Below are 144,179 nucleotides of genomic sequence, written 5' to 3' on the forward strand. Positions count from 1 at the left end.
TAGTGAGTCTCAAAGGCATATTGCTACTGTAAGAAGTCTGCAGGGAATTCCAGACACACTTTAGCATCTTTCTAATCACAAAATCATAGTTTCTAATTTGCGGTCCATAAGTCTTGGGTTTGTAAATCTTTTAGTGTGTGGGCAATACTCTAACACAATGGTAACTTTCTTCTTTGTCATCTGATATTATTTAATTTTCCAATGAAGTGATTAAGCCTAGGAAATACACCATAAGACACTGGTATCCTAGATGTACATGTAATTGCTAAATTTAGATTTGAACTTAAAAACATTGATTTAATATAAGCAAAATACTTAGAGGTGTGAAATACTTTCTAGAATAAATGAAGGCAAGTTCACCTTTTGTCCTTAACCTTGGTGGGTCCACCTCCTGTCCCCTATGCCCTTTTCCCTCTATTTCTAAGCTAGTCATGCCAAGTAATAATCCCTTGTGATTTTATTAGCTTTGTTTTTGGGAAACAGGCCCAAAGTACCATGTGTGAAGCACTGACTTCTGTCTTTTTTGGCTTCATTCTCATTACCAGTACTTGTTAATTCTCTTTCCATCTTTCTATCATCTTTACTGTAACACAGATCCACAAAACTATTTAGAAGTGAAAACTTTAAGAAGAAAGTTTTCAAGGATTAGGTGTATCCCACAGGATAATGCTGGGTTGATGGAATGATCAGTGACTGGGTTTCAGGTCTGAGATTGGTGGTGTGTTTACTTTTCTTATTTAACTGTTGGAACTCCTGGGAACAGAAAAAACTACTTGCAGTTGTATACCTTGGCCTCTTCACTTTGCTTCCTGACACGTGAGAGACACTTAGCACCTGATTGTAGGGCGTGATGAATGAGGATGAATGAATGATGGCTCAGCCACCTGTCTTGCTTGATAAAGGGAGTTAAGGTTATGCTACAAGTGTTCAATATTTTCAGCTGGTGGTGCTTTAGTCACTAAGTTGTGTCCAACTCTTGCAACCCCATAGAGTGTAGCCTGCCAGGCTCCTCTGTCCATGGGGTTCTCCAGGCAAGAATACTGGAGCGGGTTGCCATTTCCTTCTTCAGGGGATCTTTCCCATCCAGGAATTGAACCTGGGTCTCCTACATTGCAGGCAGATTCTTTACTGACTGAGCTACAAGGGAATTGCAATATATTCATGTAGGATTGAAAAAAATCATGTGATTTGAACACTAAAAATATTTTCTTCCAAGAAAAGGGTTAAATCCAATCATGTTATTGTATATATGTCTCCAGCTCAGCAAGAATTACTTGCACAGTTAACATCTGTAAAACTTTTAGCAACTGCCTAGTGAGTAGTTACCATAAATACTAGCTATTATTATTGGGGCTTCCCTGGTAGCTCAGTTGTAAAGAATCCACCTGCAATGCAGGAGACCCCTGTTCAATTCCTGGGTTGGGAAGTTCCCCTGGAGAAGGAGTAGGCTATCCACTTCAGTATTTTTGGGTTTCTCTGGTGGCTCAGACAGTAAAGAATCTGCCAGTAAGGCAGGAGATCTGGGTTCGATTCCTGAGTTGGGAAGATTCCCTGGAGAGGAGCATGGCAACCCACTCCAGTATTCTTGCCTGGCGAATCCCCATGGACAGAGCAAAGAGTCAGACACTACTGAGTGACTAAAGCACAGCACATGATTATGATAACAATAACAATATATAAACAATAATGGTTATTGTTATTATCATTATTTCATTGAGAGAGAAAGTAAATAAGAAAGATGGCTGTCTGATAAGAATGCTCCTTGGTTCTCCCAAGAGCAAATAGTCCTTACATCCCAGTATTGTATTTGCTTTGCCAGAAAAAGACAATAAGTATAGTTAGTTACATTGTGATCAGGATGGCTGTTTTAAAATACAAGACCAATTATGTCATAGGCTGTCTTAACACCCTGCAAAGTCTTGCCATTGCTTTCAGAATGAAATTTGAAGCATGACAGGCAAGGTTCCTTATGATCTGTTCTTCTAATTTAACCTAATCCAGCTTCATAGACCTTACTTATTTATAGCTCCTCGGGCTGTATGTCCTAACTGTTCCTACAATATTCTAAGATTAGGTCTGTTTCCTTGTTCGTCTCCACAATTAGACCTTGTTTTCTTCGCCCATCATCTAGCACAGGGATTTGCAAGCTTTCTCTAGTTTAGTAAAGGCTTTAGGCTTTGTGGGCTGTACTTTTGCTCTCCCAACTACTCAGTTCTGCCAGCATAGCGCAAAAGTGGCCATAGACCATCTGCAAAGGTATAAATGTGACTGTGTTTCAATACAGCTTCATTTATGGACACTAAAATTGGAATTTCATATGGTTTTCATGTACCTTGAAATGATATTCTTCTCTTGATTTTTTTCATCCACTTAAAAATACAAACATTGTTCTTAGTTTGCAGGCCATACAAAATGAGGCAACAGGAAAAATTTGGTCTGTGTGCTATTTGCTGCTCCCTAGTCTAGCAAAATGCCTGGCATGAAAATAGTGCTCAGCCAGTACATTTGAGTGTGTATGGCAACTCACTGACTCAAGGAATTGACATTTTCTAAAAACAGCATGTCTATTTCTACCTGTAGGCCATGCGTCTTGTCTCTTTCTCTACTGAGAATGTCCTGTCTTGTTTTTGTTTGCTCGTTTTAATTTTCTGCCTAGTGAGCTAGTATTTGTTCTTCAAGATAGAGGATCAGCTTTTCAAAATAGAATTCAGCTCTTCTCCAGGTGAAAAAAGGGATGGGGTCTTTGGCGGGTCCATATTCATCTGTGCTTCTATGGAGCTTTGTATTAATATTATCTATCCCATTAGTGTAGCACTTTTCGTACTGTATTTTAATTATTTTTGCTTGTGTTGCTCTTTTCCATCATTTCCTGAAGTTATACTATATGCCTAGTACCAGTATAGGATGTGACATTGATAGTCATTTAGTAACATTGAAATATTTTTATGAGAATTCTCAATATTCTGTTGAGACTGCTTGGCATCAGTCTAATCCATAATGATGAGACTGTCTTTCATTATTGATAATGAGGTAACTTTGGTATCCAACACTGAAATGAATACAACTGAACTTGACTAAAAATGTTAAGTATCACTAAAAAATTAAAAACAATTAAATTGGAAGCTCAGGAAGTAAAAGCTTTGTGTGTGATATAAAAGATCAGTTTTCTAATTTAATTTCAGCTTCAGTTCAGTTCAGTCGTTCAGTCGTGTCCGAGTCTTTGCAACCCCATTAATTGCATCACGCCAGGCCTCCCTGTCTATCACCAACTCCTGGAGCTCACTCAAACTCACGTCCATCGAGTCGGTGATGCCATCCAGCCATCTCATCCTCTATTGTCCCCTTCTCCTCCTGCCCTCAATCCCTCCCAGCATCAGGATCTTTTCCAATGAGTCAACTCTTCGCATGAGGTGGCCAAAGTATTGGAGTTTCAGTTTTAGCATCATTCCTTCCAATGAACACCCAGGACTGATCTCCTTTAAAATGGACTGGTTGGACCTCCTTGCAGTCCAAGGGGCTCTCAAGAGTCTTCTCCAATACCACAGTTCAAAAGCATCAATTCTTTGGCGCTCAGCTAAAATCTGTAGATATATTTTAAAAACACTGTCTTAAGCCTTTGCTTAGCAACACTATTTAATCATATGTATATATTGCTATTCTTTCCTGGAAAGATAAGGGATACTGGTTGTACTAGAGATTTCGTGGTGAAATGAAAAGGATTTTGACTAATTATTATGTTATTTCAGCAAGTTAACCGCTTTCAAAAGTTTACTTTGATGGGGTTTGCCCAGAAGAGAAAGGAGATATTTTATAACATATCTTAGTTACAGTGTCAGATATTCCATTATAAATTCTCTCAGGCATCTTATATATGCTCAATACTTATTTACTGTGAGACTATCCAGCGCCTTATACCATATATCTCTATTTCCTTGGGGAAATTTCCTGCATTCTCCCAAACTATAAGATTTCCAGTTGAGATCAGTGTTCTGGGTAGATTTCAGCACAAATACATTTGGAAATCTCAGTAGGAATTGAAAGCACATCACCATGTGAGATGAATAAGAAGCTTTTTCATTATTGATAATTTATTTTCATTCATTCTAATCATAGAAAATAGTAGTGAGTGTGGTAGCTTAAGTTGTCATTATAAATAGAATGTCTGAATGCAGGCTGCTTATCTTCTTTTATTGAGACAATTGCATACCAGTGATTGGAAATCAGCATGTATTCAATTGGTACAGGTGTTTATAAAATATATGCCATATCAATGTGGAGAAAAGAGAAACCATGCTTGGGTGAACTTATCTAGTATTTAACTTGTAGGAAGTCATATTTCATAGAGGAAAAAATGTCAAGTTGCATTTATGGGACAAGAGAATGATGCTGAATGTAACAGAATACACAGAACAGGGACATTTCACACAAATCCCCAATCCTTGGTCCATTGGTCAGCTGTCTTAATTTAAGATAGTATGTATTTTCTTGTAAATTCATTTATTAAGGTTTAAACACCTTAATGATAGAAATTTTGTCATATGTCTTTGTGTACATTGTAGTGTCTGGTACAGTGTCTTACATATAACAGGAACACACACATTTGCTGAATTGTGTTTATAAACAGTTCAGTGAGTAGAAAAAGTAGCAGTCTCTGAAATGTTCCCTGAGAATAACTTTTCCAAATATGTGCTATTTCCATAAATATGTAGTAATTAAACCATGGTATCAGCATTCATTCATTGAGAGCCTACAATATCCTATTTAAAATTTTTTTTAAACATTAACTCATTTAACTTGCAAAACAATGGTATGAGTTGGTATTAATCCTTTCACCCTCTCAGCGAAACTAAGCCTCAGGGAATTTAAATAACCTGAGTTTATGTGTAAAATAAGAGTGGTATGTACTTTATAGGGTTGGTGAGGATTAACTGGGATGGATTATAGGCCAACTTCCTGATGTGTGCTAAGCCCTTTGTTACTATTAATGATGTGCAGCTAACAAGTTGTGAATTGTGATTGCATCACAGTTAGTCTCACTTCAGAGCCCACACTCTTCATCATTGTGTTCTGATTTTCTACCCTAAATACGGAGTACAAGTCATCTTCCTTCCTGTTTTGAGCTCCTGTAGGGCAAACAATAAGTCTTTCTTTTGTTTTATCTACGAGTACCCTGTACATATGATAATAAATGCTGTTGACTGGCTTGCCAGTGACACTGTTTATGGTTTTGTTTTCGATATGAATGATTGGTAGATTGCTTGGTTCTGAGAAGAACTCAAAGGAGTGTTGTCACAGTATGCCTTGCATTTTACATCCGAAAAAGTCCCCCTCCCCCAATAATACGCCACCTGCATCCTGACTCTAAATTTTGTTTCCCTTTGTGGTGGTGTGAAGAAGGGGCGGAGCACAGACACGGAATTCAGGTGTTGGTAACATTTTGCAGTGGGCTTTGTCAATAGACCTCAATTGCACCCTGAGGTCATTTCTGATGGTTGTGTTTTAGGATTTTTCAGAGTTAGACGTTTTTTTTTTTTACTTGAGAGGTGAAACTTTCTCTGTGTTTTGAAGGTGAGAGAATAAAAAAAAAAAAACAACAAAAACACTGGATCTCATAGCCCTGGAGAACTTTCCTCAAAGGGAATTTGAGTAAAAAATGAGCTGTCAAGTGTCCTTGAGGTTCCTTGCTAGTCATATAATGATGCATCATTTGTCAAATGCAGCTGTCTTTCTTTATGTGAAGATCCTGATTCTGGGGGGTGTTTCTCCATCCTTGAGCACGTGGAAGTCAGTAACAAACTCAGGACCAGCCCTTCTGTACATGGAGGCGCTAAATGACGATCGTACTCTCAGAAGCTATAATCAGCTTGTGTGACTCAGTTTTATTTTTTTTCATTGTGGGAGAAGTGCATAACATAAAATTGATCATTCTGATTGATTAAGTGTACAGTTCAGTGGCATTAAGTACATTCAAATTGTCATGCAACCATCACTACCATCCATCTCCACAGCTTTTCCATCCTCCCCAAATGAAATTCCGTGCCTGTAAAACACTAACTCCCCATTCTCCTCTCTCCTCAGCCCTTTGTGACCACCATTCTGCTTTCTGTCTCTAAATTTGACTGCTTGTTTTAGTTTTATAACCCCATGATTTATTGGTTTAAACTGAGGCCTACATTTTCCCACTTTTTCTTATAATGGTTATTATCCAATTACTGAGATTGACGTTCCACTGCTATACCTTTGCAAGCTTGTGAACTTAATGCAGTAAATATTCTACTTTACTTCTTTATATAGTAAACTCTCAACTCTTGTTATCACATATTGAGGGGAAGACCTGTTCTCTGTTCTGTTACCAGTGTTTGAGGCATTGTTGTACATTGTGGAGCAACAGTAAATATGTATAGAATAAAGATACTGCTGACTTTCATTATTGGAAAAGTTAGTTTACTTAAAAACCATTTAAAAACCTTTCACTGGAATTTTCTACTATGTAGGAGACCAGTTAAATCAGGCAGTTCCTCTTTCTGTGACAACCTCTCTAAGTTTTTAAGAATTAACAAAATTGAATTTGGGCTGATGCCCTCCAAATCATTTGTTTATTCATCCATCGGCTGAGTACTGCTGTATGCTGCCTCCGTGTGCTAAGTACTGCTGTGCCTTAGGTGCAGTGGTGCACGAATGGCCTTGATCCTTGAACTCAGAGCCCTAGTGGAGAGCACAGGAGGTAAAAAGTGAACACACAGCGATACGTTCGTTGTAAGTTGTGTGAAAGAAAAAGATGTGATGCTATTGAAAAGATCGATGATGGACAGACAACTTTAAATTGAAGGAAGTGGAGAAGTGATAACTGTTTTCATGTTTGTGATGAGCTGTGCTCTTGTGTAGGACAGCGAGAGGGCTTGTTTGCAAGACTCAAGAGGTTGTAGGGTAAACATTCTTGTGTGTGTGTGCATGCATGCAAGCTTCAAAGATAAAATGCATGGCCTTTTCCAGGTTGTTTGTCCCACTACTGAAGGTCGTTAAACATGACTTTGTGGAGATAGTATGCTCAAACACTGGCAGGTTGGTTTTTAAACCTGGTTGAATATCAGAATCATCAATTTATGTAGGAAGGTTCAGTCCATTGATTGATATTTAATAGTTCTGCTTAATACGTGCTACCTGAATCTGACTTTGAGTTGCTTTTTTGGTATACATAATGATGGCAGCCAAGATGAGAAGCAGCTGAAAATGGTTTCAAATTCTTTTCAGCTCACAAATACAAAATTAATTACTCAGCAGCATTGGTTAATATACCGTTTGATTAGGTCTGCATATTGGTATCTTGTGCCAAATTTGACTCACTAATATTCTAAATGTACACAGTAACCTTGAGGACATAGCTTTTCATTACTTGCTTTTTGGTGCCTAATATAGAATCAAGATTAGTAATACCAGCAAGATCTTTCAACTTAATGTATGCTAAAGAACCCAGTGGAATAATGTGTATTGTAAAAATTTGGTGAATTTGTTTCACAGTAGCTCACAAAAGGTATCTGTCAACAATCAGCTATCTAGTATTTCTGGAGCATCTCATGTGTCCTGGGCACTATTTGTGAAAAGTGTATCTAAAAAGGTTGGTTATTTCTTCTCTGCATATATTGATGAGACCAGTCGGGTATGGTTTGTGAAATGAAACTTGCTGCTGCTATATCAACTTTTGTAAAAGTGTAATGGTGTTTTGGCTCTTGACTATGGTGTATTTGAAGGTAACATTACATGATGGCTTAACTTACATCTAATTTATCATATTTACATGTTGAATCTCTCATCAGTTCAGTTCAGTTCAGTCACTCAGTCGGGTCCGACTCTTTGCGACCCTATGAATCGCAGCACGCCAGGCCTTCCTGTCCATCACCAACTCCCGGAGTTCACTCAGACTCACGTCCATCGAGTCAGTGATGCCATCCAGCCATCTCATCCTCGGTCGTCCCCTTCTTCTCCTGCCCCCAATCCTTCCCAGCATCAGAGTCTTTTCCAATGAGTCAACTCTTCGCATGAGGTGGCCAAAGTACTGGAGTTTCAGCTATAGCATCATTCCTTCCAAAGAAATCCCAGTGCTTAATTATAAATGGTCAAGATTTAAAGACTAAGGTAGCTGAGTGAATAAGATAGGTTATCCAATGGAATGACCTGGTTTCTACACATTCTACTGAAAAGCAGTTTCACATTATTGCAGTTCATTAAGTAAATACTGTGCACCTCACAATGTGGTTTATTACTCACACTGTGGTATTGGAATAGTAGTAATAAGGGTGCTTTTTTATAATAGATTAAGTCCAGCAGAGTCACCATGCTGTGTGATGATGATGTTTGTGATGGTAAATATCTGGGTGTATTGTTTGCCAGAAAAATTAGATATTGGAATTATAGACTTATTATGTATTTAAGTCTCAAATGGTACCTAGTAGCAACAGGAAGTCTTCTTTCCTTTTTCTTGTTGTGTTTCTTAATAAACACTTTTAACACTTATTTTTAAAGTATGTTAACCAGGAAAATTGTGTTCTACTTAATCCTATATTAGTTCAAATCTGTTAACATGCTATGATTAGAGATTTGTGGGTGGGTAGAGGCAGGCATTGATTGCTATTGTGTTGCCCTTACCGTAAACACCACGAATTTATAAGCTGCAAAGCTTGAATTCACCTCACTGATTTCCATGTAGTAAAATTCTTCCTCATTTATAATCTGATAACCTAATCCTTCTCACATAGCCTATCCCACTGAATTTACTGATTCTTTGTCTGTGAACTGCAAATGCTCTGTAATAGGCTAAATTCGCATGGCAGCATCTGGAGATAATCTAAATGTTCCCCCTGTGAACCTGTATGATTTTAAATATGGAACCATGAATGCCTCTTAGGCAAGGAATTAATTTCCAGCATTTTAATAAGAAGGGTGTGTAAGTGTGTACTGGGGCCCTGAACTCTTCGTTAACTGGGCAAATTTTGTTTGTTTGCAGCATGAATGCACTTACATTATTTTCTGTAAGCTACATTTTCCTCCAGTATTTATATTTAAGTGATTTTTTCCAACTTTGCAATAATTGAGAAAAGAGAATTTTATTTTTTTCTTCTATGAGTGCATTTTATTGTGGAGTATTTGGCGGTATTATTATGTCTAAAACATTGATTCTCTATTGTTATTGGTGAGATCAAATTTCAAGTACTATGTTATATATGGGATTCCTAGCCATTAAAGTTCTAAATATTTGTTTCTGTAGTGTAATTTTAGGAATAGGACAAAGTCTGAGATGAAATAATTTGGACACAATATCACCCTTGCAGAGATTTTTCTACTTGTGTGCTTAGACAATTGAATAAGAGTATACGCAATGAAACTTTGAAAGTACTAAGAAAAATGGGAAATACTTTCTGACCGCAGGCACCTCTGTGCTACCACAAAACATCTACAAGAAGTTAAAACAACAACAGCAACACTGTTATAAACCAGCAGTTTGTTAGAAATGCTGAGAAATGGAGAATATGGTACGTGTGCTTTTCATTAGTTTCAATGTGCTATATTAAAGGAAAATAAAAGTAATAAGTTTTGTTACAGACCAGATATTTTGGTTTTTATATTTACCTTAGGAGAAAATACAGATTTATCAACTTTTAATAATGTAACAGTCAGATAATTAATATTTATTGATAATTTTCTAGGCACTAGATGTATATCAGGTGGTCTAGATTTTTCCTGTCATTGCTAAATCACTTTTATGTACTCAGCATCTATTGGATATGACTAAAAAAATTAGACCTTAGAGATTCTAGATTTCTATAGATTCTATCTGTAATGTTGCACGTTCATTATAAAAATGACTTAAGAACATTTAAAATTATATCCAAATGTATGATTTATTTAGCATTTATGTCTTGAGAGCTCAACCAAGCATTTCACAAATGTGGTGGTCAGTACTAGCTCTGTTATACAGGTGAGGCAAACTGAGGTTTCCAGAAAAGCTTAGTGGAGTTGCTGAGATGCTGGTGTATTTAATACAAGACCTGGAGCTCATTGAATATCTTATACTACAGTTTCAAATTAATGGTTTTGTAGGGATGTTTTAATGATGCAAAATATAGTAAGAAGGTATAAAAATTAGTGGAGACTGGTGTGTTTCTTAATCACATCTAAGTATGATATTAATAAGAAGGCTACCTCTAAGAAGGCTACCTCTATGGGCCACTTCCCTTTAAGCTTTTATGGTAATGGAAAAGCTGTTTGGAGGCCATTTTCAAAGCACACTGAATTATTTTGACATACAGTGCAGTTGCACTAAGGCATTCCCATCAGAGTCTGAAGAGGGAAACAAAAGGAAGATGCATTTATTCTTACGGTAAGATATATTGTTATAAACGGAAAAACCATAGACTTAGATGCTAGCAGAACAGAGTTCAGATCTAAAATCTTATTTTTCTCACCTTGTAGGTGTCATAAAAATTTCAGAACATTGGTTTTCTTATATGCGAAACAAGGAATGTAATTCTCTTAGTACTTTCTGAAAGTGAAAGTGAGAATCGCTCAGCTGTGTCCAACTCTTTGCAACCTGGAATTCTCCAGGCAAGAATACTGGAGTGGACGGCCTTTCCCTTCTCCAGCGGATCTTCCCGACCCAGGAATTGAACCAGGGCCTCCGGCATTGCAGGTGAATTCTTTACCAACTGAGCTATCAGGGAAGCATCTTAGTACTTTCTAGGGGTGATAAAAGGGTGGAATGACATAATGTATTGCTTGTGATGGCTTAGTCATTTGAAATAATATCAAACTTTTACATAAAATTTTTACATCTGAAATGGCGAAATGAATGTGTCTAAATTGCTCCATATCTAATACTCAGTTTCTTTTTGACTTAGTTATTCCATGGTGGTAATGTTATCCACCAAATCTTCCCAGGTGGTGCTTGTGGTAAAGAATCTGCCTGCCAGTGTAAGAGATGTTTAAGAGATGTAGGTTTGATTCCTGGGTTGGGAAGATCTCCTGCAGGAGGGAATGGCAACCCACTTCAGTATTCTTGCCTGGGTAATCCCATGGACAGAGGAGACTAGCAGGCTATGGTCCATAGGGTCGCAAAGAGTCAGACACGACTGAAGTAACTTAACCAGCATGCACGCATGCAGAAGTCCTGTTTGCTATGTTATTAATTCTGTCAGATCTAAAGGGGTTCAAACTATATATCATCTTTATATTCTCAGCAGCTGCTAGTTCCTGACATATCTTAGGCACACAGTTCAGTTCAATTCAGTTCAGTCGCTCAGTCGTGTCTGACTCTTTGCGACCCCATGAATCACGGCACGCCAGGCCTCCCTGTCCATCACCAACTCCCGGAGTTCACTCAGATTCACGTCCATCGAGTCAGTGATGCCATCCAGCCATCTCATCCTCTGTTGTCCCCTTCTTCTCCTGCCCCCAATCCCTCCCAGCATCAAAGTCTTTTCCAGTGAGTCAACTCTTCGCATGAGGTGGCCAAAGTACTGGAGTTTCAGCTTTAGCATCATTCCTTCCAAAGAAATCCCAGGCCTGATCTCCTTCAGAATGGACTGGTTGGATCTCCTTGCAGTCCAAGGGACTCTCAAGGGTCTTCTCCAACACCACGGTTCAAAAGCATCAATTCTTCGGCGCTCAGCCTTCTTCACAGTCCAACTTTCACATCCATACATAACTACTGGAAAAACCATAGCCTTGACTAGACGGACCTTAGTCAGCAAAGTAATGTCTACTTTTGAATGTGCTATCTAGGTTGGTCATAACTTTTCTTCCAAGGAGTAAGCGTCTTTTAATTTCATGGCTGCAGTCACCATCTGCAGTGATTTTGGAGCCCCCCAAAATAAAGTCTGACACTGTTTCCACTATTTCCCTATCTATTTCCCATGAAGTGATGGGACCGGATGCCATGATCTTCGTTTTCTGAATGTTGAGCTTTAAGCCAACTTTTTCACTCTCCTCTTTCACTTTTCATCAAGAGGCTTTTTAGTTCCTCTTCACTTTCTGCCTTAAGGGTGGTGTCATCTGCATATCTGAGGTGATTGCTATTTCTCCCAGCAATCTTGATTCCAGCTTGTGTTTCTTCCAGTCCAGCATTTCTCATGATGTACTCTGCAAGAAGTGCTTATTAAATGAATGAATGGTTTTGGGATCTTGAGGTTTCTCACCTGCTTTTTGATATCTCTGTAAAAAGGATGGTTACCAGGGAATATGATGATTTCCTTCTGCACCTTTTGCTCTTACGATATTCCCAAAATTTATTTAATTGATTTTAAATAGTTTACTACTTTGCAAAATGTTATGAAGATCAGAAGTTATGCATTCAACTGCATTCAAGAATCATCATCAAATGGCTAGATAGAGAAGTTCTCATGCCTTTGCCTTTTTTCAAAAAGCTGGTTATATGTGCTACCGGATTTCCTTTCTTGTAATTTGTACTTGAAATTGAAAATGAAAGTCGCTCAGCTGTGTCCAACTCTTTGCAACCCCATGGACTATACAGTCCATGGAATTCTCCAGGCCAGAATACTAGAGTGGGTAGCCTTTCCCTTCTCCAGGGGATTGTCCCAACCCATGAATTGGACCCAGGTCTCCCTCATTGCAGGTCGATTCTTTACCAGCCGAGCTGCCAGGGAAGCCCAGGAGTACTGGAATGCGTAGCCTATCCTTCTCCTGAGGATCTTCCTGACCCAGGAATCAACTGGGGTCTCCTGCATTGCAGGTGGATTCTTTACCAGCTGAGCCACTAGGGAAGCCCAGGAGTACTGGAATGCGAAGCCTATCCTTCTCCTGAGGATCTTCCTGACCCAGGAATCAACTGGGGTCTCCTGCATTGCAGGTGGATTCATTACCAGCTGAGCCACTAGGGAAGCCCAGGAGTACTGGAATGCGTAGCCTATCCTTCTCCTGAGGATCTTCCTGACCCAGGAATCAACTGGGGTCTCCTGTATTGCAGGTGGATTCTTTACCAGCTTAGCTATCAGGGAAGCCCTCATGTGTACTTGGATGGAAATTTTTATTCAGAATCATAACAAATTTTACTGGTTTCGAGGATTTGGTCATTTGAGAAGGAGATGCAAGTATGATCACAACAACAGTCCTTTCTTTCAATTTCTTTTTGATTTTTCTCTATTTGACCTCACAATTTTCTTCAAAGGTCATTTCTCCCATCATGTATAATATGGGGCCTAAATGTTGGCAATAAAATGGATAGTGTCAGGTATTTTTCTAAACACCAAATGACTGCAATCATTTTTCTTCTGTGTAATCCTGGTACATCTGGATATATGGTAATAGCAAAAAGCCAACTAGGAATATTTGGATATGTTAACAATTCCATCACTTTGCTTATTCCTTAGTGATTACAAGTATACTTAAGATCTGTCCTTCATAAAGTTGGACTTTTATAGTAGCAGTATTTTTAACACAGTCTAATATTTCTTTTAGAGGAATTCTAGGCATATCATCTTTGGATCAAACTTAGAAGATGTCACAGTGTGTGATCATATGTTGAAATACTTCTATTTTAACAAGTGTTGACAGTGTCATAACAAAAAAAAGCAATAGGTACTAGCATATGTTCACACATTTAAAATGTATATTTTTTCTGTTACCACTTTCCCTGTTTCTTTCTTGAGAAGCATTATTCTCTTAAAAGCTTTATTTTTAAAAGAATAAGAACTATGTGAAATATTTAACATTTAACCACTTAACTATTTCCAGGAATGTGAAATTTTTATAGCTGATTTGTGTTGCTACATTTTATTTGTCTTAAAATACTTGATCAAAAGGAAAAGACAATACAGTATTCCACCCCCCATCCTTGGGGAATACATTCCATGACCCCCAGTGGATACTTGCAAGTATAGATAGTACGGAACCCTATATAGTATGTTTTATTCCTATACATAAATACTTATATTAATTTATAAATTAGGCCCATTGAGAGATAACAGCAATCATAATAGAGTGATTATAACATTATAATTTAATAAAATTATGTGAATGTGGTCTCTCTCTCTCTCTACATATCTTTACTCAGCCTTCTTCTTGTGATAATGTGAGATGATAAAATGCCCACATGATGAGATGAAATGAGGTGAATGAAAGGCATTGTGATGTACCATTAGGCTATCATTGACTCCTTTTTTTAAAAGACTTAAGTTTTTGTTACTTATTTTTTTAATTGGAAGGTAATTGTTTTACAGATAAGTGTCCGTGTTGGTTTCTGCCATACAACAATGCAAATTAGTCATAATTGCATGTGTATGTATGTGTGTGTGTGTGTGTGTGTGTGTGTGTGTGTGTGTGTGTGTATCCCTCCCTCATGAGCCTCCATCCCCTCATCCCAACCCACCTCTCTAGGTCATTGCAGAGCACCAGGCTGAGCTCCCTGTTATATGGCAGCTTCCCGTTAGCTATCTGTTTTATGCATAGTATTGTATATATGTCAATACTTCTTTCTCAGTTTGCCCCACCTTCTCCTTCCTCTACTGTGTGCGCAAGTACAATTTGTATGAAAACACAAAACACCCGAATAGCCAAAGCAGTCTTGAGAAGGGAAAACAGAGTTGGAGGAATCAACCTTCCTGACTTCAGACTGTACTATGATGCTACCATAATCAAGACAGTATGATACTGGCACAGGAACAGACATACAGACCAATGGAACCAGATAGAAAGCCCAGAGATAAACCCATGCTCCTATAGGCACCTTATTTTTGACTAAGGAGGGGCGAATATACAATGGAGAAAAGATAGCCTTTTCAATGAGTGGTACAGGGAAAACTGAACAGCTATGTGTAAAAGAATGAAATTAGAAGACTTCCTAACACCATACACAAAAATAAACTCAAAATTTATTAAAGGCTTACATATAAGGCCAGAAACTATAAAACTCTTAGAGGAAAACATAGAAAGAATAGTCTTTGATATAAATCACAGCAAGGCCCTCTTGGACCCACTATCCAGAGTAATGGACGTGAAAACAAAACTAAATGGGATCTACTTAAACTTAAAAGGTCTTGTATTATTAACGTTCTGATGATATGTCAGGAGCAGCATCTGCTTCAGGTGATCATGGATCATCGGGCCGTGATGGATGGTCAGATGTCAGGAACAGATTGTGTGAATGGTTGGGGATCCTAGGTAGAATTGAGTGGAATGCTGTGAGATTGCATCATGCTACTCAGAATGGTGTGCAATTTAAAACTTGTGAATTATTCCTGGAATTTCTCATTTAATATTTTCAAGCCACAGTTGATGGCAAGTAACTGTGACTATGGAAAGTGAAAATGAGGATAAGGGGAGACTACTGGAATTCAGATGAAAAAATATTTTACATAGTAGTGCAATCAATTACTTAAATATCTGATCAATCTTTTTTCATGGTGTCTGCAAAATTTATTTGATTAATTTGTTTATAATTTTTGTCTTTGCATAAAAAGGAATAAGAAAGGACTGATAAATCCTGCTTATGAAGACTTATGGAAGTACTTTCTTAGTAATCAATGGGAAGAGGGTGGGGGTCTCTTTATTCACAATGATTTTTCTTTATAAAATCACAGAATGGGGCTCTAGAATTCATTAGTTTATTCTCCCATTAAGAGCTGAAATTATCTCTGTGTTGGGCTTTCCCAGTGGCTCAGCAGTAAGGAATCCACCTGCCAATGCAGGAGACATGGGTTTGATCCCTGGGTCAAGAAGATTCCCTGGAGAAGGAAATGGCAACCCACTTAAGTATTCCTGTCTGAGAAATCCCATGGACAGAGGAGCCTGGCAGACTCTAGTCTATGGGGTCACAAAAGAGTTGGGCATGACTTAGTGACTAACCATAGCAACAATCTCTATGATATACCTGCTAAGTTCATTCATTCATTCAATAAAAATATTAACTGATTAACACATGCATATGAGTGCTGAAGAATTGATGCTTTTGAACAGTGGTGTTGGAGAAGACTTCTGAGAGTCCCTTGGACTGCAAGGAAATCAAACCAGTCCATCCTAAGGAAAATCAGTCCTGGACATTCATTGGAAGGACTGATGTTGAAGCTCAAGCTCCAATACTCTGGCCACCTGTTGCAAAGAACTGACTCTTGGAAAAGACTCTGATGCTGGGCAAGATTGAAGGCAGGAGAAGGGGACAACAGAGTACGAGATGGCTGGATGGCATCACTGACTTGATGGACATGAGTCTGAGCAAGCTCTGGGAGTTGGTGATGTACAGGGAAGCCTGGTGTACTGCAGTCCTTAGGGTCACAAAGAATCGGACACGACTGAAGGACTAAACTGAACTGATATTGGGCTAGATCAGCTCTTTGTAACCCCATGAACTGTAACTTGCCAGGCTACCCTGTTCATGGGATTTTCTAGGCAAAAGTACTAGAGTGGGTTGCCATTTCCTCCTCTAGAGGATCTTCCCGACTGAGGGGTTAAATCCACATTTCCTGAGTCTCCTGCATTGGCAGGTGGATTCTTTACCATTGAGCCACCTGGGAAGCTTAGTAATTGATTACCTACTATGAACCAGATCCTCTTACACTCATTGTGAAAAAGCAGTGCACCAAATAAATAAACCCCCTGCCTCGCAGAATTTGCTTCCTAGTGGGAAGATATGGACTAGAAAATCACTGTAATAACAGGAAATGATAAGTGCTATGAAGAAAGTCAGCATAAAGGGTATTATTTTATATAGGGAGATCAGGGAAGAGCCCTTTGACATGGTGCAGAGCCCTAAATGAACTGAGAACAGGTTCTAAGCTGTATACAGTCTTAGGGTCAGCATGTGCAAAGGCCCAGGGGCATGGTGTACTTAACGTGGGGTCACTATGGCTGAAGCAGGGGAAAAGTGGTAGGAGAGCTGACCAGGGGACAGATGACATGCACAGATCATCATCACAGCATATCTATCATGCTTCAGGGCAGGATCTGTTACTTAACCCAATGGAATAAGGGACATGTATTGTCCCTTTAGTCCACAAACAACCCTATAATGTAAGAAATGTTGTCCTAATTTTATATCCTATTATATTTATATATATATAGTTTATGTAACTTGCTGTCCAAAGCAGACTTGTAGTGAACATCTGTGGTGAACTGGGGATTGTCTCTCTTTTGTCTTGCAAGCAAGTATTAAAAAATTGATGGGCAATTACTCAAGAGCAGTGATAGAAAATGGGTGGAGAGAGGATGTGTTGGTCACAGAATTTGGTGACTTCCATTTAAATGACAGTGTCGGTGCTTGCAGTTGCTATTTTCCGATTGATAAGCAGGTGACAATCTGCTTGGCAAAATATGTAGGAAAATTGGAGTGGCTCCATCTATCTGAGGCAGATTTAACTTTCTTTTCCTAGTGATAGCTTCCTAGCCATAGCTAGTTGTTCGACTTCAGTTCGTGGTAAAACAAATGAAAAATATTGAAATAAATATAAATCCTATCATTAAATTTCAGTTTCTATGTCTCATAAATCTATTTTTCTTTCCAACTTTAAGTGCCTATACTATAACATGATGGTTATTTTAAAAGTCAGTCATTGTAGCCTAGTATATTTCAGATCTTTAGATAATATTAGTCACATAATTCGTATTTTCTCCTTTTTACCAGCAGAGGGCAGACTTCACAACCCTGTTTTCTTTTGTCAATAACAAGCACAGATGAATTAGAAAGAAAGGTTCAAAAAAAAAAAAAAAGAACAAAACCTTTCCAAAATGATGAACTTTTAAATCCTCTGTATACAGTTTACAAAACAAAAAGTATCCAATGAAAGGGAACTTAGGATCTAGTCAATACTCCTATTAACATGCCATATTGTATAGTTTCATGTCATCCAAGAGAGATTAAAAGTTGTTTCTCTTAATTGAGAGAAGAAAAATACAATAATAAATCCTTGCTATGAGCCTTACTGGTATTAAAAAAAGAGAAAACAGATTTGTTTTGCCTCAGTAGAGCTTGATGTGAAAATGAAAAGCAAATTGTAATAAATAGATGATTTGGGTGTAGATTATCCAAGGTTTACTTGCTTTGCAGTTGTTTCTTTCAAACTGTGACTTTTCTTTGACAGGTATGCATACCAGAAAGAGCATCAGACTTGAGCTGGGCACTCACTGTTTGCACAGCTCAAGAGTATGTGACCTGTCTCCGCGTCAATATCCTTCTTTGTAAAATGCATGTAATAAGGCTTGCCCAACTTATTTGTGTCAGTTACTGGAGAGAAAGCAGGAAGTACAGAGAGAGGACCTGCATTATAGGCCAGCTTTCTGACTCTAGACAATTGAACATTGTTGGACCTCATTTTCTTGCTTTCAGAATGAACAGTCTGGACAAGAATAACTACAGGTGGTATGTGGTGCCTGAAGGCACTTTTGTACTAAAATCTTAACTGAAAATGGCTAGTAATATGGAAAGTGCTATATAAATATAATTGAATAATAAGGCATGCATTTCCCCAATATTTTAAAATTAAATTATGTTGTATGTGAGTTTCCAAGAACATAGCTGTACTCTGAAGCCACAGTGGGTCAGTATTTAAGATCTGATTGGAAAGAGAGAAAGAAGCAAAGCTAAAGTGAAGGCGATATGAATAAAAATAGCACCCTTAAAAGGTAGTCAGAATGGCCAATAGTCATCAAGATATGACACTTCTTGCTAAGCATCTTTCTTCCCAGAGTGAAAGCAACCTTCAAGTTATCAACATACAGCTTATTATTTTATTCACTGATTCCCTAATTGAACATTTATATTGCTTGTCTTCCTTGTGTTAAAGGCAGTTTACGCGTTGTCACATTTCCAGCCGAACTTGGAGATGCTGTTTTTTCCTTTTTCTCTCCTCATGTCAGAGCAGAGACGAGATGTTTTCTCCTCTTCTACAATACAGCTATTTTTAGCTCAAGTAATTTTTCTTTTTTTTTAAACACCTTTTTGCACCCCCTTCCAGCTGTTGCTTAGTGATCTCAGATACACCTGCTCTCCTTCACCCTTTCCAACTCTCTTTATTTCATTTAGATGAGCTCAAAAGAACGTGAATGTGGACTGGAAGTTGAATGGCAGTGCTGGTAATCTATTTGTAACAGGAATAGGCTTTGAGGTGAAAATAGATATAACAAGGGACCCATTTCTAGTAACTTTAAAAGGGCCTTAAAGTGCCCTTCAGAACTGATATAAAATCTCTGTCTTCCTTCTCATTCTCACTCTCTCTAATTAAATATGGCTGCTCTTAAGTGCTGGTATTCATAAAGTAAGACTTTTATTAGTTGTTTTGCTTTTGAAAAAGAGAACAACTTTACTGGGGAAAAATTTACATGCAAAAAAACTGCGCATATTTAATGTATATAATTTGGTGAGCTTGCACACATGTACACAGCCACAATGCCGTAACCACAATCCAGGTGACATATCCATCACCTTCAAAACTTTCTTTGTGTTTTTCAGTTTTTAGAAATTCATTTTGGCTGTGCTGGGTCTTCTTTGTGGCGTGCTGGCTTCTCTAGTTGTGGCACACGGGCTTAGTTGCAGTATGTGAGAACTTAGTGCCCTGACCAGGGGTTGAACTCAGGTCCTGGCAGAGTCTCATCCCCTGATCCACTAGGGAAGTCCTTCCTTGGGTTTTTCATTAATTGCTTGATATTGAGATGGTTTCATTCACTGTTTGCCATTTATAATATATGGTATTTTAGATAAATGTAAATTAAATATACTTTTATAGACTTAATTATGGATCTACAATTAGGACATTTGTTACTTTTAGGGAAAAATACAAAAATCAGCTTTTAGACTTTAATATATGGGTCATTAGGAACTTTCTAATCTTTTTGAACCCACTTTTTGCAGAAAGATTATACAGGAGGAATCTGAAAGGTTTTACTACAATCTGCCTTTGATTCTTTTGAAATCCAGCCAAGTCACACACTTATGTTTAATTTCTTTAAATATATTTATTGTATATCTACTATGTAGTAGGCATTGTTTTAGGTACTTGGAATATATAATTAAACAGGACAGATCAAGACCTTTGTCACTCATGGAGTCTGAATTCTAATAATGGAGGAGCAAGGGAAAGCAATTAACATAATAAATTTTATAGTATAGTGGATGGATAAAAGAGCAATACTAGTAACAAAAATAGTGCAGAGTGTGGAGGATTGGGAGTGCTAGTCTGGGGTGAATGGGTTATAGTTTTAAATAAGATTTCAAGGTAAGCCTCATTTAGAAGCTAAGATTGGGCAAAATTTGAAGACAAAGGAGAAACTCATGGGAACATACCTAAGATAAGAGCATTCCAGGCAGAGGAGAGGGTGCTAAGACCCGGATGCATGGCATCTCTGGTGGGTTTGAAGCTCATTGCGGGGATCCGCTGCTGGTCTACAGTGAGTGAATAGAGAGTACTAGGAGAAGGGGAAATCAGATGTGAGGGGCATGGATCATGACTGGGCTTGTAAGCCAATGGTCAAACTTTGGATTTTACTCTGAGACGGAAGTCAGTGGAGGGTATTGAATAGGAAAATTACATGATCAGACTTACATTTTTTAAAGGGTCCTTCTGAGTGTTCTGTTGTCAGTACGTTGTTGGTAGATAAGATTGAAAGCTGGAGGACATGTTAGGAGACTTAATGTGAGATGATGATGGCGACAGAGGAAAGGATTTAAGAATAACTGCAAGGAACTGGTTATAATTTTTCAGGAATTTTAATCTATGTAGGAGGGTGGAGACATATCAGGAGGGTAAAGGACAGTGAAAATTAGTAGGATCAATGCTCTGCAAGTTCCTGTGGGGTTTAAGCATTGTCAGGGTGATCTGAGGTACAAGAGGAGGCATGCACCTGAAAATAGGACGTGATTAGGAAATGGGATGCATGAAATATAAATTTTTGGAGGATTTGTGGATAATAACAAAGTGAGGAATGTGACTTGGGAGTGAGTGGCTAGAAGAGGGCATAGGACATGATTACTGGAGGAAAGAAATTTGGGGAGAGGCCAGGCTCTTAGAAGACCTATTTATGTATAAATTGAAATAGCCAAAATGTGAAGAAAGGAGTTGGGCTCTAGAGAGTCATAGTACACAAGGAGCTAAAACTGTCAAGATGACATCAACATTGTGGGCTTGGGATGATTAAATCTGATGAGATTCCAAGCTAGGATATTATATGGAGGAGAGAAGGAGAATGTAATGAGAAGAATGTGTTGTAATATGAGAATACAACTAGAGAGAGACCCTGCAGTGAGACACAACGAGGATGCCTACCTCACTCCAAGGCCCAGCTGTAGGAAAGGAAACCCGAGTCTTGAGACTGAAGGGAAGCATGCTAAAGGAGGAGCCAGAATTTCTGTTAGAGGAAGCAGGTGAAGATGACAAGATGGCTGCTGCTGCTGCTAAGTCGCTTCAGTTGTGTCCGACTCTGTGAGACCCCATAGATGGCAGCCCACCAGGCTCCTCCGTCCCTGGGATTCTCCAGGCAAGAACACTGGAGTGGGTTGCCATTTCCTTCTCCAATGCATGAAAGTGAAAAGTGAAAGGGAAGTCGCTCAGTCGTGTCTGACTCTTCGCGACCCTATGGACTGCAGCCTACCAGGCTCCTCCGTCTGTGGGATTTGCCAGGCGAGAGTACTGGAGTGGGGTGCCATTGCCTTCTCTGGACAAGATGGCTACATTCCCATTAAAAGGAGAAACCAAGAAATGCCTTTTATGATTGAAATGTATGCCTCACAGAACACTTTTATCTCAAGCAATCAAATCTACCAATATTTATTGAATACCTGTAATATGTAGAGTACTATAGCTTATGGTCCATGCAAACACAGTGAAGCAGGAGCCACTGTAAGATTCACTGCCCAATCATATCATGTTATTTTGCCTGTCCCTGAAGTTTTTTTTTTCCACTGGATGGACGAAAGGGCACTTGGTATTGTTCATACAAGGAGAGTCCGGAGGGCTGAGGGATCTTTGGGCTGCTGATAAAACCATCTGGATCTTATTTTTCTGGTAACACTGTTCTATTTGTACCACTAAGGGATCTTTTGGTTCCAGGTTTCATTTGTATTACAACCGTTTGACAACATCATCATTTAAGAGCAGTTATAATTGTAGTTCTCCCTAGTTTCTTCTGATGTTTAGTTTTTAATTAATTGTAATCATAGTGTATTTTTGTTTTACTTTTTATGTACAATTGAATCACTATATATTGTGTTGCCTAGAATAAAAGATGTTAGTTCAATTCATGTGTTTTCCAGATGTGGGCACACAGTGAAGTTTAGCAACTTAACTGACTTGGCAGAGCTGAGAGTTCAAGGAAGCTTTTGAACTTCAAAAATGTCTTACAGACCAATGTTCTTGCTCTGATGCTCTTTCCCCTGCCTTTTAGAATTCCTGTAAAATACTCATAAATTACAGTGATATCATTAGGAAGGGGGGAAGGCAGTGGTGGAGTATAATAATGCTGATCCTCAAGCCTTTTGTTTACAGACACGTGTTTTCCCCCAGTGTGCCAAGAGTCCCTATTATGTCCCTCTCCCAAAGGCAATTGCTGTTCAGATTTCTGTCTTTATAGATTCATTCTACCTGTTTTTGACCTTATATAAATTGATTCATAGAATATGAACCTCTTTGGGTCTAGTTTCTTTTGCTTCACATTCTGTTTGTGCAAGTCACCATTATTGATATGAGAGGAGATGGTTTGTTTTGTTTCATTGCTGCACAGTATTCTATAATATGTATTGCAATAATTCCTTTATTCTCTGTCCTGAAAGAACATATAGATTGTTTCAGTGTGGGGATATTCCATTTACTACTGTTTTGAACATCTCTGACAATTTGGAGGGTATGCATTTATACAAACATGCTGAATATATACCAGTGGTGGAATCGCTGGGTCATAGGGTAAGTACATGTTCATCATTGTCATTCAGTCACTAAATCACATGTCTCACTCTTTGCGACCCCATGGACTGCAGCATGCCAGGCTTCCCTGTCCTTCACTCCCTCCCGGAGTCTGCCCAAACTCATGTCCACTGACTTAGTGATACTATCCAATTATCTCATCCTCTGCTGTCCCCTCTCCTCCTGCCCTCAGTCTTTCCAGAATGTATATGTTCAATTTTCGTGAAAGAGAAGTCGCTCAGTCATGTCCGACTCTTTGCGACCCCATGGGGTGTAGCCTACCAGGTTCCTCCGTCCGTGGGATTATCCAGGCAAGAGTACTGGAGTGGGTTGCTGTTTCCTTCTCCAGGAGATCTTCCCAATCCAGGGATCGAACCTGGGTCTCCCGCGTTGTGGGCAGACGCTTTACCATCTGAGCCACTAAATACTGCCAAACACTTTTCCGAAGTGTTTGTACCAATTCTGACCTCCCTCTTGGAATGCATGAGAGTTCCATGTGCTCCATGGTGTTGATACTACCTGATATGGAATCTAGTTCACAACTATCATGATATCAAGGTCCTGACCATCTGTTATGTATTAGAAATTATAGCAAGTGTTGCAGGGAGTAGAAAGAAAGTATATGGTGTGGTTTATCTCACGCTTCTCCTAACATGGTTGGAATAGCTAAAACATATGAAGAAAGTAAAGAATGACACAGGCAAAGTGATAATTTAGAGGGTTAGGCTAAAAGCTGCATTTATTATCTTTTATAATTTTATTTTGGTTGCTATATTTGTTTTCTTTTAAAAATGTACAAGAAACAGGAAGTGGCCGAAATCTTAATGGGAAAATAAATGAGTTGGTTAATTCAAACAGACATTTAATCAATTTATTTTGGAATGTCTCTGAAACCCATATTAATGTTTTGTTTGTAAGATTTTTCTCTGTAAATATATGAATATTTCTGAGAAAGTGCACCTATGTCAGAAAATAGAGGTAAAAAGAACTTATATCAGCCAATATGTTACCTCTTTACACAATCTCACAGGTTTGGGGAAAGCCTTTATCCATCATTTCTGACGTATGTCATCCAGGTCACCTTTCCAACCTTCTGATGGGAGGAGCTCAATTATTATTAGTTTTCATTGCCAAGTTTTTCCTTTAAGTTCATTAAAAAAAACCTTTGTGCCAGACACTGTGGTAAGTGCTGACATACATTACCTTGATTAATCTTCAAAATATTTTCTGGGATATAGGTACAAGTATTAATGTCATTATATAGATAAAGAATCAGGTACTGGTGGTTAAGGAATTTGGTTAGAGCTTTTGAATTATTCTCTATGAAATTGTGTTGATTAGCATGGAACTGGGCATGTGACAGGCTAATCAATCAGCCAGCTAAATGATTAACCCACCATCAATGGATGATCAATGGGCTGATCTTCACTTTATGAAGCTGTATCCATACAAATATCTTCTCCATGCTATACAAAGTTATATGCTTCTATGTAAGACATTTAAGGTCTCTGATCTTTAACTTCTTTATTTGGCAAATGCAGATACTAATACCTGAGGATCTTCTAAGTTGGATTTTTATGAGGTTAAGCTTAAATACTTTAAAATGAAAGCCTAATTGTATTCATATGTTGAGGCTATGGTATGAATTGTTTAGTAATGTCTGGGAAAATTTCATGAGAGTCTTAAGGCCACTTTGAAGAATGAGGCATGGTTTGATAGACTAGGATTTTGAATTTTTCATTCAGTTATGTTGGAAGACAAAAAAACCCTGGAATTAAATAGAATTGTTTCCTCGCATATTGAGATCCTCTTACGGCAAGGATATTTTTCAGTCTTAAATGCAATCTCTAGAGGAAAGAAGCAATAAGGCCTAGTGTTTGAAACTAGGTCTTATTCACCCAGCTGAGTAAAAACCTGACCTCTTTAGCACAATGCCCTGATATTATTACAGAGCAGGTTAGTGCTTGACTGGTATGGCTGGAAGATAATCCTAGAAACACACAAAGGGCAGTGTTTAGCATATCAGTCAGTTCAGTTCAGTCGCTCAGTTCTGTCTGACTCTTTGCGACCCCATGAATCACGGCACGCCAGGCCTCCCTGTCTATCACCATCTCCTGGAGTTCACCTAAACTCACGTCCATTGAGTCGGTGATGCCATCCAGCCATCTCATCCTCTGCTGTCCCCTTTTCCTCCTGCCCCCAATCCCTCCCAGCATCAGAGTCTTTTCCAATGAGTCAACTCTTTGCATGAGGTGGCCAAAGTACTGGAGTTTCAGCTTTAGCATCATTCCTTCCAAAGAAATCCCAGGGCTGATCTCCTTCAGAATGGACTGGTTGGCTCTCCTTGCAGTCCAAGGGACTCTCAAGAGTCTTCTCCAACACCACAGTTCAAAAGCATCAATTCTTTGGCACTCAGCTTTCTTCACAGTCCAACTCTCACATCCATACATGACCACTGGAAAAACCATAGCCTTGACTAGACAGACCTTTGTTAGCAAAGTAATGTCTCTGCTTTTGAATATGCTATCTAGGTTGGTCATAACTTTTCTTCCAAGGAGTAAGCATCTTTTAATTTCATGGCTGCAGTCACCATCTCCATATTTTGGAGCCACCCAAAATAAAGTCTGACACTGTTTCCACTGTTTCCCCATCTATTTGCCATGAAGTGATGAGACCGGATGCCATGATCTTCATTTTCTGAATGTTGAGTTTTAAGCCAACTTTTTCACTCTACTCTTTTACTTTCATCACGTGGCTTTCTGGTTCCTCTTCACTTTCTGCCATAAGGGTGGTGTCATCTGCATATCTGAGGTTATTGATATTTCTCCCGGCAATCTTAATTCCAGCTTGTGCTTCTTCCAGTCCAACATTTCTCATGATGTACTCTGCATAGAAGTTAAACAAGCAGGGTGTCAATATACAGCTTTGACATACTCCTTTTCCTTTTTGGAACCAGTCTGTTGTTCTATGTCCAGTTCTAACTGTTGCTTCCTGACCTGCATATAGGTTTCTCAAGAGGCAGGTCAGGTGGTCTGGTATTCCCGTCTCTCAGAATTTTCCACAGTTTATTGTGATCCACACAGTCAAAGCTTTGGCATAATCAATAAAGCAGAAATAGATGTTTTTCTGGAACTCTCTTGCTTTCTCCATGATCCAGCAGATGTTGGCAATTTGATCTCTGGTTCCTCTGCCCTTTCTAAAACCAGCTTGAACATCTGAAAGTTCATGGTTCCCGTATTGCTGAAGCCTGGCTTGGAGAATTTTGAGCATTACTTTACTATGTGTGAGATGAGTGCAATTGTGTGGTAGTTTGAGCATTCTTTGGCATTGCCTTTCTTTGGGATTGGAATGAAAACTGACCTTTTCCAGTCCTGTGGCCACTGCTGAGTTTTCCAAATTTGCTGGCATATTGAGTGCAGCACTTTCACAGCATCATCTTCCAGGATTTGAAATAGCTCAACTGGAATTCCATCACTTCCACTAGCTTTATTCATAGTGATGCTTTCTAAGGCCCACTTGACTTGATATTGCAGGATGTCTGGCTCTAGATGAGTGATCACACCATTGTGATTATCTTGGTCATGAAGACGGTAGGTGTTGAAGAGGCATCAGAGGGCAGACATTGCAAACCATAATTACAGAAAGCTAGTCAATCTATACACACGGACCATAGCCTTGTCTAACACAATGAAACTAAGCCATGCCGTGTGGGCCACCCAAGATGGGTGGGTCATCGTGGAGAGGTCTGAAAGAATGTGGTCCACTGGAGAAGGGAATGGTACACCACTTCAGTATTCTTGCCGTGAGAACCCCATGAACAGTATGAAAAGTAGGGTAAGGGAACCCAGGAGAACAGCTCTGCCACATGGCTTGCAGTCTCAGGTTTTATGCTGATGGGATTAGTTTCCCCGGTTGTCTTTAGCCAATCAGTCTGACTCAGAGTCCTTCCTGGTGGTGCATGCCTTGTTCAGCCAAGATGGATGCCAGAGAGAAGGATTCTGGGAGGTGGTCAGACATGTGATGTCTCCTTTTGACGTTTCCTGAACTCTTCCGGTTGGTGGTGGCTTATCAGTTCCGTGTTTCTTACCAGGACCTCCTGTCCTAAAACAACAGTAACAAATGGTTACTATGGTGCCTGGCCAGGGTGGGCGGCTTCAGTCAGTGTGCTTCCCCTAACAGACAGAGCAGCCTGGTGGACTACAGTCCATGCAGTGGCAAAGAGGAGCACATGACTTAGTGACTAAACAACAGCAGCAAAACATTTATCTTAAAAAAAAACGTGTAGATCTGAAATCATCATTTCAGTAAAACCTCATATTTCCCCTCATGCTGATGTTCTGAGTGACAGGAATTAGCAATCATACTTTTTAGGAAAGTCTCTACTCTTCTTTTACCTGTCCTAGTTTATTCCCCAAATTCCTTCACTAAATGTATTCATTAAATTCCTTTTAATTTTCTCATCTTTCCACCTGTGAGCCTAGGATTTTCTTTTCCCTTTAGACTTGTATAATTTACATTTGACCTTTGATTTCCTGTGGTTTGTGACTGAGGAAGCTGATCTAAGTTCTCTCCTTAGCATAAGTGCTTAAAAATAAGACTTTTCTTTGGCAGTACTATGAACTGCGGTTTGTACTTTCTTATTTAAAAATTCAATTTAAAATTTTGTTTTAATGTGAATTTAGCTTTGGGTCAAAATGTTCATTTGCCAGAAAAACTTACTGTTTGAGAGGATTAATGTGTTCCCTTTTCTTTTAGATGCTTAAGTCATTTGAATGCTTGCTTCTTCCCTGCATCTTTATCTACTCTTCTCTCCCTAGGGACCACTGTTAAAGATTTTGTAATTGGTCCCTGGGTCTTCCACTTCAGCCCTTCCAAAAAGGCTTCCCCATACAACAGTCACCCACTCCAGTGTTCTTGCCTGGAGAATCCCAGGCTCGGGGGACCCTGGTGGGCTGCCGTCTATGGGGTTGCAGAGAGTCGGACATGACAGAAGTGACTTAGCAGCAGCAGCATACAACAGTCAGAAAGATCCTATAGAAATGTAAATTCAGTCACATTTCAAAACTCCCCTGTGGCCACCTCTTGCTTTCCTCTTAACTTCCTTCAAGAATTATGCTGCCTCTTTCCTGCTATTCTTGTGCTCCTTCAACTCCAGCTCTCCTGCTTTCTTGCTCTTCTTAGAACAGACCAAGTTCATTCCAGTTGCAGGCCTTTGCCTTCCTGGTGAATTTGAGGTTCTTGCTTCTTGCAAAAGAATTTGGAGATGAAGTGATAGGTAAAAAGTGGATTTTGTTCATTGTAGTCCCTAATTTGTGTCCAACTCTTCGCAATCCCGGGGACTGCAGCATGCCAGGCTTCCCTATCCTTCACTGCTCCCAGAGTTTGCTCAAATTCATGTCCGTTGAGTCAGTAATGCTATCTAACCCTCCTCTGCTGCTCACTTCTCCTGTTGGCATCAATCTTTCCCCAGCATCAGGGTCTTTTCCAAAGAAGTGGATTTATTTAAATTGAAACATATTCCACACATAAGAGTGTGGGCCATCCCAGAAAATGAGAGAGCCTTGAAATAGGGCATAGTTAGTTTTTATGAGCTGGGTAATTTCATACACTAATGGAAGGATTATTCCAGTTGTTTGAGGGAAGGGGTATAGATTTGTAGGACTGAGTCACCACAGTTTTTTGACCTTTTATGGTTCACTTCAACTGTCATGGTACTGGTGGGCATGTCATTTAGCACTTGCTAATATATTACAATGAGCGTATAATGAGGCTTAAGGTCTATTGGAAGTCAAATCTTCAGCCATGTTGGACCTAGTTGGTTCCAACCAGCTTTTGTCATATCCTATGGTCAAAGTTGTGCCTTGCCCTCTCCTCCTGTTTCAGCCTAGAAGGATTTCCTCCAGATAATTTCTGGTTCCTTTCTCACTTCATTCATATCTCTGCTCAAATACCACTCTTTCAAAGAATCCTTCTCTTGTCACAACCTCTTCTCATCACTCATTATCACTATACTATTATTTTTAACTTCCCATCTATCACTAGCTGATATATATGTTTATTGCTTTTTTCTTTCCACTAGAATATAACCTCCAGAGAGTATAGATATTTTAAAATTAAGAACAGTTGATGTAGTCAACTAGCGTGCTGCAGTCTGTGGGGTTGCAAAGAATCAGACATCGCGGTGACTGAACAACAACCACATTGTTGATGTGCAAAACTATATAAGCTTCAGATATAAAGCATAGTGATTCACAATTTTTAGAGGCTGTATTCCTTTTATAATTATTACAAAATATTGGCTATATTCCCCATATTGTACTACATCCATGTAGCCTATTTATTTTTTATGTAATAGTTTGTACCTCTTAATCCTTTACTCCTGAGGATGTAGATTTTGCTGTGTCCACTGCTGTATTTCTAGGACTTAGAATGGACCTTGGTTTAGAGTGGATAATCAATATTTGATAAAGGAATGCATGAATTGAAATGATTTGTTGACTAAAGTGGCTTGGCAAATGTGTAGACCTAAGAAGAATTTATTGCTGTCTTATCTGATTGACATTATGCCGTAATTTGGATTCAGGGTATTTGGTTTCTTTTGCTAAGCTGATGAGAATAGAGAAATATACTTTGAAGATTGCTTGAAACTAAGACTTCTCCTTCCTAAACCACAACTCAAGACAAGGGCTTTCACACAGGTAGTTGATTTGGGGAAGTGACCCAAGGAGGAAGAAATGGAACAGTTGTGAAAGAGAAAGAGGGAAGCAATCATAACCTATCCAAGGTGAATTTTTGAGCTGTTTGCTGCTGTGGGCAATGCTGAATCTCCCCAGGAGAAGGAAATGGCAACCCACTCCAGTGTTCTTGCCTAGGAAATCCATGGATGGAGGAGCCTGGTGGGCCACAGTTCATGGGCTCAGCCATGACTTAGCAGCTAAACAACGACTCTAGGTTTGCACATATACTGGTGTTGATGGGCATTTCTGCAGTGTCCCTATGGTTGCAGTGGGGGCCCCTGGTAGAAAGCTGAGGTGAGGGGCTGTTAGGTTACATCTGCACACAGCTGGTTACTGAAGTACTGGTTAGAGTAAAGAAGGGAGGGAGGAGGATGAGAGATGGGTAACAAGAGGTTTCCTTTTTATGTTTTCCTGGCTGCATGGCATGTGTGATTGTGATCTTAGTTCCCCAGCCAGGGACTGAACTCGTGCTCCTTGCACTGGAAGCACAGAGTCTTAACCACTGGAATGGCAGGGAAGTTCCAGCAAGAGTTTTCTGATGCAATGATCTTCACTGTTTCCCTCTTACTCATCTTGAACTGGATTAAAATGATTCTTCATACTCTTTAAGGGCTGGTTAGAGGCTTTTTCCTTTTTGGTTTCCTTCAATATCTCACATGATATATAGTAGGAGTTGGAGAAATATTTCTTTACTATCTGATTGTCTTGCTAGCATTATCCCATATTCATTTACTTTTGATAGTACCCTTAAGTATTATAGAACAAAGAATCTCTAGGTTAGTGTACATCTTTTGTCAATGAAATGTAAAAAACAAACAAATAGACCCAATCAACTCATGGATTAGTTAACTGTACTCTTCTTTGGGGGAGTGAACAGCATTATTGTTATATAATTTACATACTTATACAACCTACCTATTTATAAGTATACAATTTAGTGATTTTTGTGTATTTGAGGGTTTGTGAAGCCATCACTGCAATCCATTTTAGAACATATTTATTGCTTCAGAAAGAAATCCCATACTAGTCTTTAGCAGTCATTTCTTTCTTCTCAGCTATCCCCAGCTATAGACAGTGACTCACCTACTTTCTGTTTCTATTGATATGCATATTCTGGATATTTTATATAAATGGAATCATAAATATACTAGCAGACACACTCTTAAATCTTGCATATATTCATTGAACCTGAATTTCCTAGTATCTGCTATGAGCCAGGTACTATGCTGGGCATGGGGGAACGTGGTGTTGGAAAAAAGCAGACCAGGTCCCAGGCTATATTTTGATAGAGGAAGCAGAAACAAACAACAACAACAAATCTAAACAGCTACAGAAAACAATGAGATATGTGCTATATTGAAGACATAGTATACAAACAGAAAAGTGATGGTGGCAAAGACATTTTGATGGAATTGTGAGGTCATGAGCAAACACTTGCTAAGCAGGTGACATTTATGTGGAACTTGAAGAAACTGATTATATGATGATAGAAGGGTGTTTTGAGAAGAGAGAGCAGCGTGTGTAAAGGCTATGACATGGGCAGACACTTAGCTTGTTTGAGAAACTGGACCATTGCAGCTGAAGCACAGTGAGCTAACAGTCACAGGGGTGCAAGACTGCGCACTCAAGTCCTACTGGGACAGGGCAGGGATGTGCGGGGAGTAGATGATGCAAGGCCTTGGAGATCAGTGCAAGAGGTTGGATTTTATTCTGTTTGTATGAAAAGCTACTGAGGGTATTGCATAGGAGAGTGGAGTGAACTGACTTGTGTTTAATAGGACCATTCTTGTTGAATAGCAAATGGAAGAGATGCAAGATAAATGAACCAGTTAGGAGGCAGTTGCAGTGGTCTAGGCTAGCAAGGATGATGGCCGGTGAAGGGTTGATTTCAGTGGAGATGCAGAGGAGTGAACATGTTCAAAATATATTGTAGAGCATAGAGAATATGACCCAGACCCAGATTCTGAACAAACGTTTAGAGATGAGATAAAGAAAAAGACAGAGAAAAGTCTCCAGGCAAGTAAGAGGAAAGCTGAGATTTTAAAGATGTAGAAACCAAGGATGATAGAGGGGGCAACTCATCAGAGGCTATGAGGATGTCAAAAAAGATAGAAACAAGGAAGAGTCCATTACCTTTGGCAAAACAGAGGTCACTGACAACTTTGAGGAAAACAATATTGATGGAAAGATGAGTAGAAATGTGGTTGCTGCTGCTGCTGCTAAGTCGCTTCTGTCGTGTCCGACTCTGTGTGACCCCATAGATGGCAGCCCACCAGGCTCCCCTGTCCCTGGGATTCTCCAGGCAAGAACCCTGGAGTGGGTTGCCATTTCCTTCTCCAATGGATGAAAGTGAAAAGTGAAAGTGAAGTTGCTCAGTGTGTCTGACTCTTAACGACCCCATGGACTGCAGCCCACCAGGCTCCTCCATCCATGGGATTTTCCAGGCAAGAGTGCTGGAGTGGGGTGCCATTGCCTTCTCCGAGAAATGTGGTTAGATGGACCAAAATGGGAATGCACATGAAAAGGTAGAGGTAGTCTGTGTAGACTGTTAAGGAGAGTAGAGAAACAAGTTGGGGGGTAAGTGAGTTAGGGGGTAAGCAAGTTGGGTGGGATGTTTTTTTCTTCCCTCCAGTTGGGACATATTGAAACATGTTTGAATATTAGTGAAAATTACTCTGGAGAGGGTTTGAGGCAGAGAGGCTTAAGATTCAGGTGAGAGGTCTTGAGAAGACAGTAGGATAGGAGATTCTGTATATGACTGGAGGCATTTGCTTTTAATAAGAATAGTGAATTTTCTTCATTGTAATCAGAGGGAAGAAGACAGAGCCACCACAAACAGGTTTATTTAAGTTTGTGCTGGTGACAGAATTCCACTTTGGTGGCTTCTTTTTTCTCAGTGGAGATGTCTGGACTCTGAAGAAGGGGAGAGTGTCCATTGATCCTAAAGGGAGGGTGGAAAAGGTACACTGTACAGTGACCTTACCTGGGCAAGGGACAAAGGATAGAGCAGATGTATTGTTAAAAAAATTTGCAGAACCTGAGAGTTGCACGTTAAGTTTTACTTGGGGCAAAATGAGGACTGAAGCCTGGGAAACAGCATTTCAAATAGCTCTGAGAAACTGCTCAGAGAAAGCAAGGGGGAGGTGCTAAGATATATAAGAATTTTGCAACAAAGAGCAGGTAGTCTGAATGTCAAAAGTTTACTGTTAATTAAACCAGATATCTTAAGGAACTGAGTGCTTTTCTCTGTATGGGAAGATACAAGAGTCTGGGCTCATTGAATTCATTCCTTTGATATGCACCTCAGCAATGTGGGGCCAGTATCCTGTGTTTTTCACTTCCCGAGTTCCCTCAGGGCTTACCAGCTCACCATCCATGGTGGCTGCAATTACTGATGACTGTGGAATCCTTGTTTACCAATATGGCAGGAAATATTATGTTTATCAGTATTATGTGCATATTGTTATGCCCAAGTCCCGAAATCTCCCAGTGACCACCAGGGAGCCGGTATCCGATGCAAAAGCAAGAGAGTTTTTATTACCAAGCTCGAGCTGGGGCTCCCACCGTTACCGACGTAGTGGCTAAGGAGAGGAGCCCCGAGTTTTGGGTTACACTGTTTGTATAGGGAATATTCAGGTGAAAGGGTAACAAAGAGGGTGTTCAGGCTGAAGGACTACTGATTGGTTACCCTCTTCTATAGGGTTGTGTGTGGATTTCTGATTGTTTTTTTTTTTTACTTCCACAGTAAATCATTACTTCCAAGGTAAATCACAAAGGTAAATCATTACTTCCAAGGTCAATCACAAATTCTTGAACTTAAAGTTGGGAGGTTTAACCTAAGGGCTGATTGGCTTGCGCACAGTGGGGCAAGTTTAGGCAATATCCAAAGTCTAAGTCTGTTTGCCCAGTACCTTTGCAAAATGGAGCTCTTTTACAAGATGGAGTAGCTTAGGCTCTTCACATATGACATCTCATTGAATTACTTAAAATGAGCAAGTTTATTGGCTGGATTATTAGTTACAAAATTGCAGGCCAGTTTGTAGAGAGCGGGATCTGGTGTTGAGCAGTTTTTGGTGTGAGTCAGAGATGAATCTAGACTTCATTCTATAGTAGTAGAGAGCTGTGCAGGGTTTCATAAGAGAGCAAGAAATTTGAGGGTTATGGTATTTAAGGAACGTGAATCTTTCATCTGATTTCAGTCTAAATTGGAAGGGAACAAAATGCAAATACTTGAGGCAAATAAGCACCTTGTTAACACACACACTTTAGTTTCTGTGTTAGAAAATGATTAAGCATCTATTTCAGCATCTACACCCAACCGTGACCATTTGTTGAGTGTCCTCAATTTATGAATGTAAGAATTGAGGGTTAGCAGGACTAGAAAGAAAAATCCTAATATATGAAACTTGGATTCATCTAAGCAAATGGATCTCTACACTCTGAACTTTTGTGTCTGTCCAATGATAGGAATATTTGGCAACAATGAGGTTTGTAGCTTCTGACATCTAGGTACATTGTATTCTTATACATATTTGTGTATCTTCTGGTCAACCCATCATTTAACACCTATTAGGAACATGATGACCCAGATATGAGGCAGAAAGACATTTTAATAAAATGGGTTATAAAGCCCTGAATTATATCTGTTTGGCAGATAAGATTAACACACATACAGATTAGAAAATGATGGAAAACATGTATACTTGAGAGGACTGTGGTACCTCACAAGCTTTAAGCACTTTAATCCTGAGAATGGAGACACTGATATGAATTGGAATGATTCACATGAATGAATGAGATGCTGAAAAAGGAAATTACTAAGAGAAGTGCTGATTCGTAGTGGAAATCTGAGATTTAGGATTGTAAGAAGGCATTCTGGATATAGTCAGAACACCAGTTTAAGGAATAGAAATGATGGTGGAATATTTAATGAGCAGAGAGACCCGGTGACACGAATAGAGACTCTAGTTAAAAAACCTTACTGCTGCTGCTCTACAGCTTTGTGATCCAGGACGTGAAATATAACCTTCCTGGGATTCAGCTTCCTCATCTGCATAATAGGGATAATGATGCTTGCCTCCAGAGTTCTCATGAAGGTGTGACGCACTGTAGGCACTGGGCTTGACACTGAGTGTGTAGGAGCTATTATTTATGGAACAACAGAGAGAGAAAGGATCATCATTCATTCAGTCTATTCTTTCAGAAAGTATGTAAATGTGCTCGGCACTGTTCTTGGTTCCGGGGATGCAGCAGTTTATAAAATGCCCAAGTTTCCACTCTCATAGAACTTATAATCTTGTGGAGGGATGTGTATTGAAAGAAAAGGAAGAGTAGTGTAGGTGAAGCAGAAAAAGGTGGATGAAGGAACTGGTGAGGAGTGAAGGCTGTCAGAGATGAAGCGGTGGTAAGATCATATAGGACCTTAGCGAAGGCACTGTCCGGGTCTATGGTAGAGACAGTGGATTTGACAGATTGAAATGTGAAACCATCTAGATATTTGAGGGCAGTGGTGATACACATATGTTAAAGGCTCACCCTGGCTGCTGTGCAGGAACAGGCTATCGGGAGACGAGGGCGAAAACACAGTGAACTGCTCTTGCGAAAAGTCCAGCTGAAAGGCAGAGGGGCCCTTGGGTTAGAAAGCAGTGGAAACTATAAGATCTGATTAGTTGTTGCATATATTTTCAACAAGGAGTTGGCAGGATTTGTTAATGGATGGAATGTGGAGTGTGAGAGAAAGAGGGTGATCAACAAATATTTCTTCCGAATGTAATCTCCATATACTAAAATTAGGGAGATAGAATAGTAGCAGCCATGGGTGGAATGAACAAGATTTCTGCAGGATATACAAACTGAGGTTCTTTGTAGGTTTCCATATAGAATTAACTAATAGAGTTTGGAAGTTTGTCTGAATTTCAGGAGAGAGGGAGGGCCTAAAATACAAATTTGAGAGAAATTTGCACTTAGATAATTTTTTAAAGTCCTATAACTGGATGAGATGAGGTAGGGAGTTAGTGTAGGAAGACAAGAGATTGAGGGATTGAGTCCTGAATTAGATCAGTGCTTAGAGGTCAGGAAGATGAGAAGGAACCATCAGCAAAGAAGACTGAGAAATAATGTAAGAGAAGAATTGAGAGTAGTGTTTTAGAAGCCAAAATGTAGAGGCTGTTTCAGAAGACAGGGAGTGATCAGTAAAGTCAGTTTTTACTTAATAGATGAGTGAGAAAAGCCCTGAGCAGTAGCTGTTGCGTTTGACAATGTTGATTACTGACCTTGACTGGAGCTGTTTTTGTAAAACAAGCAGGAAATTAACTAAGTTAGAATAGGTTCAGGAGAGAATGCATCAGGATATTCAGACAGCAAGTATAGATAATTCTTTTAGAAAGTTTTGCTGTAAGAAGAAGCAAAGACATGAAATAAGGAAGATCAACAAAGGTTTTTTAAACAGGAGAGACATAGTATTAATTTATGCTAATGGAAAAGAGCCAATAATGGGGCAATTGATATAACTGAACTGTAGAATTCATGTTCGAGAATGTGAGAAATGGTTGGATAGTAGGTGATATTAGGCTTTAAAAGCCACGGAACAACTTGAGACCATGTTGTAGGCAACATGAAACCTTTATAGAAACTTGAATAGAGAAGTGACATTAAATCTATATGTGCCTTCAGTAAAATTCAGCAAATTGATTTATAAGCATCATTATGCTTATTACCCCTATTAAATATAAAAATTGGGAAAGTCTCTGTATTGTAAACACACAATTCATCCTTTGGTGGGATGTGCTGTAGAACTTGAACTCTAATATGCTAGTCCATTGAATCCTCCCAGCAAATCCAGAAGATGGATACTATAATTGACCACATTTTATAGAAGAGGAAACTGAGACCCAGAAAGTAAGCAACTTTTCCTAGGCAGTAGATGAAAGTGGTAAAGCTAATAATTGCACCTAGACAATCCAGTTCTGGAATACAGTGTAAAATAGCATGTTCTGTTGCTTCTCTCCATGTATTGTCTTATAAACTATAAATTTCATTTGGCCCCATTTATAGTTATTTCATGAATATCTAAAAAAAATTACTGTTTTCCTCACTTAAATATTCTGTCTCACCATTTCTATTAATTCTGCAAATTACATTTCATTTGTTACAGCTCACATATATTATAATATACACATCACTGTGCATAATTTACAAATCATGTACACACAAATTCTCTTTCTATACATATTCACCCCTTGATGTGATGGTCAAATGCAGAGTCAGATTAAAATGTTTTTAGTAATAGCCATTTCATAATTGCATAGTGCTGTATTGTTTACTGAGAACTACCACATAAACAATTTTATTTAATACTTGTAACTACCTGGTGTGTTTGTCAGAATAGATATAAACATTTCCCTTTAAGATTCATTGCCATTTAAACAAATGAAGAGTCAGAGATACTGACACAGTGCTTAGCTCAGAGTAGACACTTAGTTGAATAAATTAAAAAAAAAATAAAAAGAATGAATGAACAAATGGTCCATGGTTTTAGTCATAGAGTTTGGAAGAACAGTGCCATCCTAGAAAACTGAGACTCCTGACTATTAATCCAGGGATTTTCCCATTATATTGCAGTTGTCATGAATTTTTTAATCTTTATTTTAAAAATGAAATTCTTTGGCTTCCAAGTACTAGCAGGTAAAATATAATCAAAGTGGTGAGATAGAATTCTTTATGTGCTGTATCTCAAATTGAGAGCTGGTTTTCGATTGGAGAATTGCCATGGTATCACAGGTAGCAGACGTTTCTTTGGGTCAATATTTAATTAATGTCTCAGCAGATTGCTAATAGAGACTGAATTGTAAGGAGGGCTGTTTGGGAGGTGAAACAGATGAAGAAAAGATGATTCTCAGTTACTGAAATCATTAAAATATTGAAGGTGATTATTTACATGTTTAGGGTGCATTAATTGTTCTGACATGGGCACACTCTGGCCTGGATAATCAATGTCCTTTTTATATCCCTCTCTCCTAGTCATTTTTAACAGGCTCTGAAGGCAATAGGCTTTTTGGCATCCTATTTTATGCACTTCTATACATTTGCTTCAGATGATGAGCTCTGCCAGAGGCCGTGATCGAAACACTTCTATCCTGGAGGTGGGTGAAGCGGTACAGGTTCTCACACCCATCTATGAATATAAGTTGTGAGTTGGCTCTGGCTTTTCTCCTCTAAAAGGTGGGCAGTGACACTCTTTCTGGATGAGGAAGGCGGTTGCAGTGGTGGTATTGAGGGCTTTGGTAAGCAGTTAGAGTGGGTAGCACATGTTTTTATACTCTTGGTTAGCCAGGAATGATTTCACATAGCCTAGAAACTGTTGGAGTGTGATGGGCAATTTGGCCAAGTCAGGTACAATTGTCAAAGTTTTACTTTGTAGGGGAACTTTAATGGGAGGACCCAGCTTTTCAATATGTCTTTGACATGAGCCTTTTGGGGGGCGATGGATAACCGTTGTGTGTGTGTGTGTGTGTGTGTGTGTGTGATATGAGGTAGTTGTTACTATTGTCCATCTCCTCTATGAATTGCCAGGCATTCTCCCACATCTTGATGAAAGGATACAGGCAACTCTCTTACAGAATTCCATGCTTCTGCCCCAAACTAGTAAGCATAGGACCCTCTTCCAGCTAACTCTTCTTGGTGGGGAGTGTCATGATACAGTGCTGCTTTAAATGTGCCATCTTAGAGAGGTATGATCAATATAGCATGCTATCAACAAATATGTGCCTTAACTTTTTTTTCTCCTGGTTGGAGGTATCTGAATCATGTAAGAAGCATTTGAGCGAAAAATCTTTATTTTTGAGAAAAAAATTGTTGCTGTTCACAGATAGCTCTGTATCTATCTCTATATCATGATGAGACTGTTTTCTGAAACAATGAGGAAAGTTGAATTTCTAAGTGTCAGCATAAGATGACTACTTTTGCTTCTGTGACATCAATTAAAAGTGTAGACTCCCACATCATGCATCTCTTAGCAGAAAGCCCAAGCTTGCGTATACAGCCTCCTCCCCAAAGAGGTTTGAAATGGTATTTTGAGAAACAGTTCAAGAGACACGCTATTCAATGAGAACTGAATAGTCTCTCAGTTCTGTTGCAGGGGCCAAACTACATCACCGGAAGACAACAAACACATCTTAGCTAAAACCTTGGTTTTCTAGTAGAATACATTGGTTGAGTAGTTTTTCTAAGTTTTTGTTTTGAGTTTGACTGGTGGAATATAATTAAATATTATATCATTGGCTTTGAACAAAGGGCAAGTTAAGAAACAGCTCTATTTGAAGAATCATTCTTCAGCAGAATTGCAGTGCACGTGGCAATTGCTGCTGATAAACAGTTGTTGAATTAATGAATGAATTGAAGACATTCTGTACTCTGCTTCTTAAGGTTCTGCACAGGAAGGATCAAATGGAAAACTCCATGAGTTTATTACTAGCAGAGTTTTTGCTCCATATGGGCTCACATACTTCTTTTGATTTCATTACTTCCTAAATGGCTTCTGATCCATTTTAATTTTTAACTCAGCTGTTTTATGTATCTTAATATTATAAAAAACTCTCTAGACTCTAAATCTTGGAGCATTTTAGAATACATTTAGTTTATTTCGCTGTCTGTTGCCTGAAATACTTCAAGTCTTATTGGGGAATGAGGTGGCCATATAAGATATATGAAAAAGAAGCCAACAAAAAATAATTTTCCCCAAAGTGCTTCCTCAGGAGAAAGAGAAATTTCCACTGAGACTTGTAAAGAAGGGAGTTTAGCTCAATCTGGAATTCACGATTGGGCTGCGGTGGCTCAGGTGACACTAGTGGTAAAGAACCCTCCTGACAATGCAGGAGACATGAGTCGCAGGTTCGATCCTTGGGTCGGGAAGATCCCCTGGCAAAGGGCATGGCAACCCACTTTAGTATTCTTGCCTGGAGAATCCCATGGACAGAGGAGCCTGGCAGGCTATAGTCCATAGGCTCGCACAGAGTTGGACATGACTGAAGCAATTTAGCATGCTCACATGGCCCAAGAAATAATCCCTCAAAACCTGTGCATTGCCAGGGCAACCCTCCAACCTGACTCTACCCCGCATACCTGTCAGAAGCACCAATTCATCCACTGTGAAAGACTACCAACTGAAAGAAGGTTTCACTGTGATGATGATTTATCATTTTTAATTTATTTTATATGATTTAAGCCTTAGGAGAATTTATTGACTTTAATAGGCTTCAGCAAACATTGCTGAGAGCCTTGATTTATGTTGAGGTGTTTATGAGAACCATTAGATTCCCCCCCTGAGCTTCCTGAGCACACTCTGTTTTGGGGCAATGTTTCTGTGTCTATTGACTTCCTTCCACCAAAGAGAGCTTTTGTGAGATGCTACTATTATTTTATTTGCAGATTTTGATAATTTAGTTTAGGTGAAGGAGCAGCCTGAATAATTTAATTTATTTGGGTTTTAGGTACTATTCTCAAAAGTACAGTTTTCAACAGGTTAACTGTCTTTGGGATGGGTGCAGACTTTCTTGGACTCTATTTAGTTTGGGAGCTCGCAGGGGAATACTATTTCCTGTCAGTTTCTAACAAAGGCAATATGCATTTTGAATATAGCAAGACACAAATTAGGCATGATACTCAGGCTGTGCAGTAATGGCCCCCAGATCCTGAGAGAAGTACATTTGTACATTTGCTCATTGATGAGTTGACCAGAACCGTGTATTCCTTTGTCCTGGACCTTAATGGGTTACTGGCTTGAAGAAAAAGCAGAGATCTGTAGATAAAGTGCTCATTCTAACAGAAACTAGCAGTACTATTGCTCACCACCCCTTATTGGTTTTTTAATTCAACCACATGTGAAAAGGATGCCAAGAGGAAACACATTATGATTTATGAGTCGTGGAGCTTGCTGCACTAAGATTCTTAAAACTGTACCGCAAGCTTGTTCTGTGAATTTTGAAAAGAACGCAAAGTTATTTTTATCCTCCTCATTTATAAAACTGGATGCTTAAAAACTATAACAAAATTATGATTTTAATGACTTTGTTTATATTTGGAGGAGGGAACTCAGCTATCTCAGATGAGATTCTTAGAGAAAATAATTAGTATCTTCTGTTTTAAATAATTCCCCAAGATATGGGTTTGCTGGAGCTCTTTTTCTTGACCAAGAGAATTAGTTTTATCAGGTGGTGGCTTTAGTGCTGAGGAATGTGAGCCTCTGACATAGAAGCTTTGCTTGTCTTCTCCTTGGTTTGACTTCTATCAAGGCTGATTTATATAATATCAGATTTTTATGTAATTCTTTGAAATTTGAATGCTTTTAGTTTTCAAACATAAGAGAATTGGTATGGTTTTGACTCTTATATACTTATAAATATATTCCTTGGAATAAAAGAAAATTATCTTTCTTATACATACCCTGATCCTAACATCTGAGAGAAATAGCCATGAAGAAGAAGAAAGTGAAAATTTCTAATACATGTATATTGAGTTGTTTCAAAAGAGCCTTATTTTTGTAAGGACTGTATTTTGTTTCTGCTTGAGTAAATACCACATACGGAAGACTGAATTACATTTGTGATTTCATTACTATTGACCAACTACATAGACACATGCACTTTTTTCATAATATACAATAACACCATTTATTTTTATTTGATGCAATTAAAAAATATAAAATACCTTACTAATTTTCATGTTAATTACATGTTGAAGTGATAACATTTTAGATATATATTTTATGCTTTAATCTAATATAACTAATAAGGACCTATTGTATAACACAGGGAACTCTGCTCGATACTCTGTAGTGACCTATATGGGGAAAGAATCTAAAAGAAGTGTTGTTATATGTATAACTGATTCACGTGGCTATATAGCAGAAAGTCACACAACATTGTAAATCAAGTATATGCCAATAAAAGTTAAAAATAAAATATACAAATAAGCAAATTAAAAAATAACCATACAGAATTATCATAACAATTCAGTGTATTTCATGATGATAGACAGTATAAAATAAAGCACTTTGTTTTTCTCCCCTAAGAGTTTAGGACTAAAATACTGTTGCTTAATACTTTGTCCTTGATGATTTCCAGAAGATAAAATATATGAAGGATAAAATAAACTTCTAGTGGAAATTATTTGCAAAATGCTTCTATATTCTTTTGTTTATCCATATTTAGGACATAATATACAAGTCAAAATAAATCCAATATTCCTTCCCAGTCTTGAGATCTGAGCCCTTAAGCTCTCAGTGCAACAGCTAGTCTCCTTGATTGGATTTCTTTGGTGTCAGACAGCATTGTCCATCAACACGAATGAACTGTGGCTTCTAGAGGATAAATCGCATAATCAGCCCAACTTCACATTCAAAGTAACTTTCACCTTCTCCATCTCTCTAAATTAAATTCTAGGACAGTGTTTTAAACTTCAGTTCCTTTCACTTTCCTCAAGTTTAGTCAAGGAGAGTCTGGCTTATAATATAAAATACGATGTTTATTCTTACCCCAGTGAATGTGGACAGAAGCTGTGTGTTCTAACTTGCTTGCTAGTAGAACACTATCACAATTCTAATAAGACTTGGTGGATATTGCTTTCATTCTGTTAGAAAATAAGCATCCTGACTCAATGGGGATAAGTTATATAATCACAGAAACAATTCCAAATTGTCAGTTCTTGTACCCCTTGTTATGTATATGTGTGAATGTATACACATCGATTAAATGACTATGGTGGTAATTTATTTAAAACTTAAATGCTATCCCATGTATGAGAAACATAATTGAAAATGCTCTTTAGAATAATAACTGTGAAGTGTTTTCACAGCTGCTTCCTCTTTCGTTGCCTCTAAGCTGAGTGTGCTGTGTGCTTAGTTGTTCAGTCATGTCCAGCTCTTTGCCACCCCTGTAGCCTGCCAGGCTCCTCTGTCCATGCTGATTCTACAGGCAAGAATATTGGAGTGGTTTTCCATGCTCTCCTTCAGGTGATCTTCCCAACCCAGGGAATGGGTCTCTGGAAAACCATAAAAGTGTTGAAGATACATGATGGAAAAAGGCAACCACCTTGGCTTTTACAGCCTCTTTTATCATATTTGATAATGTCTTCCTTCAGCTCTTGGTAATAATCCAACCCTACCTTTTGTCCCTTGTTAAGCATGGCAGTATGGAAAGAGCTACCTGGTTCAGAAGACCTGAGTCCTATTGCAAAGCTTACAGCTTACTAGTCTGTTTCCCATATGAGAGTGTAATCTCCATGAGAGCAGGCACTGCGCTCTTGCCTCGTTCATGATTTAGAACTTCAGTGGTCTATCATAATCTAAACTGATTCATTCCACAAATATCTGAGAACCTTCTTTGGGCCAGGCACTGTTCTAGATGCTGGTGGTAACCCAGGAAAAGAAACAAAATCCTTGTCTTTATGGTGTTTACACTCTGCTGCTGCTGCTGCTAGGTCACCTCTGTGCAATCCCATAGACAGCAGCCCACCAGGCTCCTCTGTCCCTGGGATTCTCCAGGCAAGAATACTGGAGTGGGTTGCCATTTCCTTCTCCAGTTTACACTCTAGTTGGGACATATATGTGACGAGCGCTTTGAAAGATAGTATAGCAGAGCACATGAGGCACAGTACCACGAAGGGTGGCTGTGGAGGCATTTTTGCTAAATAGAAATGAGCAAAGCCGGGAGTGAGCTATGTGGATAGATGGAGATAGAGAGTTCAGAGCAGAATAATAACAAGAGACCTTGGGTTGCTTGATATATTTGCAGAGTAGCAATAATAATAAAAGTGAACAAAAAGGAGTAAGCCTGAGATCATAGAGCTATTGGTATTAGGGCTTGAGGTATTAGCTTTATTTGCTTAATAGGAGCTGTTAAGCTTGTTTTTCAGTCTCTGAGCAGGATATGCACAGACTTCCCTAATTCTTAAGACGCAGAACCTTCAGATTGATTTTTAGACTGCTGATTAATAACTCTAGGGGTCTAGACCCTCAGATTCCACCCATCCTGTTTTACTACTTGGTGATAATAACAAAGTTTTCAGAATAAAAGTTAGTGGCAGTCTGAATGGGAGCTTTTCTTTGTTTTCTTCCTCAAGGGTGTCATTTTGGATCTCATTGGGTATAAATGGGAGAGTGGATTTATGGGAGATATAGTGTATTGTGAAGAACGAAAGAAATAGGGTGTTCTATAGAAAATATACCATATACTGTTTAGTTTAACTTCCCAATGCTGGTCCCAGTGCATGGCTGAGCCTTTTAAAACAATGATATATTTTATCTCCTACTGAACCCAAATTATTTGAGTTCATCAAACAGTTTGTTCAGGTTTTTCCATAAAATGTTATGCATACATGTTTTCATAAGATGTTTTGTAATACATGTAAGCTGTTGACCTTGTGCTTTCAGAAATAGGCCTTTCTTTCTCCTTCCTTTTTAAAACTAAACTTGAATGGAGTGTGGATCCACAGAGCAGGGAAGGGAATTAAAGAGCTTTTAAACATATGAAAAGCACCTAGGACAAAATGTTTTCTAATACTACCTCTTTTTTTCTCACCCAGTTGTTGGTAAGAATATAGGCATAGCTCAGAGATATTGCGGATTTGGTTTCAGATCACCATGCTGAAGTGAAGATCGCAATAAAGCCAGTCACAAGCTTTGGTTTTCCAGTGCATGTAAGAGTTTTGTGTATACTATAGTGTGGTCTATTAAGTGTGCAATAGCATTACATCTGAATAATGTACATAGCTGCATTAAAAAATGCTTTATGGTAAAAACATGCTAAACATCATGTGAACCTTCAGCAAGCTGTAATCTTTTTGCTGGTGGGAGAGTCTTGCCTCAGTGTTGATGGCTGCTGACTGATCAGAGTGGTGGTTGCTGAAGGTTGAGATGACTGTGGCAATTTATTAAAATACGATAGCAATGAAATTTGTCCCATCACTTGACTCTGCCTTTTGCTTGAACACGTATAGGCCATTGTAAGTTTCCTGATTGGCCTAATTTCAGTGCTATTGCATCTCAGGGAACAGGAAAGCCAGAGAGGAGGGAGAGAGACAGAAAAGCCAACTTGGCAGAGCATTCATAACACATACCTGTCTTGGTTTAGTCCACTATTCTATATGGGTGTGGCTGTGGCAACCCAAAACATTAACAATAGTGACATCAGAGATGACTTAGCACAGATCACCATAACACGTATAACAGTAGTGAGGAAGTCTAACACACTGCAAGAATTGCCTTACTGTAACACAGACACATGAAGTGAACAAATGCTGTTGGAAAAAATGACGTTAGTAGACTTGGTTGGTAGTGGGTTACCACGAACCTTTGTTAAAAAAAAAGCAACGCAAAACAAAACCCAAAGTGTCTGCAGAGTGCAAATAAAGCACCATACAATAAAACACGGGTGTGCCTGTATAGTCATGCTGGAAATTTATCAGATAGAAGTTAGTGAAATTAAGGTAACATGTGCTGCATGGTTACTCTCTCAGGCCTAGGTATGCCTGACAGAAAATTCTAACAAAGGTAAAAGAATATATCAGAGGATTATCTTCTCATCTGTTTTGCTGGTGGTAGGAGTAGCACTTAAGAGCTAGAGGTGCAGAGGAAGAAAACTTTTCCCTTCTTCCATTCTCAATTCTTTGGCTGGTCTAATGTAAATGTATGGCCGATTTACTTTGCTATACAGCAGAAAATAACACAACACATCCTCCAATAAAAAAAATTTATGTATGGCAAAACCAATACAATATTGTAAAGTAATTAACCTCCAATTAAAATAAATAAATTAGATAAAAAAATTAACATAAGGCATATTGACAGGACACTATTTTCAGTTTACATGTACAGGAAATTATAAAAATGCAAGGCCTGACCAAAGCAGGCAGCATTTTGTACCTTTTAGATAATTTAGACAATACATTTGTGAAGAACTGACAAAGCACAGGGGTTTGGGTTTGGGGTAGCAAATTAGTGACGAGGTCACAATATTGTTTATACAGGTTTCTTGGCTCTAAATTCTTTGGTTCTGGTGATAAGGATGCCTATTATCCTTTTGGTACAGCGAGGGCACTTTCCACATGTGAGATTTGTTTCCTGCTTGCAGGTGGACAGAGAAGGTTCACAATATCTTTATTTACTGCTTTTTTCTTAAGTAACTTCAATTCAAAATAATCAGTGGCATATTCTGCTCTCTTGGGCTCCAAAATCACTTGGGCTTTCCTTAGAAGGAAAGCTATGACAAAAACTAGATAGTGTATTAAAAACCAGAGACATTAATTTGCCAACAAAAGTCCATCTAGTCAAAGCTATGGTTTTTCCAGTAGTTGTGTACAGATATGAGAGTTGGACCATAAAGAAGGCTGAATGCCAAAGAATTGCTGCTTTCAAATTGTGATGCTAGAGAAGACTCTTGAGAGTCCCTTGGACAGTAAGGAGATCAAACCAGTCAATCCTAAAGAAATCAGTCATGAATATTCATTGGAAGGACTGATGCTGAAGCTCCAACACTTTGGCCACCTGATGCAAAGAGCTGACTCACTGGAAAAGACCCTGATGCTGGGAAAGATTGAAGGCAGGAGGAGAAAGGGATGACAGTGGATGAGATGGTTGGATGGCATCATTGACTCAATGGACATGAGTTTGAGCAAACTCCAGGAGATGGAGAGGGACAGGGAGGCCTGGTGTGCTGTAGTCCATGGAGTTGCAAAGAATCAACAGAACTTAGCAATTGAATGACAACAATAATAACAGTAACAATAGCAATATTCTTTTTCAGAGGCAACAAAGATTTTTATAACTAAGGAACTGAAAAGTAAAGTGTGAAAGATGTATACCCAACTTGTGCACTTCAAGGCAACAAATTAGATATAGATAGAGCAAAATGGACAGATATTAAAAAACTTAGATATGAAGAACCTGGTACAAGTTTAGAAAAAAAGAAAGAATAAAAAAATATGAGATGCATAGTCTACTATTTACTTTTAATAAGTGAAACACATTCCTATGAACTTCCTATTTTCATAAATCTATGGCCAAATTTCAGGACATATAGCAAGCAGTTTAGGAAAGGGATTGGGACACCAAGCAAGGTAGGATTTAGGAATATATTGGAAATTATGCCAACGAGAGAGGTTTTCCAATGATGAGAGTGCCCTATTTCCTTGCACCTGAGAGCCAGAAGACAAAGGAAAGTCATGCTCTGTTATTTGAAAATCAAATAATCTTTTTTGATTCTCTGTTACTGTGATTCCAGGGACATATTCCTGTGGGAGAACAAGTATTTGGAAGTGATTCTGAACAATTCATAACCATGAAATACACTTCAAAGATAACTTATGTAAAAGAAAAAATTATTTTCTAAATAAACATTCACAACGATGCCTCTTGGCAGTATGGCACTTAAAGTATTCTTTCAGAGAACACAAGTTCAGTAGGGCTCGCCTACAGAATGTGGGGAGGGGAATGGACTTGGAGGGCTAGCTGCTCATTTTTCCTTTTTATTTCTCTCTTTCCATGATGATTCCTTTGTGAGACTTTTCTTCCCATCAGGTTCCCCATTTCTGCATCTTTCACTAACTGGCTTCCTTCTGGGCACTTTTACTGCCATGATGGGCTGCCTGGGGTGAGGGCCATGCTGTACACTTACATTGTGTTCATAGTGCTTTTCTCTTTGAGATTGATTTTTCTTTTTTCTTTCACTTTTCTTATTTTCTCTGTTATTTTCTTAACTTCCTCATGAACGCTCCTTCCTTTTCAAATTTGAATGACATTTTATCCAATTCAGGACATTTTATGGGCAGTACTTCAGTGACTTACTAGAACATATATTACCTCCCTCTTTCCCACTCTTTCTATGCCCAGATACATAGATACACTTGGATTTTAGCATTTTTAAGTAGAAAAGGTGAACTTACGCAGTCAGTTTTCAGTTCTGAAATGATAATACAGAAAATGAATCATCTTTTCAACACATTTTCTCTATTTGACTTTGTTTCTTTTTCATTAATATTATTCAAGTATTCATTTTATTCATATTATTTAAGTAATATGATCTAAAATCCATGATTTTTGAGATATTCTTTAGTGGATTAATTTTTAAACCTTCATTGAAGATTTCTTTCCCTTGTTGATCCAGTAAGGCAGTGATTCCTTTTCTCATATACAGATTCCACTTAGTTATTGGTTCCTCAAAGGATAATTACTGTTTAACTAATCATGTGGTTACTGCTCTGCAGTGGCAGGGTAATTATACAACTGTACTGCACAATAACAAAGTAACTGGTGTTCGGAGGAGTTTGTTTGACCAGAATTCATTTTGATGGTAATTCATTTGATACCAAGAGGGCATAACATAAAGTTATTTGTAAGAAAATGGCAAATGTCATTTAGTTTCACATTTTAACCTATTATAGTTTAGCACTGAACAAGTGAAATGCATTCTCTCATGAAAATGAATTTCATACACATTCTTGGTTACTGGAGAGCTAAGCTTTTGGTTTTTCTGATTGGAGGTAGTTGCAAGGGTTCATTTAGGAAATATTGACCATGTGTGCCTAGTTTGAAATGCCACACAAATATAGGCAAGATTAGGCAAGAGTCACTAAGCATAGCTACTGCTCACATGAGACTTCAGTTCTTCCATTTTCTTGGAGTACAGTGCATGGACTACGGCTTTGTTGTCACTGGTGAGGACACTGAGCCTCAGAGGGGGTTCTTGTCTAATGTAAATTTCTAGGGTCTTACCCTTCCCCCAGCTCCCTAGGTTCCAATTCAGTAGTTTACGTGGAGGCCCAGAAATCTGCATTTTATCCATATAGACTTAAATGCTCCCCAGCTGAGTCCAAGACATCTTCACCTTTGATAGACACTAAGCGAAAGGCAATGCCAAAGAATGCTCAAATTACCGCACAGTTGCACTCATCTCACATGCCAGTAAAGTAATGCTCAAAATTCTCCAAGCCAGGCTTCAGCAATATGGGAACTGTGAACTTCCAGATGTTCAAGCTGGTTTTAGAAAAGGCAGAGGAACCAGAGATCAAATTGCCAACATCTGCTGGATCATGGAGAAAGCAAGAGAGTTCCAGAAAAACATCTCTTTCTGCTTTATTGACTATGCCAAAGACTTTGACTGTGTGGATCACAGTAAACTGTGGAAAATTCTGAAAGAGATGGGAATACCAGACGACCTGACCTGCCTCTCAAGAAACCTATATGCAGGTCAGGAGGCAACAGTTAGAACTGGGCATTGAACAACAGTCTGGTTCCAAATAGGAAAAGAAGTACGTCAAGGCTGTATATTGTCACCCTGCTTATTTAACTTATATGCAGAGTACATCATGAGAAACGCTGGACTGGAAGAAGCACAAGCTGGAATCAAGATTGCCAGGAGAAATATCAATAACCCCAGATATGCAGATGACACCACCCTTATGGCAGAAAGTGAAGAGGAACTAAAAAGCCTCTTGATGAAAGTGAAAGATGAGAGTGAAAAAGTTGGCTTAAAGCTCAACATTCAGAAAACGAAGATCATGGCATCTGGTCCCATCACTTCATGGGAAATAGATGGGGAAACAGTGGAAACAGTGTCAGACTTTATTTTGGGGGGCTCCAAAATCACTGCAGATGGTGACTGCAGCCATGAAATTAAAAGATGCTTACTCCTTGGAAGGAAAGTTATGACCAACCTAGATAGTATATTCAAAAGCAGAGACATTACGTTGCCAACAAAGGTCTGTCTAGTCAAGGCTATGGTTTTTCTTGTGGTCATGTATGGATGTGAGAGTTGGACTGTGAAGAAAGCTGAACGCCAAAGAACTGATGCTTTTGAATTGTGTTGGAGAAGACTCTTGCAAGTCCCTTGGACTGCAAGGAGATCCAACCAGTCCATTCTAAAGGAGATCAGTCCTGGGTGTTCTTTGGAAGGAATGATGCTAAAGCTGAAACTCCAGTACTTTGGCCACCTCATGCAGAGTTGACTCATTGGAAAAGACTCTAATGCTGGGAGGGATTGGGGGCAGGAGGAAAAGGAGACGGCAGAGGATGAGATGGCTGGATGGCATCACTGACTCAATGGACATGAGTTTGAGTGAACTCCAGGAGATGGTGATGGACAGGGAGGCCTGGCGTGCTGCAGTTCATGGGTCACAAAGAGTCAGACACGACTGAGCGACTGCGTTGAACTGAACTGAACTGAAGCGTCACAAGGACAACCAGGTTATTGCGTGTGAGGGTATGTTTGACCTGTGGGCTGTTTGTTCTTTATTCTCCTCACCCCAGTACTTCTCTCTGACAAAGATGTATGTCACATCTTTCTGATATAGGAATTGAAAATCCTTTTTTTCAATTTCAAAATTCATGTTCATTTTGAAAATTATTAAGTCCCCCATTTAGAGTATTTGTTACAAAATATTGTGACATTAATAGATGTATATCTTGGAATGTGGGATACGATGTGTATGATGAATGCAGCTCCTGGGTTCACCAAAGTTATTTTAGAAGTCATTTTTAGAGGGTGTTAGGCTTTTCGGAGATCATTATTAAATTCTCCTTTCAAAGTAAGGATTAATTTAATTTGGCAGTTACTCAGAGGGGCAGGGTATTTGGTGTATATCATGTCTTTTAATCCGCCTCCTCTTGAGAGAGCAATATTACGTTTATTTCCACATGGGAAAATGTGGTACAAGGAAGCTAAGAAACTTGCCCAAAATCACACAGCTCAGTAAAAATTCATTGCTAAACAAAATCTCGGTAATGCTGGTGTGGGGAAGGAAAAATAATAATTTTTCCTCTCCCCTTCTAGGTTCTTGGCTGAGACCTCCCTCCTTTAATAAATAATAGATTAACAGGACAAAAACAAACAGCAGATGCCTTGTTTACTTCTTATATACAAGGGAGATAGGTAGGAAAACTAAGTGACTTCCCCAAATGACCCAAGCTACCTCCTTAAATACTTTCTTCAGAGAAAGTCAAAGGAGATATTGGGAGAGAGAGGGGAGGTCAGTTTTGGGAGGTTACCAGGGGAAACACAGCAATCAAGGGTAGGATTATTATGTGGGTTTAAATTCATGTCTTTTCCACTGATAAGAGATTCTAGAGATTTAAACGTCCTCCTCCTCCTGGTATGGAAAGCGAGATGTGGTTACAAATGGAGACTTCCCTGGTAAATGTCTCTTACAAAAGGGTAACTTCTACTTGGTTTTCAAGAGCATTTCCTGTGTCTGCTATTTCTTAAAAATAACCAGTACCCTAAAATAATCCTTGTGCCAAGGAGACATATTTGAGGTAAATTCTGCCCTCCTTCACTGCTTCTGACACCCTTACCATAGAGAGTGTTGAGGGGCTGTTTTCATGAAAGTGAAAGTCGCTCAGTTATGTCCAACAGTTTGGGACCCCATGGACTATACAGTCCATGGAATTCTCCAGGCCAGAATACTGGATTGGGTAGCCTTTCCCTTCTCCAAGGGATCGTCCCAACCCAGGGATCAAACCCAGGCCTCCCACATTGCAGGAGGATTCTTTACCAGTTGAGCCACAAGGGAAGCCCAAGAATACTGGAGTGGGTAGTCTATCCTTTCTCCAGGGGATCTTCCTGACACAGGAATAAAACTGAGGTCTCCTGCATTGTAGGTGGATTTTTTACCAACTGAGCTATGATGTTTTCATGATTCCTAAGAAATAAATTCTTAATCAAAAAGAAGGCAAACTCTTAGTCTACTGAAATCTGTATTATGATCCCTCCTTTTCCCTTAACCCTGCAACAATCAAAGGATGTCTGAGAACTGAGCAGAAGGATGAGGACACCTTTATGTTAGCATTATTAAGAACCTGGCTGAAAGACTGTTGTTCTCAAAAGTGGCTGTTTTGCACTGATTTATGGTGAAAGAGACAAAGGGAAAGAGTGGCCACATCCTCTAGGAGATGGCAAAGACTTGTAGAATTAAACGAATGCAGCCACGAGAAAGCTCTGCTTTTAAAAAGAGTGACAATTTTACTTCCTTGGTCTACCAACTATAAGATGTGCAAATACGATGTTCTTTTTAGAGGCCAGGTTCAGGGTTACTGAATGAGTTTCATGAAAGAAGAGGTTTCAGTCAGAAAGGGCTTGCTGACAGCAGCGCATCCATTGTCTGAGCTTTGCAATGGAAGACAGGACATTCAGTGCTTACTTGGTGAACAACATCAAATAGGAAAATCAAACAATAAGGCAATTTGCTAGAGCTTTTATAATATTTCTAGTGTGAATACAAAGAGCCTAGACCATCTTTTAGAGAAGGAGATAATTAAAAATGCTTTTTTTAGTATTAGCAATTTAGAACCATTTTAAAATTTGGAGATGAAATGTTTTATTTGTCCACAGATTTTGCTAAGAGAAGAATTGAAATATTGATCATATCAACCATTTAATGAAGCTTGGGCAGAAAAGTTTGTCTTTCATTTGGATTAAAATATATTAAATTTATAAAGCAAGTTCACAGGAAAAGTTGCAAAATGTTTTGTGCTTAAAATGAATGGTTTTTATATTGTCACACGAGTGTGTATGTTCCTCGGTTCCTTGTCTCGTCCCAACAGAGATTTGGAGTGATGGACATTAAAGCCCCCTCGGCGTGTCACAGCTCTCAGGTCTTGGATAGACCGTGTTATAGCTCTCAGGTCTCGAACGGACCATGTTATAGCTCTTAGGCAAATCAGCGTTACAGCTCAGTGTTACAGCTCTATTTTATTTAGAAGATAGCAGGAAAATCCATCTTTGAGGCGTGAGGGCACGTCGATCCAAAGACGCGAGGAGAAGAGCGCCCCAGCGCATGGGAGAGAGAGAGAGAGCTAGCTTTGGCTCCTCTATTTATATGTGTATCTCTCCCTGGGCCTGTCCTATGTAAATTGGGCCAGCCAGGAGTGTTTGTTTTACCTGAGGTCCTCACTCCAGTCCTCGGACCTTCTTTTGTTCTATTTTCGCGGGCTTTTCCCTTTGTCTTTTAGCCACCGCCATTTTGGACTCCTTTTCCCTATTCTACCTACCTAACAATATTATTTTCCTTATAATGTTTGAATTGTAATAAACGTTGCTGACCAGATTCAGAGTTGAGTCATGTGTGTTTCTTTTAACAGCTAGGATAGTCCATTTAAAAATTGCTTTTATGATTTTTATTTTCAGAGTTATGTATGTTGCGAGATAAAGTGAAGCATATTAAAAATTTCTGGAGTCTAATTGAGTAAAAAATCTATTCCAATTTGGCAGCATCAAAGTTATTAAATAGAAGTAGTTAGGAATGCTCTTCCTACAGGAGCCAGGGAAAAACTAAAGAGCAGAAGGTGTGGAAACAAAGAAAGTAAACTATTTGCTTGGCTATGGCTTAATGCCTAGTTGTCTGTTTGTGGCTGGTTGTTCTTAAGCTTTGATATTGTAGCTCTGAGACATTTACAGGCTTAGATTTTGAGTAGGTTCCATAGAACCCCCCCATGGCATTTGAGCCACCTGAGTTTAATGACCTCTTGTTTAGTTAACAATAATAACTCAGGCTGTTGGAAAAAACATTTGTCTTTTGATTGGGTGCCTAGTGAATTCAACAGTGGCTCAATGAAGAGGTTGAAAGGTCAAATCATATCATCTTTGAGTTTTTCATCTATGAAAGGTTTGTCTAAGCTGGTGAAGTGGGAAAATGATTTTTAAAGGTTTGCCTCTTGAATTCCTCTTTCAGGATAAGACTGCTAATATCTAGAATTGTACCTACCTTTGCATTAGAAATTGCAGATAATTTAAAAATTTCTTGGTTCATCTGGCTTTAGACCAGGGATTTAACCCACTCCAGTACTCTTGCCTGGAAAATTCCATGGACAGAGGAGCCTAATAGGCTGCAGTCTACTGGGTTGCGAAGAGTTGGACACAACTGAGGGACTTCACTTTCACTTCTCCCTTTCATGCATTGGAGAAGGAAATGGCAACCCACTCTAGTGTTCTTGCCTGGAGAATCCCAGGGATGGCGGAGCCTAGTGGCCTGCCGTCTATGGGGTCGCACAGAGCCTGACACGACTGAGTGACTTCGCTTTACATTTATAACAATGGCTGAATTCTCCCCAAATGGTTGGCTGTGTTGGGCAGGTAGAAATTTGTTCCCCTTTGCCTTTTTGAATTCTTTTTGGCTGCTCTAATAATTAAATTGAAACAGGACAGTCACATGTGAAAAAAAATTAATGATTTGCCCAGAAGTCTGATGGAAATGAGACCCCCCAAAGTGACTAAAGCAGACTGTATATCATTACTAGACAAAGAACCAGTTATTTGTGAAGATTTAACAAAGCAAAGGTGCTAGTGCTTAGCTAGCCGACTAGTGAAGAAATAAGTTTGTTTATGCAGCTTTCTTAGCTTTGAATTCTTTAAGTCTGGTGATAGGATGCTTTCTATCCTCTGGGTATAAGGAGGATACCTTCATATGAGTTTGTTTCCTGCGTTAAGGGGGAAAGCAGGTTGCAACTTTAATTGAAAATAATGAATATGCCTTAGAGACATAAGGAGCAGTCTGCTCTGGCCACCAGCAGCTGTATAGATTGTTTGCACATAACTTTGTCATAACCATGTGCTGCCAATTGGTATTGCATGCATAGCTGTTGGGGTTTCCCAGGTGGCTTAGTGATAAAGAATCTGCCTGCCAATGTAGGAGACCCAGGAGACACGGGTTCAATCTCTGGGTCAGGAAGATCCCCAGGAGGAGTAAATGGCAACCTGCTCAGGAATTCTTGTCTGGAAAATTCCAGGGACAGAGAAGCCTGGTGGGCTATAGTCCATGGGGTTGCAAAGAGTTGGAAACAACTGAGCACGCTTGAGCACTGAGCCTAGCTGTTGTTTAGATGAACTGATGAGACTTTTTATTTTTGGACCAAGCAGTCAGTTTGCAACTGGTGAAAAAAAATCTTTCCTCCATTTTTGTAGCACGTGAGTCTTTTTCACCAAAGGAAACTGCATTGATTAATAATTCAAATGCTAGTATCCTTGCAAGTGTCTTATCACATAAGCTGTAGAGACTGGATTTCATTCTGCTGTGAGCATCGTGCAGAAGATCAGCTGTTCTGGGTGGCATTGCTGCTGTAACAGTGTGAATTGCACTTTTAATTTGTCTTCCCATCTGACAGCACATCTAATTATACTTTATAAAATCTGTTTTAAATGATACTTATACCTTCCATTGAAAGATATTTACATAAAGGTGAAGATTAAATAAACATTTAAAAGTTATATCATCAAATCATTTAATTCAGTCACCCCTTCCATTGCATTTGAAATATAATATACATTTTGTTCTTACTTAGCTAATTTTCAGGAAAATCAAACAGTGGCCAGAAACGACTGATTAGAATGAGAGTGAGAGATGAGAAATGACCTTTACTTGCTTTGAAGTTATTGGGTCACCCAATTTACATATCTGAGTATTTGGAAACTTTTTTCTACCACTGAACTTCTTTCTTTTTAAGTTTTCTTTAGACTTACAAGTTTGGCAAGAGTAGTGAATAGGCCAGGCACATATTTTAATTATGTAGAGACTGAGAGATTCAGTCACACCTCTTTAAATGCAATGGGTTACATTCCTTTTGTCTTGCTTAGTCTTTTTCTGCCGCTGTCTTAATTTTCGATACTGTTAACATAATAGCTGATCTGCTTACTAGAGCATCATTATTTTTACATAATACACATTCTTGTTCTTCTTTTTCTGGAGAGTTTTAATAAGAATTATTACATTAAAAAATAAAGCTTTTTTCCCCCTAGACATCTAATGATTGTGATTACTTTTACAAGCCACATTGATTCTTAAACTTGGCCATACATTTGGAGCTTTAAAAAACAACTAATGACTGGCTCTCATCTCCCCAAGTTTATAATTAAATTAGTCTGGGGTGCAGCCAAGTTCTAGGGATTTAAGAAGTTCCCAGATGATCCTAGTGTGCAGCAAAGTCTGAGAGCTGCTGTTCTCAAGGGCTAATCAGGTTTCCTTGAAGGAGTTCTGTATTAACAATGGTTTCCAACCTGTTTGCACACTGGGATCCCGTGGGGAACTTCAAATAATAATGATGCTTGTGCCTCAATCCCAGAGGTTGTGATTTAATTGCTATAGATGATAGACTGTGATTTGGAATTTTTAAAATTCCCCATATAATTCTAATATTAAAATGAGGTTAGGAACCACTGTGTTACCTGTAATTAAAAAATAATAATCTAAATGGTATTTTCTAAGGACATCACAACTTATCTACCTTTGCAACATGTAATAAAAATGAGATATGAAGTATTCTTTCCCCTTGATTGTTATATAAAGGAGTGGGTTAGAGGCACTTGAAACTTATAGCATTTTTGTAGTGTACTTTTAATTTGCATTCCTGTGTCTGCTCCTAAGTAGAAGAAATGAACTCAATGACTTTTAGTAGTAATATCTATAATCTGTTTTTGATAGGTGTATTAAAAACATGCATTTATCTTAATGGGTATTATATGCTTGATGAGGAAAAAATTGTTCTCTTATACAATTCACATGAATATTTTCACCTTGGGATGATACTACAGTGTTCTGTTTTCTGGTGCTAGTATGTGAATGGAATATTTAGGTAGGTGGGGAAATGATTTCTAAAGCATGAGTTACTTCATTTGGATCACTCGATTTTTGTGTAGGGTACATCCTCTACTTCCTATCATGGATCTGTAATCCAGTTGATCCTGGTTTAATGGTTACTCCTTCTACTTTCCCTCAGATAGTTCTTGTATGCTTCCTTCTCTTAACATCTCATGCCTTTATGCCCAGCTATTCCTCCATGATTTACTGCTGCCAATAATATCTATTTCCAATTATCAGTTTCTTCTTAGGTACAAGTGATTTGATCTTTTAGAAAAGTCTTTCTATTTGTTCCCATTGCATTACAGATTCTTCATTCTGTATTCTTTTTTTTTACTGCTTAGTTCTGTCCCCATTTCTAGCTTCCCTAAGTTATCCAGACCAAGTACCTTTATACCTTGCCCATCAGTAAGGGTTTGGCCAAGAAAACAAAATGTAAGCTGTGAATTCTAACTGCAGATGTTTTAATATATGGACATAGGATTCATACAACTTTGCAAGGGCTAGGAGAGTGAAATTAATTTAACTAAGCTAATTTAAGGTCCTCCCTTCTTAAGTTGTTCTCTATAAATACTGATGCCCTCACCCTGGTGCTTGATTTATTATTGGATATAACTTATTTTCCTCTATTAATTTCTCTTCTCATAATATTAATAACAAGATGGAATACATTCAAGAATATTGTATAATTTACCATTTTCTGATTCCTTCTCATCTTTAAAGACCCAGGTAAGCTTTCTTTTTTTCTTTTCTTTTTCTAAAGGAAATCTCTGATCACCTTTTCTCATGTGATTTTTGGATGAGTATTCAACATACATTGTTTTTGACTTCCAATCACCCCTATTCTTTTTTTCCACTAATTTTGTCACTCCTTATTTTGCCCTGCTTTCCATATCCTCCAATTCTTCTTTTCATTCTTTAAGTTCACTAATGACATGTTTTTCTATATCCAGTAACTTTTTTCAATCTTGATTCATCTAGGATTAATGAGTCACTAGATGGAGGGGTTACCTTTTCATTTTTGGAGTTCCTAGGTCTAAATGCACATGTGCCAGAAGAAATGTTCCTCAACTTGCTAGCTTTTCGTTTGTTTGTTTTACTTGTTTAAAATGAATCACTGGGGACCTTTTTTTTTTTTTTTTTTCATAAAAGGTCTAAACCATTGTCTAAACCCTTTTGGGATTTTTCTTCTCTGTTTGCAATGCAGCCATTCTGGTTTGGGTGTTCATGATGCTTTCGCAGGAGCTTGCTAATTAGTCACTGTGGTTTCTGTAACCACTTAACAACTCCTCTATCCTGGCCCACTAGGGACTTAAGGCAGGTTTGGTAACTAATTTTCTTTAAAAAGTGCTTCCATTATGTCATTTTCTTGTAGAAGACCTTAGTTTTTGTTATAACCAAGTTCCTTTGACTATTGTAAGGTCCTTCAGGCTCTGGGCTTGAGCTGCAGTTTCATTCTTAACACCATAACCTCTGAAAAGAAAATGTTATATTGACTACATTGATTTACTTCTTATATTTCACATGTGTTATCCCCCTTTTGCTAATTTAACTTTGTGTATCTTTGATAGCTAGCTTTCTTCTTATCATATTTAATAAATTACAGCTTCTGACATTATATTTTTTCTTTTGTGGCCATTACTTTTTAAAATTCCAATATTTGGGAAGCAAAAATATATATAAATTAAGAAAATTTGATTCTTCAATCAATTTCTAGTTGCTAACAAGTTTTATCATGAACACTTTTAGTCATTGTCAGTTCTGTTCTCATTTGATCTCTACCAGTAATTTCTGTTATCATTGGATAATTGATTTATTCTTTATCCTTTTTTATTCTTAGTGCTAAGGATAAAGACAGACTAGTATTTTATTCAGTACACACACACATGCATACACACACAAACACATATATATTTTAACAACAAAGGTACAGAAATTTGGTGTACATCCGGATTAAAATGGCAGAGTAAAATATATTCTCTGGGTTCAAATGGTAGAGCCCAAATTTCTGCTATGACTCTGCTTCTTTGCATGGCTATCAGGGTCTTGTCAACTGGAAAAAAAAGACTGTACAATTTAAGTGCTGTGAGTTGAATCTCTTCAGTGTCTTACTGAGGGACTCTGGCCCAGGAAACAGCCTCTCAGATAGCTGAGAAATTGTTCTGAAAAGGTAAGAGGTGGGGTGAGGTCTATATATACGCGATTTTGGTGGAACAGACATGAAATCAAGCACACATCTAGACAGAAGGTTGCTGCTAGTCACAAGGAGCAGCTATCTTAGTTAACGCTTTTCTTAGTACAGGAATGTGCAAGAATTTGTGTTCATTAAGTTTTCTCCTGAAAATATCTGTCTGAAAGATTGTTTTGCTAGTTTTCCCAGAACACAGTATCTCATTCCTAACATCTGTCCTGAATTCCTTTCAGGGTGTTTTGAAGGTCATCAGTACAGTGGCTAATGACTTAATTTTTGTAGAAGAGGGGGAGTGACATCCCTTAGTTGGCAGTCTTCAGCGTCTGACTGTATGCTCCTTTCCGGTCCTATCTCTGATAATACATCTTTATTTGCCCTTTTCTTTAGCCGTATTGGATTTCTTGACATCCTCTGAACTTAATACATTGTAATGTTTTCATGCACCTGTGCCTTTGTTCTCACAGTTTCCTCCATATGGAATATCCCTTTGTCTCCTTCTTTGCCCGTGAACTTGTATGCTTTTAAGGGGCCAAATTCAAATGTGTATTGAGTTTTCTGATCCTTCAAGCTTAGTGAATATCTCCCTCATTTGTGCCATTATATTATTATTTTTGTACCTTTTAAAAAGTGTTTACCACATTATGTCATATGTTTTCTCTATTAGACTATGTGTTCGTTAATCAGGTATATGTCTTCATTTATTTTTTTCACTCAGTACCTAGTTGATCTTTCACTTGAGATGTTGATGGATACATGCCTCTTATACATTGCTATCTTACACAGTGTGTAAAGTAAGATTTGGGCAAACAGACCAGATCCTGTATTTTCATAGTAGTCTAATAGCCCCATGCTGGGTAAGGGTTCTCCTTTACAGTCAGTCAGACTTCCCTGGTGGCTCAGAGGTTAAAGCGTCTGCCTGCAATGTGGGAGACCTGGGTTTGATCCCTGGGCCAGGAAGATTCCCTGGCGAAGGAAATGGCAACCCACTCCAGTATTCTTGCCTGGAGAATCCCATGGACAGAGGAGCCTGGTGGGCTACAGTCCACAGGGTCACAAAGAGTCCTACACAACTGAGCAACTTCACTTTCACTTTCACTTTGCAGTCACTGAGTTTTTCTCCAGACATCCTGTTACATTGTAGGTTTTCATATTCTTGGTGTATATTCAGTGATGGGTAATAGATTCTGAAGTAAGGAAGAAAAGAACTTTAAAGTAGTTTTTCAAAAGAGTTTTTTAAAAACCTTTAAACTGCTTACTATTTGAGTATATATTTTTCCTTAAAAATAAAAAATACATATTGTTGAGTCAAAACATTTATGGATTACTTCTGGTACCATTATTATACTAGGAACAGTAGGGCACACCAGTGTCATAAAGATATTTCTTGACTTGAAGAAAAAGGGAAGAAGAAATATAACTGGCTAAATATTTCTGTATGATAGTCACCTTTTTGTATTTTACCCATAATTCCTGTTAATACTTACAATCACATTATTTTCTTGATGAAGAAATGTGGCTCAAAGTGGCTCATGAACTCACCTAGGGTAATATAGCTTGTGAGGGGCAGAGAAGGTATTTGAAATCAGTTAATTTTGTGTGTCTCTAAAGACAACACTAGTTCCACCCTTTACTATAGATATCATCTCTAGAAGATGTGAATTCACAGAGATAGGAGTTCTAGGGCAAATTCCTTAACCTGTTTTCTCTATCAGTTTCCTAATATAGTTAATTGAAATAATTATCCTCATACCAACTTAACTGAAGAGCAGTGTTTCAATGATTGAAAAAATATGTGTAAAATGATTAGCACAGTGACTGAAACAGTAAGTTCTCATTGGAAGCTACTGTGATTATTACTATCATTAAATCACACTATCTCTAAAACAAAAGCAAAGCAGTTGTATGTATATATATATATGTATGTATATGTGTGTGTGTGTGTGTGTGTGTGTATCTCCAAACAAACACAAGAAGCTCAAAATGTTGAATGTAGGACTTTAAGCAATGGCACTGAAACTGAGGCCCATGTTGTGTGTCTCAGGGCTTCCCTGGTGGCTCAGAGGGTAAAGTGTCTGCCTGCAAGAAGGGAGATCTTGGTTCGATCCCTGGGTCAGGAAGATCCCCTGCAGAAGGAAATGGCAACCCACTCTAGTATTCTTGCCTGGAGAATCCCATGGATGGAGGAGCCTGGTAGGCTATAGTACACACCGTCACAAAGAGTTGGACACGACTGAACGACTTCACTCTCACACTTGTGTGTCTCATGTTTTTGTACAGTTTAAGAAGAGCAACAAGCTTTAACATGCACTGTTGAAGCATGTGAAATGTAGAGGCTAAAGCACAAGCTTATTATACTATAATATGTTTATAAAGTCTATAAGTCTGAGTTTATAGGAACTCAAAGTGATGTTTGGCTTGAAGAATGAAGTGAGTTAGAGAAAGTTAAGAGTGCTGACAGGGTTGTCACTGAAGTGCTGGTAGAGGGGTTACAGAAGATATGCCATGTAGCATGAAGAAAGACCCAGAAATCAGAATAAGAAATTGTATATGAAGAAAATGAAGTCAGTCCAGCAGAAATGAAGGCTTTTAAATATTTCATTTTCTAATTATCTGCTGGATCATGGAAAAAGCAAGAGAGTTCCAGAAAAACATCTATTTCTGCTTTATTGACTATGCCAAAGCCTTTGACTGTGTGGATCACAATAAACTGGAAAATTCTGAGAGAGATGGGAATACCAGACCACCTGACCTGTCTCTTGAGAAATCTGTATGCAGGTCAGGAAGCAAAAGTTAGAACTGGACATGGAACAACAGATGGGTTCCAAATAGGAAAAGGAGTACGTCAAGGCTGTATATTGTCACCCTGCTTATTTAACTTCTATGCAGAGTACATCATGAGAAACGCTGGACTGGAAGAAACACAAGCTGGAATCAAGATTGCCAGGAGAAATATCAATCACCTCAGATATGCAGATGACACCACCCTTATGGCAGAAAGTGAAGAGGAACTAAAAAGCCTCTTGATGAAAGTGAAAGTGGAGAGTGAAAAAGTTGGCCTAAAGCTCAACATTCAGAAAACGAAGATCATGGCATCTGGTCCCATCACTTCATGGCAAATAGTCGGGGAAACTGGAAACAGTGTCCGACTTTATTTTTGGGGGCTCCAAAATCACTGCAGATGGTGATTGCAGCCATGAAATTAAAAGACGCTTACTCCTTGGAAGAAAAGTTATGACCAACCTAGATAGCATACTCAAAAGCAAAGACGTTACTTTGCTGACTAAGGTCCGTCTAGTCAAGGCTATGGTTTTTCCTGTGGTCATGTATGGATGTGAAAGTTGGACTGTGAAGAAGGCTGAGCACTGAAGAATTGATGCTTTTGAACTGTGGTGTTGGAGAAGACTCTTGAGAGTCCCTTGGACTGCAAGGAGATCCAACCAGTCCATTCTGAAGGAGATCAGCCCTGGGATTTCTTTGGAAGGAATGATGCTAAAGCTGAAACTCCGGTACTTTGGCCACTCATGCGAAAAGACTTGGTGCTGGGAGGGATTGGGGGCAGGAGGAGAAGGGGAAGACAGAGGATGAGATGGCTGGATGGCATCATGGACTCGATGGACACGAGTCTGAGTGAACTCCAGGAGTTGATGATGGACAGGGAGGCCTGGCGTGCTGCGATTCATGGGGTCGCAAAGAGTCGGACACGACTGAGAGACTGAACTGAACTGAATTATCTAGCCACCTGTATTGCTACCTCAAAGAACAGCTTATGTTGAAAGGAGATAGGGAACAGGTTTCAACACCTTTCAATGATAATATGATGTCTGTTGAGTGATGAGCACACACTGCACCAGCAACAAGACCTTGATAAACAGTAGTTGCTCACCATGTTACCAGGCCAGGACAAAAACTGCAGAAATAATGGCTGGCAGACCTATTTATGGGGTTTGTTGTTGTGTGGATATCATGTTTTGATTATTACCTTCTTTGTTGGAAAATGAGTGACACTGATAAATAGATCACGTCTTCTCTTCGTTCATGTAATACTACCCGCCATAAATCCTAAGTGCATGTTAGTTTGCATTCTTCTGATAGGTATATTTTTACTCCTCCTGCCACTATTCATGACTGCTTTTTCAGTTGTGAACTGGAATGTATGATAGTCCATAGGAGAACACTTCTGTGAGCACTGTTTTGAATGATTCAAGGAGTTTGTTAAGCTTTCATGCTTTCACTTCAATTTCCAACATTTTGCATTATTATAGATTGAAACCCAGGGTTCAATCCCTGGGTCAGGGAGATCCTCTGGAGAAGGAAATGAAAAGCTACTCCAGTATTCTTGCCTAGAAAATCCTATGGACAGAGAAGCCTGGCAGGAGCCTCTTTGGGGTTGCAAAGAGTCAGACACGACTTAGCAACTAAAACTAAACTAAAGATTGAAAGAACAGTTCCAGTATGTTAGTGTTTCTTGTCTATGTTGACTGCTGAATGAGTTTTATTCAAACTCATAGATGGAACAATGGAGGCACAATATTTGATTTTTAAGGCTTTAGAATCATAGATTCTTGAGGATCAAATCATTTCACTAACTATGTAATAGATGGCTGTTAGATTCTCTGTAACTTATCCTTTACCGTTAGATGACTGTGTTTAAAAACTTTAAACTTTTTCTGGTATAGAACTTCTATGGACTTGGTTATTCCCAGATGGTATGTTACCTCTTGGGATCAAGTTATTTCCTTGAGTTCTTCTTTGTAACCCCCCTGAGCCTAGCACAGTGTTTATATTTAGCAGGAGATTAATTAGTGTATCTTGACTGAGTTAATTATTGCCTAGTTACAGAAAAGTACACGTGCTGCTCTGAAAACTTAACACAATAAATATACAGGTAGAGAAAGATACATAAAAACGTCATCTCCTCACTGAAGTCTGACCCACAAGAAAAGATCAAGACCTTCTGTGATATAGTCCCTCAGCACTTAATTTGAAGCAATTTAAAAATTTGTTTGTAATAATAGATGCAATTTATCCCTAGGGCAGCTTGGCTATTATTCTCCCCCATATTTGCTGCTCATATGTAAACTCAACACAATAGGATGTATACATAGAGAAAGATAGATACAGAAAAATGACTGCTTTGTTTGACTGAGAAAAAAAAGAATTTCATATTTATTTTTGACATCTCCCATCTTAGTGTTGTAAATGTGTCTACATAGTTTAAAACACCTCAAATGGAAAGCAGGAAGCTAGAAGTTGTGTTAGCATAGCTGCAAGTGAGAGCAAAGTGGGCTGTCCTCCAAGCTCCCTTGAGATAGGATCATTCCATGTGATGTGCATCTGTTCTCCTTGGATGCTTCTGAGCTGAACTTTTTGCCAATTTAATTCCATATGTATTTACTGAATATTTATTATCTTATTGGGCATGAACTTGATGTGGATGATTTAAAAGATGATTAATACTAACTCACACCCATTAGATTAAAAAAAAAAAAGACAAAGTGTTGGCGAGGATGAAGAGAAATTGGAACACTTATGCACGATTGGTGGGAGGGCAAAATGGTACAGCTGCTATGAAAAACAGTATGGCAGTTTCTCAAAAAGTTGAAAATAGAATTACCATATGATCTAGCAATTACATTTCTTGGTATATATCCAGAAGAATTGAAAGCAAGGTCTTGAAAGTTTGTACACTTATATTCATAGTCATATTGTTCATAGTAGCCAAAAAGTGGGAACAACATAAGTGTCCACCTGTGGATGAAGAGATAAAATGTGGCATATACGTATAATGCGATATGTTGTTTAGTCGCTCAGTCATGTCTGACTCTTTGCAACCCCATGAATTGCAGCACACCAGGCTTCCCTGTCCTTCACTATCTCCTGGAGTTTGCTCAAAATCAAGTCCATTTAGTTGATCATGGCATTCCAACCATCTCATCCTCTGTTGCCCCCTTTTTCTCTTGCCCTCAATTTTTCTCAGCATCAGGATCTTTTCCAGTGAGTTGGCTCTTCACAGCAGGAGGCCAAAGTACTGGAGCTTCAGTTTCAGCATCAGTCCTTCCAATGAATATTCAGGGTTGATTTCCTTGAGGAATATGCATGCATGCTAAGTTGCTTCAGTCTTGTTCGACTCTGTGTGAACCCATGGGACTGCAACCCGCCAGGCTCCTCTGTCCATGGGATTCTCCAGCAAGAATACTGGAGTGGGTTGCCATACCCTCCTCCAGGGGATCTTCCGGACCCAGGGATCGAACCCACATCTCTTCCATTTAATCTGCTCTGGCAGGCAGGTTCTTTACCACTAGCGCCACCTGGGAAGTATAATGGAATATAATACAGCCTTAAAAGAAAGGAAATTCGGACATATGCTACAATATGAAGGACCATTATACTAAGTGAAATAAGCCAGTTACAAAGAGAAGACAAATACTGTGATTCCACTTAAATGAGGTACCTAGAATTGTCAAATTCATGGAGATAGAAAGTGGAAAGGTAGTTTCCAGTTACCGGCAGAAGGGGTTGTTGTTTAATGGGTATAGAGTTTCAGTTTTGTAAGATAAAATGAGTTCTGGAGATTGGTTGTATAACAATGTGAATGTACTTAACCTTTAAAATGAGGAAGATAAAAATTGTTTTGTATATTTTACAACCTCCCCTACACATTCACACACCAATTAAGACAGTGTTACTGCCTTTATGGTGAAAAAGTGAATGAAACTATAATTACCTGAGTGGAAAACTACAGAATAAGTTGGAGCTAGCTAGATAAGGAGAAGAGAAGGAAAAATAATAGAAGATTCTGGGAGAGGCACATGGAGAAACTAGATGCTAGGATGGCTGAAACTCAGAGGATGTGCTTCATAGACAATAACATCAGATAAGCCTGGAGATGGAGGCAGGGTTCATATTTTTCAGAAATTTCTTGGCCACGTTACAGATTTTAGCTTTTGGCCTTCTGATTGGGAATCACTGATTTGCTTGTGATCTCAGTCTCATTCCCACTTCACAGTGCCTTTGACAACTAGTTAAGGAGTTAAAAGGGCTTCCCTGTTGGCTCAGTGGTAGAGGATCTGCCTGCCAATGCAAAAGGCATGGGTTCGATCCCTGGATTGGGAACATCTCCTGGAGAAGGAATGGCAACCCGCTCCTGTATTCTTGCCTGGGAAATCCCATGGGCAGAGGAGCCTGGTAGGTTACAGTCCATGGGGTTGCAAAAAGAGTTAGACATGACTTGGCAAGTAAACAAAATAAATAATTTCACAGTGGTGTCCAAGTACTCTTGGAAATGGTCAGTCCCTGGTAACTGGACTTCTTACTGTTGCTCCTGAGATTCAGTCCTCTCCTGCCTCTGGTGTTCAATTCCCTCCTCCCCTCCAGTTTTATTGAGGTATAATCGACAAATGAAATGTGATATATTTACAGTGTACAATGTGATGGTCTGTTACACATTAGGAGAGTATTCTCTGTATCTAACTTGTTTTGTGTGTGAGAACATTTAAGTTCCTTTCTTTCAACAGATATATACAGTACCATGTTATCAACTATAGTCACCATGTAGATCTTCAGACCTTATTTATCTTGTTACTGAAAAATTTTGCATATATAAGCGATACTATGTGATATTAATAGTTGTCTCTCTTTCTTTCTGACTTATTTCAATTAGCATAATGTCCTATGGGTTGACTCATTTTTGTACCAAGTGACAGGATTTCCTTTTTTATGGCTGAATGATATTTCATTTATTAGAAATACTATTCAAGAAAATTAGAGATACCAAGGGAACATTTCATGCAAAGATGGGCAAAATAAAGGACAGAAATAGTATGGATCTAACAGCAGCAGAAGAGGTGGCAAGACTACACAGGAGAACTATACAAAAAAGATCTTCATGACAGAGATAACTGTGATGGTGGGATCATTCACCCAGAGCTAGACATCCTGGAATGTGAAGTCAAGTGGGCCTTAGGAAGCATCACTACAACCAAAGCTAGTGGAGGTGATGGAATTTCAGTTGAGCTATTTCAAATCCTGAAAGATGATGCTGTGAAAGTACTGCACTCAATATGCCAGCAAATTTGGAAAATGCAGCAGTGGCCACAGGACTGGAAAAGATCAGTTTTCATTCCAATCCCAAGGAAAGGCAGTGCCAAAGAATGTTCAAATGACCACACAATTGCGCTCATCTCACATGCTAGCAAAGTAATGCTCAAAATTTTCCAAGCCAAGCTTCAACAGTACATGAACTGTACCCTTCCAGATGTTCAAGCTGGATTTAGAAAAAGCAGAGAAACCAGAGATCAAATTGTCAACATCTGCTGGATCATCAAAAAAGCAAGAGAATACCAGAGAAACATCTTCTTCTGCTTTATTGACTGCCAAAGCCTTTGACTGTGTGGATCACAACAAACTGGAAAATTCAAGAGATGGGAATACCAGACCACCTTACCTGCCTCCTGAGAAACCTGTATGCAGGTCAAGTAGCAACAGTTAGAACAAGACATGTAACAACAGACTGGTTCCAAATTGGGAAAGGAGTACATCAAGGCTGTATATTGTCACCCTGCTTATTTAACTTCAATGCAGAATACATCATGAGAAACACTGGGCTGGATGAAGCATAAGCTGGAATCAAGATTGCCAGGAGAAATATCAGTAACCTCAGATATGCAGATGACACCACCCTTATGGCAGAAAATGAAGAGGAACTAAAGAGCATCTTGGTGAAAGTGAAAGTGAAAGTGGAGAGTGAAAAAGCTGGCTTAAAACTCAGCATTCAGAAAATGAAGATCATAGCATCTGGTCCCATCACTTCATGGCAAATAGATGCGGAAACAGCAGAAATAGTGAGAGACTTTATTTTTGGAGGCTCCAAAATCACTGTAGATGATGACGGCAGCTATGAAGTTAAAAGACGCTTGCTCCTTGAAAGAAAAGCTATGACCAACCTAGACAGCATATTAAAAACAGAGACATTACTTTGCCAACAAAGGTCCATCTAGTCAAAGCTATGGTTTTTCCAGTAGTCATGTATGAAAGTGAGATCTGGACTATAAAGAAAGCTGAGAGCTGAAGAATTGATGCTTTTGAACTATGGTGTTGGAGAAGACTCTTGAGAGTCCCTTGGACTGCAAAGAGACCAAACCAGTCCATTCTAATGGAAAACAGTCCTGAATATTCATTGGAAGGACTGATGCTGAAGCTGAAACTCCAATACTTTGGCCTGATGCAAAGAACTTACTCCTTGGAAAAGATCCGGATGCTGGGAAAGATTGAAGGCAGGCGGAGAAGAGGACTATAGAGTGTGAGATAGTTGGATGGCATCACCGGAGCAAGCTCCTGGAGTTGGTAATGGAAAGGGAGGCCTGGTGTGCTGCAGTTCATAGAACCACAAAGAGTCAGACATGACTGAGCAACTGAACTGAATATTTCATTGTATACTTATATAACATATTTTCTTTATTCATCATTGGCAGATACTTAGTTTTTGTCCATACATTGGCTATTGTGAACAATGCTTCTATGAACATTAGAGTACTAATATCTCATTGAGGTCTTGATTTCAATTCTTTTGGAATTATACACCCAGAAGTGAGGTAACTCTATCATATGGTAATTTTATTTTTAATTTCTGAAGGAACCTCCCATACTGTTTTCTATAGTGGCTGCGTCAATTTATGTTCCCAACAGTGTACAAATGTTCCTTTTCTTCTGCATGCTTACAAGCATTTGTTCTCTCTTTATCTTTATTTTGATAATAGTCATTTAAACAAGTGTGACGTGATACCTCATTGAGCTTTTGATCTGCTTTTCCGTGATGATTATTGATGTCAAGCACCTTTTCATGTACTTCTTGACCATTTGTGTGCTGTCTTTGGAAAAATGTCTGTTCAAGTCCTTTGTCCATTTTTAAATTGGGTTACTTGATTTTTAAATTTTTTTGCTATTGAGCTGTGTGAATTTCTTCTTTATTTTGGACAACCTCTTAGTGGATATGTGGTTTGCAAATATTTTCTCCCATTCTGTAGGCTGCATTTTTGCCTTATTGCTGGTTTCCTTTGTTGGGCAGAAGCCCTTTTGTTTGATGTAGTCCTGCTTGTTAGTTTTTGCCTGGACTCTGGTGTTGAAAGTCAACTTGTTGTCTTGCTCCCTGATTGAGTCTCTGCCTGTTTACCTGCCCACTATATCACTCTTTTCTCAAGAAATGAACCATTCTTGCCAGTTACCTTCTCCCAGGTGATTGCTTTCTTGCCTGAATTAGAAAGTCTGACCTTTCCTCAAACATTCTGTTATTATGCTCTGCTAACATTGATAGTTCACCTTTGAACCTCTCTACTTACTTCTTGATGGGAACCTAAAGATAAACGAAGCATTTTACTGTTCTAGAGGCATTGTAATCTAGTAGAGGGGGTATAGATAATTTTCCAATTCAAATCAAACTGCACTGCATGTTTTAACAGAAGTATGTAAATTAATAATTCTTTGGACACATGAGAAAACCAATCTTATGGGGAAGATGGGGAAAAATTAGAGGTTCATATAGGAATTACAAATGATACTTGGACTATTCCTAAAAGATGAATAGAATTATGACATTAGGCGAAGTGAGTAGAGAAAGAAAAATCTGGTGAAAAGAACAAATTGAGTAATACCTAGCTTTGTTCTGATACTTAATTAGGGTGTTGAATATTTGTTTAGTGAATAGATGAATGAGTGAAGTAAAGTGTGGGATGAGGAAGAGGGAATAATCAGAGATGACTCATTGTTGCTAACTTGGTAATACCAAGACTCAGTGAGACATGGCAGACCAGGGGAGGGGGGGAGCAGAGGAAGAAAGAGTTATTTAGCATGTGGTAAATTTGAGGTGTCTGGGCATGTCTTGTCTCCTAGAGGTTAAAGCATTCTGATAGCTCAGCTTCAGCATAACTGAGCAGCTCATGGAGGGAGAAAAAAGATAGTGAAGGGGAGATGATTTGAGGGATTTTTTATAAAAATCTAGGTTAAAATGACTGTCTAAATTATGGTATGGGGAATATTAGTAAGGAAGGAGTGATAAGATTTGCTAATAAAGAATTTTATGAGCATGTCGGAGAAGGCAATGGCACCCCACTCCAGTACTCTTGCCTCGAAAATCCCATGGATGGAGGAGCCTGGTAGGCTGCAGTCCATGGGGTCGCTAAGAGTTGGGCACGACTGAGCGACTTCACTTTCACTTTCATGCATTGGAGAAGGAAATGTCAACCCATTCCAGTGTTCTTGCCTGGAGAATCCCAGGGATGGGGGAGGCTGGTGGGCTGCCGTCTATGGGGTCGCACAGAGTTGGATACGACTGAAGTGACTTAGCAGCTTAGCATGAGCATGTAATCCGAAAACAAAGAAAGCTGAGTATAGACTACATATTTGGAGAAGGGAATGGCAACCCACTCCAGTATTCTTGCCTGGACAATTCTATGGACACAGGAGCCAGGGGGGCTACTGTCCCTGGGGTTGCAAAAAGTCAGACATGACTAAGCGACTAACACACAGTAATAATGATTAAAAGGATTTAGAAACCAAATAAGCAAGAATAAAAACCATAAGACTCAGCTCTCCATCCACTCATGACTGCATTTTTCAGAATTATAAGCATGGTTATTGTCTACTTTTCAGCTCCTAGGTGACTAAATAGAACTCTATTAAGGAAAAGATGACCAGATCAAGCCTTTACCTGTATAAAATAAGGACCTTAATAAGAACCATTTCAGGGAGATAACTTACATTGCTTGAGTTATGTTTTGAATTAAACTGTGAATCAGGTACTTGTTACTTATTATGGCTTTGGGTTAAAATAATGATGATAAGCAGGAATTACTGGAAGTTCTGCATTAAATGTAAAACACATGATCTTTAACCAATGAAGGAATGAAGAATGAATGTGGCATTTGGTGGGTTTTAATGCAAATCAATAAAAGTAGTGAAAAGTAGTGAAAGTATTGTAATAAGCAAAGTTCAAATTATTGAATTCCAGTGAAAGGAAGAACACCAATGAGTAGCTAAGGTTTTTGTCAATTAGAGGGATTAAGCATTCTGTTGTTAACGTGGAGTTGAATGCTGTCTGTTTGTTCATGGAGAAAGCACCAGACCGACTTGTCTCAAGTAGATAACAAGATAAAACCAAATAAATTTGGGGAATCTTTTTAACTTAAACATTTTATGTTATAAAGAGATTGCAACAAACATAGACTTTATCTTCAAAACAAACAAATGGAAAACTTCTAATCACACAGAGAACCTGAAATACAGTCTATTGGATGGCTGGAGAAGTAAAAAGAACAGCTCCATAAACTTGGTCATAGGACTCGGTGTGTATCTCTGCACGCCCACTCACTGGTTTTGTGACTGAACAAGTGTGTGATGCTCATCCTCTTTAGAACATAACTTCTTTACCTGTAAACTAAAGGGGAGAAGGTTTGCCCACTGACATTAAATTTATGTAAAAGCACTGCGGGATATAAAGTGTTATGTCAAGCCAGAAGTTCCCAGAAAGCAAAGCCAAAAAATCCCAGAAAGCAAAAGGTTTAACTCTAGAATAAAATTTTGATTAGAAACCATATTATCTCATCAGCCAAGATGACCACAATTTTATAGCATTAATATGGGACAGAGAGTATATATCCAAGTAAAAATGATAGACCCAAGTTGACTGCAAATTTTTTTCAGTCACATGGTACATGTTTATGAGATACTGTAAATGCTTAGTTTAACAAGGCAAGTTTGAGATTGGAAGGTTTTTTTCAGTTAAGCAGGACTGTTGCTGCTGCTAAGTCACTTCAGTCATATCTGACTCTGTGTGACCCCATAGACGGCAGCCCACCAAGCTCCTCTGTCCCTGGGATTCTCCAGGCAAGAATACTGGAGTGGGTTGCCATTTTCTTCTCCAATGCACGCATGCATGCTAAGTCGCTTCAGTCGTGTCCGACTCTGTGCTACCCCATGGACAGCAGGCCACCAGGCTCCTCTGTCCACAGGATTCTCCAGGACTAAGTGACTATAAAAAGTGCCTTTTAAAAGGCACACTGATAGTTTTAAAAATATCTGAATTGACTGAATCATACAATTGATTATATAGCTAAACACTGCTTTAATTGGAGGATGCACTACTTCTGATCATGTGGGTAACAGGAGTAAGTATGTGGGAGAGGAGCCAGAAGACCAGATTCTAGTCTTGTACCATCACTCTCTGAGCTGCTCAGAGTTGATGTCTTCATCTGAGAAATGAGATTAATAATAAAGCATTTCTCACAGAGTGGTTGTGAAGATAAAATGAATCAATACAAATTGAATGTGAACCACAAAACTCTGTTCAACAGACATATTTTGCACCAAAAATATGCCCAGCAGTGTGTTAGTTATTGAGGATACAGTGGTAATTGGATGTGGCTTGTTCCCTTAAAGAATTCACAATGTAATGGGCTGGGCACCTTTTTGTGCTATTTTGTTGCTATAGACACTTGTACGGTTCCTGAAGGATGAATAGAATTATGACATTGGGCGAAATGCATACATAATGATTTGGGAGCACAGAGGAAGAAGTGTTGAACCCAGAGATATTTTCTAGAGAAATTGAGGAATCATAGTATTGATTTGAGAGAATCATAGTAGAGAATTAAGAATCATAGTATAAAACAACACACCGATTTCAGTTAAGATTTAAACTCATAGGCTTAACGTGGTGAATGATAAAGAAATTATTCAAGTTATTTAAATGTGAAATTTAAAATGTGAAATTGAAAATTAAAATAGGAAATTAAAAATTAAACAAATCCAGCACACAAACCATCCCTGTTTACTGGATAAAAAGTAATTCACTGAAAATTTTGATAAGCTATAAATTTAGGAGATAGTTTCAAATATTTAAAGAAAAAGCACAAATGCATACTTCTGACTGGAGAAATATGTGGAAACTGAGTAATAATACATGAAATCTTAGTCTATATATTTATTAAATATCTCAGGAGAGACATTGTGTTTTTCCATCTCCATACAAAGGCATAGTGGTTGATGTTGGTATGATGGCCTTAATCTTCGTGTCCATTCCAGGACCCACACTGGTTTTACTTTATTCTTACTCAATAAAGCATGTATCTAAGATGTATATTTGTACTGGATATAAACAACTGATAGAATTAATGATAGAAATTGGTAAGTCGAGCAAATATGCCCTGCTGCTGCTGCTGCTGTTGCTTCAGTCGTGTCTGACTCGCGACCCCATAGACGGCAGCCCACCAGGCTCCCTCGGCCCTGGGATTCTCTAGGCAAGAATACTGGAGTGAGTTGCCATTTCCTTCTCCAATGCATGAAACTGAAAAGTGAAAGTGAGGTCGCTCAGTCATGTCCGACTGTTCGCGACCCCATGGACTGCAGCCTACCAGGCTCTCCTGTACATCGGATTTTCCAGGCAAGAGTACTGGAGTGGGGTGCCATTGCCTTCTCCAAATATGCACTACCTAAACAAAAGTAAGCAACTTATTTTCTTTGTTCTAGTAAGACCTACGTAGAAATACTATATTACCTTTAGTGATAAAACGGTAAAATAGTTAGAAGTAAACTTACTCAGAGGAGTAGAAGACCTATGCAAACAAACAAAAAAACTGTAAAGCAAACATTGCATAAAGTAATAGATATATTAATTCTTAGATGGGGAAGGCGTATAATGAAAATATCAACTTTTCCAAAATTAACATGTATATTTAATGCAATTTCAATAAGAATCCCAAGAAATTAATTTCTTAAATGGATAAAATGATCTTACAGTTCATATAGAAGAATAAATAGCTGAGAACAGTCAATAAAAATGTGAAAAAGAAGGATATGGAGATGTTTTTCATATTAAATAAAAGAATACACTATAAACCTTCTAGTCAAATCATTATAAAAATAGATGAATAGATTACTAAATAAGAGAATATTGAAGTTAAATATAAGGAGTTAATATTCAGAGATTGTATCTTCAATTTCTTCTAAAGAGAATAAAAATGGATCCCTATCTTATGCCATATATAAAATAAATTTCAGATTAAAGTGTAAAAAGTTAAAAAATATATAAATGATTCAAAAAACATAAAGGTTATGGAAACTTCATTAACCAAGATGAATAACTGATTATGTACAAAGGAAAAAGAAAGCTTTTATCTAATCACTTAAAAGTTGAAAATCTATGTATGAAAAAAAAAGATAAACATGCAATAGTTTTGGGAATATATATACAGTCATGGTGATCAACATTTACATAGTTAAGAAAATTTTCAAAACAAAGGTAAACAGCCCAAGAAAAATGGGAAAATGTTATGAATATATGATTTGCAAAAGAGCAAATACAAATGGTCAACAAACATGAATAGATGCTCTAATCTAAATGTAGAGAAATGGAAATGAAAGTAAAAATGAGATATAACTTCATAGTTATTAGAATAACAAAAATTGAAAGATATTAGTAATAGGAATTATTGGTAGGGATGTAGAAAAAAGGTTATTCATATATTGCTGATGGAAATAGCCACTTTCAGAGGTTGTTTGAAAAAAAACTAGAATTGTGGTGTTGGGAATTTATACCATAGAAATAAAAGCACCTATTTACAAGTAAATATTTACTAAGGCATTTTGCCCTGTTGAAAATCAGAAAATAAAGTGTGTGTGTATGCTATATATAATACATATATCGCCATAGTTTGGAATACTATGCAGCCATTAAAAGAAAATATTACTGTCATAACTTGGAGGGATTTCCATGAGATAATATTGTGTAAGAAAAGAGAAGTTTAATACTATGGCTCATTTTTGATAAAACAATGACAAGAAAATTATATATATATATATATATTATATATATATATCTGTACATATCTTTCTGTGCACATGTAGGTCTGTATAGGATTATATGAGAAAATAAGAATATGCACCAGGTTGCTAACCTAGGTCCCCTGAGGAGCAAGGATGAGGTGCTATTGTAGATGGAGGTTGGAGGAGATGGCTGAAGGATAAGGGGATGTGGGAAGCTGAGTAAAAAGGGAAACCATAAGAAGACTGCCCTTCCCAAAAGTGTGAGCCACATTTATGCTTTTATACGTGTGTTGCTGCTGCTGCTAAGTTGCTTCAGTCGTGTCTGACTCTTTGTGACCCCATAGACGGCAGCCCACCAGGCTCCCTTGTCCCTGAGATTCTCCAGGCAAGAACACTGGAGTGGGTTGCCATGTCCTTCTCCAATGCATGAAAGTGAAAAGTCAAAGTGAAGTCGCTCAGTCGTGTCCGACTCTTCGTGATCCCATGAACTGCAGCCTACCAGGCTCCCCTGTCCATGGGATTTTCCAGGCAAGAGTACTGGAGTGGGCTGCCATTGCCTTCTCCATTATATGTGTGTATGTGTGCATAATTAAAAACATTCACAAACTAAAGAGGAAATTATCAAAATGTGAGTGAGAGAAATGGTACTCACAGGTAATTATAAATTTGCCTACATTTGCAAACAAAGTCATTTACAGATGTTAATATTTATTTATGTAGCAATTTACTTGTGATCTATCTCAAAATTCAAGCCACAGTTAAGTCACTAATCTGGATAGGGGTTTCCCATATTTTTCATCTCATAGCACATGTTGGAAATGATAATATTTACTTGGAACATTAGGGCTTTGGGGGAGGCTATTTGCAGATTAGATATTATGAGGGTCTCTGCTCTCCTGGAAGCCACATGCTCTGTTGCCCAGGGCTCTCTAGAGTTTCTCTTCCAGAGAACCACAGAGTTCAGATGCCTGTGTGGCTACTCAGAATGCTGTGATTTCTGTTTAAATGATTGCTTTCTATTTTATTTAACTAGGAATCCTGATGTTATACATGGATTATATTAGCTCATGCTAAATTTTTAAAACCTGGATTACAAATCTTTATATCTCATAGCCTAGATTTCTCCTCTGGGTAACATATTCTCAAAACAAGCATTGCATAAATGCTGAAGAAAGAGATGTCTATGGTTCATTCATACTTAATTTTTCAAGAATTAACTTCAGAATTTTATCTTTCCAACTGAACTTATAATTTTACCAAGAACACTCTTATTATAATATGGGAATCATGTTTGCCAAATGTCTCAGCCAAGATTGTTTTCTACTGTTAATTACAGAAAACCTGACTAAACTGGTTTAATATTGCTCACATAGAAAGAAATCTGGAGGAAGCAACCCAGAGTTGCTTTATGGAGTTACATGTTTTCAGCAATGTCCTGGGATCTTTCTTTCTGTTCCACCATCTTCAGCATGTGGCTTTCATCTCTGTGGTCACAATTGGGATTCACTATGTTCATAAATAAGTGGGAGAAGGCAGTGACTACATTTGAAAAGTAAAAACAGTCCCAGAACTTTGCAGCAGACTTTCCTTTATCTATTGTTCACAACCATGTAACATGTCATACTCAACTGCAAGGGAGATCTAAACTTTTAGCTGAATACATGGTAACAAAGGTTTTTTGACCCAACTTTGGATGGCTCCTTGAGTCCTCTTCTTGACTCGCCCTCAGCTTTGGCTCCCACTCTGTCTTTGGCCTGCCCAGCCCAGTGTTAACAATAAATCCTGCTAAGTAATTTTAGTGAGAATTCCCCCACCTTTGATCACGCTCTTCATCCCTTGTCTTTAATGCACAAATCCTTGACTTGTCTTAGCAAGAATCCTATTAGGTTATTTTAGCAAGAATCCTCTTGTCCTTGATGTTTCTTCTCTATAAATTTTTATCCACTGGCCCCCTCAACTCTGTTCCTTGCCTGTAGATCCCCAGATGCCTTTGTTCTTTCGTTTTTAAAAATTTATTGATTTGGCTGCATGGCACAGGGTCTTCAGTCTTTGTTGCAGCATTTGGGATCTAGCTCCCTGACCAGGGATCAAGCCCAGCCTCCACCTGCCAACCCCCCCCCCCGCCCCCCCCCCCCCCCCCCCCACCCCGCCACCGCAGCCTGCATTGGGAGCATAGAATCTTTGCCACTGGGCCACCCTTGTCTTTGCTGTATTTGGAGTTGAGTTCGATCTCTGTCTCCTATTGCAATATCCCTATTGCTGTAGTTCCGGATTTAAGCTCTTATCATCTGAGGGCTTCCCTGATAGATCAGTTGGTAAAGAATCTGCCTGCAATGTGGGAGAACTGGGTTCAATTCCTAGGTTGGGAAGATCCCCTGGAGAAGGGAAACAAGTGTCAGAATTTTTTCTTTAACAATGGCCAGTCTGAACAGAAAAAGGATTCTGTTAGCTAAGAAGAGAAGAATGGATATGGAGAAGCAGCTAAGTGCCTGTCACACTAAATGTCTCCTTATTCTAAACTCAAGTCATTTATATTTGAGGAGCAAACATGATATGAAGTTATAAATCCTTGTGAGTTTGGGACTTATATTTAACTTCCATTCTCTTGGTGATACACTAGGTGATACACTATTTACATTCAGTAAAATAAAGCCTATAAAACTTTCTACCTATGTATTTTGCAGTGAAGTTTAATTAGCTAATGGTGATAAAATGATGTGAAGAAAGTTACTGCAAGTACATAAAGCTTTGTTAGATAATGTGCGAGTAATTTCACAAAATCTGGATAACCATCAAGTAATTAAAGGCAAATGCACTGTCGATGCAGTTATGTGACTTCCATTAGCGCTCATCAGAGGCTGACACACCCATTGAGGGAAGAGCAGATCTTATGCGGTTCTGAAATGTTTTTTGAAATATCCTTACTCCTCTTTTAAAATCACTTTTACCATCTGCTGGCAAAAGAATTGAGATGGCTGCCTGTGAACTTAGCAATTAAATGTGCTAATACAGTAGCTGGAGAAAATGACTGTCACACCTGTTTTTAAAAAACAACAACAACAAACAAAGCAAAATTCCACTACCACCCCTAAACCAAAAAACACCATCTGGTCTTCTGTGAAAACCAAACTTCAGATTCTTAAAAAAGCAAACCCAACTACATTTTCAGGTATTATTATGGATACTGAAAATGTAGTCATTTTATCCCTGTTAATTTCTCAAAAAATTGGGATTTCAAGGCAGAGAGTCATCAAACCAATATTACTGTGTGTTTTCCTTCCTCTTTTTGGATTTCAAGAAGATGGAGGGACAAAAAACAACTGTGAAAGAGTTGTTTAATTTTACTTCATCAGAGAAATCCTTAATCCACCTACAAAACACAAGCATTTGTTTCTATTGAAGACATATTAGTTGTTGCAAATGAGCATGTATAAAGCCGATAAGGGAATACATAGCTAAAGAATTCTTTTTTTTTTTAACATGAGAAACAGAGAAAAAAATAAAATAAAATAAAGACCTACTGTATAGCACAGGGAACTCTACTCAATACTCTGTAATGAGCTATATAGGGAAAGAATCTAAAAAGAGTGGATATAGGTTTATGTATAACTGATTCACTCTACTGTACATCAGAAAGTAACACAATATCGCAAGTCAACTATACTTCAATAAAAAACAAAACAAAAAGATGATGATTAAGAATATTCCCAACATGAAAAAAAAAAAAAAAAGAATCTAGTGAGACAAGATAAAATAAAATGAAATATTTTAACCCTGACAGGGGTTCCTGAAAATCTTTAGCAAGTGTAGGACAAAAGTATCTGGAGAAGGCAATGGCACCCCACTCCAGTACTCTTACCTGGAAAATCCCATGGGCGGAGGAGCCTGGTAGGCTGCAGTCCATGGGGTCGCGAAGAGTCGGACATGACTGAGAAACGTCACTTTCACTTTTCGCTTTCATGCATTGGACAAGGACATGGTAACCCACTCCAGTGTTCTTGCCTGGAGAATCCCAGGGACAGGGAGCCTGGTGGGCTGCCATCTCTGGGGTCGCACAGAGTCGGACACAGCTGAAGCAACTTAGCAGCAGCAGCAGCAAGACTAAAGTATTAGGAAAAAGAAAAAAAAAAGAAAACTAACTAACTAGTCTTCATAAATTAGTAGGCCACTAGAATCTAACTTTCTGATAATTGTTATTTATGTCTTAATATCTGCCACTAAATCTCACGCTCTCATCTTAACAGAGAAATTGTGATTGAGACTAAATTAAAATGTTTGTATATATTATTGGGCTATTTAAATTTTAAAATCACTAAAATTACATCATTAAATTTGGGACATTAAGAGGACTTCCTGGCACCAGGAAAATTGATATAAATAAAATCACTATATGTGCTTGTTGATTCATGGTTCAATCATATCCACCTCTCCAATGTCCAGTGTGAGAACCATGTAATGCTGTAAATTAAGCAGTCCCTTCCAGAAAAAGTCAATCCAGCTCTTGACTATGTATTAAAGTTAATTTAATACACATTTTGATTAAATTTAATCTTTCTAGAAACATCTATTGTACGAAGGTAAACAGGGTAATATTATTATTTTTTGGTCTAAATAATGTAGTTAACATATGTGCCCAATCAATGTTAATATTTTATCTAAACTAAGCAATAAATATCATCTAGTAAGTTCATAATCCAGTTATTGTATTACTCTAATAATATGGGTCTTTAAGACACTATTTTTTATTAAAGCTAATATTTAGTAATATTTACTAATATTTAGTAAAACTAATAGTCTGCTCTTAATACAAGACCCTCAAAATACCTTTTACTGGGATGTTGGTGTGTGTGTATTCAGGGAGGGTTTTATTACCCTGGTACTTGTGAGCTTCTAAGAGTTATACAATGAATGAAGACTTCAAGTTAATAAATCTTTTCTCTGGTTTAATGATTTCATGTAGGTCAACAAACCCTGAAATAGGGCTTGCTCTGAGAAAAAGCTCAAGTGGAAATACCTGTGTAGTAATATAATAGCTAGAAAAAAATTTTTTTTCGTCTGTTCCAGTTTCTAACGTTAAAAGTTATCAAGTATCATTTATGTACATGAGTTTCCCTTTCTGCAACAAACTGAAATTACATTTAACACTGTAGTAAGTAGCTCACCCAAAGAGAATTATTATGATTTGGAGGAAGTTTTAGAAAGTATGTTGATTATCTTCTCCACCCACTTTGCTCACCACAATCACAGTGTCTTTTCAGCTCAATCTACCTCACCTATATAAATCCAAGCAATATTACCAAAGGTATTTTTCCTTTGTGTATAAATTTCCCCTACCAAAGGGTGCTGACAGATGAGCTGGGTCAGGAGAAGACACTGATGCCCCGAGACTGCTCTTCAGTGGTAAGGCTGGAGGAACGGGCAGCCATGGGCTCATTGGTGGCCTTTGAGACACCTCACAGATGCTGGGCCCCGAGAACGTGCAATGAAACGACCCATGCAGGCTGCGTGACCTTAGATCTTGGCAGACAGGGATCTGGAGCCCCAGGGTTCTGGCCCAGAAGCCCTTGTGGCTACCGGTGGCTTTTGCAGCTGCCGGAAGGCTGCAGATTTCCGGCCCACGCATGCGCAGTTCCCTCTCGATTCTGTCCTTAGGCACTTCCTCCCTTTGTCTCTTGTCTGGAAAATCCCATGGACGGAGGAGCCTGGTAGGCCACAGCCCATGGGGTCGCAAAAGAGTCGGACACGACGGAGTGAATTCACGTTCATTTTCCCCTGGTAAGCATTCAGGCCACAGGCCGTCCATACACCTGGACAGTCGGCTGAGGCGAGGCGCCTCATATCGGGGTGAAGACTGCTGGGGAGGCCTTGAGGGGGATTGGTGTTTGCATGAAAGGTGGAATGAGCCAGGCCCTTACAGACGAGTCTGGGAGGAAGAGCCTCGGGGAGGGTCTCCCAGGTGTTTTTCGCCCTATGATCCCCTGTGGGCCCCTGTGATATCCTAAGATCCGGGGAGGCTGGGCTTCCTTCGGGAAGATTGCTCATGGCTGCAGTGCCTTCACCTGACTCACCTTTTCTAGGTTTTTGCTCCTGGGCACAACCCAACCCATCCACTCCTCTCCCTTCATCAGGACCCAAAAAGGAAAAGAGAAAAAAAAATCTCACCCTAAGGTTAAAATAAGATACTCGTAGGAAAAATATTGGTTGACTGCGATCAAATCTATACTATACATGCATGAGATGCCTCTTGTTTTCTAAGCAATTAACTTGAATTTAGATTTATATATTACTGACTCCAAGTGCTGCTTTGGAGAGTATTCCATTCTTCCCTTCCACTCTTCCAGAAAAAAAGAAAAAGTAAATGTTCTCTCTGAAGTCTTGAGTGAACTTTTCAAAAACCTTTATTAGTCCCCATCAGTAGCTCCTCAGTTGCCTTAAAATTCATCCTATAACTTCTGTGTCACCCCTAAACTCTCTTCTAAACCTTTGCACGCATGCATGCTAAGTCGCTTCAGTCGTGTCCAACTCTTTACAACCCTGTGGACTGTAGCCCATCAGGCTCCTCTGTCCATGAAATTCCTCAGGCAAGATACTGGAGTGGGTTGCTATGCCCTCCTCCACGGGATCTTCCCGACCCAGGGATTGAACCTGTGTCTCCTGCAACTCCTGCATTGCAGGCAGATTCTTTACCACTAAGACACCAGGGAAAGTCTCTCTAAAGGCTTAATTCTAAATAAATTCAGGTAATGGTAGATCTTGGAGAAGGCAATGGCACCCCACTCCAGCACTCTTGCCTGGAAAATCCCATGGACACAGGAGCCTGGTGGGCTGCAGTCATTGGGGTCGCTAAGAGTCGGACACGACTGAGCGACTTCACTTTCACTTTTCACTTTCATGCATTGGAGAAGGAAATGGCAACCCACTCCAGTGTTCTTGCCTGGAGAATCCCAGGGATGGGGAAGCCTGGTGGGCTGCCGTCTATGGGGTCACACAGAGTCGGACACGACTGAAGCGACTTAGCAGCAATGGTAGATCTAAGAAAGTATGTCCTCTTTTAATATATATTTTTTAAAAAAATGTGCATACAGTGACTTGTCATCAGTGAAATACCTATATCTGTGACTGATTGTGTCATACACTTTGTTCTGTCCTCCATGTCCCTGTGATTCTGAAACCACATAACTCAGACTGAGACTTGAACCCACTCTTTTAACTGAAATAGCATACCTGTTTATGAAGCTCAGGTTTTTTATGTCTGGACTCAGAAAGAATTCAATGAGGGACAAAGTAATAGGTAAGCAGTGGATTAATTTAGGGAGATACACTTTCTATAGAGAGAATGTAGTCCGTCTCAAAAGGCAAAAATGGCCCCAGGGTACAGGGTCATCTGGAAAAGGGAGAACACCCCTGATATAAGAGGAGGTAGTTTTCAATTGTTTGGATGACTTCATAGGCCAGTGGGAGGATTATCCTAATTAATTTGGGAAAGGAACAGGGATTTCCAGGAAGTCAGATCTTCTGCCATGTTGGACCTAGTAGGTTCTAACCAGTTTATGTTGCATTCTCAGCTGCTATGTCATTCTTTTAAAGCTTGTGTCCTGCCCCTTTCCCTGCTGTTTCGGTACTACATTTGTTCAACTATGCCCTTGTATTTTCCTGGGTGAAGTACTTCCAGTTTAAGGAAGACATTGACGCAGGTGCCCCAGTAATATAGACGTCATGAAGCTGTTATATCCTGTGTGTTAACAATGTACTAGCTGAAGTCACTGCTTATTAATCATCCACATTTGTGAGTGTGTATGTGTAGGCTAAAATCCCACAGATATGTAGCAAATAGGATGTAAGCTAAAAGAACTGTGAAGTTTTAGTAAGTGATTGGCAGTTGTTATTAATCTCAAGGAAAAGCTGAATCATAGCTGCACTTAATTTGTGCTTATCTTACAATGTAATTTTGGTGAAATTATACCTCTTTTGAATTACTCTTACTCAACTATTTTCCTGACTTGAAAGGTGTTACTGACTTGCACCTATTTTTCAATGGAGTAGTATCTTGCATTTAACTTATTGTTACTAATACCTGTAATTCAACTGAAATAACCAGACTAGTTGAGTGGTGGTAATACAAAGATGCCAAGAATACACAGAAGAACTATACAAAAGATATCTTCATGACCCAGATAAGCAAGATGGTGTGATCACTCACCTAGAACCAGACATCCTGGAGTTTGAAGTCAAGTGGGCCTTAGGAAGCATCACTATGAGCAAAGATAGTGGAGGTGATGGAATTCAAGCTGAACTATTTCAAATCTTAAAAGATAATGCTATGAAAGTACTGCACTCAACATGCCAGCACATTTGGAAAACTCAGCAGTGACGACAGGACTGGAAAAGGTCAGTTTTCATTCCAATCCCAAAGAAAGGCAGTGCCAAAGAATGTTCAAACTACTGCACAATTGCACTCATCTCACATGCTAGCTAAGTAATGCTCAAAATTCTCCAAGCCAGGCTTCAACAGTACATGAACTGTGAACTTCCAGATGTTCAAGCTGATTTTAGGAAAGGCAGAGGAACCAGAGATCAAGTTGCCAACATCCACTGGATCATCTAAAAAGCAAGACAGTTCCAGAAAAATATCTATTTCTGCTTTATTAACTATGCCAAAGCTATTGACTATGCAGATCACAATAAACTGTGGAAAATTCTTCAAGAGATGGGGTACCAGACCACCTTACCTGCCTCCTGAGAAATCTGTATACAGGTCAACAAGCAATAGTTAGAACTGGACATGAAACGATGGACTGGTTCAAAATTGGGAAAAGAGTATGTCAAGGCTGTATATTATCACCCTGCTTATTAAAATGTATGCAGAGTACATCGTGCAAAATGCCAGGCTGGATGAGTCACAAGCTGGAATCAAGATGCTGGGAGAAATACCAATAACGTCATATAAGCAGATGACACCACCGTTATGGCAGAAAGGGAAGAGGAACTGAAGAGCCTCATGTTGAAAGTGAAAGAGGAGAGTGAAATAGCTGGTTTAAAACTCAACATTCAGAAAACTAAGATCATGGCATCTGGTCCCATCACTTCATGCCAAATAGATGGAGAAACAATGAAAGCAGTGACAGGCTTTATTTTTGGGGGCTCCAAAATCACTGCAGATGGTGACTGCAGCCATGAAATTAAAAGACGCTTGTTTGTAGGGAACAAGGTATAAAGAAGGTTGAGAAGTGCTTGCAAACGAGACTCTCAACCAGGACTGAACATTCTTGCAAACGAGATGTTCTGCCCAGTGTAGGGAACTAGGTTTAAGGAAGGTTGAGAAGTGCTTGCAAACGAGACTCTCAACCTGAGCTGAACATTCTTGCAAACGAGATGTTCAGCTAAAAATCCTGTTTGTTCCCGTGGGAAAAGAACATTTCTTGCACACAAGGATGTTTCTCTGATTCCTCAAAAGGAACAGACCCTGGGACAAAACGGATTCTAAGTTGATAAGGAGTTCCCCAAAGCAAAGTCTTAGCTGCAGTAAATAAGTCAAGATAAAGGTTATCTCGCCCTGCGCCTGCGCACTGTATAGTCTCTAAATCATAGTGCTTGGCAGCTTGCCCTGTAGCTTGTTGTGCAAGGGATATAAAATAAAGCAGCTGTAAAAAGCAAGTGTTAAAATATAAAGATTTAAACCACTCTGCAGTGTTGGTGTTTCATTCCGTCGCTGGCACTTGTTCCTTGGAAGAAAAGCTGTGACAAACCTAGCCAGCATATTGAGAAGCAGAGACATTACTTTTCCGGCAAAGATCCATCTAGTCAAAGCTATGGTTTTTCCAGTAGTCATGTATGGATGTGAGAGTTGGAGTATAAAAGAAGCTGAGTGCCAAAGAATTGATGCTTTTGAACTGTGGTGTTGGAGAAGACTCTTGTGAGTGCTTCAGACAGCAAGGAGATCCAACCAGTCAATCCTAAAGGAAATCAGTCCTGAATATTCATTGGGAAGACTGATACTGAAGCTGAAACTCCAATACTTTGGCCAACTGATACAAAGAACTAACTCATTGGAAAAGACCCTGATGCTAGGAAAGATTGAAGGCAGGAGGAGAAGGGGATGACAGAGGCTAAGATTGATGGCATCACCAACTCTGTGGATATGAGTTAGAGCAAGCTCCAGGAGTTAGTGATGAACAGGGAAGCGTGGCGTGCCTGCAGTCCATGGGTTTGCAAGGAATCAGACAGGACTGAACAACTGAACTGAACTCAATACAAAGTTACAGGTCTTTTTTAAGGGGAGTGCCATTTTTTTCTTTGAAAAGTGCAAGCATGCAATGCCTTTGCATAGTGCTTTCAGATTTGGGGAATGTCTTCTCAGGACACTGGAATAGCTAAGTCTTTATTTAATATTTCTCTAATTTCCAGAAGAGCCTTATTTCTTCATGGAGGAAGTGATAAACATGAACAGGAGGTTGGATGAAGAGACACTATATAGTTTTGCTTTGGGTGAATGTTTGTGCTTTATTATTGACTCAGAATAAAATAACATACTTAAAAACTGGTCTTGGTTTTCTGGGCTATTTTGACAGATCATATTCTTCCTATTTTTACAAAATGTAAAGGAGGAGAAATTTTCTTAAAAAAGGTCATCTTGAGAGCAAAACCAAAAACACTTTACTTTTTTATGGCCACATAAATGATCAAATATATTTGGAAACATTTAGTCAGGGAGTATGCCTGATTCTGAGACTTGTAAATGATTTTTCTCAAACTCTCATCTATGTCATAACTTTTCCGTAGCTTCAGATATACAATTTTTTAAGGCAATGAAAAGAATCCTGCTGCTGCTAAGTTGCTTCAGTCGTGTCCAACTCTGTGTGACCCCAGAGACGGCAGCCCACCAGGCTCCCCCATCCCTGGGATTCTCCAGGCAAGAACACTGGAGTGGGTTGTCATTTCCTTCTCCAATGCATGAAAGTGAAAAGTGAAAGAGAAGTCGCTCAGTGGTGTCTGGAGATTAACAAAAAACAAATTGGAAACCTGTAGTGAACGAAACTTAGGTCCACTCATTCATGAGCAGTAAAGCCAATCTACTGACATGTAGTTGAGAAGGAAAGTGCAGCATCATTATAAAGTGCCATACAGAGTCCAGGACAGCTAGCGACCAAAAACCCCAAACTCCCCAACGAGTTTCAGTAAAGCGTTTTTAAAGGTCAGATGAAGGAGGGGAGTCTCAGCATTTGTGAATCAGATAGTGCACAATTCTCTGACTGGTTGAAGGTGAGGTAACAGAGCCTTGTCACGGGGGATTAGTAGTATTAGTCCTCAGGCTCCCGTAGGTCTGGGGCTGTGTGGTCATGGTCATTAAGCAGTTAACACATGCTATTTGGTGGAGATTTTAGCATCTATAAAACAACTCAGGAAGTGCGCATCAGATATTATTATCTAGGTAGTATAGATCATGACATCTGGTCCCATCACTTCATGGTAAATAGATGGGGAAACAATGGAAACAGTGACAGACTTTATCTTCTTCAGCTCCAAAACCCTGTGGATGGTGACTGCAGCCATGAAATTAAAAGACGCTTGCTTCTTGGCAGAAAACCTAATGACAAACCTAGATAGTGTATTAAAAAGCAGAGATAAATACTTTGCTGACAAAGGTCCATGTAGTCAAAGCTGTGGTTTTTCCTTAGTCATGTATAGATGTGAAAGCTGGATCATAAAGAAGGCTGAGCTCCGAAGAATTAATGCTTTTGAACTGTGGTGTTGGAGAAGACTCTTGAGAGTCCCTTGGACTGCAAGGAGATTCAACCAGTCAATCGTAAAGGAAATCAATCCTGAATATCGATTGGAAGGACTGAAGCTGAAGCTCCAATACTTTGGCCACCTGATGCAGAGAGCCGACTCTTTAGAAAAGATCCTGTTGCTGGGAAAGATTGAAGGCAGGGAGAAAAGGGGATGGCGGAGGATGAGATGGTTGGATTGCACACCAACTCAATGGACATAAGTTTGAGCAAACTCCTCTGGGAGATAGTGAAGGACAGGGAAGCCTGGCATGCTGCAGTCCAGAGGATATGGGGGAAGGGTCTGTCCCAGGAAGGCCCCTTCAGGTCCTGCTGAGTTAGAAAATCTTGGTGTGAATACATGAATATGTGGATTAAAAAAGCTGCCTGCCATATCAGTAAGCAAAGGATGTTACAGACTCAATCCACTACAGCTGCCCCTCTCCCCATGGCGAGCCCTAAGGGAACTCAGGCTGGAAACCAAGGGGCTGTAGCCACCCCCAAGGGTGGACTCTCAGGGGACTCAGGATGGAAAGAACAGGATACTGGGCCCAGAAGCCAAAATTTTTTAAAGTGAAAGTGTTAGTCGCTCAGTGCATGGAATTCTCTAGGCAGGAATACTGGAGTGGGTTGCCATGTCCTTCTCCAGGGGATCTTCCCAAAGCAGGGATGGAACCCCGGTCACCTGCCTTGCAGACTGATTCTTTACTTTCTGAGCCACTAGGGAAGCCCAAGATAGCTAAGAAGAATATCAAAGGAATGATGTCAGTGAGCCCAGATTCTTTTATCTTCCCATACATAGAAAATTGCTAAATTGATTAACATGAGATGTCTGGTTTTCTTTAATTAACAATAATCTGTTGATGTTCTGATTATCTAGTCTGTTGCAAAAACACCTTCATATCCTGGGTCTTCCCTTACCTGGTCAGAGCAGTCCCTCTCGGCTGGCCTGAGAGCCTGCCTCCCAGGCCTGACCTAGAAAGTCCACACCAAATAAAACATAATTCTCAACTTTTATGTTGTGCAATTTTTTGTTTTTTAGTCATCCAGGGTATCATCCAATGTATTTATGCAGAAATATTCTGTAAACAATAAAATGTAAGCATTGTATTTCTGAAAGTCTGTTTCCAGTGAGCTTGTCTTTGCCAGTTCTTGGAGTTTTTGTGTTGATCCCAGGAAGATAAGGATTTAGCTACTGAAAATCTAGGAAAGAATATATTAATTTGAATTAATTAAAAAATCTTGACCATAACAACAAGAGGTAAAAATCTAAAATCTCAGAAAGGGGCATGCAAAATAAATAGAGAGTGGAGAAAACTGATAAAAAGCCTTTCATATTTAGTATTTTATTTTTATAGTCTTTTATTTCCCTGCTAACCATCTCATAGCTTCTTCATTATTACCTAAGATAAAAATAATTATCTAAAGGAAGCACTGAAATATATATTGACATTGTGGACATTTTTACCTTAGGAGAGTCTGTGGTGGAAAATGATCAGCATAGGTATCTATCTTGGTTTCATCTGTCCCCTTCCTGTCAATCATTGCCTAGATAAATGGTCGCATTTGCAGAGATTTGGGACTAGTCATGTGTGCCCAAGAAAAAATCAGAAAAAATGTGGCAGTAGAGATGAGAAATGCATTCTTTGGCAATCCACTTAGCCACCATTAACACCAGGAAGAAGTCAAATTGCTACTCTGGGTTTAGCTGTCTTGGGTTATTACATTACTAAAAGACCTTTGCATTTTTTTTCTAAATGTGTATTAGTTAAGCTATATTTAACTTATTATTTCCTTCTTATGAGGTGAATATTACAGCCTACAGAAATCTGACTGAAGCCTTAAATGTTGACTAACGACTTTCATTAATAGGTGCAAATAGTGATTAGTTTGGTAGAGTTGTTAATCATGAATTTCAAGAATGGAGACCTGGTTGGTGGGGGGAATGTTTATTTGGGGTTTGTTAGGGCTGTAGCCCAGGAGACAAAGATACAAGATGTGCTTGAATTGTGTGCTGCTGGACCACAGTGGGAGGAGATTATAAAGGTAAAACACCTGCAAGGTTATGTAAATTGTTTGTCAAGAATTAGGAGCAGACAAGAAATAATCAGTTCAGTTCAGTTCAGTTCAGTAACTCAGTCGTGTCCGACTTTTTGCAAACCCATGAATCGCAGCATGCCAGGCCTCACTGTCCATCACCAACTCCCAGATTTCACCCAGACTCGCGTCCGTTGAGTCAGTGATGCCATCCAGCCATCTCATCCTCAGTCGTCCCCTTCTTCTCCTGCCCCCAATCCCTCCCAGCATCAAAGTCTTTTCCAATGAGTCAACTCTTCGCATGAGGTGGCCAAAGTACTGGAGCTTCAGCTTTAGCATCATTCCTTCCAAAGAAATCCCAGGGTTGATCTCCTTCAGAATGGACTGGTTGGATCTCCTTGCAGTCCAAGGGACTCTCAAGAGTCTTCTCCAACACCACAGTTCAAAAGCATCAATTCTTCAGCGCTCAGCCTTCTTCACAATCCAGCTCTCGCATCCATACATGACTACTGGAAAAACCATAGCCTTAACTAGATGGATCTTAGTGGGCAAAGTAATGTCTCTGGTTTTGAATGTACTATCTAGGTTGCTCATAACTTTTCTTCCAAGGAGTAAGCGTCTTTTAATTTCATGGCTGTAATCCCCATCTGCAGTGATTTTGGAGCCCCCAAAAATAAAGTCTGACACTGTTTCCACTGTTTCCCCATCTATTTCCCATGAAGTTATGGGACCAGATGCCATGATCTTCGTTTTCTGAATGTTGAGCTTTAAGCCAAATTTTTCACTCTCCTCTTTTACTTTGATCAAGAGGCTTTTTAGTTCCTCTTCACTTTCTGCCATAAGGGTGGTGTCATCTGCATATCTGAGGTGATTGATATTTCTCCTGGCAATCTTGATTCCAGCTTGTGTTTCTTCCAGTCCAGCGTTTCTCATGATGTACTCTGCATGTAAGTTAAATAAGCAGGGTGACAATATACAGCCTTGACGTACTCTTTTTCCTATTTGGAACCAGTCTGTTGTTTCATGTCCAGTTCTAACTGTTGCTTCCTGGCCTGCATAGAGATTTCTCAAGAGGCAGGTCAGGTGGTCTGGTATTCCCATCTCTTTCAGAATTTTCCACAGTTTCTTGTGATCCACACAGTCAAAGGCTTTGGCATAGTCAATAAAGCAGAAATAGATGTTTTTCTGGAACTCTCTTGCTTTTTACATGATCCAGCGAATCTTGGCAATTTTATCTCTGGTTCCTCTGCCTTTTCTAAAACCAGCTTGAACCTCTGGAAGTTCACGGTTCCCGTATTGCTGAAGCCTGGCTTGGAGAATTTTGAGCATCACTTTCCTAGCGTGTGAGATGAGTGCAATTGTGCGGTAGTTTGAGCATTCTTTGGCATTATGAAAACTGGCCTTTTCCAGTCCTGTGGCCACTGCTGAGTTTTCCAAATGTGCTTGCATATTGAGTGCAGCACTTTCACAGCATCATCTTTCAGGATTTGAAACAGCTCCACTGGAATTCCATTACCTCCACTGGCTTTGTTCGTAGTGATGCTTTCTAAGGCCCACTTGACTTCACATTCCAAGATGTCTGGCTCTAGATTAGTGATCACACCATCATGATTATCTGGGTCGTGAAGATCTTTTTTGTACAGTTCTTCTGTGTATTCTTGCCACCTCTTCTTAATATCTTCTGCTTCTGTTAGGTCCATACCATTTCTGTCCTTTATCGAGCCCATCTTTGCATGAAATATTCCCTTGGTATCTCTAATTTTCTTGAAGAGATCTCTAGTCTTTCCCACTCTGTTGTTTTCTTCTATTTCTTTGCATTGATCGCTGAAGAACGCTTTCTTATCTCTTCTTGCTATTCTTTGGAACTCTGCATTCAGATGCTTATATCTTCCTTTTCTCCTTTGCTTTTCGCCTCTCTTCACAGCTATTTGTAAGGCCTCCCCAGACAGCCATTTTGCTTTTTTGCATTTCTTTTCCATGGGGATGGTCTTGATCCCTGTCTCCTGTACAATGTCATGAACCTCATTCATCAGGCACTCTATCTATCAGATCTAGGCCCTTAAATCTATTTCTCACTTCCACTGTATAATCATAAGGGATTTGATTTAGGTCATACTTGAATGGTCTGGCGGTTTTCCCTGCTTTCTTCATTTTGAGTCTGAATTTGGTAATAAGGAGTTCATGATCTGAGCCACAGTCAGCTCCTGGTCTTGTTTTCGGTGACTGTATAGAGCTTCTCCATCTTTTGCTGCAGATAATATAATGAATCTGATTTCAGTGTTGACCATCTGGTGATGTCCATGTGTAGAGTCTTCTCTTGTGTTGTTGGAAGAGAGTGTTTGCTATGACCAGTGCATTTTCTTGGCAAAACTCTATTAGTCTTTGCCCTGCTTCATTCCACATTCCAAGGCCAAATTTGCCTGTTACTCCAGGTATTTCTTGACTTCCTACTTGGGCATTCCAGTCCCCTATAATGAAAAGGACATCTTTTTTGGGTGTTAGTTCTAAAAGGTCTTGTAGGTCTTCATAAAACCATTCAACTTCAGCTCCTTCAGCATTACTGGTTGGGGCATAGACTTGGATTACTGTGATATTGAATGGTTTGCCTTGGAAATGAACAGAGATCATTCTGTCGTTTTTGAGATTGTATCCAAGTACTGCATTTTGGACTCTATTGTTGACCGTGATGGCTACTGCCTTTCTTCTGTGGGATTCCTGCCCACAGTAGTAGATATAATGTTCATCTGAGGTAAATTCACCCATTCCAGTCCATTTTAGTTCACTGATTCCGAGAATGTCGATGTTCACGCTTATCATCTCCTGTTTGACCACTTCCAATTTGCCTTGATTCATGGACCTGACATTCCAGGTTCCTATGCAATATTGCTCTTTACAGCATCAGACCTTGCTTCTATCACCAGTCACATCCACAGCTGGGTATTGTTTTTGCTTTGGCTCTATCCTTTCATTCTTTCTGGATTTATTTCTCTACTGACCTCCAGTAGCATATTAGGTACTTACTGACCTGGGGAGTACCTCTTTGAATATCCTATCATTTTGCCTTTTCATACGTTCATGGGGTTCTCAAGGCAAGAATACTGAAGTGGCTTGCCATTCCCTTCTCCAGTGGACCACATTCTGTCAGCCCTCTCCACATGACCTGCCCGTCTTGGGTTGCCTCGCAGGCATGGCTTAGTTTCATTGAGTTAGACAAGGCTGTGGTCCTAGTGTGATTAGATTGACTAGTTTTCTGTGAGTATGGTTTCAGTGTGTTTGCCTTCTGATGCACTCTTGCAACACCTACCATTTTACTTGGGTTTCTCTTACCTTGGGCATGGGGTATCTCTTCACAGCTGTGCCTGTTAAGAAAGAAGTGGCTGGGGGGAGGGGGGACACATAGTGTTTCAAGCCAGAAGCCCAGTGTGTCTCCCTTTCCCTGGCCAAGTAATAAAGCTATCCTTTTCAACTTCACCTAAAACTCTGTCTCTGAAATTCGATTTGGGGCCAGAGTGCAGAGAGACTGAGCTTTTGGTAGCAGTAGGAGCTTAGATTTCTGAAGTCCTAGTAACATCACTGTGTGTGTTCTCAGTTGCTCAGTCATGTCTGACTCTCTTGTGACCCCATGGACAGTAGCCCATCAGGCTCCTCTGTCCATGGAATTTTCCAGCCAAGAATACTGAAGTGGGTTGTCATGCCCTCCTCCAGGGGATTTTCCTGACCCAGGGATCAAACCCACGTCTCTTGCATCTCTTGCATTGGCAGGCAGATTTTTTACCACTGTGCCACCGATATCACTAAGACAATAATAAATAACACAACATAAATCATGTTTCATCTGCTAAAATATCATAAAGTAAATTAGGACCTGGAGGAAAAAAAAGACTATCATGGAGTGTCACTCCTTGTTGCAGATATGGAAGCTCCTGCATCCATTAAATCATTAATATCTCTTTTTTCAACTCTGGGCTCTTTCTTTGGTCTTGAAGCTGGAAAAGCACAGGTCTTGTAGGCCTTCAAGGTGCAGCCCAATAATTGGCTAAGCAGCCAGGGACTGAGGAAACTCCTGTGAGTGGCAGGATGTGGGGAAATGCAAGACAGGGGATGGAGAGTGGTGGGGTGGTCCACCGGCATGTGCGGCCTGAAAGTTGTAGGTGTAAACCTGGGCTGGCCGTCTGTGAATGTGTGGAGCCTGCGTCATCTGCCCCAGACTCACACTGACTTACCTTCCTAGGGCGTGCATCTGTGCTCAGTTGTGTCCAACTCTACGACCCGTGGACTGCAGCCCCCTAGACTCCTCTGTCATGGAATTTCCCAGGCAAGAATGCTGGAGTGGGTTGTCATTTCCTATTCCAGGTGTCTTCCCGACCCAGGGATCAAACTCACATCTGTGTCTCCTGCATTGGGAGGTGGATTCTTTACCACTGCCACCTGGGAAGTCGAGTATTCACTCCAGACCCAGCTGGTGATTATTCTTAATCAAAGAGATGGTGAGGAGCCTGCCTCTCTTCTGGTTTCTGTGATAACTAATAAGCCTACCTGATGTAAATTTCCATATAACTGGTGATTTCCTCTTTCCCCCTTCCCCAGGGGCCAAGACTGGCTCCATGTCCTGCTGGCCATTTGCAGCATATAATGGCATGTCACTCCAGGACCTTGCTTCAGATGTGTAAGCTCCCCCATGCATTAACCATTGATTTCTCTTTTGCTGGAAAAAAAAAAGAAAAAGAAAAAGATAGGTTAGGTTTTGAAAAGTTTACATAGTTGGGAAGATAGTGAGTGGAGGAGGGCTTTGGAACTACAAGGTGCAGCTAGCAGCTACTAGCAAATACTGTTTTGAAAATGGCTGGTAGTGTCTTCAAGTTTGATTCAGTTAAAAAAGGTCAAATTCTCAGTGATACTGGAACATGTCTGAAACCATATCCACAGGTGGCCACCTGGCTCCATTTTGGATGCCTGAACTTTCATGGACCTTACTTCATTTTGATTTTTCAGTGATCTTAAATATGTCACCAGAAGTATGCCTTGTTTGGTAATTCCAGTGTTTGAAACTGGGTTGGTGATTATGTGTAATCAAGATCCTAGGGGTGTGGCTTATTTTGAAGTAGGATCATTGGAGAAGGACTGTTTAGGGTCATGATGGATGACAAAACTGGGACAGCAGTGACACAGAAGCTGATAAGAAAGTGGTCTGGCCATAACTGGCTATGCGACCTGGAATGAGTAGCTTAAGTTTTAAGTCAGTTAACTGACTCTGGGTCTCAGTTTTCTCCTTTGTAACACGAGGGAGGTATAAATGTTTGCTGGGATCCCTTTTATTTCCAGCATCCTATGAGTTGGGAGCCTGAGAGTTCCGACTACAGCAGCAGGATCAATTTGGGGAGGCAGACAGTGGAGAACACTTGCTGTTCAGGATCCATTTATCTTCAAGCTGTACAACTGCAGGTAGTCCCAGTGTCCTGTTTAAGGAAGATTTCCTTATTTTCTTTAGACAGTTGTTGACCACATATAGAGTCTAGCTTTTATTAGACATTAAGAATACCAGGGTTTATTTTTGCCTCTGTTGTAGTTTTAGCTAAATTTTGCTTGATGATCTGAAAAACAGTAATATAACCTCTTTCTTTTGTTCAGGTGTGTTTTTTACAGTCTTAGACTCAAAATTAAAGCCAGGCAGGTAGCACCTGATGTAACTCTGTAGTTTGTGATATGACTTACCTCTCAATTGCTTCTCAGCCTTCCAGGCACTTGCACAACCCAGTAGTGAAATTGAAATCAGTTATTACAAGAGACACAGCCCAGACACTCCTCTACTTACTTCTAAAATAAGAAAAGCCAAACTATAAAAATGCATTTAAGCTGGAATATGTTGACAGCAAATGTATTTTCTGTTGTAAAACGATAAATCACTCACAGGGAAATAATAAAAAATTAAGTAGCATTTTATCCGGACTTTGCTGCCTATTTTCAAATAGATATTTACTTTATATAATAGGCAGTATTTTGCGAAAAGTGAATATAATGTGTGTATTATATGTACATACATTTCACATTTTAGGTTTTTATTTAACATATTTTTCATAAGCCAAGTCCTTTTCCAAGCATCTTAGAAAAGTTAATCTATTTAATGATTATTGCAGGTATGAAACTCTGTGCCAATGCACTTATTCATGAATTTACCAGCTAATTTTTTTCATGAGCTATTTTAAATTTTAACTTATATTCACCTCCTAGCTTGCCCGAGTATATTCTAATATATAATACAGGTACACAATATAAATTATAAGTATAAACTATCTGAATAAGTATTAAGAGGAAAGGAGGCATTATAAATATTGACACAATTACGTATTACTGTCAAGATTTCCTGTAGCACCGAATTCTGTTCAGTGGATATCCTTCCCTCAGGTAAGCCTAAAGGGGTGGGTGTATCATTTGGATCGTCTTTCAAAGGGTGTCAAAGGCAGCGTTATTGACAGTCCTTCCAGAACCCAGCAATGAAACTACGACACAATTTTAGCTTGGTGTATTGATTTCCTGACTTAGTTTGAAATTCATAGTGTATGCTTCAGTGTCATGTGGAGAAAGAAAAAAGGGATAAAGTATGCTTCCTTTGCGACACGTCTTCACTGTTCTCTTTCCTTCAGCGCCCTTCATCTCCTTTCCCTCTGTAGTTTTGTTTTCCAGACAAAGTTGCCAAGGCTTTCCCCTTGGTTCTGACCTTTCCCTCCTCTTTCCAATGGTTCATTTAATTTTCATCTCACAACCAATGGTCAGTTGTCTAATTGGAGCCACCATATTTATGCATACTTGTGCACATTTATTGCAGACATGGGCATCCACTTTTTGTTTATTCATAGTTTTCAGTCTAAATGGTGTTCTAAGTGGGAATAGTCCATATTGCTGATATTTTTCTTTTTAAAATATTAGACTTCTTTTATTTTAACCATTAAAAAAAATAACTTTCTAAAATGTATGTTTGCCTATTTAAAAAACCCACAAAATTTAACTTCTTGGTAAGATCATTTTTTAAAAATTAAAATATAGTTGATTTATAATGTTGTGTGAGTTCCTGCTGTACAGCAAAGTGCATCAGTTATACACACACATATATCCACTCTCTAGATTTTATTCCCATATAGGTCATTACATATAGGTATACCATATAGGTATTGAACAGAGTTCCTCGTGCTATTCAGTAGGTTCTAGTCTGTTATCTATTCTATATATAGCAGTGTATATATATCAGTCCCAATCTCCCAATTTATCCCTCTATTCCTCCTTTCCTCACTGGTAACCACAAGTTTGCTTTCTACATCTGTGACTCACTTCTGCTTTGTAAATAGGTTCATTTGTACAATTTCTTTAGATTTCACATATAAGCAATATCATATTTTGTCTTTGTCTGACTTACTTCACTCAGTATGACAATCTCTAGGTCCATCCATGTCACTGCAAATGACATTATTTTGTTCTTTTTTGTGGCTAAATAATATTCTATTGTATATATGTATCACATCTTCTTTATCCATTCCTCCGTGGATGGACATTGTCTTGGCTGTTGCAAATAGTGCTACAATGAACATTGGGATGCCTGTATCCTTTCAAATTATGGTTTTCTGTGGATATATGCCCATGAATGGGATTGCTGGATCATATGGTAGCTCTTTTAGTTTTTCAAGGAATCTCCATAGTATTCTCCCTAGTGGCTATACCAATTTTTTCATTTTAATTAGTCCTTCAAGTGATTGGATGAAGGCCACCCATGTTAGCAAGGACAATCTGCTTTACTCAGTCTACTGTTTCAAGTGTTGTTTATTGTTATTGTTTCGTTGCTAAGTTGTGTCTGACTCTTTTGCCACCCAGCGGACTGTAGCCTGCCAAGCTCCTCTGTCCGTGGGATTTCCCAGGCAAGAATACTAGAATGGGTTGCAGTTTCCTTTCCCAGGGGATTTTCCTGATGCAGGGATCAAAACTGGGTCTCCTGTGACCCAGTCAAGCAATACTGTCTAATAAAATATAATATGAGTCAACATGTTATTAAAATTTTTCTAGTAGCCCCATAAAAAAGTGAAATAGTTGAAGTTAAAAAATACTTTGTATACCATGTCTAGAATATTATTTTAATATATAATCAATATAAGAATTATTAATAATCTATTTTAAGGTTTTGTGAATAGTAGTCTTAGAAATTTGGTTACAGTCAACATTTGTAGTATTATCCATTCAAATTGTAAATTTTCATGAAAAGCACTTGATTTGTATTTCAGTTTTGTAAAATTACAGTTAAAAATAGATTCACATACACAAGCTGTTCAAAACAAACATAAATGTTTTTAAAGAACTGAATGAGGTTTATGTTTTAAAACTAAACTTTAAGTTGTCTGTGTGTTAGTTGCTCAGTCATGTCTGATTCTTTGTGACCCCATGGACTGGAGCTCACCAGGCTCCTCTGTCCTTGGAATTCTCCAGGCAAGAATGCTGGAGAGGGTTGCCATTTACTTTTCTAGGAGATTTTCCCAACCCAGGGATCAAACCCGGGTCTCCCGCATTGCAGGCAGATTCTTTACTGTAAGTTAATTATATTTAACTAAAATTAAAAGTTGACTTTTCAGGTGGCGCTAGTTGTGAAGAACCTGCCTGCCAATGCAGAAGACGTAAGAGACACGGGTTCCATCCCTGGGTCAGGGACGATTCCCTGGAGGAGGGCATGGCAATCCTCTCTAGTATTCTTGCCTGGAGAATCCCATGGACAGAGGAGCCTGGCGGGCTACAGTCCATAGCGTCTTACAGAGTTGGCCATGACTGAAGCAACTTAGCACACACAATTAAAAATTTAGTTCCTAACTCACATGAGTCATATTTCAAGTATTCAATAGTCATAAATGGCTAGTGTTTCCTATGTGGAACAATCTGGCATCAAACTATATTCATCTGAAATAAATTAATACAATTTTCCTGAATGTAACTAAATGATAAACTCACAACTATAGTATTTTAGCAGCTTCATGAAGTAGTTTATAGATTTGACCTGTTTTTTTCACACATCTCTTCTTTTGAAGTTACCATTATAGCCACCATTTATTTAGATGGATCAATTTGTCTATATGGAAGGATCAATTTTCAGTCCTCTTACTTGACTAGGGCTCAGTTGGTAAAGAATCTGCCTGCAATGCAGGAGACCCTGGTTCAATTCCTAGGTCAGGAAGATCTGCTGGAGAAGGGTACTTTCACTACCCCTTCCAGTATTCTTGAGCTTCCCTTGTGGTTCAGCTGGTAAAGAATCTGTCTGCCTATGGGAGACCCGGACTTGATCCCTGGGTTGGGAAGATCCCCTGAAGAAGGGAAAGGCTACCCACTCCAGTATTCTGGCCTGGAAAATTCCACAGACTATGTAGTGCCTGGGGTCACAAAGAGTCGGACCTGACAGAGCAACTTTCACTTTCACTTTACTTGACCTCAGAGCAGTATGTGTGTGATGCAGTGATCATCTTCTTCTCCTGGATGTACTTGCCTGGGACTCATGCCATCATACTTCCTAGTTTTGCTCTGATCCCACTGGCTGGTCCTTAGTTTTCTCTGGTGCTTCCTCTTTCACTCTAAATGTTGAAGAACTTTGGGTCTCAGTCTTGGACCTCTTTAAATCACTTATTCTTTGATGATCCTGTCCAGTATCATAACCTTAAATATCAATATGTTGATGACTCCTAAGTTTGAATCTTTAACCTAGAGTTTCTCCTGAATTCCAAACCCATATATCTACTCTACTGCCTACTTTGGTATCTGATTACACATCTCCAGTATACAGTTGGCTCTTGAATAACATGAGTTTGACATGCACAGTTCCACTTGTGCACAGATATTTTTTCACTAAATACATACTACAGTACTACAGGATCAAAGATTGATTAAACCCATGTGCAGAACCATAGACACAGAGGACCTACTTTTCTGAGTGTTGGAGGGTTGGCACCCCTAACACCCATTGCTCAAGAGTCATATGTAAATTATCTAAAACTGACTTGCCACCAAACAAGCTCTGCCAGTCTTCCCCATCTTAATGGTTAATGGTAACTAACCTTCTAGTTCTGAGCAAGGTCCATGGAGTCATTCTCTTTCTCTTACACCTACTAACAAATACATCAGTTAGTCCTGTTGGCTTTACTTTCAAAAATATATCCAAAATCTAACCTCTTCTCACCAATGTTTTTTTTTTGCTACTGTCCTGGTGTAAGCCACCATCATTCTTATCTGGATAACAACAAGCTCCTAATGCAGTCCCTGTATTTGCACTCTTAACCCGTTCAGTCTGTTCTCAAGCCAGAATCCATAACATGACATTGTGCGAAACATCAATGACTTCCCATATCTGACTAAAAGCCAAAGTTCTGATTATGGCCTCACACTGCCACTTGCCTCTCTGACCCTATTCCAACCTCACTTTGGGCTTTTTAAAGAAAAAAAAAATTGCTAGAATTTAGTTGCTTTACAGCGTTATGTTATTTTCCGCTGTACAGCAGAGTGAATTGGTCATTCATGAACATATATCCCCTCTTTTTTGGATTTCCTTCCTATTTGGGTCACCACAGAGCATTAAGTAGAGTTTTCTGTGCTGTATGATAGGTTCTCATTAGTTATCTATTTTATACATAGTAAAGTGTTTATGTCAATCCCAATCTTCCAATTCAGCCCACCCCCTCTACTGCCTTGGTATCCATATATTTGTTCTCTAATTCTGTATCTCTCGTTCTGCTTTGCAGATTGATCCATCTGTACCATTTTTTTCTGGATTCCACATGTATGCATTAATAGGGCTTTTTGAACTCTGGGCTTGTGCAAGAATTTGAGACAGCTCCTGTCTCGAGGTCTTTGCACTTGCTGTTCCCTTGGCCTTCTCCTCTTCCTCCATTCTGTACAACTCTTTTGTTCATCGCTGGGGACCTTTATTCAATCATCGCCCTTTCAGGGAGGCCTTCTCTTACAGGCAGTCCCATTGCTACCTTGTCTATGTCAACGAACTGGTGCCCTCCCTGGAAGCATGGCTCTTTGGTTTACAAAGGGACAAGGAGACTGGCTACTGAATTGAAAGGTATCTGTGACACTTGGTAATCTGTGTAACTGTCCTCTCTTGTGCAAGCTATCTGGAAAGCTGCCCACAGTTTTCTGCTAAGAAAAGTCTCTACCTCCAGGTGGTTTTTGACTTCCCTTGCCTGCTCAGCCGGGCACCCTTGTGCAGCTCAAGATGTAGAGGGTCGTGTTGAGGCCCTGCTGACCACTCCTCCCACCACATGTCTCCCTATCTCTCTCCTCACTTGATTTTTTCCTACAGTTTCACCTGCCATCTAGGAAATGCAAATGTTGGGCCACTTGTTCAAAAGTATTCAGAATTTCAAGGTGACACCAGCACAGTGTTAGACCAAGCACAGGTCCTTCTGATCTCAGACCCTTGTGTTTTTGAAGTTGGCCCTGCTGTCATATAAGAGACTAAGGGTTGCACTTCTGTATTCAGCTTATTGTTTGTTCTTATCCTACTCAAATATAAACTCGACTGGGGGCTGGGCTTCTTTTTCTGTTCTGTTTCTCTGTTATATCTGCAGCCGCTGGAACCTATCCTTTGACAGATTAAAGGGATGTGCTAAGCACAGCGTATAGGTTTTAAACATGTTATCAATAAAGCTGATTTTACACATGGGAAAGGTGAGGAAGATTCACTGTTCAGTGTATTGCCACATGTGTGGAAAATGGGGGCTGAGAAACTGTTCTGTTTAGAAACGGAGGCTCAGTGAAATTTAGGAACTTCCCCAGGAGTGAACATTTCAATGCAGAGTATTGCTCTTTTTCTCTGAGTGCTACTTCAGCAAATAACTTATTTTTGGCTCTTCTGCTACGAGTGGGTGAAGAGAACAGTCCCACCAGGAGAGATAGGTAACTAATGAATTTCACAGTTTCTCTCTTTTCAGTTGAAAATGCCCTTGATAATAACATTAAATACTTTTATGTAGCTCATAAATTATTCCATTTGCTCCACAAAAATTCTCTGAAACAGACAGAAATTGTGCTTTTTCCTACTTTTTAGATGTGAAATTTGAAATCCGAGTTGGCAAAGATTATGCCATTTAGTGAGGAGTAGGGCTGCCAGACACCAAGTTTTTAAAGTCTTGGTTTCTCTTTGGGTTTTGTTCATGTTGATCATTTCAAAAAATGATTTTTTTAAAATTTGTGGCAGATTTCTTTGATCAATGGTTACAGTTTTTCTATTTCAAGGTAATGAATATACTGAAGAATGTCATATTCTTTTTGTTAAAGCTGTGGCATTTGTGAAACCTGTGTAAATCTCATGCTGAAACTATGTATATATTAGGAATTAGTTTCTGATTATATTTCATGGAGTTTAAAATTGGTGTGATGTAGCACATCGATACTTGATAAGGTGTTTATAAATTGATAAATAGCTCAATGAATTATTTCATTGATTCAAGTATTAAATGGAAGTTTAATGTGGTGGCTTTTGATGAATTAGAACATGATAAAGTTTCCTGGAGGACTATGATATAGGCAGTTGCTTATGATGAGTTTTATCAATTGAGAAACAGATTGTATTTCTGGAAAAGGTAGCTTGAAGTATTGCTTATCATTTTGGTACTAGGGTTTCTTGGCATTCACTACTGAATAATTATTTCTGGATAATAGTGTCAGAAACCAGACATTATAAAAATAAAGCACACTCTCATAGAATTAACATTTTTTCAAGATAAGGAATATTAGTAAAACTTAGCACTTTGCATATGCAGTTCTATTTTTCATCCTGATTCAAGTGATGGTGCTATATAGTCAGTAATTAGTTTTTTCATATATGTATTCATAACAGGCTTAGTTGATGTTTATGAATTCAGCCAGGTGGACTCATTTTTCATAAATCTTACCTGATCTGAGACAAATAGATGTTCTTCATTTTATAAATACATTTCCCCATGAGTGAAAGTGTGGAAGGAGAGTCATACATTAAGTGTGGTAAGGAAATGATTATTTAAAGAAATCCTTTCAAGAAGTGGCGAGTCTCTGTAAAATCAATATATTTCATTTATTTAGATTTCGGGCTAGCTTTTTTTTTTCCTTCCTGAATAAGCCATTGAATTCAGTCTGTGCTAAATGTCAAGAGTGACCGCACAGAAAGTTCAGTCTAGAGAAACTCTCACTCAACTCGAATATCTGTAGCACAGCTTCTGAGATAGAGAAAAGTATCTTTGTAAAGTGTCACAAATATTATAGAATGAAGATGTGTCTGGATGAATTGAAGACAGTTTCTCTCTGCTTTGAGGCAGGGTTTTCTCAGCAGAGGAGCATCTAGTTGGTATGTATTTGGTGGGCCCAGGGGTTATCATAAATCACATCTGAGTTCAGCTGAGCATGATAAAGAAGTATAGGAAAGGGGTTCTTCATCATTATCATGGTAATTTTGTTCCTTTCTGAGGTGCTAAATGTGACTCTAGTTGATGTTTTGGACTCACCATTAATTTCTAACAGAACAGTTACTTACGTCCTGTACTTTATTTTTAATTGAAGGATAATTGCTTTAGAATATTGTGTTGGTTTCTGCCGTACATTGCCATGAATCAGCCTTAGGTATACGTAGGTCCCCTCCCTATTCAACCTTCCTCTCCCCTCCTACCCCTTGCTACCCATCTAGGTTGTTACAGAGCCCTGGTTTGAGTTCCCTGCAAATTCCCATTGGCAATCTATTTTACATATGGTAGTGTATATGCTTCCATGCTACTCTCTCCATTCATCCCACCCTCTCCTTCCTCCCCCGACCATGTCCATAAGTCTGGTCTTTATGTCTTTGTCTCCATTGCTGCCCTGCAAATAGGTTCATCAATGCCATCTTTGTAGGTTCCATATATATATGCATTAGTATAGTGTCATCTGTGGTGGTGAGGGTTAGGCTTTATTCATCAATTTGGAGTTTCTGAGCTCTTTTGAGTAAGACCTTGGGTTCCTCTCGGCCACCTGTTGAGGACTTCATGATTAGATAGGAGGTTCTGGTCTTCTCTCTCTGATGGGTATAGTACTACTTAGTAAGTATAATATTATCAGTATAATATATTAATTATATATTAATAGTATAATTTTATACTATTAAATAGCATGATAGTATAAAATTTACTATTAATATATAAGTTAATAGAATAGTATAATATAATCCTAATTATGTCATGATATTACTTCATCAGTTTCTGCTTAAGGGAGTTTGTGGAACAGTATTTATCTGACTGTCTTGAGCCCTGCAGTGGGAGTATTTATGGTAGTGAAGATAGATGGATTTACCTGGGCCCAAGGATCTCTTTTACTTTTAGGTCTTGAGATATGTTCCATATACTAGGGAAAACTATTGTATTTAGAATACATGAACAGGATGAGCATTGGGAACTTCTTAGCTGTGTGATCTTGGAGAAGTTACTTAACCTTCTTCAAGCCAAATTAGATGCCAATTTGGCAGACCTCTGAGTCCAATCAAGGGATGAAATCTCTACCTATCCAGTTTTCTCCTTGCTGTTTGCACCACTCCATAGTGATAATTCTCTGTGAAATACCATCCGTATTGTAAGGCTTTTATGAGATTTAGGAATCCTATGTGCATACTAGGGCTTCCCTGGTGGCTCAGTGGTAGAGAATCCACCTGCTAATACAGGAAATGCAGGTTCGATCCCTGGGTCGAGAAGATCCCCTGGAGAAGGTAATGGCAACCCACTCCAGTATTCTTGCCTGGGAAATCCCATGGACAGAGGACCTAGCAGGCTACAGTCCATGGAGTTTCAAAAGAGTCGGACTCAACTTAGTGACTAAACAACAACAATGTGCGTATGTTAGCACTGTACCTAGTCTAGCAAGTGTTCAGGTAAAGATCGTGATCATTGTTCTTACTATATCTGCTATTATGACAATAGCTGCTGTTTTGAACTGTTTTCGTTAAAGAGGTGACGTATTTTTAAACCCCTGGGTTCCAGTTCTGCACCTTTATTGTTTTATTTAAAACTTTATTGTTTTATTTAATCATGACAAACTAATGAAGTAGTTATCACCTACCCATTTACATAAATGTAGAAACCGTAGCTCGGGGCAATTAAGAATGTATTTGTTAAGAATCCTTATGAGATTGAACTGGGATTTGGGTTCAGTCTGTCTGGTCCTAAATTCTATGTTCCTTCCTTGCTGCCTTGAAGCATCAGAGATAAATCTAGAAATGAAACAAATGTGGGTTAGCACACAAAGATTCCTTCCTGCATCAGCACAAGTATCTCTTTTACCTTGACCTCCAGAGGCCTTTTTCACTACGTGGAAGTTTGGGGAACTTGATTTTAAGCTCAGCTGGGTAAACCTAATTTCTATCCATTTCTGTGTCTACCTGGAACCCTGCTTAGCTTTCATAGTTCCTTAGCCCCCAGAGACAGCAGCTTGGAGCTTAGGGAAGCCTACATCTAGTATTTAACTTGATGGCTCTGTGATGCAGCAAGAAGTGTACCATGCAGAATAATTTCCAGTGGATTTTCATAAAATGAAATCATCAACTCTCTGCCAGGGAGAAGAAGGATATGAGAAGGTTAATGGAACCTTAACCTTTGGCACTTGGGTGCCGAAAATCTAGAGTCTTATAGAAAAGAAATGTTTGACAGACTATTCTAGGGCATCAAAAGACTTGAGAGTGTGTGTGGTATCTTTCTTCTCCTTGCTTGAGCATCATCTGATTTTTCCCTTTCACCTCTGTAGCTAATTTTCCCAGCCTCGGAAAGTATTATTACTATTCTCACTGAAGAGTTACCACCTTTAAGTTTCTTTTCAAAAGTTGTATACAAGTAGAAAGGGAAATATTATTTCATCATGTGTATCTTTTTTTTTTTTTTACTTTATTTTACTTTACAACACTGTATTGATTTTGCCATACATCAACATGAATCTGCCACGAGTGTACACAAGTTCCCAATCCTGAACCCCTCTCCCACCTCCCCCCAATACCATCTCTCTGGGTCATCCCAGTGCACCAGCCCCAAGCATCCTGTGTCCTGTATTGAACCTAGACTGGCGATCCGTTTCTTACATGATATTATACATGTTTCAATGCCATTCTCCCAAATCATCCCACCCTCTCCCTCTCCCACAGAGTCCAAAAGTCTGTACTATACATCTGTGTCTCTTTTGCTGTCTCGCATACAGGGTTATTGTTACCATCTTTCTAAATTCCATATATATGTGTTAGTATACTGTATTGGTGTTTTTCTTTCTGGCTTACTTCACTCTGTATAATCGGCTCCAGTTTCATCCACCTCATTAGAACTGATTCAAATGTATTCTTTTTAATGGCTGAGTAATACTCCATTGTGTATATGTACCCCAGCTTTCTTATCCATTCATCTGCTGATGGACATCTAGGTTGCTTCCATGTCCTGGCTGTTATAAACTGCTGTGACGAACATTGGGGTACATGTGTCTCTCTCAATTCTGGTTTCCTCAGTGTGTATGCCCAGCAGGGGGATTGCTGGGTCATAAGGTGTATCTTAATTCCTTTCTTTTGTTGTTAACAGCCACATGAAAAGATGTTTAGCATCACTAGTTATTAGAGAAATGAAAATCAAAACTATCATGAGATATCACCTCACTCCAACCAGAATGGCTATCATCAAAAAATCCACAAACAATAAATGCTGGAGAGGGTGTGGAGAGAAGGGAACCCTCCTACATTGTTGGTGGGAAATGTAAATTGGTACAGCCACTATGGAGAACAGTATGGAGGTTTCTTAAATAACTAAAAGTAGAGCTACCATACGAACCTGCAGTTCCACTCCTGGGCCTGTATCTGGAGAAAAACATGATCTGAAAGGATACATGCACACCAGTGTTCATTGAAGCACTGTTTGCAATGGCTAAGCCACCTAAATGTCCAACAACAAAGGAATGGATAAAGAAAGTGTGGTTCATATATACAAAGGAATATTACTAAGCCATTAAAAAGAATGAATTAATGCTTTTTCAGCAACATGAATGGACCAAGAGGGTGTCATACTGAGTGAAGTAAGTCAGAGAAGGAGAAATAGTGTATGACATCCCTTATATGTGGAATCTAAAGAGAAATGATACAAATGAACTTACTTACAAAATAGAAAGAGACTCACAGACTTAGAGAACAAACTTATGGTTGCTGGAGGGAAGGGATAGTTAGGGATTTGGAGATGGAACTGTACACACTGCTATATTTAAAATGGATAACCAACAAGGGCATTCAGTATAGCACATGGAACTCTGTTCAATGTTATTTGGCATCTTGGGTGGGAGGGGTATTTGGGGAAGAATGGATATATGTATATGTATAGCTGAGTTCCTTCACTTGAAGCTATCACAAGATTGTTAATAGGCATTGCTGCTGCTGCTGCTGCTGCTAAGTCGCTTCAGTCATGTCCGACTCTATACGACCCCATAGACTGGACTATGCAGCCCACCAGTCTCTTCCATCCCTGGGATTCTCCAGGCAAGAACCCTGGAGTGGGTTGCTATTTCCTCCTCCAATACATGAAAGTGAAAAGTAAAAGTGAAGTCGCTCAGTCGTGTCCAACTCTAGCAACCCCATGGACTGCAGCACACCAGTCTCCTCCATCCATGAGATTTTTCAGGCAGGAGTACTGGAGTGGGGTGCCATTGCCTTGATTACTCCAATACAAAACAAAAAGTTCAAAAGAAAGAGCCCTATCACTGATGGAATTGGTGATATAGGAACAAAACTTGCCACTCCAAATGTCTCTGTGGCATGTAGATTATTTGGCACTAGGGAAAAAAAAAAAGAAGACTCAGGAAGAAAGACTGAGAAACTTTGACCTTCCTCTTAACTGCCTAAAAGCATCTAGATAGGAAGTGTGTTCCCTGGAATAGAGCTATCACCAAAGATACCTGCAAAGAATGTGGACCAACAGTGGTGGGGGAAACTCTGACAGGGTACATACACTCTGTGTCTCATTTTCTCTACAAGGCTCAGCAAACATATGTTTAACAAACATTTGGTTTTCCATCTCCTTGTGAATTGCCTTCCTTCCCTTCAAAGTCCCAAACCACTCTCCCCAACATCCTCTTTTATCTTCAGTTGCAGATGATATTTAAGGTGAGGGTTTTGCCCACTTTGATGAGTTACTCAGTTTTCCTGGGTCTCTCTCATGTATACTTGCTGTTAACCTTTTGTTTAATTTCCTCCTGTTGATATGTATCATGTTGATTTACTTCTTAGACCAGCCAGAAGAATCTAGAAGGGTAGAGGAAAATTCCTCCCTCCCCAGCAGTGGACTAAATTTGTAGTCGGTCTTCAGAAGCCATTTTCCCCAAATAGGAAAGTATACAAATTGTTTTTCTCCTTTGAAAATACCATATGGGTGCTTTTTGTTTATGTACACTAATAATATACATTCTTCTACTACTTCAGATAAGGAAATTAGTTTTCTGGTATAAAATTTAATTTGAAATGAATCAATAATTTATAATGTTATTTGAAGTAACTGAGGTGAAAAAAGTTACGAGGTAAAGGAGAAAATTTATGCTTTGGTGTAATATTTGCAAGAAATGAAAACATTGGTGAAGTAGAATTGTCCTCAGATACATTTTTGTAGGCAAGCAAGAGCCCTGTCTACAGAATTTTGATTATCTATAGAAATTTCCTGGCACAAACCTGATACAAAAATTGGTTTGCTGTATATTACTTTTGTGTTCTAGAAGATTTCCCAAAGAAGATAATTCATCAGATAAAGTTGCTGTATAAGCCCGCTGTGCATTTTGAAAACAAAAGCCCTAGTAATCTTACAAAATGACAGTGACCAACAGGGATACACACAGCTTGAGTTAAACAGCACCTCCATGCTGGAGATTAGCTTATTTCTCTTTAGTTTTTGAAATTACTTGGAGAAGTAGAGCCGATCTAAGATTTTATGTGTTCTGGAGGGTTTCACAAAAGACCACAGGTAAGCTTCAATAATGATTACATGGTAGGAGTGTAGATTCCTTTTACATGGAGATTCCTCCTACATGGTAGGAGTGTAGATTCCTCCTACATGGTAGGAGTGTAGAGTCCTCCTACGTGGAGATTCCTCCTACATGGTAGGAGTGTAGAGTCCTCCTACGTGGAGATTCCTCCTACATGGTAGGAGTGAAGATTCCATGGCCTTCATAGAATATGCTTATAACAAAAATGCATTAAAAGTTATCCACTTTCACTGCACCTGGACAGTGCTTTGTGGTGTTCCTCACAGGCAGAGGAACTGGCATTGTGCCCTCTTGGTTACACTGATTTGAATTGGAGTATTGCAATACTTAGATCTTCCCTGGTGGCTCAGATGGTAAAGCATCCGCCTGCAATGTGGGAGACCTGGGTTTGATCCCTGGGTTGGGAAGATCCCCTGGAGAAGGAAATGGAAACCCACTCCAGTATTCTTGCCTGGAGAATCCCATGGACAGAGGACCCTGATAGGCTACAGTCCATGGGATCACAAAGAGTTGGACACGACTGATCAACTTCACTTTCACTTCACTTTCATTGCAATACTTACATCTAAAATTAAGGTGTTTTTATGTATTTGATGAACCAAGGTGTCTGAGAATTCCAGTCTATTATAGGCGTTCAGCATGAGGATTAATTTGTGTGTGCTTACAGCAAGGATTGATTATTGAATGCTGAATGGTAACACATGGAACAGGTTAGAATCCTAAAGTTGGGAAAAAAATGATAATACATTTAATTATAGAATGCCTTGGGAAAAACTAGAGCTATTTGTGATCATGATTAAACTGATGGTGGCATGAGGAGCAAGAACATGTTGAATAGTGTAATTTCTTCAGCTATTTTGACATATAGTAAAAGGAAACAAATGACCTCTCATTGGTCTGTCTAGTTATGTATTTTATCAAACCAACTAACTATCGCCAGGCTTAAGTAGGAGACAGGTTCTCACTGTATTCATTAAGATGTTGGCACCAAATTGCTTCTGCTATGGAATCCTCTTAGGATTTAACATCAAGGCTCTCAAAGGAAGTGCTGCTCCCAGGTGAACCACAGTGCCCCGTGGCACCTGACAAATTGGATTACAGACATTGCTGTTCAGGGGCCTTAGTTCCTCCCTATCTCATGTAGAGTGCTGTAAGGGGAGACTGAAAATTCTGAAAGTATGTTCTAACGTTTTGAGGAACTTAACTCCAGTGGGGAAAGAAGCCCTTTGGAGATATCCACTGAATGTAATGTGCTAAAGTAAAATAAGGTCCCCAAATAGTGACTATACAAATGGCTTGCTCTACTACTGGGTGTAAACAGTATAGAGCATGATGGTTAGGATCCGGTGCCTTGTATCCAGCAGCTTGAATATTGATTTTTGCCCCTGGATAGGTATGAGGTTTCAGTTTTCTCATCTGCAAAATAGAGCTAATCATAGTTTTTACTCGTAGGGTTGCTGTGAAGAGGAATGTGATAATCCATGTAAACTGCTTAGCATGAAGCCTACCACATGCTAAATTCTCAATGCGTGTTTGCTACTTTTGTTGAAGCAGCTTCTAGTATTCAGGGGTACAAAGATGTAAACCTTTGTGTGTTCCTTTGTCTGCATTTTAAACCTAATTTAAATTAAAATTTAACTAAATTTTAAACTAAATTTAAACTAAAAAGTCTTGAAGCTTTCAAGGCTTCATTTGACTTGTCTTTTTTAGAGTTATACAGTCACTTCTGACTTAAAACCTAAGTCTGTTTTGGGTGAATAGTCAGATTCAGGGTTCTGTTCTCCTTTTCTTCCCCTTCTTCCCAAGGCTGATCCTGAGAGCTTTTGGATTGTTTTGGCACCGGGGAAGTATCACATGGTCTGTGTTGCTTTTCATTTGCCATCTGTTGTCTGTGTGGAAATTGCATGGTGATTGATTGATCTGGGGAGATCAATCCAGACTCAGTCTGATGTGGACTTCCTGTGATGACTTGGCCCCACCTTCCTCTGGATACAGAGTTGCTCATCCAGTCTTCTTGGTCCCATCAGTTTAGTTCAGTTCAGTCGCTCAGTCGTGTCTGACTCTTTGTGACCCCATGAATCGCAGCACCCCAGGCTTCCCTGTCCATCACCATTGCCCGGAGTTCACCCAGACTCACATCCATCGAGTCCGTGATGCCATCCAGCCATCTCATCCTCGGTCGTCCCCTTCTCCTCCTGCCCCAATCCCTCCCAGCATCAAAGTCTTTTCCAATGAGTCAACTCTTCGCATGAGGTGGCCAAAATACTGGAGTTTCAGCTTTAGCATCATTCCTTCCAAAGAAATCCCAGGGCTGATCTCCTTCAGAATGGACTGGTTGGATCTCCTTGGAGTCTAAGGGACTCTCAGGAGTCTTCTCCAGCACCACAGTTCAAAAGCATCAATTCTTTGGTGCTCAGCCTTCTTCACAGTCCAACTCTCACATCCATACATGACCACAGGAAAAACCATAGCCTTGACTAGATGGACCTTAGTGGGCAAAGTAATGTCTCTGCTTTTGAATATACTATCTAGGTTGGTCATAACTTTTCTTCCAAGGAGTAAGCGTCTTTTAATTTCATGGCTGCAGTCATCATCTGCAGTGATTTTGGAGCCCCCCAGAATAAAATCTGACACTGTTTCCACTGTTTCCCCATCTATTGCCCATGAAGTGATGGGAGCGGATGTCATGATCTTAGTTTTCTGAATGTTGAGCTTTAAGTCAGCTTTTTCACTCTCCACTTTCATTTTCATCAAGAGGCTTTTTAGTTCCTCTTCACTTTCTGCCATAAGGGTGGTGTCATCTGCATATCTGAGATTATTGCTATTTCTCCCAGCAATCTTGATTCCAGCTTGTGTTTCTTCCAGTCCAGCGTTTCTCATGATGTACTCTGCATGTAAGTTAAATAAGCAGGGTGACAATATACAGCCTTGACGTACTCCTTTCCCTATTTGGAACCCGTCTGTTGTTCCATGTCCAGTTCTAACTTTTGCTTCCTGACCTGCATACAGATTTCTCAAGAGGCAGGTTAGGTGGTCTGGTATTCCCATCTCTTGCAGAATTTTCCACAGTTGATTGTGATCCACACAGTCAAAGGCTTTGGCATAGTCAATAAAGCAGAAATAGATGTTTTTCTCTTGCTTTTTCCATGATCCCGCGAATCTTGGCAATTTGATCTCTGGTTCCTCTGCCTTTTCTAAAACCAGCTTGAACATCAGGGAGTTCACGGTTCCTGTATTGCTGAAGCCTGGCTTGGAGAATTTTGAGCATTACTTTACTAGTATGTGAGATGAGTGCAATTGTGCAGTAGTTTGAACATTCTTTGGCATTGCCTTTCTTTGGGATTGGAATGAAAACTGGCCTTTTCCAGTCCTGTGGCCACTGCTGAGTTTTCCAAATGTGCTTGCATATTGAGTGCAGCACTTTCACAGCATCATCTTTCAGGATTTGAAACAGCTCCACTGGAATTCCATCACCTCCACTGGCTTTGTTCATAGTGATGCTTTCTAAGGCCCACTTGACTTCACATTCCAAGATGTCTGGCTCTAGATTAGTGATCACATCATCATGATTATCTGGGTTGTGAAGATCTTTTTCGTATAGTTCTTGTGTGTATTCTTGCCACCTCTTCTTAATATCTTCTGTTTCTGTTAGGTCCATACCATTTCTGTCCTTTATCGAGCCCATCTTTGCATGAAATGTTCCCTTGGTACCTCTAATTTTCTTAAAGAGATCTCTAGTCTTTGCCATTCTGTTGTTTTCTTCTATTTCTTTGCATTGATCGCTGAAGAACGCTTTCTTATCTCTTCTTGCTATTCTTTGGAACTCTGCATTCAGATGCTTATATCTTTCCTTTTCTCCTTTGCCTTTCACCTCTCTTCTTTTCACAGCTATTTGTAAGGCCTCCCCAGACAGCCATTTTGCTTTTTTGCATTTCTTTTCCATGGGGATGGTCTTGATCCCTGTCTCCTGTACAATGTCACGAACCTCATTCCATAGTTCATCAGGCACTCTGTCTATCAAATCTAGGCCCTTAAATCTATTTCTCACTTCCACTGTATAATCATAAGGGATTTAATTTAGGTCATACCTGAATGGTCTAGTGGTTTTCCCTGCTTTCTTCAATTTGAGTCTGAATTTGGTAATAAGGAGTTCATGATCTGAGCCACAGTCAGCTCCTGGTCTTGTGTTTGGTGACTGTATAGAGCTTCTCCATCTTTTGCTGCAGATAATATAATGAATCTGATTTCGGTGTTGACCATCTGGTGATGTCCATGTGTAGAGTCTTCTCTTGTGTTGTTGGAAGAGGGTGTTTGGTATAACCAGTGCATTTTCTTGGCAAAACTCTATTAATTTTTGCCCTGCTTCATTCCACATTCCAAGGCCAAATTTGCCTGTTACTCTAGGTGTTTCTCGACTTCCTACTTTTGCATTCCAGTCCCCTATAATGAAAAGGACATCTTTTTTGGGTGTTAGTTCTAAAAGGTCTTGTAGGTCTTCATAAAACTGTTCAACTTCAGTTTCTTCAGTGTTACTGGTTGGGGCATAGACTTGGATTACTGTGATATTGAATGGTTTGCCTTGGAGATGAACAGAGATCATTCTGTCGTTTTTGAGATTGCATCCAAGTACTGCATTTCGGATTCTTTTGTTGACCATGATGGCTACTGCATTTCTTCTGAGGGATTCCTGCCCGCAGTAGTAGATATAATGGTCATCTGAGTTAAATTCACCCATTCCAGTCCATTTTAGTTCGCTGATTCCTAGAATGTCGACGTTCACCCTTGCCCCGTAGCCCTTGCAAACTGTGCTTAATCAAATTATGTTTATCATTATGATTATCAATGTTTCTGACTCTCCCAAAAGAGTCTTCTAGAGATTAGAATAAGACAAACTGAATATGAGTGCTAAGGGACAGATTCTGTGACCATAAATTACTGTAGGGTCACAATGACCAATGGGAAGCTGGTGATGAAATCTGTAAAAACAGTTACGGTTGACCTTTGGAAAACACAGGTTTGAAATGTAGTTTCACTTGTATGTGGACTTTTTTTCAGTAGCAAATACTACAGTAAAACACTATCTGATCTGCAGTTGGTTGAATCCATGTGTGCAGAACCACACACATGTAGGAACCATGTTTACAGAGGGCTGACTATACCTTATGTGTGGGCTTTCAAGTGTGTGGAGGGTCATGGCTTGCAACGTCAATTGCAGTTTGATTACCAGTTACTCTAATTAAAATTTAACCTCAAGTGTTCCATTTCCAAGTCTCATCTCCTTTTCACTGTTGCTTTCACCACCTCTTCCCTGGTAGCTCAGCTGGTAAAGAATACTGGGCTTCCTTGGTAGCTCAGCTGGTAAAGAATCCACCTGCAATGCAGAAGACCCCGGTTTGATTCCTGGGTCAGAAAGGTCCTCTGGAGAAGGGATAGGCTACCCACTCCAGTATTCTTGGGCTTCCCTGGTGGCTTGGATGGTAAGGAATCCGCTTGCAACGTGGGAGACCTGGGTTCAATCCTTGGGTTGGGAGGATCCCCTGGAGGGGGAGGGTATGGCAACCCATTCCAGTATACTTGATTGGAGAATCCCCATGGACACAGGAGCCTGGCGGGCTACAATCCATGGGGTGGCAAAGAGTCAGAACACTACTGACTAAACACAGGGATCACTACCTCAATTTTTTTTTTTTAACAGATCTGTTTTTCATACAAAATTTTACTTTGTATTTTAAAGGAAGAACATACATCCCACCAACTGGAGGGCTAAGAACACTCCACTGCTCTGGACATATTTGATTCCATCTAAAAGGTCAAGAGAGAATTCTTCCATTTATTCCAATCATTCTCAGCCTCACTATTATTGGGTTGGCCTAAAAGTTCATTTGGATTTTCTGTATGATTGCATGGAAAAGCCTGAACAAAATTTTTGGCCAACCCAGTGCATTTTTGCTTTGAACATGTAAGGACTAGTTTTGTTTGCTTTCTGTTCCTTTAAAGTTGTTCTCCATAAAAACTCCAGACTTCTCACACGTGCTAATTCCCATTAGGGTTGCCCATCCCCTCTTCTGTCTCTGCCTCTTACTCTCGTCATCTCCCAGCCCTTTCACACTGGGCCCTTCAAAGTCACTTGTAAACAAAACCTCCATATTCCCCATGTTCTCTGAACAGTTCCTTCACCTTCTTGTACTAATGATAACCTGGCTCTTCAGAGAATATTGCTTCCCCTGAAGGTATTTCAAGTGGTTGCTTTTTCCCTCCAATAGCTCTCCTACTATCAAGGTTGGAAAGGGAGGAGGTTTCCTAGTTACTCATCAGCAATTTTAACTTGTTCCTGCTTCATCCTCTCTCAAACACCCTACTGTTGAAACTCATGTCAGCAGAATATATGATCTGCTCTCTCTCAGTGTTCTTACCACTGATTCTTTAACTATTCTCCACTTCCTGATGATTTTACCTTCTGCCACTTTAATTCATGGAAATTTTGATATAATTGTGCATAATCCTTCCAACACTTTGACAACTTGATTTCTTTCTTTATTTTTAAAAAACTTTTTGGCCAAGTCACACATCATGCAAGCTCTTAGTTACCCGAACAGGGGTCGAATCCACACCCGCTGCCTTAAAACATGGAATCTTAACTACTAAGCCACCAGGGAAATCCTGACAGGTTGGTTTCTTGAACTCCCTTTCTCTAATAGTTTGTCATGCTTCCTACTTGAGCCATTTAATCCCAGGTCATCCTCTGGCCTTGGCACTATTGATAACTATAACTCACAGACAATTTCAATTTCAGCTGGGCAGCTCTCTGACTACCATCCATGGCCTTTTAATTTAATTCCTTTTACTATCCTGAAATCCTTCTAATATCCTTCATTAGCCCTTCAACCCCTCCAGGATCTTCAACCCATTAATCGTACCAGCTTTTTACTATCCTCCAGCCTCTTCATCCTTTCAGCCCTCTCTACCTAATTTTAATCCCATGGTCAGTTTATACACTCACTACCTTGCCTATGTTCTTAAATTACCCTTTTGCATCTTTATACTTCCTTGGAGAAGCATAAACTTCTTTAAATCAAACTTCTCTGTTTCTGCACTGGTCCAGCTGATTGTTCAGTTCAGTCATTCAGTTGTGTCCGACTCTTTGTGACCCCATGGACTGCAGCACGCCAGGCTTCTCTGTCCATCACCAAATCCTGGAGCTTGGTCAAACTCATGTCCATTGAGTCAGTGATGCCATCCAACCATCTCATCCTCGGTCGTCCCCTTCTCCTCCGGCCCCCAATCCCTCCTAGCATCAGAGTCTTTTCCAATGAGTCAACTCTTCGCTTGAGGTGGCCAAAGTACTGGAGTTTCAGCTTCAGCATCAGTCCTTCCAATGAATATTCAGGACTGATTTCCTTTAGGATGGACTGGTTTGGTCTCCTTGCAGTCCAAGGGGCTCTGAAGAGTTCTCCAACACCACAGTTCCAAAGCATCAATTCTTCAGTGGTCAACTTTCTTTATAGTCCAAATCTCACATCCATACATGACTACTGGAAAAATGATTCCTTTGACTAGAAGAACCTTTGTTGGCAAAGTAATGTCTCTGCTTTTTAATATGTTGTCTAGATTGGTCGTATCTTTTCTTCCAAGGAGAAAGCATCTTTTAATTTCATGGCTGCAGTCACCATCTCCAGTGATTTTGGAGCCCAAGAAAATAAAGTCTGTCACTGTTCAGTTGTTCCTCTATCTATTTGCCATGGGATCGGATGCCATGATCTTAGTTTTTTGAATGTTGGGTTTTGCTGATTGAGGTGAGAGTAAAACAAGTTGACTGGTGTCTCTTTAAATATGTAACCATATACCTCAAATGGGTCTTGAATGCTTCTTGGCAATCATGCTGTCTTCTACTCTCCACATGTCTATTTCACCATTTTTCCTCCCTCCTCAAAGCCCAGAACCCTTCCTCATCCCCACTCTTCTCTGAAGGCCTTGCTTCCTGATTCTTCTGGAAAACTGAAGAATCATCAGAGAACTTTCACCAGCACGTCTACCCACCCATCACCATCTACCTGCCTGCCTCCACTGTAGAGCAGTGCTGTCAATCCTGTGGGTACAGTTAGAATCACATGGAGGTTTTATAAAACTACTGATGCCTCAGCTCCTGCACTAGATCAGTTAAACTAGAGCCTGCCTGGGCATTGTATTTTTAAAAGACTCTCCAGGGGATGTTTCTGTCCTGCCAGCATTGTGAACCATTGCTATAGATGAATTATCTCTGTTCCTACCTAAAGCCAATCCCTCCACTTATTCATTGGAACAATGAACCTCATCTCCCATCTCCCAAGGACTTAACTATGGATTCTGTCTTCTTTTTCCATCATCAGTTAATGACCTCTTAAGTGGATCATTTTTTACCAGGATACATAACATTCAGTAATGTATGCAGGATTTTTAAAGTAATTTTTGCCACACTTCCCCACCAGTTCCATCATTTTACCTCCCTTTGAAGAAATCTTGCTCTTCTTCCATTCTCTTTTTTTTTTTAATGCTTCCAATTTTATTGAGCTATAACTGACATACAGAACTGTGTGGGTTTAAGGTACACAGCGTAACGATGTGACTTACATACATTGCAAAGTGATTGCCACAGTAAGTTCAATGAACACCCATCTTCTATCTCATGTAGATACAACATTAAGGAAATAGAAAATAATTTTTTTCCATGTGATAAGAACTCTTAGATTTCTTTTTCATGTGTAATATAGGGCAGTGACTGTAGATATTTTTTAACTTCAATTTTGTTTTAGAATGATGTAAAATATTTGTATGTTTCTCTTATAACAAATATAATCTGGTCTTTGTGTTACCTCTTATTTAAATCTGCTCTAGTTAAGATAACCAGGGACTACCCCAGCAGTCCAGTGGTTAAGACTCCAAACTCCTGCTGCTGGTGGTGCATGTTCTATTCCTGGTCAGGGAACTAAGATCCCACATGCCTGTTGGTGCAGCACCCCCAAAATAAATGAATAAGATAACCAAAGACTTACACACGGCTAATGCCAAGGTTCAGTTCTTAGTCCTTATCTTCCTTGAAGAATTAACAGCATTTGACATAACTGATCACACACTTCTCCCTATACTCTTTCTTTATTTGACTTAAAGGATACCACACTCTTCTATCCTACCTCATTTTTTCTCAGTCTCCTTTACTCTTTGCTTCTCTTTTCCCCAAACACTCAGTGTTTGTGAGGTCTTGGGCTCAGTTTTTAATCCTGTTTTATCTTCTGTATATACTCACCCATAGTGATAGCATCTAATTCTCACTTTTGTATTAAATTGCTTAATCCAACAATTCCACATGAAGAGCTGATAGACAGCTGATAGCCTTTTCCATCTTTGATAGTGGCAGTTCTATTTTCCAAAACCTTGAAGTCAACCTTGAGTACTCTTTTTCCAATACTCACATTCAATCTAATGGTAAGCCTTCGTACTCTGCCTTCAGCCACATTCAATCAATCAGTAAGACTTCTGATTCTACCTTCAAATTATATCCAGCATCTGGCCACTTCTCACCACCTCCACTGTCATCGCTCTGACCTCTGCCACCGTCATTCTGACCTGGATTATTACACAGTCTCCCTGCTGGCTCCCCTGCTCCCTTCCCTACTCCACAATATGTCTCAGTCAAGCAGGCCAGAGTATGAATTTAACACCTCGGTCATTCCTCTGCTCAAACACTCCTGTAGTTCTCTTTACCACTCAGAGTAAAAGCTGATAAGCCAATTCCTCATAAAGGCTGATAAGTCTCATTATGACCTGGTCCACCTTTTTCTTTTGAATTTTGGCTCCTACTACATTTTTTTCCTGGTCTGCTCTAGCCACATTGGCCTCTAAACCCACCTGTCACACTGTTGCCTCTTGTACTGGCATTTCCAAAAGGAATTTTTGCCCCACATATTTGCTCAGCTACTCTTTCATCTTCTTTAAGTCTGTAGCTTCTCACGAAGCCTTCTCTGGCAAATTTCCACTTGTCCATTTATTTTTATAGCATCTTAATATTACTGTCTAGTAGTCTGTATAGCTTTTGTTGTTATTTAGCCACAAAATCATATCTGACTCTTTTGCGACCCCCATGGACTGTAGCCTCCCAGTCTCCTCTGTCCATGGGATTTTGCAGGCAAGAATACTGGAGTAGGATGCCATTTCCTCCTCTAAGGGATCTTCCCAACCCAGGGACTGAACCCACATCTCCTGTATTGGCAGGCAGATTCCTTACCACTGAGCCACCTGGGAAGCCCTGTATGACTTACTTATTATCATAATATTATTAAAAGATCATATTAGTCAGTGAAGTATACTTAATGATTTATTCAATTGTCAATGAAAGAATGAATATTTAATAATTCACTGTCTTAGTATTTAAATTAGTGCTGATTTGTTACATCAGTTTTATATTATACCAACAGTATAGATCTTTTAATTTCATTGCTTGATGGTGTTTCAAGTACTTAAAAAATTGCCTATGTGCTCATTACTTTAAAAAAAAATTTTGCTTATAATAATTTCACATTAGTAATGAACTAATGAGACTGAGAAATTTTCACATGAGTCAATAGCAAGAAAGTGAAGTGGAAAATTGAGATTGCAATACTGATAAGCTAGACCAAAAATGTATTTACCTGTATTAAGCAATTTGAAACAGACTTTTATTGTTTTGGGTTGAGTGATTAACTACTGTATACTGCCCTATTGCCCAATTTGCTACTCTTACTGCAGATTTAGACTCAATGATCATATGAGATAAATGAAGAAATTGACCATTATACAATTACAATTATAAAACAAAATGCGATGATCAGAAAGATTGCATTGGGAGGTGACGGTTGATTTGACTGTTTCACAGATGGAAAATATTTATTCAGAAAGGCAGTCAAAAGAGCTTTCTAGGCAAAAAGTGCAACATGCCAGTAGGCTTGTTTTAGAGAAATGGCAGTAGAAATCCAGGGGGTGGTGTCTAGGAGAGGGGAAGTTGAAAGAGGGAAGGGTTGGCTATGAAAGGTGTACTGAATATCAAATAACACATTTTCTGGTTGATTCTTCTGTGTCCTATTTCCAAAGATATCTTCTGAATTTCACACAGAGCATCAGAAAAAGAAAGCCAAGAGGGAAAGTGGTATTGATAGTTTAAGTAATTCCTTGAGGGAAAACTGAAATCAACACATTGTAATAATGAAAAGTAAAAAATGATAATTGCTACAAATTACTTAATGGGCTACTATAGGCATTGTGTTATAGCTTTATACACATTGTCTTATTTCATTCTTTTAACACCTCAAAGAGATTGGAACTATGATTATCATCTCCATTTTACTAAAGAAGAAATATGGTTGGTACCTGCAAACCCAGGTATAATACTAACTCACATCTTTCTGACTCCAGAGCTCTTAACCATAGCACCGATATTTACCAAAGAGCCCGCCCTTGCTACATATGAAGTCTCCTGGGTCCCACACTGGACTTATTGAATTTTCACTCTAAGGATAGAACCCAATGCTTGCTAAATCGCTTCAGTTGTGTCCGACTCTCTATAGCCCCTGGACTGTAGCCTGCCAGACTCCTCCGTCGATGGGATTTTCCAGGCAAGAATACTGGAATGGGTTGCCATGCCCTCCCCTAGGGGATCTTCCCGACCCAGGAATTGAACCCGCATCTCTACACCTCCTGCATTGGCAGGTGGGTCCCTTACCACTAGTGCCTTCTGAGAAGCCCATGGAACCCAGTAGATTGCATTTTAAACAAGCAGGTTCTTAGCCCAATGTAATTGGGAACCCCTGAACTACATACTACTGTCTCTCTAGAACTGCATTTGTTCATAAGATTCAGGAAACTTCTAAACAAACTGTTGTCCTTTTTGTTTTGAAAATTTAGCTATTGATTTTCTTTGAGCTAGGCTTTCTCTGCTGTTGGCTAAGTTGTATGTGTGTGTGTGTGTGTCTTTTTTTTACCACATGGCTTCTTGGGCCTTTAGATCTATGTCTGATGTAGGAATTGTGTGACTTTGATGGACTTATATCCAGTGACAGATAAACAGTCTCATTCTGTTTTTTTTTTTTTTTTTCAGGCCCCTACAGGGCTTGTTCCCTAGTAGGAATAAGTTGGCTGGCCTGCTTTAACAGGCAATAGGAAAAATGCTTTGTGTCCAAATACCTACTAGCCCTTTCCCCTCAATTTCCCACCTATTGAGCTTCCTGATATGTGACTCTAGTGAGCAGAGGTCACTTATACCGGGGAGTTAAGGAGGGTATGGAGTTTGATTTAATAAAATGAGCAAATGTCTAACCAAAAGATAGTCCATCAGCAGAATGCTATGCCTTATGAGATAGTGAGCCTCTCACTAGTGGACATAATCAAGTAGAGCCTGGATGTTTTATCCTCAGGAATACCACATGAAGAACTGGATATAACTCTGACCTTGGTTTTAAAAAAATGAAATGTTTAATTTTTGACAGCTGAAAGCTATGAAAAAATTTCTGCATTTCTTTCAAAACACTATCTAGACTTGGATTCATAGGGAAGTTTCATGCTTTTTCATACTATTTCATTATCTCATAAATGCTTTCCTTGTTAAGAAAATGTCTCCATGTCCAATGACTTCTGATCTATGCTGTTAAGGTTCTTACCAGGTTCCCCTACCAGGTTTTTCTGACAGTTACCCCTGTTGATCTTGAACACTCATCTTCATTTCTCTCTCTTATCCTTGTATATTCTAATAGCAGGACTGGGGGCTGGGAGATCCACATGACTCACTCTCCTTGCCACGTACAAATTCTTACTACTCCCAGCTGGGCATTTAGGTTAATTAGACATGAATGACAATGATGTGAGTGAACTTATCATAGTTAATGTAGCTATTAAGAATACATTTCCAGGCAACATCTGTACATAATTTGGATAAGGAAGCGTAAACTCTGAAGTATATCCTTTTAAAATTATTTCTCAAGCAGAAATGGAGAGTATCTTAGATTAATTTGGAATTTTCACCGTGATTCTACTAATTGGGATTAAGTGATCTTTTTGAACATGTGTTACAGATTCAGTGTAACATGTGGCTCAAATGTCTATGCTCAGAAATTTTTTTCTAAAAAAGAGTGGAATTAAAGCAAAAGCAAGCCAAAAAATCAGCAAATAAAAAAGCAAAAGTACAATATTGCAGCCAAAGGTAAAAAATGAAAAAAGACAATAGAGAGTCTTTAAGTAAGTTCAATGATTTCAAAGATGACTTAACAGTCACACTTTACTTTGGTCTAGTCAGATTACAGCTAGAAAGTAAAAATAATAACACTGTAAAAGCAACTACCGTTAATTAAACCTTTGCTATTTGTGAGATACCATGCCGGACAATAGACATGCTAATCACATTTAATGCTTGTAATCAACCTTTGAGGAATGTAACGAAACATTCTGATTCCCAGGACACAGAAGCTGAGAACCAGGCTCAGAGAGGTTAATTAACTTGCTGAAAGTCAAAAATAGTTGCCAGTTTTAGAGCTGAGTTTCTAACACAGATCTATCAGACCCCAAAGTGTATTTTTTAAAAAATTAATATGATATGAATTCTCCTTCTATTATGTTTAGCTCTGGATCTCATCTTTCAATAGGAACACAGAAAAATTGGAACCTATACAAAAGAGAATAACTCCAGTTAGAAACATTTTCATGCCATTTCATATGAGGAATGACTGAAGTCCCCAGAGAGGACTTAGATGAGTCAAGACAAAGGTGAGAGCTGTCCACTTAGTACTGAAAAATGCACGTTTGGATGGGGGCTTTGATTTGCTTGACTTAGGACCAGGATCTACAGTGAAAATGCATCTGTCCTAATTGGTGGAATTGAGTTCCTTTACTTGGGGTGATTTCTAGAACATGTACGACAGGCACTTGGTGGGGATCTTGCAGAGAGAACGGACAGATATGTGGATTACATAAGTTTGTCGTCCCTTCCAAATCTTAAACTATGTTAACTGGGGAAACAGAGTTTAGAGCAAGTTGCAAATCATGTCCACTATAAAATAGCTATAGAGAGACTAAAAGCCTTGTATAGCTAATTCCTTGTCCACTCTGGATCCCTTGCCTGGCATATAGCATTCACTGAAGTATGTGTTGAATGAATCAATGAATGGTATATGATAATATTAAGGTGTAGTCTTGAGAATGTAATGGCAGGTCCTACAGTCTAACCATGAAAATATTCTTAGATATCTCTTTTGATGAGAAGTCTCCCACATGTAATATTTTCTGCTAGGTAGTCTCTGCTTATTGATGGACCAAGAGAGTCTTTAACTGGAAGAACACTAATCATTTTCATGGGGTATAGAGTGACTCACGGCTTCAAGTAACTAGGCTTTCTAAATAATAGATTCCAACCTTATGGACACTCAAGTCAATTGCCTAAAGGCCGACACTTTTGGAGAGTTGTGCAGACTTTGGGGAGCCATATGGTGAAAGTGGGGCTTACCAGGTAGTGCTAGTGGTAAAGAACCTCCTGTCAATGCATGTAAGAGATACAAGTTCAGTCCCTGGGTTGGGAAGATCCTCTGGAGGAGGGGATGGCAACCCACTCCAGTATTCTTGTCTGGAGAATCCAATGGACAGAGAAGCCTAGCGGGCTATAGTCCATAGTGTCACAAAGAGTCACACATTACTGAAGCAACTTAGCATGCATGCATGGTGAATATGATGCTCATATTTTGAGTCTTCTTCCTCTCACGTGAGACAAACTGTAGACCCTTTACATAAATTTAATATTAGATCCAAAGACATGCCATTTCCCATGGCAAAATTAAGAAATAAATGAAGTTTGATTTCAATCCCTTCCTCCTAAACAGTGAACACTGTTGGCAGCTTATATTTAGTGATATTCTACCTTTGGGTCTTCATCTTTAAAGGTACAGCATCAGGGACAGGTGTATGGAGAGAGGTGTGATTAGGGTGGATCTTCTGGCATCCCCAAATTTTATCACTCTTTTTGCCTATAGTCAAGACTGCTCTCATTCTTGCATGGTATTATTATAATTGTGTAGGATAGATGAAAGGAACAAATCTCTCCCTTCACAAACCACAGACTTCTAGAATGTTGGAGATGTTACGGGGTGGAGTGACTACATAGTCTAATTCCAGCAAGGTTGTGTCCTGCTTCAAGTCAGTCGGGGTGGAAATATAGTTGCTCTTTCCATTTCAGTCCTGTGCTTGTAGTTACTTTGCCACACAGCTGCTTCCAAACGTGCTTATTTAAAGAGGTTTTTTTTTTTTTTTTGTCACCTCTATTCTGAATATAAGGAAATAATAGCTCTCAGGACTCAGATGTTGGGCTCTAGTGAAGGGTTGTGAAGGTATGGCATCTACCTTCTCCCGTCATCTGACTGTCCTGAAGTCAGGCTGGGCATAGTTACCTTCCAGGCATATGTTTTCTGACCAGATTGTAGCTCTGGTGCATGAAGGACTTTGGTTCATTTTTTGCTGACCCCATTCATTTGCATAACAATTAAATTACTGAGAAAGTGAAGCCATACAACAGATATTAATAAAGAATGTTACAAACACTTGACGTTGGGATCATGATCTACTTGCTCCCTGTGGTTCACATCCTCCTAACTTCTATCCTAGGAAACAGAAGGATGTGATCCACAGACATCAGAGGCTAGAAAAGAAGTCAGGCTTTCAAACTGCTATCTTTTTTTTTTAAAAATGTGGATCATTTTAAAGTCTTTGCTGAATTTGTTACAGTAGTTCTTCTGTTCTGTGATTCAGTTTCTTAACTACAAGACATGTGAGATCTTTTTTTTTTTTTTTTAATTTTAAAATCTTTAATTCTTACATGTGTTCCCAAACATGAACCCCCCTCCCACCTCCCTCCCCATAACATCTCTGTGGGTCATCCCCATGCACCAGCCCCAAGCATGCTGTATCCTGCGTCAGACATAGACTAGCGATTCAAGAAAAACACCAATACAGTATACTAACACATATATACGGAATTTAGAAAGATGGCAATGACGACCCTGGATGCAAGACAGGAAAAAGACGCAGCTGTCTATAACGGACTTTTGGACTCAGAGGGAGAGGGAGAGGGTGGGATGATATGGGAGAATGGCATTCTATCATGTATACTATCATGTAAGAATTGAATCGCTAGTCTATGTCTGACATGTGAGATCTTAACTCCCGGACCAGGGATTGCCCCCTGCATTGGAAGGTGAAGTCTTAACCACTGGATCACCCACTTTGGGACATCTTAAATATTGCAGCTTGGAGTACATTTCTTTCCCAGTATCTCCCAGTTTTGTTTTATTTTATTTTTTCCTGTGCCAACAAGAGCTATTGAATTAGAGCTGTCTCCAGGGATTAATGTATGTAATAATCAACACATATCTGTAAAATCTTTTGAGAAAAGTTGGAAGTTTTCTATGTCAATTGAGGATGCTGATTTCTTGGGTTCTATAAGGGTGGACACTTTGTCTAGTAATCAGGACCAGTTGAGCTTTTTTAGTACTTTGCCCGCATATTTTCTTTGCTGGTTCTTTCTTTCTTTCTTCACTTGGTTTTCATTCTAGTGCATTAAAGCCAACAGCCTCAGAACTAGGAGAGGAGATTGTTCATAGTTGCCTCCATAGCAATTATTGGACAGTTTTAATTTTATTTACATGTTTTTAATTTTTCAGAATTTTTATTGGGATATAGTTGGTTTACAATGTTGTAAAGCATTAGTTTACAACTGTACAGTTTCTGCTGTGTTAGTTTCTACTGTACAGCAAAGTGAATCAGCCATACATATACATATATCCTCTCTTCTTTAGATTTCCTTCCCATTTAGGTCATCACAGAGCAGAGTTCCCTATGCTATACAGTAGATTCTCACTAGTTATCAATTTCCCATATGTGAAAAGTGAAAGTGTTAGTCCCTCAGTTGTATCCGATTCTTTGTGACCCCACGGACTGTAGCCTACCAGCCTCTTCTGTTTGTGGGATTATTCAGGCAAGAATGCTGGAGTGGGTTGCCATTCCCTTTTCCAGGGGATCTTCCTGACCCAGGGGTCGAACTCAGGTCTCCTGCTTTGCAGGTGGATTCTTTACCTTTTGAACTGTCAGGGAAGCCCATTTTATACTTAGTAGTATATATATGTTAACCCCAATCTACAAATTGATCCCACCCCCTGCAGAGTATTTTTCAAAATTTGAGATTTGATTCTTTGAAGGCAGACATCCATCACCTATTTACTGAACACACGGCCAGTCCTTTTTGTATTAGTAGTTTACCAGAACTGTTCTTATCTGCATAAGCGGCAGAAGATTCTACAAGTTTCTGCAAGTCTGTGACCTCAGGCCTACATGGCTGCTTCCTTACTGAGATAGGATGAGGCTTCCAAGCTCTTATACAAGTTAACTAAGGTCAGAATTGAAACCTCTGATCTGTTATCAGGTCTATTTTTACTATTCCTTGAATCTTCTGTGGTTCACTTCTGTTTTATCATGGTCATTCAAATACCTTTTGGAAGAGGCAGACGTTTCTTAGCTATTGTAAGAGGAAATAAAGAAGAGTTTGCTTCCGTACTTGGATGCTGGTGGCTACAGTAAACAGAGTGATTCCAGCAAGGAAGGTAAAATCAGGAGCAAAGTTAGGACTTTTGGTTGGCTTTTTACCTGTCTGAATAGTCTTCATAGCTAAAACTTTGGGCTTCCCCGGTGGCTCAGATGGTAAAAGAATGTGCCTGCAATGCAGGTGATACAAGAGACATCGATTTGATCCCTGGGTTGGGAAGATCCCACGGGGAGGGAAATGGCAACCCACTCCAGTATTCTTGCTTGGGAAATCCCATGGACAGAGGAGCTTGTGGGGCTACAGTCCATGGTGTCACAAAGAATTGGACACGACTGAGCAACTAAGCTTGTATTTAAAGTTGTATTTGGAGATTCTGTGTTTTTCTAAGTCCATTTACTTATTTATGTATTTTTTGTCTTGCTGGGTCTCTATTACTGTGTGTGGACTTTCTCTAGTTGTGGTAAGCAGAGGCTCCCCTATAGTTGTGGTGTGTGCTAAGTCGTTTCAGTCATGTCCCACTGTTTGCGACACCATGAACTGTAGCCCATCAAGCTTCTCTGTCCATGGGATTCTCCGGGCAAGAATACTGGAGTGGGTTGCCATTCCCTTCTCCAGGGGATCTTCCCAACCCAGGGATCAAACTTGCGTCTCTTATGTCTCCTGCACTGGCAGGTGGATTCTCCACCTGGGAAGCCAGGGTGTGGAGCACAGACTTCTACTTGTGGTGGCTTCTGTTGTGGAACATGGGCTCTGGGTGCACAGGCTTCAGTAGTTGTGGCTCGTGGGCTTTAGTTGCTTTGTGGCATGTGGGATCTTCCTGGACCAGGGATTGAGCCTGTGTCCCCTGCATTGCAAGGCAGATTGTTAACCACTGGCCCACCAGGGAAGTCCTATGTTTTGTTTTAAAAAGGACTCAAGAAAGACTGAATTTATGCTCTAAGATAATCAACAGAAATTTGAGGTATATAGAGTAATTATTATATATTAAATATTAATTGAATATATTTAACTTTTCTAGTTGTTGTTGTTGTTCAGTAGCTCAGTTGTGTCTGACTCGTTGCAACCTTAAAACTGAAGCACAACAGGCTTCCCTGGCCTTCACCATCTCCCAGAGCTTGCTCAAACTCATGTCCATTGAGTCGGTGATGCCATCCAACCATCTCATCTTCTGTCACCCCCTTCTCCTCCTGCCTTTTATCTTTCCCAGCATCAGAAGTCAGTTCTTCGCATCAGGTGGCCAAAGTATTGGAGTTTTAGCTTTAGCATCAGTCCTTAAAATGAATATTCAGGACTGATTTCCTTTAGGATTGACTGGTTTGGTCTCCTTCCAGTCCAAGGGACTCTCAAGAGTCTTCTCCAAAACCACAGTTCAAAAGCATCAAGTCTTCAGTGTTCAGCTTTCTTCACAGTCCAACTCTCACATCCATACATGATCACTGGAAAAACCGCAGCTTTGACCAGATGGACCTTTGTTGGCAAAGTAATGTCTCTGCTTTTTAATATGCTGTCTAGGCTTGTCATAGCTCTTCTTCCAAGGAGACAGTGTCTTTTAATTTCATGGCTGCAGTCACCATCTGCAGTGATTTTGGAGGCCAAAATTAAAGTCTGTCACTGTTTCCATTATTTCTCCCATCTATTTGGCATGAAGTGATGGGACAGGATGCCATGATCTTCGTTTTTTGAATGTTGAGTTTTTTTTTATTTTTTATTTATTTTTATTTTATTTACTTATTTTTTTAACTTTTTATTTTTACTTTATTTTACTTTATAATACTGTATTGGTTTTGCCATACATTGACATGAATCCACCACGGGTGTACATGCGATCCCAAACATGAACCCCCTCCCACCTCCCTCCCCACAACATCCCTCTGGGTCATCCCCATGCACCAGCCCCAAGCATGTTGTATCCGGCATCGGACATAGACTGGTGATTCAATTCTTACATGATAGTATACATGTTTCAATGCCATTCTCCCAAATCATCCCACCCTCTCCCTCTCCCTCTGAGTCCAAAAGTCTGCTCTACACATCTGTGGCTTTTTTGCTGTCTTGCATACAGGGTCATCATTGCCATCTTTCTAAATTCCATATATATGTGTTAGTATACTGTATTGGTGTTTTTCTTTCTGGCTTACTTCACTCTGTATAATCGGCTCCAGTAGTTTTAAGCCAGCTTTTTAACTCTCTTTTTTCACCTTCATCAAGAGGCTCTTTAGTTCCTCTTCACTTTCTTCCATGAGGATGGTATCATGTGCATATCTGAGGCTGTTAATATTTCTCCTGTCAGTCTTGATTCCAGCTTGTGCTTCATCTAGCCTGTCATTTCTCATGATGCTCTGCATATAAATTAAATAAGCAGGGTGACATTAAACAGCCTTGAAATACTCCTTTCCCAGTTTTGAACCAGTTCATTGTTCCGTGACTGGTTCTAACTGCTGCTTCTTAACCTGTGTATAGTTTTCTCAGGAGACAGGTAAGGTAGTCTGGTATTCCCATCTCTGGACGAATTTTCCACAGTTTGTTGTGATCCACACAGTCAAACCTTTAGCATAGTCAATGAAGCAGATGTTCTTCTGGAGTTCTCTTGCTTTTTCTGTGCTCCAGTGGATGCTGGCTATTTGATCTCTGGTTCCTCTGCCTTTCCTAAATCTAGCTTGAACATCTAGGAGTTCTCAGTTCATGTACTGTTGAGTCACATAAAAAAAATAAGAGGGAAAATTAATTTTCACAATGTATTTTATTTAAATCTATATCCAAAATATTATTTCAACATGTGACACTAGTTACCATTTAAGTTCTTGATAACCACATGTGGCTAGTGGTGACCGTAGTGGATAGCACAGTTCTAGAATGAGAACTGCATGCATTTTGCTTGTACAAACTCCATCATAAATAGCATATTGTAGAGAAATGAGCATTTTGAATCCCATCTCTGGCTCCTACTGTTTGGGTGACCTTAAGAAGTTACATATGTTTCTGCAGTTTCGATTTCTAATGTATAAAATGGAGTATTAATCAATGCCTAGAGAGTTGTTTTGAGGCTTAAATGAGATAATGTGCATAAGGTACTAGGCACACAGGCCCTTGATAAATCAGTAATTATCAGTATTGGTAAGTTTCACTGTGGAGTTTGGATAAAATTTTTAAGTTCTTCCTCAATAAGGGCTGGATGAGAACCCTTAGCAAGTAGGGATGAGCCGTTGACTTTGGTTTGGCTTTCATTTGGTTCTTTTTTGAGATTCTCTACATCCTTTCTGGTGTCCTGTGTTGTTTGCATTTTCATTGCTCACTTTCCTCTTCAGAGCCTTGCTTGTTGCTTCTTGGCTGCTGTTCTGGTGTTTCACTTTCTCAAGTTCTTGATGTCTCTCGTTCAGAATCTCTGTAATCAATTCTGGTTTTATGCCCAGGTCTATTTGTGACTCACTCTCTGGGCCTGATGCTTGCTTTCTGCTTCCCTGGTACCAACCCTGGTTTCTTGTTCTGCCTCGGAAAATAGACTAGGACAGATAACCTTGCTCACTGGATGCGTGACAAGTGTGGGCTTTCTAAAGATTGGGTGTGATCTTCAGTACCTGTACCTAAGTCTAATAATGAATTCCTATGGGATTTAATTTGATACCCCAAGGTGAATTAATTTAAGCGCTATGTGAGTGGAAAATATCATAACTCAGACATGCAAAGAGTTAACCACAGTGGAGCTTGACTTAGGAACTATGAGTGTGAAAGAAATGGTAGGGTTGTTGATAGCTTAGGAGTTTTGATGGCTTAAGGATTGGGCCAACCTCAGTGCCTCTTTGCTTGAATAGATTCTCACAGTCTGGGTGAAGGTGGGAGTACTGAGAATTGGGGTAAGGAACTTCCTGCTGCTGAGTGATTCTAAGAGTGCTAATTATGGTAAATTGCTATGATTTTTTGGTTTGGTTTTTGTTTTTTAAATGCAAAACTCAAAGAAGCTTTCTAATCCAATCTTAAATGAATGGCCTGGAAAAGAAAACCTAAAGCAAACATGGCTATTTTCTTCTGAAAATTGTGAGGACAATATGTGAATAAATGCAACCTTCATGAGTATCTGTACAAGCTGTAACTCCTTAGCCAGGGTGGAAACTTGGAGGCAAATTACTTGTCCTATTTTTGCAAGTCCTGAAGACAAAGCAACAGTCAAGTATCTGATCTTTGTGGTGAATGCCTCCTAAGATAGAGTTGTTCAAATCATTGGCAGTGTTAGGACTACTGGTTACCCGCTTTGAAGAAATACAGATGATTCCGAGTTGCACAGGGTGAGTTTATCAAGAGTGATGGCAAAGGGGGGTACTGACTGTGAAGGGATTGGATATTCTTTGCTGTGCTGCGTGGGGTCTTGACCTTTACCTAGTTTTAAGACCCAGTCCAGTTCCTGCCTCTTTCATAGCTTTCCCTTAAATGTGTTCTTTTTTCTTTAAATACATTTCAGTCTATAGCATGAATTTGATAAGAATTCTGCATAATCCTGGAGAAGGAAATGGCAACCCACTCCTGCAATTTAGCCTGAAAAATTCCACGGACAGAGGAACCTGGAAGACTAGAGTCCATGGAGTCACAGAGAGTTGGACATGGCTGAGTGACTAAACAGCCACCACTGCATAACCCTAGGGAAGCGCTCTCGTTGTCTTGACCAGTCTACAAAATCTTGATGTTATTTAAGTTTTCTCATGGGTAAGTTTTATTTTCCAACTAAATTGGGAACTCCTTGAGGACAGGGACTATTATTTATACTACTTTAACCCCCAGCCCTACCCAGAAGGTATTTATTATGTTTATCCCAGAGTAAATCTCTGGGGTGAGTGTTCTTCACATGGTTGAGAAACAAGCGGATAGTCACAGCCTTAGACCCCCGCCCCCAGCTTCTTCATTTGTTGCTTGTCCTCAGCTTATTGTACCCTACGGAAGTCAGGACGTAGTGATCCTTTCGAGTCTTCCTAACACCTAGTTAGTCCTAGGTGTTATGTTCCTAATACTCAAATTCAGATATGTAAATGAATAAAAATAAGAGACCATTTCTTTCCATGCTGTGGGTTATAATCCCGAGTTGCATGAATCATCTAATGAATGCATGCTTTGTATCCTGAGGGACTGAAAAGAGAAAAGAGGGTGAATGGATCTGATAGCACACACACACACACACGGATACTTGTGACTCTTGGGGACTTATTTTGTGTTCTACTGGGAATTATTTACACACTTCACTTTTTAACATCTGAGATTTATCTGTATCTTTGTCTTTTCCTATAACCTCTTTTAAAAAATATTTGTTGAATACATGCACTATCTTTACACGTTGAAAAATCAATAAGTATGTCAGTTGTTTGTTTCAGTGGTCAAGAAAAGTTTTTAAGTTTTTATTAAGTAGATTCCTTTCAGTGACTATTCCAAATTTTTACCATTCCCTTTAAGATCCTACTCAGCTTTTCCACTTTGATTTTCCACAACTTAGTGTGCCTTTTCATGTATAGAAAACTTAAAGCCTTCAGGTGCCATCAGTCTCAATTCTTCCTTTCTCCCATTTCCAACCTCTGTTATTCTTTTTAAATACATGTATTTGCTTGTTCTGGCTGTGCTAGGCCTCCGTCGCTGCTCAGGCTACTCTAGTTGTAGAGGCTTCTCGTTTTGTGGCTTCTCCTGCTGTGGAGCACAGGCTCCAGGGCACGTGGGCTTCCAGAGTTGCGGCTCCTGGGCTCTGGAACACGGGCTCAGTAGCTGTGGTTCATGGGCTTAGTTACTCCTCTGCACGTGGGATCTTCCTGGACCAGGGCTTCAACTCAGGTCTCCTGTGTTGGCAGGTGGATGCATTGCCACTAAGCCACCAGGGAGGCCCTCTTTATTATGCTTTGCTACATTTGCCCCTGCTCTTTGATCCCTTCCCATGTACCTCTATCCCCCATTGGCTGCTAATCCTTGCACCCTCCTGGCACTTCTCATGCCTCTGTGTCTTTGGCATAGGCATCTTTTCCTTAATTTTTGGCATTTTTCTAGGGATTGATCTTCTACAGCTCTGCTAACGCCAAACTTTTTGCTGGTTGATCACATCATGCTTCTCACTCATTAACTACTACTCACCTCACACATATCCATATGCTCTGATTCTCAAATGTATATTTCTAAACTAGATGTCTCTCCCCATGCCCCAGAGGCTCAATTTTCATAGGAAAATGTCCTCCTGCTCAGCTTTACCCACGAAGAGGCTGTGTGCCCTACTTACCCTTGCATCCCCAGGCACTACTAGTATGCTCTAAAATGGCATGATGTTTTTCTTATGCTTTGATAACTCACCTCCGTGTTTACAGACAAGTAAATAGAACCTTGAAAATGTTGTGACTTCTAGGTCAAAATGCTCGGTACAGTTTACAGATTCATGACTGACTACTTATCCTCTGTAGGGCCTTGGGTACCTTTCTCTCTAGATTTCCTGATATGTGAGCATCTTTCATTGTGTCCATGGGATTACAAACTGTCATCTCTGGTAACTCTCTGATAGTGAAATGCAGGCTCCTTCACGCTTCCTGAAATTGCACTATTGGATCACTCTAGGATTAAAAAATCACACTGCAGACCAGGGAATAAACTGGCTTTGGGGGAAAGTTAGTAACAGCTGAGACAGGCTGAGATTTGTAGAGTGCAACATTCTGATCATACAGTGAAATACAGGAGTGGGAGAGACCATGAGATACTATCTAGTTCATTTCTTCATGCTCAGATATAGGCAAAATTGTTTCTGTGTTGCTATGTAAAAAGATTTCCTCAAATTTACTTGAGATGAGTTCATGTTCTTTCAGTTTAGTTCAGTTCAGTCGCTCAGTCATGTCCGACTCTTTGCTACCCCACGAATCGCAGCATGCCAGGCCTCCCTGTTCATCACCAACTCCCGGAGTTCACTCAGACTCACGTCCATCGAGTCAGTGATGCCATTCAGCCATCTCATCCTCTGTCGTCCCCTTCTCCTCCTGCCCCCAATCCCTCCCAGCATCAGAGTCTTATTATATTCAATGTATCACCTTTTGGTGTTTGATTTTGGGTGTCTGGGCTGATGGTTCTTGACAGACAACATTCTGGGACATTCTAGCACCACATATCTATCATCACATATCAGAATTTATATTCTGCATATTTTCCAGAGCCCCCTGGAACCCCTATCCTTGTAGTAGGATTTGTGACATCCTTATATCCTGCAGATGGTGATATTCTACAGTGTGGTAGAATATAGGTGACTCTTCCATATTTTCAAGTTAGAATTCAATGTTTAGAATAGTTAATACTTTTTCTTGTCAACCCATTAAGGACGAAGTTTGTGTCCCTGCAGTTACTCTGAATTAGTTAGTATACTGTCTTTGTTAAAGGGAGATTAAAAGTACTAGAGATGCATGTTAACAACTTGATTACTGAATTTAGGCTTTTTCCATGTATACTCAGATGAATTTGATAAAGCATTGAAAGAGACAGCTTTGGGGCTTTTGTGTGAGAGAGTGTCTGCATGCCTGGTAGCAATAGATGTCAAAGGCGTTTTGTTCAGGGACTTAGTAAAATGAGTGTTTGCCTTTTTGTAGTTTTCAAAAAGCTATTTTCCCCTATGTATGAGAAAGGAATTCTGCATTGTGCTTTGCTTTCATAACTGAGGAGGACAAGAACCTTTTTTTCCTGATTATAATCTCATTTCATACTGATTTGATATGAAGAAATTTTTCCACAGTCTTTAGGTAACAGTGGTCTGTCTGCTGATACTAAGACTCTGGTGCTACTAATTCTATGCATTTATTTAGCAATTTTATGGTTTACATATTCACTTATGTACAGTAGCAAACTTGATCCTCAATGTTAATGAAATAATATTAAGAACATCTTACCTTTTGAGGGGTTAAGCTGAGGATTTATTGTCTTTAGTTTGGATCATCATTATTGTAGCTATTTATAACTCTCAAAACTAGTATCTTGATGTTAAGATAATAGTAATGTTGGGTCATTGAACTATGGTTTCAAAAACAACTGACAGCTTATTGATCTTTCATTTGTGGTACTTCTCATGTCATTTCAAGTAATTAGCAAACTTATTAAAAGGCCCGGTAATGGCTTAGGCTTTTGAACAATAATAGGATCTCTTACTCTAGAAGATAAGAGATTACATTTTTAAGATAGTCATAAAATAGTTCTATTACATTGTAGGAATCTCATGTACTGCTGAATTAGGTACAGTAATTCTCCGTGAAACAGAATAATACTTGCTGGCTATATTCCTAGATTTAACCAATTAATTGTTAGGAAATGGAGAACCAAGAAAATGAAAAAAACAAAACAAAACTCATAATTCTCCATTGGGTACTGAATGTACACTTTCTTCCGACTTCTTTTTAGTATCTAATTTTTAATGGCAACCTGCTGAAGATATTACATTAAAAAATACCTTGGCTGGTAAATGGTAGATTTTTGTGGTTTTTCATTGACTGAAAGAATGAGGCCAATGAACCATTTATTTAATAAACCTTTCAGCATACTGAAATTTTGTAGGTACAACTGCTTTGGTAGTCTCATTCATTTTATGCTCAGGCCAGTAGTCACACTGTGCTTCTTGCCAGTGGGACTGAATAATGTAGACTGTACATCGCTAGGAGGAATCGCATAGCCCATTGGTTAATGTAACCTGGTTGAAATTATAAAAATAAGTTGTTTATCGAAGTGTTTTCATTTGTGCCATGTATGTTACCCACTTTATCTTGGTTGATCATCAGTGGAGTTAGTATATCTAAAGGCTCTAAGTGAAAGTCGCTCAGTTGTGTCCAACTCTTTGCGACCCCATGGACTAGACAGTCCATGAACTCCTCCAGGCCAGAATACTGAAGTGGGTGTCCGTTCCCTTCACCAACCCAGGGATTGAACCCAGGTCTTCCACATTTCGGGCAGATTCTTTACCAGCTGAACCACCAGGGAAGTCCAAAACTAAGTTTCTAAACTACTGAAGGCTTATTTTATAGTCCTGCTGCTGCTACTGCTGCTAAGTCGCTTTCGTCATGTCCGACTCTGTGCGACCCCGTAGACAGCAGCCCACCAGGCTCCCCCGTCCTAGCACCTAGTATAGCCTCTAGGACAGAGTACTTGATGAGGAAACATAGGTAAAATGATCGAGTACAAACTTGTAAGAGGCAGAGCCAAATTTTAAACTTCTATCTAACGTCTCCCTATACTCTCACTTTTCTACTCTGCCTCTCAAATAACCGAATTTTGGGGGGAGTTAGTCCCACTGGAAAAAAATTTGTAGTATTTTTCGTCCAAATGCCCAAACTCTTTTATTGAGGATGGTTTACCTTCAACCTGGTATTGTGATTGCAAAGCCAGGAGGGTCTTTGTGTGTGTTGTCTTTAGAACATCATCATTAACTGCCATAGTGTATTGATGGAGATCAAATTTGTATTTTTTTATGTTATTAACAATGTAGTCAATATAGAAGGATGCTTTAAGGTTTCTACTTCTAACTTCTATGATGTGTCAGTTTTTTAGCATTTCAAAAGCATGGCTTTACAGTTGCAGAAATCTTTAGTAATTCCTGATGATGGGTCCTGAAAATATAGTAGACTTTCCGAAAGTCAAGCATTTTTCTCAAATCACTTAGACTGTTACTATTCCATTGTCTGAAAGGCAGGTAATTGAATGAATGTAAATTACGGTTGATGTTTTAGAAAATAGCTTTTGATCTTGAACTTCCTTAGAAGTAAAATTAAATGTGAAGTTTTCAATTTCATGAGTGCAGTTGTGTTTTTGACTCACATATAATGGTTGATGTACAGAGAAACTGTAGAAATTTAAAATCACTGTTTCTTAAAATTAGAGAATAGCACACAAATCAAGCAATTTCTCCAGGACTGTTCAATTTGACATGAAAATACAAAGAATTCAGGGCCTTTTTTGGGAATGGCTCGTGGGTATCAGAAGGAGGGGCTTTATAATTTTTTTTTCTTTCTTTAATATTTATTGAGTGCTTATTATGTGCCAGTCACTGTTCTAGACCGAGTAATGTGGAACCCAGTAGTGAATAAGTCAGAAAAAATGCTTCATATGGAACTTAGGTGCTAGTGGTAGGAATCATAAAATACAAACAAATGCACAAATACATTATTATTGATAGTGATGTTTATTGGAGGGAAATCAACTAGGGACTAAGCTTTACATAACAGGTGGAAACCCTCTTGGAAAAGGTTAAATTTGAACAGAAATCTGAAGAATGAGGGAATGAGAGAAACTTTCAGGGAAAGGAACTAGACAGTGTAAGGGATTTGAGGACTTGTGTGTATATTCAGTCACTAAGTTGTGTCTGACACTTTGCAATCCCATGAACTGCCGCACACCTGGCTTCCCTGTCTTTCACAATCTCCTGGAGCTTGCTCAAACTCATGTCCTTTGAGTTGATAATGCCATCCAACCATCTCATCCTCTGTCATCCCCTTCTCCTTGTGCCTTCAATCTTTCCCAGCATCAGGGCCTTTTCCAATGAGTAGGCTCTTCACATCAGGTGGCCAAAGTATTTGAGCTTCAGCATCAGTTCTTCCAGTGAATATTCAGGGTTGATTTCCTTTAGGATTGACTGGTTTGAAATTTGAGTTTAGAATTTTTGGCAAAGAGATGAGTGGGAGGGAGAAATATAATAGATCAAATGGCAGAGGTAGAATGGGCCAGATCATGCATGGCCTATGAGGTCACAAGCAGGAGCTGGGATTTTATTCTCAGTAATAACAGCACATTGGTAGTACCATGGAAGATGTTACATGAGCCAGTGTAAAATTTGCATGTAAAAATGGAATTTGCATGATGGCTCCTACATTATTAGGATAAAAAATTCTACAGTGAAAGCGTGGAAGCAGAGAGGTCAGATAGTACCTCACTGTAGTAGTGAAGGTCAGACTTGGACAAGAATGGAGGGAGACAGAAGTAGGTAGATTTAATTATATTTAAGCTATTGAGTACAGGATGTGCTGAAAGTTGGGAATGGAGGGATTCACTTAACAAGATGGTGGTATAATGAAGAATAGGAGAAATAGTGGGAGAGAACAATGGAAATGCATGACTCTGTCTTTTAAGTATGAGATATTCATTAGTCATATACTTGGAAATGCTACATTTTTGTTTTCTTTTAGGCCATGCCACCAAGACTTGCAGAATATTATTAGCATTTAATAGTTTCCTCACCAGGGCTTGAACCCAGGCCCTCGGCACTGAAAGCACAGAGTCCTAACACCTGGACTACCAGGGAATCTCATAAATTGCTATTTGAGTATGAAAGTCTGCCTCAGGTTAAGATGTCAGGGTTGGAGGAACATTTTGTAAACAGTGAGGAAATCATATTAAAGCCACGAATGAGACTTGATGAGGTGATCTGGGGATACACTGCAGACAAAGAAGGCTGCAACAGAGCTGTGAGACGCTGTGGTAACCATTCAGAGGTCAGCCTGAGGAGCAAGTGTAGGCTAAGCACCCTGAGAAGGAGAGGCCGGGAAGGCAGCAGGAGAATCAAGAGTGTGAAGGTGTTCAATGCGTCACTCGTAGAAGAGGGCAGAGTGTTTCAAATTGAAGGGTAGGCTCAGTTGTGTTTATGCCACAGACAGGCCGAGAAGATGAGAGCAAGGTTAACTCTAGCACAGGAAGTGGTTCATGTGCTAGTTTTTTGAACTAAGCATTGATAGTATGCAATCTCCAGCTTTGAGTAGCTGGGCAGATAGAAAGTAGTCATGGTATTAATATCTGATTTTTAAAGGTTGTGACAGTTAGTCATTTTATAAATGTATCAATAAAGCTGCTAACTGAGGTGATATAGTTTTCCTTGATTCCATAGTTTGGCTAGAATTCTTACACCGTGTTACTGTAGACAGCGTAGACTTCGTAGGTAACCGAGAGGTTAGATACCTACAGTGTCATACCATGAAAACATAGAATCTTTAATGTTAATGCCTGTGGCTAAATCAGTAGGTTGCAGTGAAAGAGCTTAAGTGGCAGAGGTGCAGAACTGGAAACCCTATCCATAGTCACAGGAGCTGTAAAAGTAAAAAAGCTGTTTTCTAGAATTGTAATCATATACATTAAAGAAGTAAAATTTGATACCTATGCATGAAGATTTTCAAAGAAACAGACCCCATTATCAGAAATGTATCGTGGCGGATCTGTGAGAGGATGCATAGCTGTAAAATCATCATCATTAACTGATGTGGTTTGTCAATCTAAAATTGTCTCTTGTGCTGTGGGAGACACAATGTCACAAAGCTGTATGAATTCAAAACGTTTTATGGGTATGGTGCCTTCAACTCAACTTTAAATCTCATTGTATTTCTTCTGATCTTATCTAAGAAAATACTTTTTATAGGCCAAGTACTTCTACTTTCTTCAGATGACCTCTTGCAAAAAATCATGGTTTTGCATTATAATTACATTGTTTAGATGTCTTTTTCTGCTGTAGGAATATCATGTACTTATTTTGCCACAATTTGCAAGTGATGATAAAATTTAGAGAGGTTTTTTTAACTACAAAAGTGGAAAGTAGAATTTAAAACTATTTTAAAAAGTGAAATTGAAGAGTTGAAACTTAGAAAACTGATTAAGTTTGGCAGCGTTTCTCTTTTTTCTTCAGTTTCCAAATCTTGTCTGACTCTTTGGGACCCCATGAACTGAAACACACCAGGTTTCCCTGTCCTTCACTATCTCCTGGAGTTTGCTCAAACTCATGTCCATTGAGTTGGTGATGCCATCCAACCATCTCATTTTCTGTTGTCCTCTTTTCCTCCTACCCTCAATCTTTCTTACCATTAAGGTCTTTTCCAGTGAATCAGCTTTTTGCATCAGATGGCCAAAGTATTGGAGCCTCAGCTTTAGCATCAGTCCTTCCAATGCATATTCAGGGGTGATTTCCTTTAGGACTGACTGGTTTGATCTCCTTGCAGTCCAAGAGACTCTCAAGAGTGTTCTCCAGCCCCACAATTTGAAAGCATCAGTTCTTTGGTGCTCAGTCTTCTTTATGGTGCAGCTCTCACATCTGTACATGGCTACTGGTAAAACCATACTTTTGATTATATAGACCTTTGTCAGCAAGGTGATGTCTCTGCTTTTTAATATGTTGTCTAGGTTTGTCATAGCTTTTCTTCCAAGGAGCAAGTGTCTTTTAATTTTGTGGTTGCAGTCACTGTCCACAGTCATTTTGGAGCCCAAGAATATAAAATTTGCCACTGTTTCCCCATCTATTTGCCATGTGATGGGACCAGATGCCACGATCTTAGTTTTTTGAATGTTGAGTTTTAAGCCAACTTTTTCCACTCTTTTCTTTAACCCTCATCAAGAGACTCTGTAGTTCCTCTTCACTCTCTGGGCATTAGAGTAGTATCATTTGCATATCTTAAGCTGTTGATATTTCTCCCAGCAATCTTGATTCCATCTTGTGAGTCATCCAGCCTGGCATTTTAAATAATGTACTCAACATATAAGTTAAATAAGCAGGGTGACAATATATAGTCTTGAAATACTCCTTTCCCAATTTTGAACCATCCAGTTCTACCTGTTGGTTCTTGGCCTGCATATAGGTTTCTCAGGAGGCAGGTAAGGTGGTCTGGTATCCCCATCTCTTTAAGAATTTTCCACAGTTTAGAAAACAGACAGAATGCTATTGGGAAAATATTCTTAGTCAAATAGACATATGTAGGCATATATTTTAGAAAGATCATGACCAATACCAAAAAGTGACCAGCAGCTTCTTAAAAGAAAATCCAACATGCTTCTTATAAAAACAGATCATAAATTGGTAATCACATGGACAGCTTAACTTTCTATACTGGCTGGTTAGTTCAGTGGAAAAAAAACAACAACGTGATTTTGGTGGCTCACTAATGGAAACAAAGGAATAATGCTGAATGCTAACATTAAACATCCATTACTTATTCAGAAGTTAATGAATATCAGTGAAAATCATGAAGTTAGACAAGCATCATATAAAAAGATATCAGCTAATGAAATGTATGTCAGCTATGTGTGATAGTTGCTGAGTCACAAAGTCAACTCTTTGTGACCCCCATGAACTGTAGCCCACCAATCTCTGCTGCCGTGGGATTCTCCAGGCAAGTCTACTAGAGTGGATTGCGATTCCCTTCTCTAGGGTATCTTCCGACCCAGGGATCAAACCTGGGTCTCCTGCATTGCTTTCAGATTCTTTACCATCTGAACCATCAGAGAAGCCCATATGTCAACCATATCTCAATAAAAATTTGGCCTTAAGTAATGATAAGGAAATACAAATTAAGATCAAAATGGATACTGTTTTAAGCCCACTAGAATGCAAAAAAAAAAAAAAAAAAAGAGAGAAGCTTTGCTATTAATATATCAAATGTTGGCAAGAGTGTAGAGTAATGGAAACTGAAACGTGCTGCTAATAGGGGTGTAAATTAGGATGAACACTTTTGAAAACAATTTAGTATCATCTTGTGAAGTTAAACACATACATTCCCTATGACTAACAATTCTTTTCTTATGTATAAATTCCAGAGGAACTCTTAACACATGTGAACCAGGAGATGTGTATAAGAATATTTCTAGTTGTATTATTTAAAATGTCAAAAGTACAAAAACAGAAATCTCTGGGAACAACCTAAATGTCCAGTGACAAAAATGGATAAGTGTATTTTGGTCAAGTCACACAAGGGATTATTTACCCTTGAAAATGAATGAATTACAGTTGAATGCAATGACACAAACACATCTTTGAAACATAATGTTGAGTGAAAAAAACCCCATGTTTCAAGAGATTGTGCAGAGTGTGATACCATATTTGTAAAGCTTAAACCAAGCAAATTGAATTAGTACATTGGCTAGGAATACATATATAGCTGCAAAAATTACTTTTTAAGAAAAAGTTAGTGATTATTTTTGGATGAGGAAGAAAAGAAGGAAGGAAACTGGGAAAATAGATAGCTTTAAGAGCAGTAGTAATTTTTTTGTTCTTGATGATGGGTTTAGTAGGTGATGGTTCACATCCATTATTATTCTTCCTAACTATACATATATTACCTGTTTTTCTATGTATCAAATAGGATAGAAAAGCAGTCGCTCAGGAAATCAGTTATTGTTCAAACCATCTTGACTGACAGCAGAAATAAGGTACCACCTAGGTAGGGCACCATGTTCTCAGATAACTATAGCCTCCATTTGTGGTTTATATCACCAATAGCTTGATGGCAAGCAGAAGGAAAGAACGCTGATAATGCAGTTACATCTCTCTTTAGAAGCTTAGCTCAGATACTGGGCTGTTTCAGAAATCAGTGTGTATATTTCGCATTTCCATTGACAATGAGACATGTTGTCCAATGCCTGCTGAGCCCTCTTTCTTCCTTCATTCAGTTTTCAAAGTGCTGCCAAAATAAGAATAAAGAAAATCTAATAAATCATTTGTCAAAAGACTCACCTGTAGGGTACAGGCAAATCGTGTAGAAGTACTGATTAAAATGAGAAGATTGAAATGCTGATAACCAAAACCTTTCTAAGCAGAGAGACTGGCAAAGTAAGAGCTTCCAGCATTTGAAATGACCCCATAATATCAGGAACAATGATGTGAATGTGAATCCCAGCACTTGTTGAGTGCTGTGTATTTAACTGAAGAGATAATTCTATGCAAGTCTATGGAATCCCTGGGCAGATTAAAAAAAAAAGAAAACATGGTATTTGGTAGATTATAAAAATATTTCATAATGGTTTTTGGATTCATGAAAGTACAGTATAATTAGATCTTGGCTTCATTTGTGCTTGTGACTGCCATTGTTAATTTTTTTCATTCCAAAATTTTATTAACTCATAACCTCAGAGTCATTACTTTCCTTGTGTATTTCATACTTAGCTTTGGCTAAGTTTAAGGCTGTAATTGCTATGGAAGGAGAAATGAAAATAGAATAAAGAACTGGCTCCCTGTTGCCTCATCTATGGGCATAGATTTTTAGGTGCTATCCTCTTGATCCAACATTCAGTAGCTGTATTCCTTCCCTCCCTAACCTTTGTATTATATCATTCTCTCTCTTCCTTTCTCCCTCCATTCTTTCTCACACTTTCCTCTGTCTTTCCTGTCTTCAGGTGCTGTTTGGATTTGTAGTCTTATGTCTTAACAGAATTCATATTCACAATACTTTTGGTGGGAGGGAGTTATTCCTATATAAAATTAAACATCTGAGGAATTGGCATAATCTGCTCTCTTACTTAAATTAGAACATTAGATTACCGGGTTGCCTAGGAATGCCTTCCTTCCTTCTTCCATTTACTCATTCATCCAATAAACACATGTACTGAGTATCTAGTATATGGCAGTGCTGTTGTGGACTTCTGGGATAGAACTCTGTGGAATGGCATAGTCCCAACCTCTGAGAAGTTCCCTTTATGAAGAGTCTGCTCAATTTATAATTTAGAGATATAAGCTGTCAAATATATGAACTATTGAGGTTATTTAAAATAAGCAAGGGTGTCTTTCTAGGGAATGCTGACCTTTGTGAATCCCTCTCTGATTCTGCACTCCATTGTATTTGTGTTGGCTTTGAAATCCTGAGTAAATTCCAGGTGTGTGTGTCTGTGTGTGTGTATGTGTGCGTGCACATTCTCAGTCATTTCTGACTCTTTGTGACTGTAAGGACTGTAGTTCAACAGGCTCCTCTGTCCATGAAACTTTCTAGGCGAGAATACTGCAGTGGTTGTCATTTCGTTTTCCAGGGGATCTTCCCAACCCAGGGGTGGAACCTGCTTCTCTTGCATGTCCTACATTGACAGGTGGATTTTTTTTTTTTATCATCTGAACCACCAGGGAAGCCTTCATCAGGCCTTAAATTGATTACAGCATTATTTACAACCACCGAGATGTGGAAACAATCTCAGTGTCTGCCAATGGATGAATGGGTAAAGAAAATGTGGTATTTATATAGGGTGGCATATTATTCAGCCATAAAAAGAAGGAAATCCAGCTATTTGTGACAACATGGATGAACCGTGAGGGCATTATGGTAAATAAAATATCAGATAGAGAAAAACAAATAGTGTATGTTTTCACTTATATGTGGAATCCAAATGTTAAAATCATAGAAATTGAGAGTAGGTTGGTGGCTGGTAGGGAGTGGGAGAAATGAGATGTTAGTCAAAGCACGTAAACTTCACGTTACAAGATGAATCAGTTCTGTAGATCTAATGTACAGTGACTATACTTAACAATACTTCGCTACATATTTGAAAGCTGCTAAGAGAGTACATCTTAAATGTACTCTCATTACACATACAAAACTGGTAATTTGGTGAGGGGATAGAGGTGTTAACTAACCTTACTTTGGTTGTTTTTTAATATATACTTAGATCATCATACTGTATACCTTAAACACACACATGTTTTATATCAATAAAGCTGAGGAAAATCGAGCTATAGTGTCATTGGTTTAGTTTTTGAGATCTGTTTTATTTTTGAGTATGTGATGACTAGATCAGGAAAGAGTGAGTGTATCCTTTGTGGAGGGTAGAAAGATATTGAAGGACTGGACTTTTTAATGGAATCAAAGTATTTGACACTTCAGTACAGTTCAGTTGCCCAGTGGTGTCCAACTCCTTCCTATCCCATGGACTGCAGCACACCAGGCTTCCCTGGCCTTCACCATCTCCCAGAGCTTGCTCAAACTCATGTCCATCAAGTTGGTGATGCCATCCAACCATCCTGTCCTCATTGTTCCCTTCTCCTCCTGCCTTCAATCTTTCCCAGCATCAGGGCCTTTTCTAAAGAGTTGGCTCTTCACATCAGGTGGCCAAAGTATTGGAGCTTCAGCTTCAGTATCAGTCCTTCCAATGAATATACAGGATTGATTTCCTTAAGGATTGACTGGTTTGGTCTCCTTGCAGTCCAAGGGACTCTCAAGAGTCTTCTCCAACACCACAGTTCAAAAGCATCAATTCTTCAGTGCTCAGCTCTCTTTATGGTCCAGTTCTCACATCCATACATGATTACTGGAAAAATCTATAGCTTTGACTAGATGGACCTTTGTCACCAAAGTAATGTCTCTGCTTTTTAATATGCTTTCTAGGTTTGTCATAGCTTTTCTTCTAAGGAGCAAGCATCTTTTAACTTCATAGCTGCAGTCACCATCTGCAGTGATTTTGGAGCTCAAGAAGATAACGTCTGTCACTGTTTCCATTATTTCCCCTTCTATTGGCCATGAAGTGATGGGACTGGATGCCATGATCTTAGTTTTTTGAATGTTGAGTTTTAAGCCAACTTTTTTCACTCTCCTCTTTCACTTTCATCAAGAGGCTCTTTAGTTCTTTACTTTAAGGGTGGTATCATCTGCATATCTGAGGTTATTGATATTTCTCCTGGCAACCTTGATTCCAGCTTGTGCTTCATCCAGTCCAATATTTCACAGGATGTTCTCTGCATATAAGTTAAATAAGCGGGGTGACAATATACAGCTTTGACATACTCCTTCCCTGGTGGCTCAGATGGTTAAGCGTCTGTCTACAATGTGGGAGACCCAGGTTCGATCCCTGGGTCAGGAAGATCCCCTGGAGAAGGAAATGGCAACCCACTCCAGTACTATTGCCTGGAAAATCCCATGGACAGAGGAGCCTGGTAGGATATAGTCCATGGGGTCACAAAGAGTCAGACACTGAGCAGCTTCACTTCACTTTCCCAATTTGGAACAGGTCCATTTTTCCATGTCCAGTTCTAACTGTTGCTTCTTGACCTGCATACAGATTTCTCAGGAGGCAGGTTAAGTGGTCTGATATTCCCATCTGTTGAAGATTTTCCACAGTTTGTTGTGATCCACACAGTCAAAGGCTTTGGCACAGTCAATAAAGCATCAGTTCAGTTCAATAAAGCTCAGTAGTGTCCGACTCTTTGCGACCCCATGAATCACAGCATGCCAGGCCTCCCTGTCCATCACCAACTCCTGGAGTTCATTCAGACTCACGTCCATCGAGTCTGTGATGCCATCCAGCCATCTCATCCTCGGTCGTCCCCTTCTCCTGCCCCCAATCCCTCCCAGCATCAGAGTCTTTTCCAATGAGTCATCTCTTCGCATGAGGTGGCCAAAGTACTGGAGCTTCAGCTTTAGCATCATTCCTTCCAAGGAAATCCCAGGGTTGATCTCCTTCAGAATGGACTGGTTGGATCTCCTTGGAGTCCAAGGGACTCTCAAGAGTCTTCTCCAACACCACAGTTCAAAAGCATCAATTCTTCAGTGCTCAACTCTCTTTATGGTCCCGTTCTCACATCCATACATGATTACTGGAAAAATCTATAGCTTTGACTAGATGGACCTTTGTCACCAAAGTAATGTCTCTGCTTTTTAATATGCTTTCTAGGTTTGTCATAGCTTTTCTTCTAAGGAGCAAGCATCTTTTAACTTCATAGCTGCAGTCACCATCTGCAGTGATTTTGGAGCTCAAGAAGATAACGTCTGTCACTGTTTCCATTATTTCCCCTTCTATTGGCCATGAAGTGATGGGACTGGATGCCATGATCTTAGTTTTTTGAATGTTGAGTTTTAA

The sequence above is a fragment of the Budorcas taxicolor genome, chromosome 5, assembly GCF_023091745.1.
Source record: "Budorcas taxicolor isolate Tak-1 chromosome 5, Takin1.1, whole genome shotgun sequence".
NCBI lineage: Eukaryota > Metazoa > Chordata > Mammalia > Artiodactyla > Bovidae > Budorcas > Budorcas taxicolor.